Source organism: Equus caballus, chromosome 10 (genome assembly GCF_041296265.1).
Source record: "Equus caballus isolate H_3958 breed thoroughbred chromosome 10, TB-T2T, whole genome shotgun sequence".
Lineage (NCBI taxonomy): Eukaryota > Metazoa > Chordata > Mammalia > Perissodactyla > Equidae > Equus > Equus caballus.
Window position 1 is genome coordinate 86,209,970 of NC_091693.1, and position 111,817 is coordinate 86,321,786.

At 40.0% G+C, this 111,817-nt stretch overlaps 5 protein-coding genes and 1 long non-coding RNA gene across 16 annotated transcripts; 1 reads left to right on the top strand and 5 right to left on the bottom strand.

The window, feature by feature from the left end:
* Positions 1-9,382: 9,382 nt before the first annotated feature.
* TAAR3 (trace amine-associated receptor 3) lies at positions 9,383-10,414 on the bottom strand. Its single transcript, XM_001504340.3, has one exon. It carries the CDS (start codon positions 10,412-10,414, stop codon positions 9,383-9,385), a length of 1,032 nt encoding a protein of 343 aa, XP_001504390.2.
* A 10,389-nt stretch (positions 10,415-20,803) lies between these two features.
* On the bottom strand, positions 20,804-26,666 carry TAAR2 (trace amine associated receptor 2). Its single transcript, XM_014735629.2, has 3 exons — positions 26,626-26,666; positions 24,502-24,505; positions 20,804-21,796 (listed from the first exon to the last, which is right to left on the bottom strand). The coding sequence occupies exon 3, from the start codon at positions 21,722-21,724 to the stop codon at positions 20,804-20,806; it is 921 nt and encodes a 306-aa protein (XP_014591115.2). The 5' UTR covers positions 21,725-21,796; positions 24,502-24,505; positions 26,626-26,666.
* A 14,005-nt stretch (positions 26,667-40,671) lies between these two features.
* On the bottom strand, positions 40,672-64,838 carry TAAR1 (trace amine associated receptor 1). The gene is made up of 2 exons (XM_023651575.2): positions 64,756-64,838; positions 40,672-42,361 (listed from the first exon to the last, which is right to left on the bottom strand). The coding sequence occupies exon 2, from the start codon at positions 42,241-42,243 to the stop codon at positions 41,224-41,226; it is 1,020 nt and encodes a 339-aa protein (XP_023507343.1). The 5' UTR covers positions 42,244-42,361; positions 64,756-64,838; the 3' UTR covers positions 40,672-41,223.
* A 3,651-nt stretch (positions 64,839-68,489) lies between these two features.
* Positions 68,490-84,902, bottom strand: VNN1 (vanin 1). Of its 10 annotated transcripts, none has more exons than XM_023651107.2 (10): positions 84,746-84,902; positions 84,229-84,479; positions 82,805-82,935; positions 78,993-79,185; positions 78,024-78,315; positions 77,245-77,606; positions 72,036-72,206; positions 70,891-71,025; positions 70,646-70,701; positions 68,490-68,670 (listed from the first exon to the last, which is right to left on the bottom strand). In XM_023651107.2, exons 2-9 carry the CDS (start codon positions 84,439-84,441, stop codon positions 70,663-70,665), a joined length of 1,536 nt encoding a protein of 511 aa, XP_023506875.1. In that variant the 5' UTR covers positions 84,442-84,479; positions 84,746-84,902; the 3' UTR covers positions 68,490-68,670; positions 70,646-70,662. The 10 variants fall into 10 exon arrangements, with proteins under 10 accessions (XP_023506875.1, XP_070079986.1, XP_023506877.1 ...); XM_070223885.1 differs by having other exon boundaries at positions 70,933-71,025; positions 84,229-84,460; positions 84,746-84,896; XM_023651109.2 differs by having other exon boundaries at positions 70,933-71,025; positions 84,746-84,892.
* Positions 83,279-92,675, top strand: LOC111775380 (uncharacterized). Its single transcript, XR_002811038.2, has 3 exons — positions 83,279-83,471; positions 86,060-86,185; positions 90,931-92,675. It is a non-coding gene; the product is annotated as an uncharacterized lncRNA (long non-coding RNA).
* A 1,217-nt stretch (positions 92,676-93,892) lies between these two features.
* On the bottom strand, positions 93,893-103,896 carry LOC100067649 (vascular non-inflammatory molecule 3). Of its 2 annotated transcripts, none has more exons than XM_005596934.4 (7): positions 103,559-103,896; positions 103,315-103,445; positions 99,419-99,611; positions 97,790-98,081; positions 96,641-97,014; positions 95,580-95,653; positions 93,893-94,820 (listed from the first exon to the last, which is right to left on the bottom strand). In XM_005596934.4, exons 1-7 carry the CDS (start codon positions 103,769-103,771, stop codon positions 94,799-94,801), a joined length of 1,299 nt encoding a protein of 432 aa, XP_005596991.1. In that variant the 5' UTR covers positions 103,772-103,896; the 3' UTR covers positions 93,893-94,798. The 2 variants fall into 2 exon arrangements, with proteins under 2 accessions (XP_005596991.1, XP_001504396.1); XM_001504346.5 differs by having other exon boundaries at positions 95,480-95,653; positions 103,559-103,893.
* Between the last annotated feature and the right edge of the window lie 7,921 nt (positions 103,897-111,817).

Sequence of the window (111,817 nt, forward strand, 5' to 3'; positions counted from 1 at the left end):
TTGTTAAGATGGAGGTGAATGTTATAACACCTTTAGGCACCTATCTTAAATTCTTAGCCAAAAGTTACAAAAACTAGTAAGCAATTGCAAGTATGACTGCCCGTCTACTGCTTTCTCAAAAAAGGAAATTGTCGTGAAATTTAATGCAGCTGAGGTTTTGTTTGTTATTTAAAAACTTAACAGAATAGAGATTCCTTTCCTTTAAAGATTCACCTCAAAAAAAATACAGCAATTTTTTAATAAAATAAAGTTAACCCTTCTATGACATCTCACTTTTATCATGGGACATTTTTGTTACACCTGTTTTTTCTTTTTATCAATAATATTTCAACAAAAGACCAAATTAATGACAACATTGCAAACGATCACCTAATGAAAGCAAACAAAAGTTTAATTATTTTTGCCAGGGGTAAAAAGAAACATATGTGGACAATTCTGGAGAGAAGTAAGAATTGCAGCGTTTTTTAGTTTGAATTTAGTTCTGTAAGGGAAAAGGTTACAGAATAAGGAAATAGACATGAGGACTCTGAAATAATGATTTTGAAAAAGTAAAAGTTCCTCAGAATTTCAAAGAAAAAAGGAAAAAGAAATTATGGAATAAATTTTCCTCAAAAATTAAATACCTAAAAATTTATTAATGTATATGTATTTCCCTCAAATAAAGAGGAAAATACACAACAAACTCAATAATGTATTGTAAATAAAGTGAAAAATTAGGAGAGGACACATCATAGCTGCTTTATGAGGCAGGATTTTTCTTCCTTTACTAGTTACATAGCTCAACCTCTCCAGCTCTGAGACTGTTTCTCTGGAAATAATGATTTCATTTTGCTTTGATGTGCCTCACTCACGCAATATTTTCTTAGGTAAAGGAAATTACTTGTGAATGAGATTTAAGAAAAATCTGTTGTGGGTCTTCCTATCATTGCCTCTTTAGAATCTCAGTGATGTTTTAAAATGATCTAGATTTATTTTTTCGATTGGTATTTTAAGTTTGGTTCCTTTCAACATGCCAGAAAAAAAAAAGCTAAATCTAACTGATCTTTTTTCCTCTCAATATATTCTCGTTTGGTTTACTAGAATTTGTTTGGCTAATTAGATAATTTGGAACTAAAACCGTTGGAAGGTGACTTACCTGTTGTGCTGATGAGCATTGTGCTCCACCACTCTCTTCCCTGCTGATTTCCCCCCAGAAAAGGCACTTAGGCCCAGGCTCTTACAGGTAGGCTGCTGGCAGGCTGTGCTGGCATCAGTCTGTATATACGAACCATGCCTCCTGAGGCTGCATTACCTGTGTGCTGCTTTGACAGGTGTGTCCTTTAACAACCTCCAGTGTGCTGCCAGCAAAGAGGTGACAGTAAGTCACCAGAGAATTGGCTCCAGGAGGGTGAATCCATTTTGTACTATCATCCCCACGACTTTAGAGGGACCACACGGACCAGCCTCACACAAGGCCAAAGGGGAGAAGGATGAAAATGTGAAAGGAAGGATGGAGAAGGAGAGAGGAGGGAGGGAGGAAGCGAGGAAAGAAAGAAGGAAGGAAGGAAAAAATTTAGTTCAAATCCAGCAAATGCTCTTTCCACTTATTACCAAATGCTAGATGTTTCAAACAGTGAGATCTTTAATACCTAGTGAAAATTTGACTCATTTTCACCTTTTCCTGGTACCATGCACAAGTCAGCAGTATTCATTCACGCTACAGTTCTTCAAGTCTGTAGTTTTCCTAACCCAAACAAAAAGCAGTAAGAACCACATTTCACACTGTCCATGCAAATAATCCATAACCAATCTATAAATCAAAATTGGGTGAGTTCATTATGAGCCAATCCTGAGGACCGTATAGGCCAGGAGAGTCCTTTCACAAAGGAAGGGAGCCCTCCAAAGAAGTGGGGTGTGCAGTGTGGTTATACACTGTCAAAGAGCATGCATCACATAGGATAGGAGTGTCCCTTTTACAATAGTCATGAGATCGCTTTGCCAGCACAGCAATTTGGTGAACAGAGCAGGTCGGTGGTCACAAGGTGGGTGGTCACAAGGTGAGAGCAGCAGGTCAGCAATTAATCCTTAGTTTAGGGAGAGATGCTTATCCTTAAGGAAATACCCATGTGGGGGAAGTTACATCCTTATCTTTAAGGGCATTGTTCTTGTCTTTGGGATACAGCAAATACTTAAAGCAGATATACAATGCATATTCACTGGCCACATGGGGCCCTCTTGGAAAAACAAGTTGAGGCCAAATTAGTTTTACACCAAATGGCTTCCTCATACTCCAATACATCCTATTGCTTGTCATTTGTTTACTAACACTGACCAAATGAAAAGTGAAAACTTCCATCACTGTGTGGGTATTTTCATGAACCCTAGGGAGCCAGCTGGGGGACGTGTTTCCAGTAGAAAGTGATAGTTCCAAACACTAAACTTCAAGGAGTTTATGTTGATAATTTTATCATCCAACCAGGCCACATAATCATTATATTTAAATATACAACGCTTTGGAGGGCATTGAAGATTAAGTATTTATAAGAATAGAGTCAAATTATTCTTATTTAAATTAACTGATAAAACCAACTTTATTACACCTGTGGGAGATCAGAATTGGCCACTCCAAAATGTATTTCTTTGGCTTGATTATTTTTAAGAACAAAAGACTCTGAAAGAAACTTTGACCTCCCCCGCAACTGCCTAAAAGAATTTAAAACAGAAGGGCCTGTTCCAAGAAGAAGCTAACACCGTAACACAACTATAACGTAATGTAAAACATGTCCATCAGGTCACATTGTCTGTAGTTGGCCCATTTACATTTCCATCTCCATGTAAATTGCCTTCCACCCCCTTGAAGTCTCAAAGCGCTACTCCCAACATCCTCCTTTGTCTTTAGCTGAAGATGGTTTTTTTTTTTTTTTAAAGAACTGACTTCTCTCTCTCTCTCTTTTTTTATTTAAATGTTGGCACCTGAGCTAACATCTGTTGCCAATCTTCTTTTTTTTTTCTTCTCCCCAAAGCCCCCTAGTACATAGTTGTATATCCCAGTTGTAAGTCATTCCAGTTCTTCTACGTGGGATGCTGCCTCAGCATGGCTTGATGGGTGGTGCTAGGTCGGTGCCCAGGATCCAAACCAGTGAAACCCTGAGCTGCCAAAGTGGAGAGTGTGAACTTAACCACTTGGCCACGGGACCAGCCCCCTGAAGATGGTATTTAAGATGAGAGTCTCCACCATTTTGGCAAATTGCTCAGTTTTCCTGAGTGTCTCTCATGTACGTATGTTATAAAGCTTTGTTTGATTTTCTCCTGTTATTCTGTTGCATGTGAATTTAATTCATAGCCCAGCCAGAAGGACCCAGAGGGTAGAGGAAATGTCTTCCTCCCCTACACAACCTCTGAGGATTTTCTTCACAAAATGAAAAGTCTTGGTGACTGGGGAATGGTTGGAAGATGGATTTTTCTTTTTAGGCTCTTCTGGCTTTACAAAACTTCTCTTTCCAAACTTCTTCCCAGATAGAGAACTCATAACTTTGTAGTATATTTTTATAAATTTTGATTACAGCAGTCAGAGTCCAGTCAGGAAAATTGTTATTTTAACAAAGGAATCCATTTAGGAAGTTGTTTTAAGAGATATCGGGGGACTTAAGGCCTGTTAATGGCTTTAGGAGTCTGCCCAGGCTCAGGCGCAGGAAAGAACATTCACACTTCAATGGTGTTTGGCTAAAGAAAATTATTTAGTGTGAAGATAATGCTCAGTGAGCTTTCGACATGAAAAAGCACAAAGCACAAAGCACAGACTCTGGTGTCCCAGTTGGCCCCTGAGCTGTCCAACCCACCACCACAGCTCTCTTGGGCTCCACAAGGACAAATGACTTTGAGAGTCCCAGGACTTAATTATTACTAAAGATAGTAACTTAATTTGCAAAAAGAAAACAATTGTATGTTTTGACATTAAAAAGCTATTTTCTTTCCTTGACGTTACCAGTAAACTGCTCTTAGCTGCCCATCCTCCAAGAACAATAAAGTAATATAGAATATAAAATAAAGTATAAAGAAAAATAAAATAAAATAAAAGGAAGATGAAGAAAGTAATATAGAATAAAACAAAGGTGAAATAATAAAGTAAATAAAGAGTAAAGTAAAAAAAAAAGAAAACACACACCAGACCAACAGATACTCATCAACTGTACACAAGAATTTTGAACAGGATTTTCCTCAAACACTAACAAATAGATCTAAAATAAACACAAAATTCAAACGGTTCAGGTCAGGTATACTATTCTTCATTGGTCAAAATTCTCACAAAATATATGTTCATCCATGCACGTTTTATTTTCCCACACTAAGATGCAAATTTCGATGGGACAGGGTTCACTCTAGTTTATCACTGTGTTCTGGGCTATATCTCTCTGGGTGGGCATCAATAACTATGCATGTATTCGATCACAGATGGAGGAGCAATGTATGCAGTAAAACAAATTTCAAAAATCAAACAACCAAGGTATTTACTGATATACTCCAATGAATAAACGTGTACTTACATGGATATTTATTGCCACATAATTTAGTATAGCAAAAATCAGAAATAGTAAGGAACAAAGTTAAATTATGATACCTCCAAGTAATGGAACATTCTGTAGACTTTTTGAAAAATTAGGGAGGTCTACATTTCCTGATATGGACTGAACGTCCAAGACATATACTATGTGAAACAACCAAGTTGCAGAAAGCATGCATGTACGGTATTTTGCCATTTCTTTTTTTAAAATGTCAGTAATATGTACATATACGATCCTTTATGGCCGTGTCTGCATATCTTCAGAAAGATGCATCAGAAACTTATTGTCTCTGGGGACCATGTCTGGAAGACCCAAAGACAAAGACTAGGGGGAGACTTATGTTTTAGTGTATAGACTTTGTTCCCTTTTGAACTTTTTAATATGCATATGTTCCCACTTTCAAAAAATAATGAAATTTTTTTAAAACAAGTTTTTATTTTATTTTTAGTTTTATTTATTTTATTCAAACAATTTAATTTAGTTTAAACTTTATTTTAGCTATAGGGAGGGCCTAAAGAACCCTTAGCTTTCGTTTGTGAAGGCTCTGAATTAGATATAGAAATGATAAAGCAAATCAAACCTATGATATTAATATAGTTTGTGTTCAGTTTAAAAATCTTTGTATATTTGTGATTTTTAGTATTTGTAATGCTTAAAAGAATTTAGAGTATTTACCACAATAGCTTTGGCTTGTGATTCCCACTTTAAATGTGTTATTAATTAATTGATTTCATCATGACTTTTAAGTTGAAAGGCACAAAAGAAGTTTGCTGATTTTATAAATGGTATTATAATGATTAAGAATCTTAAAATTCAATATATTTGTAAGTAAGTTATTAAATTTTCAAGATTTATTTAGGTACGCAGGAAAGTTTTATGTATTAGTCGGGCAAATTATCCAAAAGAGAAACGGAACATTTTAATTTGATATAAAGAAAATATTAAGGGAATTCAATTAACTAGGCTGTAACTGCCATTTCAAAGTTGCTGTTAAAAGTTGCTAAAGGTGTAAATAGAATAACATATTCTGTTTATAATTTAAATAAAGCTTATGTTATAAGTTACATAAAGTTTATAAGTTAAATAAGTTATAAGTTGACAAGAGAGTTTCACATTTTTAGGTATGGGGGTAACTATTCAGGTTTAAAACTGATTTGGCTTGAACTAAAAAGCCTGATTTACGGCCCATCAAACATACACTGTCCGTCTGCTTAACCGTTAAAGTAAAGAATACGCTCTCAAGATAAGAATGCAGACTTCCCCTCCTACAATGCCCTATTCGTGATCCCTGGACTAGCCCGGTCCTGACATCAACCTTAGGTTGACCTGCTAACTGGCAACTGAATACCTCTTTGAAATTTTGATGAAAATGTACCCTGGGTGTGTTCAAAGTATGTTCTTTGTTCTAAAAAGATATAAGACTGTACTGAAACCCATGCTTCTCCAGAACGCTGTCTAAGGCCTTCCCTCGTTATAATGCTCCCTCTGGCTCATAATGAACTCCCTCCAATTTTGATTTATAGGTTGGTTACGGATTATTTGCATCAACGAAGTTAAATAAGAATGTTTTAAGGAAGAGCTAGATTTTTCAATATTATTTTATAAATGAAACATTCATTTTAAAAGCCAAAATTACCTCAAATAATCTTTCTATACACAAAAAGGACACCAGAAGTCTCAAGCTGACAGACGGATCTTAAGAATAAAAAGTTTGCCAAGTCGTGGAGGAGGGTGAGTACCCTCTAGATAAAGCAGATGGAGAGAACGACTTATTGGCGGACGGACGATTCCTTCAGAGGGGTGGGGACCCCAGAGGAGCGACTAAATGTGGAAACAGATGGGCCAGGCAGGGCTTTCCAGACTTGATGCCTTTGGGGAGAGTTTCAAAACTTTATCTCAGCAATGCAAAGCTGGATGCGTTCAGGTGTCGGCCAGGAAACAGATGGCACAATCAGTCTGGGTGACTGAGGAGGGTTTAATAAGATATGGTAGCATTCCAGGAAATCATCAAGAAAGACTCTAGTACCCAGGGGCAGCCAGAGCAGGGAGCCACCACCTCGGCTGGGCCCACAGTGACAGGGGACGGGAACAATTATAGGAACTCAAGAGGATGATTGCATGGAGAGGACTCCCAGTGGCCATTCCTGGAGAAACATTGCCAACCCCGGGGCAATTTGCCAGGGAGGTTGCCTGGGATAAGTACCCTGATTTCACCCTCCTCCACCTCCACCGCTGATCTCCTGCAGGTGATTCTCATTGGTAAAACGCCGTTGGACACCCCAGGGCAAGGGAGCTCCTTAATCACTATCCTGATCTGTGCCTCCCACTCAGAGTGAGTGGAGAAAACTAGGAAAACAGAAGGGATCTAGCACAGAAACCCTGGAAGATATTTAAGAGGAAGTATCACCTTCAGATAACCGTGCAGAGTAGAGTGGAAAGCTGTGAAACAGGAGTCAAGAACACTAGTTAACAAGAGGAGGGGAGGCATACGTACAGATGAATTCTAAATAAATATTTATATCCTTTACTGAATACTCAATATCTATCTCAGTGAATACGGACAGTTTTCCTATAGCCTTATAGCTATATATTTCACGCAGCTAGCTAGCTAAGTCTATTCACATAGATTATTCCATTTATGTTCAGATAGATTTATATCTACGGAGAGTCCTCAGTTTAACAACCACATGCCAATGTCCCCAGTGCTAAATCTGCTGTCCCTTTACTTTACTCTCCCTTCCCCCTTTGAAAACCCCAACTCCACTTCCATGAGAAGCATATGAACACACACACACACACACACACACAACAAAGACTCCTCTGACCCAAGTTTAATCAGGCTCCTCTGAGTCCTCCGCTTGACTATGCCTGACCTTGGGCTTCCCTCTCAGCCCTTGTAGAATCCAGTTTGAGCAAGAATCCTGCTAAGTCACTTTAGCACAAATCCCCCACCCTTGGTATCTGACCAGCCTCAGTATCTTATCACTGTGCCCTCCTTCTGCAAGAATTCTGTTGAGCCAGCCTAGCAAGAATCCTCTTTAACCCTGGTGTTTTCTCTTAGTAATATTTCCATCCACTGCCCCACCGTGTTCCTTGGGCATAGATCCCCACTTGACCTTGTTGGAGTTGAAGTTGAGTCCCATCCCTCTCTCTTACTACGAAAAACCCATTCTAGAAGCCTCACTTGATTAAAGTCAGCCTGACCGTCTTTAACAGGTGTCATGAATAAATTTTCGTCTCGCGCACACGCAGCATGAAGCTTTTAGGGTAGAGGAATAGTTTAGAAGTAGAGAAACAAACGAGACTTCTGAAAACAGGAACTGAGAGGAAGTTAAAAGCAGTAGAAGTGTCAGTGGACATGAAGTGTCTGTCACCACCAAGTGGGGCAAGTCAATTTTAACGTCCTCCTCTGTGAGGGAGAGATGTGACTGGGTGATATCCACGGTCCTGCGGGATCTCAGGAAGAATGAGCCTGGAGGTGCTCTTAATGCTCTAATTTCTCTTCCGGGATGCAGCCTGAAATGTCCTCAAGACCAGCAGTTAGCCTGGATCAGTAAATATCCTGGGTAGGCGTGAAAATACTTCATGGCCATCAATTATGCATTCATTATGCACGTTTGCTTTCCTTCTAACAAGTACAGGGAAGGAACACTGTAATGATGGCGAAGGGGAGTAGTCATTACTAAATCATATTGTCCTTCGAGACACGGTTGATCCTGGATGACTTCCCATAGTTGAATCTAAAACATAGGGTGTCAGGGGATTTGGAGAGAAGGGCTTAGAAGAGAGATGGGAAGACAGGATAACATTTTTCTCTTTGAGGTTTGACCTGAGGCCGAGCTTGGATGCAGTAACACCCTGCCCTGCTTCTACTCCTCCTCTTCTCCCTCCCACACCGTAGTCCCAGGTATGAGAGGACGAGGACATGATTGTCACGTTACTCATGTATTTCTCAATCTATCAAATAAAAGAAAGGCTCTGTTTGTCTCTTGATGTGTTACAAAAAATCGCTGGAAGGATCACCAAATATTGATAATCTGACTTAAATCAGGTATTGTGGTGTGGATGAAATTTATTTGGTGAGACCCTAGGACAACTGGACCCTAAGACAAGTACAAGGAGAGGCCTTGCAATGCTGGCTGATGGTGTAGACACACCAAGCAGATAAAGAAGCTGGAGACAGGTGAGAGGAATTCATTTCAGATATGAACCACCAAGTGAAAACTCACGAGGATAAAAGTTCAGGCTACATATGATGCTGCGCGATCCACTGTTTCTCCCACGGGCAGCTCTTTGTAGTGAGCTTCCGGGTGTCAGAGAATAACTGAATAATTGATATCATGATGGTTAATAATTCTCCGAAGTCAAGGGGTAAAGTGGACTGCTAGTTGGTAGTAAAGGCTTACCTCATGGCACGCTTCCTCCATGGATCCACAGGTCACAATGATCTTCCCTTTTCTGTATTCCTAGAGTGGAATCAGACAGGAACCAAAACCACTAACACTTTATTTTCTTTCTTCTTATATTGGTCTTTGTCACACATGTGTAAATCGAGGCCAACCTGTTCTGACCTACGTTCTCTATTTCTTTTGTACATTTTTCCCCACAGTCAGAGGTGTGTTGATTGGATACAGAGGTCACAATTAATAAACGATTGGTTGGTTGATTGATTGTTTGACTGGTCAAAGAAATTGAATGTGGCTCTTGCGCGGGTTACAGAACACTTATCTGGATTACTCAAATAATATTTGCAGTCATCTGAGGATGTAAGGTACGTGCTTCAGGTCAGAATAATAAGTCTCATTTCCAATATTCGATTTACTTTTGTGCTAGCTTTTTTATTAATGGGCTTCAGGAAACAGATTTGCAGTTTCTGAATGGGAGCTGAATATTTTTCCTGACACTATGTACTTAAGTGCTTTCCGAAACCATGGGTAAAAAAAGCCATGAATGAGGGGGTTGCAAGTGGAATTGAAGTACCCAAGCCACACTAAAATATCGAGTACTATCATGGGAGTGGAGTAGTCTAAATATGGGTCGATCAAAACAGCAAGAAAACATGGCAACCAGCAAGCTAGAAACACCCCCATTACTATACCCAGAGTCTTAGCCGCTTTCCTGTCCTTTCTCTTTGATAAGTTCTTTTTCACTTCCCATTTTGTGTTTTCAGACATATTGCTCATGAGTCGAGCATGCCGTTTGGAAACAATAAAGATTTTGCCATAAATACCAACCATGACAGAACCAGGAGTAAAGAAACACGTAGTAAACAATATTGTCCCCCAAAATTTGTTGAAAGTAAGTGCACAGAAATTGAAGCAAGCAACAAGAATCTCATAGCTCTGCATACCAGAAACGTTGGCCTCGGACAGAACTAAACCAAAAGAAAAAAGAGCAGGAGCTGACCAGCAAAATGCCAGCAGTCGCTTTATCATGGAGGACGTCATCGTGGTCGTGTAGTGTAAAGGGTAGCACACAGCATGAAATCTGTCGATAGCAATGGAACAAAGGTGGAAGATGGAGGTCAGGCTTAGCATCATGTCAAAGCTTGCGTGGAATTTACAAAAGCCGTCCCCAAAGTACCAGCAGCTCTCCACCGATCGCACCATGCTGTAAGGCATAATGACAAAACCCAGCAGAAAGTCACTGGTTGCCATGGAGAGGATCAGAAAATTTGTGGGAGAATGGAGCTGTTTGAAATATGATATGGAAATCATTAGAACCAAGTTTCCAAAGATAGTGATAACCATGGCTCCAGTCATAACCGAATACATTATCACTCGGACGTGAAAAGTGCGGTTGGTGGGAGGACAGGATTTATTTCCAAATTTTGGACAACTGGATAGATCTTCAGGAATATAAGTTAGATCCATGGTGCTTTATCTCTTTAAATTCCTTTCTAGGAAGATGAGTCAATGTTTCTTCTTCTTGAAATGATTCCAGTAAATTTCAGCTCCTATTGGTACAATAAAGTTCAAAGTCATCTGTTAATTCATTTCAACTCTAATTTATTTAAATATTTAAAATTATACCAATCATGCTTGCTTTCCGAGTTATTTGCTGCATTAGAAAATGGAAAATCTCAACTGCTTATCTTTCCTGTTCTAGTCTATTTTTATCTCCTTCTATTTGTTCATTCAACATGGGTTTATCTAACAACTGCTCTACTCCTGGCACTGTATCAGAAGCTTTTCAAGAGTTTATTCCTCTTCTATGAGACACATAAAATAGCCAAACTCAGAGATGCAGAGAAGATAATAGTGGTTACCAGGGGCTGGGGGAGGGGGAAATGGGCCGTAATTGTTCAACGGGCGCGGAGTTTCAGTTACGCAGAAGAATACGTTCTAGAGCTCTGCTGCACAACACAGTGCTTAGAGTTAATGACATGTAGTGTGCACTCCAAAATTTGTTGAGGGTAGATCGCTCGTTAAGTGTTCTTACCTCAAAAACTAAAAGCAAAGGGACATGGAAAACTCTGGGAGGTGGTGTATCTGTCTATGACCTTGATTGTGGTGATGGTATCACAGGTGTTTGCATATGTCTAAACGCATCAGATTGTGTGGTTCTATGTCTATCACCTATACCACAATAACGCTGTTTTTTAAAAAAAGAATTTGTGGTCGACTAGCACTTTGACCAGCCACTTTCCTAGAAACTCCTTTGAGATACAACACGCTAACATCTCTTTCACCATAGTAATACTTAACACACAAAAGCTAAGTGAAATCACATGTTTTCCTTTATGCATTCTTTCAATAATTTGAGATCTTCATTTGTAAAAAGTTTGCAGATGTCTTAAGGATTTTAAATGGCATATGGCTGTTGAAATATACAGAGTCATGTACCTGTGGGCTAAGCTGTGGTCCCGGGTCAATGCTTCTGAGCTTCTCCTCTCCTCTCATCCACTCCTCTCCTTTTCGTTCTCTTTTGCTGAATTTTTTGAGTCTTCCTGCTTACCTGAAATTCTAACTAGTGGGGCCATGTCACATGCTCCATCCCTGAGTGACTCATAAGGATCACAAATTTCACATTCTCAGACACAGGTCAGTCAAAGTTCACGTGCCTCCTGTTGGTCCCAGGCCTGGCTTTTTGCTATACTAACATGAGGCAAAGAGCTTCTCTGTCTTGTTCACCTCTGGCTTCTTAGTACCCAGGTTAACGCTTGTGGCAGGCACTAGATACATTTTTTTGAATGAATAAATATAAAAATAAATGACAAATGGTCGTTTTTTAAATATCTGCATTGTTGCAATAAAAGCAACTGATTCAAATGTTTGAAACTTTGCTAGAAATTAGTGGACTCGTTCCAGGAGCACAGTTCATAAAAATATCTTCTGGTGTTAAATTGCTTCTGATGCTCCCAGAGTAGCATTTAGACAGGCCGAGCTGGGAGATACTGATCTCTTAGGGTAGTGAGAAGAGAACTAAAGATGCTGAGTCCAGATGGAGATAAAATGGTATTAGGAAAAGAAAAAAAGCTGTCGAGGGTTTTATCTAAGCGCAGTTGGGTGGGGGTGGCAGTGGTGGCATAAGAGACCCCTTGGTGTTCCATGGACGTGTTAAGACGGAGTTGTACTGGCTCTTTTCAGCTCCTTATGCAATACTTATCATCTTACCTACCACTTAGGGAAGTTGGGGTGTTTTCTTCCAGCTGAAACTCATATGTTCTCAAAAATGAAAGAAAATACTGTGTTGGAGAGCACAGACTTATTAAACTTGTACAGTGTTTAAGTCCATGAAGACGTATGCTGTTAGAGTATATCATTATCCAGGAAACTCACTGTCACACTCGAGATGCCCATATAATCTTTCTTTTTTTTTTTTTTTTTTTACTGAGGAAGATTCACCCTAAGCTGACATCCTGTGCCAATCTTTCTCTTTTTTGTACTTGAGCCGCCACCACAGCATGACCACTGACAGACGAGTGGTATAATTCTGCACCTGGAACCAACCTGGGCCGCTGAAGCAGAGCATGCCAAACTTAACCACTAGCCCATCGGGGCTGGCCCGCTGATATAATCTTCGTGATCACAGGCACGATGTTGAAACAACCTCATGGGTGTTGCATACAAGTAACTGCTCCATTTTTTTAAGGATTGGAAGGATTTGATGAAGTGTTTTGACATGACATCAAATCTTCCACTGTATGCATTCCTATTTATATAAGGGAAAATTCATATACTTTCAGAACTCGAGAAGACCTCAAGTGGAATGTTTAAGAAGATTTATTACGCAATGCAATTTCCAGCCCCCTGGCCATCTTCATTCCACAATATGGCTTTGAAATCAGGCAGACCTGGGTTTGACCATTGTTCTACCACAGATTAACTGTCTTACTTTGGACAAGTTTCTCAGTGTCGCTGAGCCTCAGTTCCCTCCTTGATAAAATGAGAATAATGTGCCCTACTTTACACATTTGATTTAAAGATCAGAGATAATGTATGAAAATCACGGCATTTATCTAATAAGCCCTCGGTAAAACCCAGCTTTGACAAACTAACAATGTTCTTTTAGAAAACTGTGTTCTGATTTCCAAATCACCGATTTTCAAATGAACTTTGTTTCATAACTTGCTTATAAGTTTGGAAGTTGTCTATAAAGATATTGGAGGCCATCAGCATCATTCCTACTTTCCTCCTTGTGATTCCTCGTAAGAATTACGGCGTCTCCTTTGATTTGGCCCTTTTTTGAGTCTTCCATGGAATCTATTACCTTGAACCACACAGCCTCTATGAAATTGCCAATTTTCTAAGTTAAAATGCTCGAATACTAGGAATTTCAAGGAATTTCCCATTGGGATCTTTTCCTTTTCTCTCTCAAGTTTCAGTTTCAAGTACTGGCTGATAATAAGGTTGGCATATCTCTAGTGATATACATTTGCAAGAAGTAGATTTTCAACGCATGATTATGTCATGGAGCTAAAAATTATTGGAAAGGATCTTCAGTGAGCTGGACATAGTCATTCGAGTAGTCGGTAGAGGTGGCCCGACAGCACACTCTAGGTTCAGAATCTAATTTTCATAGCCTTAAAGTGTGAATGTCATATAAGATGTAGTAGAAAATGGAAACTTACCAATCCTTGGTGCTAACAGAAGGAGATAAATATTTGCACATGCTATTAATAAGGCACAAACAAATACAAGTGTCACTATTGCTATAAAACACAGTCCCCTCTTCTAGAACCTAAGTATTTCAGTAAAGCACTTAAGACTGCCATTGCCACCTATGTGTGTATGTATGTACAGAGATACAAATTAATCCAAATTGTGATTTTTCTCATTTTTATTTGTTGAAAAAACACCAGATAAGAATGATTAGCAAAGGAAGAAATGAACAATTAATGTTATTTTTCTTTAACATAGTGACTCAAATGAAACATAAGAAGAAGCAAATTTTAAAGTTTTTTTATTTGAGCACAAATTTGGGTAATGTCCACAAATAATGTGCTTTCTTTTTCTGCTTTAAATTCTGGTTGCCCCATGCCTCCTGGAATTTAAGGCTGAAGTTTAAAGTATTTCAGCTGATTAGGTAACTGCTTAAGAGAATCCTTAAAATTTCAAACCAGCCTCAGACCGCTTTGGAATGCCTGCTCATGGTATGCCAGCTAAGAGACAGAGGCTCTTGCCGAAACCAGCACCAATTTAATGACCTGGAACTGACATTGACAGCGGTTGTTCCATCATTTCTCTTGCCACAGGTCAGAAGACAATGTCAATTTTTATATAATCTATTAAAAAATTGATCTTGAACTACAAGGCCTCAAACATAAATACTATTTTCAAAGTTCCGAAATCATTCTTAGCCTAAAAGCAAATTCTATCCAAGGAACACACTTGTGTTAATTTTTTTTTTTTTTTTAAAGATTTTATTTTTTCCTTTTTCTCCCCAAAGCCCCCCGGTACATAGTTGTATATTCTTCGTTGTGGGTCCTTCTAGTTGTGGTATGTGGGACGCTGCCTCAGCGTGGTTTGATGAGCAGTGTCATGTCCGCGCCCAGGATTCGAACCAACGAAACACTGGGCCGCCTGCAGCGGAGGGCACGAACTTAACCACTCGGCCACGGGGCCAGCCCCCACACTTGTGTTAATTTTTGATTAAACTTGTTAAATAAAAACAACAGGGCGATAGTACAATTTCATGAGTAATTTCCTAATTTAGACTAGTATTGTATTACAAAAGTGTAAACGGTCTATGCAGTATAATAGAAAGATAAGCAAAGGTTTGCAATTTATGAAAATTCATTACATTGGATCCTTTCTGGTTAATTCTCTAATATGTAGTATAGATGACAATGAATATTTAAAGACTATGCTGGCAAAGACTACTTGGAAGCCATTTCAGGGATGACAATAAGTGGACTGTATTCCAATGTAACGCTGAAAACTAAGATAAACAGAAGGAAAAGATTTCTTCCATAAATCTACTTTATAACTATCCATACTAGTTTACACATCATGACATCAAAAAGTAAAAGTAGTATCTGGTGTGTAAGTGACTGATTTATTCCAAATAGCTCACAGTTCATAAGTAAGCCTCATAAAACCACACAGCAGTTGGCAGTGGGCAGAGATGACCTCTTGAAAATGTTGGTCTTCTTAAAAGCAGCTGGGAGCAGGAAAAACATTTTAAGGGACAGTAAATGTACACACAGAACAGGCAGAACAACTTCCGAAGAATCCGAGAATCTGAGTAGGGCGCTCAAGAGGAATTGATATAAATAAATCTTTTATCAAGTCCATACACTCTTTTTTGGCGGATACAAAGGAAAGGGCGTGGGAAAACACACCTTGGCCAGCACATCAGAGCATGGTTCTGCATGTTGTAAATGGGTCTTTTCAGCATCTGTTGCATTTCAGCCTCTCCTCCCTTCAGTCTACAACACTGCAGCCACCTTTCGCCACAGTGGTCTCTACATTGCCCTGCAAATGCCCAGTCTGTGGCTTGGCCAACTCCCTTTCCTGCACCTGATTGCCAGTCCCTTCATCTCTGACCACTTCAAAGCTCAGCTCAAATATCATTTCCTTCCAGAAGCCTTTTATGACTCTCCCAGTTGGAGCTGATCTCAGGCAATTATAGACTCTTGGGGCGGCCAAAGCTCCAAGAGAGGGGTGATCCCACTTCCTCCTCTTACTGACTTTGATTGCAAATACCTTTGTTTCCTTCTTCCAGCACAGAGTTTTTTAAAACTGCTTTATCTTAAAATTTACAGTTTAGAAATTTCTCAAGAAGTTTAGTTACCGAGATAACATCCTATTAACCATCTAACTCTTGCGACGCTTAACACAGAGCTGTGTACACAGTGGGTAAGCAGTGACAACTTGTTGAATTAAATGGAAAGAAATTAATTCCAATACATTATGAAACCTGGTTAATAGACATTTTATCTCATGGTATTGGAGACATATGGTTGGGAAAGATGAAAATACTAGGAGAATAGTAAATGCTCTTAGAAGATAGCTAATAAATCCCTTTTAAAAACAAACTGCGTTCCAAATGAAACCCAGTTAACAATTAAAATTCTGGGTGTTTTAAAGTTTCTAGATTACTTGAAAGGCACATTTCAACTGCATCCTCCCAACTGTTCCACATAGTGAAATAACTAGGGCCTTGAGGTTGCCATTGCTACTAAATGCTGGAACCAACGTTGTAATCCAGGTCTATCAGCTCCTGTTTCAGTAAACCTCACACCACTTCTTACCATCTCTAATAATAAGGAGCAATTCATTTCTGATCTATTTGGATAACAAGAAAATCTGTGGCTTCATCTGCTCATAGTTTCTGCCAACTAGTCTTTGCTAATCAAAGTATGGGTCATAGGCCAGCCACATCCTCATCTCCTGGGAACATTTCCAGAAATGAAAATCTCAGACTCATCTCAAAATGTGCTTCTTAGCAAGATGCCTCCATTATTTGTACACCCATTGAATTTGAGAAGAACAGTTCTTGACAATAGAGAAACTGCATTTTTAGTTTGAACACTCTGTATCTGAAATGAGTGAATAATTTTGAGGAGCAAAGAACAACTGAATATCTTAAGTAAATGCTACTTGCAAGAGAAAAAATACCAAAAATGAAATATCTAGTATCTGGCAGAGAATTAAGTAGCATAGAACAAGATTTTTTCTTTAAGATATACCATCAAAGAGGAGAGCACAATTCAGTATTATTGAAATACATAAGTACCTTACATTTACTAAATCATGTCTTGCATAGTTCTTACACTTTACAAAAACATTTTTTTATATTGACACTACATAGAAATTTATAAACCTTGCCAAATGAAATTCAGTGGAAAATTTCAGACCTTCTTTCACTTAAATATCATAATCATTTTCCCTTCTCTATTGCATCCTATTTGTGACAATTTCTGGTTCTCTATAAAATTTAATTATTGCTGTTCAATTATTTTGAAAAAAGAGAATAAATCAGCAACTAAAAAAAATAAAGAAGGGGCTGGCCCAGCAGCATAGTGGTTAAGTTCACATGCTCTGGTTCTGTGACTTGGGGCTCACAGCTTCAGATCCTGGGCTCAGACCTAGCACCACTCATCAAGCCATGCTGCGGCAGCATCCCACATACAAAATAGAGGAAGACAGGCACAGATGTTAGCTCAGAACCAAACTTCCTCACACGCAAAATAAATAAATAAAATTTAAAACAAAAAATAGGATAGCACATTTCCAATTCTTTTTATATACCCAGTACCTTCCCTCTCCTGAAAGTTAGCAGTCAATCATTGAGTCACTTCTGGTGGCTTGGCGGGCCTGAGGTCAGGAATGTCTAGGAAGTGTAGTGTTGAGGATTAAGAAGTCTGATTCATATAAGTTTGCCTCTGTTCTCAAGAGAACCGGAGTGACGAAGTCAGACCCAGGAGCTCCAAGAGAGGAACTAACTGTAGGACCCCAGGGGAATTGCTCTTTTCACTCTCCTTCCTAGGGGATAGTGAAATAGTCTGTGTATTTTTAATGTCCCCGATAGTTTTCAACTTCCTCTTATCCAAATGAAGGACAACAATGTCATAATGATTTCATGGTCATTTGGGCTCCAATTCTGGGAAGATAAGGTGCTGAAACTCCTGTATATTAAAAATACATAGACATATGTAGGCTAAATTAAATGTTGGCTGATATCCAAAGGAGCAATAATTGTCTGAATCATAGAAGGTTTCTGTTTACACTTTGACTCCCAAATGGAATGAGAAGATATTCAGGGGGGAAGGAAGGATTTATTTTTGCTTCAGCAATTCGTACCAGTTTAACTGAAATGCTTTGTGAAAAAAAAAGGGGAGAAAAAGCCAATTCAAGTATCACAAATCTTGAAAAAACTCGTTCAGGACACAAAGAACACCCAATAAGAAGTCAAGAGAGCTGGATTTGAGTCCTGCTTCTATAATTAGCTATATAATCCAGGGCAAATCTCTTACTCTGTCTGGGTTCAGTTTTCTCATCTGTAACTTCCCACAAAATCCTGGTTGTGGCGGGGAGACGTTGTTTTACTAACTCTGGGAGATGAAGGCAGGATGAGTGATGGAAGGCAGACAGGACGCAGGAGCCTGGATCACTCTTTCTCTCACTGGCAAACAAGTGAGGATGCCTACATTCTGAATCTAAAAAGTGCCCTGTCAAGGTGCAGAGAAAGTGATCTGCTTCCATGAAAGGGGAATAGCTGAGAGGAAGTTTACGGTGGGGCTGTTTGAATGTTCTTAAATACAAATGGGATTCTAATAGGTAGAGAGAAGAAGCATCATTAGAATCTTTACAGCCCACATTGGGCTGCCAAATTTTTATCTCCTCTGTAAGCACCAGCATAAACAATAACCACCACCACAAACATCATCGTTCTGTAAAAGAAGATAGTCATATGGTATCTCTTACAGATTGATAAACCCCATCCACCCATTTTCCCTGAATAAGATACTTTCTTTCTGTAATAGGATTCTGTGGGCCACTGATCCATAGCTAAATTGCTAATTTGCACTATTATTTGTTCTGTGTAAGTGGAATGAATGGTCATGCAAGAGAAGTTTGTTTCTGAGGCAGCCTCTGAAATGGCTGTGCTGATGTTTCTATTTACTACCCACTCCGTGCACAGCTAAATAGGCCCGCGTGATGCCCAGCCAGAAATTGTAGGCTCTCCTCTCTTCACAAGGAGATAATTGTGGTACATTTATAGCTATTTTTTAAAGAGATTCTCAAAACTGTCTGTAGGAAAAGATCCCCAGATTGCAAAACTCCTCAACAAATGTCAACAGGCAACCTTACTCCAAAATATTTAGTTTTATCTTCTAGAGTCATATGTTAAAGAATTGCGAGGTAAATTCAATAAATATTCATTCAAAATAATCTACTTTACAGTAAGGCTAAAATCCCTTTTACTCATTTTTTAGCAATTGGGCTTTTAAAACAAAGAGAGAAAGTCTGTGTGTGTCTGTGTGTGGGGGTGTGTGTGTGTTAAAATACCAAAACAGCATGAACATCATCATTTCATTAAGAAGAATGATGAAAGAGACTCAGTAGTGTCCAACACACTGGATTAGCTCTCATAACTGTACCTGGCTTTAATTTACTCTCTTCTTGGAAAGTCACTTTTTCCATTTATTTTGGACTTGGAGTCTCTTTCACCGTTTCAAAGAAACCGCACTATTCCACCTCTACCCTCTAGGCCGTAGGGAGGGACCAACCTCTCAGCAGGCCAGCAAGGATGGAAGGGCAAGGTATGCAGGCCCATCTTTGGGCAGGCAGGCAAGACTAACACTTAAGCTGACTGCCAACGGTCACTGTTTAATTGTGATCTGTGCAGTGAATTAAGATCAAAGAAAATTTCTGGACGATTATGTAAACTTTTCCACAAAGGGAAAAAAATTGTTAATTTCTTCATTGATATAATGCAAATGAAGAAGGTAAACAAAAAATATTTCACTTACATGTGCAAAAACATATACACACATACATAAACAAATACCTATATATAACTAAAATAAAAACTTCGTAAGGTAACATTTACCCTCAAAGCAAGTGATGCAGTCTGAGATTACCTAGTTTCTTCTATTCTAGTTTGTTTCTCATTAAAAATATTATTTGAAGCCACAGATATACTGGGACCACTCATGCCCACTTGCAAAGTAGGTTGTTCACTTTCCAGGAATTTTGAGGGCCAGTTGACATTGCATTTGTAGCTTGAAATCAGTTAACTGAAGATTTTTTATATATACCAGGGAAATCATCAAATTCTACAAATCAGGGCTTTTTTCTTTTTCCTTTTCAAAGCCAGGTTGTTAAACATTTATCAGTCGACCACTGGTTGCAGACCATTAAATTGATTTTACAGGTTACTAATGGGCCTCGGCTTGCAGTTAAAAAGACATCGAATAATAAACATAAAGTCTCTGGTACCCAGAGCACCCTCCAGCATACAGATATTGGTCTTCTTCTTTGCTTGCTCCTCCCGCCACTCTACCATTCAAAAATAATTATGTCAATATTGAGCAAAAAGGAATGACAGATTCAAAACACAACTTTTTTTGGTATATGCTTTACATTTATTAAAAATCAGAACAGCAATTAGCAATACAAAATGTGTACGAGCCTGAGGAAGAATCCTCCTGCTCGTAAAATAGACCGTTGCCAGGGGCCACAGCTAAGAAGATACATGAAAATGTACGTGAAACCTGTGGCCTCAGTCACACAGTTTCCATTTCTTCTTTCACTCAGAAAACGTTGAATCTCGCAACAGTAAAATCTTCCAAAGGCTTGACTCTCAGCTAACAAATGACTGATTCATGACAGAACGTGCTTTTTAAAAATTATTTACATATATACTTACCTATAATTTTTAGTAGGTGATGGTTCAAAATGTCCTGGTCAGACACCGAGGAAGAAACAGTGAAGGGAACCCTCCCACCAAGAGTGTGTGGCAGTGTGAGAGGGAGCAGACCTCAAGCTAGGCTTGTGTTTTGATCCCTTCCCAAGAGTGTAAACGTGTTCGTGTGTCCCCTTCATCCCATTCCTGGCTTTTCCTCATCTTCTCTGTCCCTTTTAATTTTCTTATTTTTCTCCCCCTGGAAGTAGCTGGTATAAGAAGTGTCCTGAAAAGGTGAGGTTTTGGTCTAAAGAGAAGATTTCTTTTTTGTTCTCAAGTCTCAGAAGCTAAGACCTTTCTATGGTGGCCAAAATCACACACATATACACACACTGTCTCTCTTTAAGCAACTTCCTTCTTCCAGCTCCAGTCCTTTTGCTTCAATTCACTCATACAGAGTAAGTCTATTCAGCTTGTTTTTGAGTAAACAAATTAGTGTCATGGAAATGTGACCCGAAAATTTTACCTAGCAAAATGTGCTTAAGTGCTCTGCGAAACCAGGGGTAGAAGAAACCATATATTAAGGGATTACACGCGGAGTTAAAATAGCCAAACCACGTCAGAGCGTCGAACAAAACCACGGGAGTGGAGAAGTCCAAAAAGGGATCCAATAAAATTGTGAAGAAACAGGGAAACCAGCATAATAAGAAAACGCTCATCACTGTTCCTAAAGTTTTGGCTGCCTTTTTGTCTCTCCTCATTTGGTTGTTTTGATTTTCTGGCAAGTTATTGATTGCACGAGCGTGTTTTCTGGATACGGCAAAAATTTTGCCATAAATCCCCACCATCACAGACCCAGGCGTGAAGAAACCTGCCATAAACAAGGTGATCCCCCATAGCTTGTTGAACATCACTGGGCAGGAACTGGAACAAGCCACCAAGATGTCATAGCCTTCTATTCCATCAGCGTAGGCCTCCGAGAAGACCACCCCGAACGCGAAGGCTCCGGGGACTGACCAGCAGAGGAGCAGCAACCGTTTAATGACTGGAACTGTCATTTTGGAGGAATAACGCAAAGGGTAACAGATAGCATAAAATCTATCAACGGCCACTGAGCAAAGATGGAAAATGGACGCGATGCTAAGCATCAGGTCAAAACTATAATGAATCTTACAAAATGTAAGCCCAAAATACCAGCAGTTCTCCACAGATCTGATCATACTGTACGGCATGATGGTGAACCCCAGCAGCAAGTCAGTGACGGCCATGGAGAGGATGAGGAAGTTGCTTGGTGTGTGAAGCTGCTTGAAGTAGGAAATAGAAATTATCATGGCAAGATTGCCAAACACTGCGATGAATATGGCTCCCACCATGAATGAATACATGGCAGCTCGGACACCCAGTGGCCTTTCATTTTCTGGGCAAGATCCATTTCCATATTCAGAGCAATCTATTTCCTTCAGAAAAAGCAAGAACACATGGAATTTTGTCAGATAATATGAAATATTCTATGTTTTATATGTGCTATCACAGAAAAATTTAGGAAAGAAGTAGAAGACTCAAGCAAGATAATTAATTTATGCTGAAATGTTACTTATGATCTTTCTCATTTATTTATCTTAAACTTTATTTGCAACTTTATAGACTTCTAACCTAATAAGTCTAAATGATCATTATTTACTCTATAATTGCTTTGATTCAAATTATACCAAAAATGTTTAGTAAGCTCTTAGTTTATGCCAAGGCCTGAAATTAAAAAGAAGAATGAGGATGAAAAGGAGAAGGAGGGGTGAGGAGAGAGAAGGGGAGGGGATGGAGAAGGGAGGGAAGAGAAGGAGGAAAGGGAGCAGAAAGAGGAGGAGGAAAACAAGGAGAAAAAGAAGAAGCAAGTTTATTCTTGCTTCTCCTTATGTACATAGATATCTACTAGACAATACATTGACTTCTCCTTCAAAAGAGTCTGGAACATAATCAGTTTTGATTTGATTGAAGTCTATTGTCTTGTGTGATCAGGAGTTTATTTGAAAACAGTTTCATTCATGTTTCGTTATTTTCACTGTACTTCCAGTTTTTTCGTGCTAAGGTTGTTTGACAGGGGAAGAAACATTTAAGGCTGTCCAATGATCTGGTAGAAGCACCCTATTCAGCCAGTCATGGAGCCTTGATGAGCATCCCGGCAGCCAGAACAGCTAAATCAGAGGTGGGCAGGGGCCAAAGCTGACAGCACTCACTTCTTTGTGAAGAGCAGGTACAGCTCCCCCGGGGCCTCTCCTTGGAGCCTCATAAAACTCACCGCAGGCCATGATGGCAGCCTGAGGAGCTCCAGTGTGTGAGCCACACAGAGGGCTAGGAGCAGGTGGCTGGCAGGCTCCAGGAAAGCAAGCCATCTCCACCACAAGAAAACCAAACAGCACGTGCCCTCTCTGTGTTGGCCCAGTGTCTTCATTTTGCCTATAAAAATTTGCATCCTGCCATCTACATGTATATTTGGATGTAACATGTTCACAAAGTAGCATAACTTTCTTTCTTAACGTACATTAAGGAAAAAATCACTATCTAAACACGAAGCATAACTGGGAATATTGCAGAAAGCCTTTGACCATTAATGACCTGACCAGTTACCAACAAGAAAACCATTAAATTAGTGCGACATAAGAGCACCATCACATGCAGATCAATAACTGTTTATTGAGTGCCCACAGGACACAAGACACAATGGAAGCAACAAGAAAGCGTGAGCTAGTCTCGGGCTGCAGAGTTTGCAAAACAGCCGAAGAGACAAAACACATCCATACATAAACCCTCATGATTCTGCACCGCAGATAAAAAGGAACAGCGGTGATTAACCAGCCGATGAGAGGTCGAGGCAAGTGTGCCACCAAAGATCAAAAATGGACAAGAGAATTTCAGGCGGGGGTAGACAAAAATGCTCCAGCAAGGGGGGAGCTTTTGATCAGGCTCTCAATGGGTGGAGAGGGTTTGAACAGAAGGGAAAAAAGCCTGTTTCAAGTAGAAGGAAGGGTGAACAGAAGACATTCGCAGGATCTCTGAGACACCCAGGAGCAGGAGGGTGGAGCAGAGGAGGGAAAGGCAGAGGGGAGGGTTTCTGGTTTCATTGGCGCTCCCCAGACCGGTGTTCTTAGCCAGTACAGAGTCAAGGGGCTTTCCCACTTTGTCCTCAAATTTAAGTGGTGATTTAAAAAAGAAAAAGATGGAAGCAGTTGAGTTAGCTACAGAAGAATAAAATTAAAAGCTTTTTCCAACTGATTCTGAGCTTTGAGTCCAAGGCTATTTTATTCTCCTCATCCTTCCTGCTCTGGGATCCTGTCCCCACCTGTGCAGAACTAACGGTCTAACTATAAGATGGGACACATTTTAGCAATGGAGATAAAGATGGAAAAGGAGCCATCTTTACATCTGGGACATGGGTAATTACAACCCCATAATAGGAACACCACCAAACTGCACTTGGGGTCTCTGTCAACTAATGCTGCTTAAAGAAACAACAGACATTCCTGAAAGATAGTTCTGCCAAAACATTTTTATCCCCAAATTTCTAAAATGTATACAATTGGTTCCTAAACTGTATTCATTTTCAGCAGCTACAGTAGAGCTTTCTAATATGCATATAGCATTTGTCTCCTGTTCCTCCTTACATCCTCACAGGGAAAAAGGTAGGAGATAAAAACAAGAGGCAAGGAATTTTCCCCCATCTTGGTACCAAGTTTTTCGGTTAATTACCATTCCTTCTTAGCCACCTGCTGACCAGTTAAGCACCAGCACAGAAGACAAGACTGGGAGAAAATGCAGTTTTATAAAATAGAAAGGAAAGTTTTAATCACCTTCAAAATGCTCACTGAAAAGCACAGGATAGCCAAAGAAAATTTTCTTAGTTTATTTTTAAATCACTTCACTTCTTAGAAAGTAAAGCTAGGAGAAATAACAAATACTTTCATTTTAATGAAAAAAGCACACACACACACACACACAATATTCTTGTCCTAAAGGCAACTCCTCAACAGTAACTTTTAAGATTTAATTGCAAACTTCTTTGTGCTTCTAGCTCAGTGACTTTGATATTGTTAATCATCCTACCTTACCACTTTTGGAAAAGTCTTACTCAGTTCTTCTAAGCTTCAAATCACAGGGTACGGAGCTTGACTTCCCTGCCTTTGAGCATTCTGGAACTTTAATTAGCCTGTCAACTCTAAGAACTATAATAAAGTTCTTTGAAACACATAATAGGATGTGCAAGTTTGCATTCCTTGTACACTGGCCACAGAGCAGGAAGGGGCACATTAGATGACTACTTGGTGACTTCATCAAACAATATTTTTAAATAAATTCCACTTCATCATCATCTTTCTCCGTGGTACGTTTGGCATATTTCTTGCAAGTGATCCATCATCAGTTTAAACCTTTCAGTGGCCATATCTTTACATGTTTCAGATCAACTGTGGAACGCTAAATGCCAAAAACAATGTTTTCAAAGGCTATATCCTTCAAGTATCATTTTTTCCATTTTTTAAACCTATTAACGTAAGCATATATAGATACAAGGATTGCAATGAGGATTGGAATAGAAAATCTGGCCTTTTCTCCACACTGTTATGTTTCCACAGGAGGCTCAGGCACAAAAAAGCAAGATTTGGAACATACTGAATTGCTTGCCCATTCAGTCTGTGAATAGATACCATGTCTAACTTTATTCTACTCAACTGTTCACATAAATTGATTTCTACACCCCTGAGAAAGTGATTGAGCTGCAGGACCATGACCAATAATAAAGACTTTTCTGATTTTTCTAATATGATCTCATTTCTTTTTGCCTTGTCGTTAAATTTGATCAGTGCTTGCATATTAAATATTCCTTTGCTTTAGCAACCACTTTTAAGACTTGTAAGGGACGTTACAAAGTCCTTCTTCCTGCTAATCATTCTTTTTGCTTTCCTTGAATTATTTTGCCTTTGCCCAACCTATTGATTTCTTTTAGTTGTTCAATTTTTATCAAATATTCAATGTTAATGAATCTTAACATATTAAATAATACTATGAACAGTCTTAGCACAATGCCTGATACAGAAAGGGCATTATTAAAGGTGCCTTTGCCCTCATCTTCCTTTTTCTTTCCTTCTTTCCTTGTTGGGATGAACACAACGTTCAAAAATACATTCAACCAGAAAAGATTTCTCCTAAGAAAGTAGAGGGATGCAACTGTGTATGCAAAGACCAGATGACCGCCTTAATCCTCTGCTTCTCTTAGGTGAACAGCAGTGATAAACAGTTTACTCAGCCGCTTATGAGGAGGTAACCCTTTCCAGGATTCTAGATCTTCTCAGGAAACATGCTGCACTGGCCAAAAGGCAGCACATTATCCTGTTCACATATTTAAAAGGCTCTGCCTTTTATGACAAATTCATATTAAGTCCTGCGCTGACAATCTTCCACATTCCTACACATTCTCCATGCACCAGACCAAAATGCAAGAAAGAAGAGTCGATGTGCCAGCAATGCAACTGCATTGTTAGGGGGACAACTGACTTCTCAAGAAAACCTCAAAGAAGAGAAAGCACAGATCTTCCTTCTTAATCCCTCTCCACATACCTGTTGCACTATAGAAGATGTCATTGTTGCTTCAAGTCCTTACTCAGGGAACTTTGTTTCTTTTCTAACTACTGTGAATGCTTATATAGAGCTCCAAGACCTGAACTAGTGTGAATGGTGAGCATCTATAATTGAACAATTAATCTCAAGGGAATTGGGTCTGAAAATTTTTTTAAAAAAAAAGCAAAAACAAACCTTTGTGTTCCTAAAGTCTAGCAGCTTAACGAGCCTAAACCGCTCCTCCAGGCTCTCAGGAGCCTCCGCTCACCTGCTTTCCTCACCCACAGCACTGAAGGCTCTGAGTCCGCTATTTTATAACGTCTGTAAAGCAGATCTGAACCACTGAGCTACGGGTGGCCCTAAAGAACCTGATCCCAAGCACAGAGGGATGGGGCCAGTGTTTCAAGAGGAAAATGGATATGTGCCCTCCATCTTCAGGAAAATCTGAGACTGTCACTGTCCGTATTTCATCTCACCTTTCAGTCGCTGAGAACAGGCCTTGCCACACACTGTTTTTCTCTTTTCTCCTTTGTGTAATTGTGACTGAGAACAAACCTCATCAACCCTCTTAGACCAGAGGGAATGGGGCATAATTATTATCTCTTTAAGGAACTCAGATGATGATGTCAGAATCTTCTCAGATGTTCCCGGCTTAAATCTACTCGTATAAGAAAGGGTCTACTTTTTTGTTTGTGTTCTTTTAAAATATGGAAGTTCATTTTTCTCTGTTGGGTCAGCCTTGGGAGACAACATACCCCAGATATAGATGAAATCCAATACTGGTCACCAGAAGACATCGGGGTCCCGCTTGAATTAAAGTTCTACCCACTCTGTGTGATCTCAGTCTGCTTGGCTCGGGCCTGCTGTCTAAGGATGTGACTGGTGCAGCCACAAGAGGGCTGAGCTTTAGAGGGCCCACACTGTTTAATGCGCTCCTGTCGCCCTCTTGAAATTCTTTATAATGTTTTAACAAAGGACCCTGCAATTTCATTTTGTGATGGGCTACACAAATTATGTAGCCGGTCCTGGCTCAGTCTTACGCAGGAGCTCTTCTTGAAGAGACAGAGGAACAGAAAAAAATCTCTTTTCATTTCAGAGCAGATTCATATTTATATTATATGATGAGAAAATGTATATGAAAGTATTTCTTTATTACCACAATTCTTTGCTAAGAAGGTAGAATTTCATTTTTTTAACAGCAGAAGACATTATTACTCAAAAGTTGTCTGCAACTTCCATCTCTTCTGGGGAGACAGTAAGCCATTCTGGATGAACCTTCTTGGTTCTGCAAAGACTTACTCAAGCATTCTTTTTTAATTATGTAGATGGGAGACAAGTAGCAGGAAAAGGTTAGAACTCAAATTTTTATTTTTAAAGAGCTAAGGAGCATACGTGAAGCGGAAGGAATGAGTCCCGTCCTCTTCCCCTTTGAGGTTCACTCCCGCTAGAGTGTATCTAACAGACTGAAACATATCATTTTAGCCCGCCTGGCAAGGAAGGATACTACAGCCTTCCTGAGCGGGACTGACCACTAGGGAGGGCATAAGGAGGATTGACGGTGCGAGTCAAAACCAAAGCCTAGAAATAGTATATAGGTGAGCCTTAAAACTCTTCTGAACCAGCCTCTGTAATCCCAAGGGCAAGATCTAAAAGAAAGAGCTCTTTGGTGAATGCAGCTGTAAGGAGCCCCAGCTCACACCTTGTTCCTAAGCCCTTAGAAACCGTATCGTTGGGGGCTGGCCTGTGGCTGACTGGTTAGGTTCCTGCGCTCTGCTTCCGCAGCCCAGGGTTTCACTGGTTCGGATCCTGGGTGCTGACACGGCACCACTCGTCGGGTCACGTTGAGGCAGCGTCCCACGTACCACAACTAGAAGGACCCACAGCTAAAATATACAACTATATACTGGGGGGATTTGGGGAGAAAAAGCAGAGAGGAAAAAAAAAAGAAGATTGGCAACAGTTGTTAGCTCAGGTGCCAATCTTTAAAAAAAAAGAAACCATAGCGTCCCCTCACAGCCCCACATCTCTACATCATTGCAGATGGAATGGCATCATCGGCCTGGGTGTTCACCCACTTTTCAACAGCGACACCTTGAGGCATCTTGGAAGAACTGAATCTTTGACTTAAAAGTTCCTTGTGATCTGGCTTATGGCTTACTATTTAACTTCATCTCCTACAGCTCTCCTTCGTCAAAGAAAGAATCAGATTTGATAGAAAAAAGTTCAACTACTAACTGTTTTAAAGAGATACATCTAAAACATAAGAATTCAGAAATTTTGAAAATAAAAAATGATAGAAAACATATTCCAAAAAAATATAAATCAAAAGAAAGCTTCTGGGGTTATATTAATATCAGACGATCAGGCAAAAAGCGTGACTGGTGAAAGGATCCATGAAGAAAAGAGTTCCTCTTGCCAAGACGATATAATGTATCTACATTTAATAACAGTCTCCAAACCTCAAAGGAAAAAATGACCAAACTACAAGAGAAAACAAAATCCACAATCATTGTGGGAGATTTTCACTCATACCTATCAACAACTGAAAGAATAAGTAAACTAAATATCAGTAAGATTTTACATAAGCTAGACCTAATGAAAACATGTGGAACAGTATACAAAGTGACTGCGGAACAGTCTTCTCAGGCATACACAAAATGTTTACAAAGGTTGATAAAATGTTGGGATATAAAGTCTCAACTAATTTCAAAGGACTAAAACCCTACATATTGGGTTCTCTGTGCACAAATCATTTAACCTAGAAATAATAACAAAAAGATTACTAGAAAAACTCTCTACCTTTGGATATTAAAAAATATATTTCTAAATAACTCATTGACTAAAGGTGGAATTAAACATTAAAATTAGAATTTACTGGCACCAGCCCCATGGCGTAGTGATTAAGTCCACTTGCTCTGCTTCAGCAGCCCAGGGTTTACAGTGTCGATGAAAATAATCCATAACCAATCTATAAACGAAAATTTAGGTGAGTTTATTCTGAGCTTAAATTTTAGGATTATAACCTGGGAGAGTCTTTCCACAAAGGAACAGAGCACTCCAAAGAAGTGGGGGTACACAGGGTGGTTATATACCCTCAAAGAGGGTGTTTCACATATGATTGAAATGTCCCTCCCACAATAGTCACAAGATTGCCCTGTAGGCACAGCTCTTGATGGACACAGCAGGTAGTGGGTCTGCTATCTTGGTGGGTGTAGCAGGAGGCAAGTCTATTGTCTCGAGCTGGGTGGTCACAGGTGAGCGCAGCAATCAGTTTCTAGCCTGAGGAAAGATACTTAATCCTTAAGGAGACGCCAATGTTGGGAGGGGGAGGGAAGTTGCACCTTTATCTCAAGGGCCTTTTGCTCTTGGAATAGGGAATCTCTAAAGCAGATATACAATGCATGCTCAATGGCCTCGGTCAGGCCCTTTTGGAAAGACAAGGTCAGGCCGAATTAGGTTTACACCAAATGGCTTCCTCATATATTCCAATATATCCTATTACTTGCCATTTTTATTTGTCAACATGTTCGGATCCTGGGCACAGACCTAGCACCACTTGTCAAGCCACGCTGTGGCAGCAACCCATACAAAATAGGGGAAGATTGGCATAGATGTTAGCTCAGGGCCAATCTTCCTCAAGCAAAAAGAAGACAATTGGCAACAGGTGTTAACTCAGGGCCAATTTTTCTCACACACACACACACAAAATTAGGATTTACTTTGAACTGGACAATGAACAAATTTATTAAGGTTTGAAAAAGTTCGCTAAAGCAGGACTTAAAGGGATCCTTTTTCTCTAAATTGCTTAAAAGAAGAAAACAAAGAAGACTGCAAATTAACTAAATAACCATCCAAATTAAGTAGTTAAGGGAAAAAAACCATGAAATATGCAAAGAAACAGAAGGAAAGAAATAGTAAAAAGTAAGAGCAGTAATTGATAGAGGAAACCAACATACAACAGAAAGGATCAACACAGTCTAGAATTTTTTTAAGAGAGAGAGAATAAACAATATTAAAAGTTAAAAAGATATATGAATATGCAAAACTGCATATTCAACAAATATTAAAAAGATAATGAGAGGACGTTTTGAACAACTTTATGCCAACAAATTTGAAAACCTATGTGAAAGGTCAGATTCCCAGGAAAATATAATTTATAAGAACTGACTCAAGAAGAAATGGAAGACCACCTGTTCTACAGTGTGTGTTTCTATAGCACAAATTAGCTCATACCCTATAAGTGCATAGGAGGAAGATGTCAGTATAATTCGGAATTATATGATGGTTCTTATGTGGTTTTTCCCCCACAGGTTAATGTTGTGAAGTGATTACAGCACCTTCCTTCACAATTGTAGAAAAAACCTGAGCTGTCTATGGAGACCTTCGGAATCTTCCTGAAGTACAAGGACTGGCTGCTTTGGTGGCTTTGAAAACGGCTACCCCTCCACAGCTTTGCACGAGCTGGTGAGGCTGATGGTGTGGATGAATGTACTGCAAAGGCAGTTCCTCCGATGAAAAGTTTCTTTGATCGATGATCAATGACATGCCCTAGGTTAGATGCTTTATTTTCCTGTTTTTGTTTAAATGATCTCCATTGGAAGCGAATGCACTCATGGGTCCACAATTCAAAGAAGCAAGCACAAAACCCTGTCAAAGAAGTTGACAGTGAAGCTGAGTGCCAATTCCAGTGGGTATTTGTTCTGCTGGTGTCCTTGCCAGGATTCCTCCTGCTTTTGTTAGGGCCCTGGCTGCAGGGCTGCACGGTGCTTAGTTGGTCTGCCACTAACCCTGTTTTTCCCATTGACCCTGTTGTTCTTAGTGCACAATTGTAAGGATGTCGGTTTTCAAGTACCTACACATTATGTTAAAGCAGAAACACTTGTGACTAAATGGCCTGTGATCGTTAAAATAAATTCACAGCTTCGAATGTTCTCATAAAGGAAACTCGATGTGCAGACAGCTCTAATGGCAAGTTCTATTGAATATTCAAAGACCAAATAATTCCCATCTTACACAAACCATTCAGGACACAGAAAATGATCAATTTGCCAGTTGATTTTATGAGGTTAGCATTAACTTGACACAAATCCCGACAAGGATCTATGTAAAAGGAAAGTTAAAGTTTATTCTTTCTCATAAACATACATGCAACATACTATAGACTCCTGAGTTATTTAAAAAAAAGATAAATTATGCCTATGTTGGTGTACCCCAAGGATGTAAGCAAGGCTCGACATTTTGAAATTAGGACTCACGTACATTAATTCACCCTAATATCAGATTAAGAGATAATAACCATTGAGTTATGTCAATAGACACATAGGAAAATTCAAACCTATGTGTGATTTAAAAAAAATTAAAAACTCTCAGCAAACTAGGGGGAAAAAAACCCCAATTTGCTTAACCAAATTAAGAGTAGCTGTAAAGAAAAAAATTTTCAATAGACATCTTACTTAATAATGAAATATTAAAAATATTCCCTTGAAAATGAGGAATAAGCTAAAGAGCTCTGAAACCACTTGAATTTCCTTCTTTTGCTAGGGGCTCTGGCCAGTGCAGAAAGGCAGGAGGAAAATGTACAAGGATTAGGAAAAAACAAAAAAAACACCTATTATTATTGAAAAATGATATGAATGTCTATATAAAACATAGTAAATAAGGGGCCAGCCCAGTTGCATAGTGGTTAAGTTCACACACTCCACTTTGGCAGCCTGGGGTTTTCAGGTTCAGATCCTGGGCGTGGACCTACACACTGCTCATCAAGCCATGCTGTGTTGGCATCCCACATACCAAGTAGAGGAAGACTGGCACAGATGTAGCTCAGCAGCAATTTTCCTCACCAAAAAAAAAAAATATATATATACATTTTTAAAATTAATAAGAGAGATTAGCAAGATTGCTATTTTTTAAAAAAAATCAGTGTACAGAAATACATTGCTTTTCTATCTAACAACAAGAAAGGAATAGAAATTGTAACTCTTAAAAAGTTTATTTTTATAACATAATCCAATTGTATAAAATACCTTTAAAATAGATGCGAAAGTTGTTTATGGAAAAAGTTTAGAATTGTATTAAAAGACATCAAGGAAGATACAAATGGATCAAGAAACATATCATACTCAGGAATTAGAAAAATCACCATGGTAAGGATGTTAATTTTTCTTAAAATGATCTATAGATTTAATACAAATTCTATCAAAACTTCAAAGTGTGTGTGTATGTGTTATTTGACAAGTTCTCTCAAAAATTTGTAAGATTTTACAAAAAGACCACATGAACCTAAATTCTCCAGATTAAAAAAAAAGAAAAAGGAAGAGGAGAAGGAAGAGAGAATGCAGTGAAGGGATGCTCCTTTACCTCATTTAAAGTCTTAATACGAAGTTAGAGTGATTAAGACAATGTGTTACCCCCAAAAATGTCCTCTACTGGCCACAAAGACAAGCCAACAGTCCAGGAGCAAGGTGGTAGGAGAGAAAGGGTCTTTTTATTACAGCTTGCTGGCAAAGGGGAAGATGGCAGACTAGTGCCCTAAAGAATCATCTTAAAACTACAAAATTTTGAAGCAGTCATAGAGTAAATGGGCTGAAAAGAGGGCTCTTGGAACGTTGACCATCTAGTGTTATAGTCCTTGAGACGCCAGATCATCCCTTTCACTTGTCACCGGTGACGGATACCAGCACGGGGCCCTTCTCCAGAGGTCCTTACATCCCTGGGGAAACTTAGGGAACAAAGTTATTGCCTTATTGATTTAGGGAGGTCTACGTATAGGCCAAAGCTATGGAAATAGCAGAACCTGCATATGTCTCACAAGCAGGTGCGTGCTTACCTAGGCGACGTGCAAGCTAGAGCATTGCTGACAAGGAAAGGGGGTGTCTTGTGGACCAGAGTCCTCTACAGTTCCAACACAGTTCCCTTCTCTAAGATGGCTTCCCTCACGATAACCTATGTTAATCATGGGCTGTATGTATCTTAGCTGTTTAGGCAGCACTAACAAATGTGGGACTGGTACAGGGATAAAGAAATAGATCAAAATATAGCCTCTTAAATATTCTACTCGATGTTTATTAAAAGCTCCTTTGTTTGTGAAGACAGATCATCACAATGCAACGTGTTATGTGCAATAATAGAACTATGCCTGAATTGCTTTCAAACGTCGGAGAAGGAAGCACCACCAGGGCCTGGCAACCTCACAAAAGAGCTCTTCTTAAGGTGAGAGTTCAAGAATGAGTAAGTAAACAGTTTCATGAAGGGCATTTTGAGCCACAGAAATAGAGTGTTTGAAGCCTGGGAGTTCTGAAAAGACACAGAGTTTTCAGGAAATTTAGATCACGTGGTATGGCTGAACTATAACATGGTTGTAGGAGAGGGATAGGAGATACAGATAGAAAAGTAGCTGGGATGTATCACAGAAGGTCTTTTATGCTAGCCAAGGACTTTGGACAGTGTGAGGCAAGTAATGCAAAAAGTACTACAAAACCACTTTGGGATGTTCAACAGCAGAAAGACATTTGGACTAGGAGCCAAATTTAGACGCATCAGTGGCTATTGTGTGGACAACAGACTAGAGGGGTCAAGACTTGAAGATTGAAACCAGTTTTGGGATTTATCCAGAGCCCATGAGTACGAAAGCTGAGATCTGAATTAAGATGCATTGCCCACACTTGATGGATACGAAGAATAAGGAGAAGGAGGAGTCAAGGATTAGCTTGACTAATTTTCTAGCTTGAGCAATTCCAGGCATGGTGGTGTCACTCAATAGAGAACACAAGAGGAGAAGGTTGGGTAATGGGATAATTTAGTTTAGTTTGCACTCTAACTAACTCTAACAAACCTGTGATCTACCTGTACATACTCAAATTTAGCATTATGGTAATTCCATCTCTAGTCTAATACTCAGGTGTTACTGAGGTGCTTTCTTTTATAGGGTTTTATTTTATTGTTCCTTATATGAACATGGAAGGAAAACTAGTGGATGAGCTATGTGTTTTTCCTTATTCCCCAAACTTTTAATAATGTTCTGTGTTTAGGAGAATATACAGTCAAGATGAAAACCTTAAGCCATTTAAAAATAAGTTTATCAACACATTTCCAGCATATGATATCACCGTTTGCAAACTCTTTTGCTTGTTAAAAGAACGTCTTGAGAGAATTGCTAATAACAGTAATTAAACGTGTTGGCTGGAGATTCCCCACTGCCCACCGCTCTTCATTTACAGCTTGACACACTCTGAAGCCGCAATTCAGGCCCACGGTCCAAAGAGACAAGTAGAAGCAGCTTTTCTCTCGCTTTGCTCTCATTTGGCAAACTTCCGAGTAAATAGAGACCAGAGGGCATTATTAACACGGCTGCCGTTCTGCCTTGAGCGTGATGGGAAACGATTTCACACTGTAAGTCACAGGGGAAGTGGTTGTACTTGGTGGCGACAGGAAAACATTTACCGCAGAACTTTATTTGAAGAATCAAATGTTTGGGGAGTTCTCAGTCTATAAAGCACAGGCAAAGTTTCAGTCTGAGAAGGAAAACTTTAGCTGATGCAAGAGAAGAAAGCAGTGGCTTCTTCTTTAGTCTCTCTTCTTATTTGATGTAAATCTGTTTACAGAGCTGGCCTCATGAGCGAAAAACACAGGGAGTCACTTACCTGGAAAATTTCATAAGTCAGGAAAACCATTCAGCTGACATCACACCTCAGCCCCGGTTGGCTCATAAGAGAACTCTCAATTAGATACTCATTTGTTTGTCCCTTAATGACAAAATTATAAGTAAATTATACGTACCAATAAGTTAAGATCCTCAGTCAATAGAGGGTGTAATGCAGGAGAAGGCGCACTTTTTGCTAGTAGAAATAATTACTCTGCTTGTGTTTGATTCTTGCCTTTGTCATCTGATTCCAGTGGACTGTGACTGTGGTTATTAGCAATCCTTTAACTTCTTCAGTGATGGAGCTGACCAGATGCCTCCCCGGCAAGTTTCAGGCCCACCATAAGACCTTGGTGCCAAATACTCCTTTCTTGCTACTGAGGGTACTAACAGGGTAGAAGACTGGACTTGGGGATTCCATAAATAAAAATTCTTTTAAATGTGGGGGGCAATCATAGGTTTGTCAAATAAGGTCATTTTTTTTAAACTTCCATCTATAATTACCATATTTCCATAAAAGAAAAGACTATTTTAATCCTGGAAATTTAGCAGGGCATGCTCTTAGATGAAAGACATTCTATTAAATTGGATAAGTATTCCAAAATGAAAAACTCACTGCATTCTTTTTATTTTGTCACTTTTCAATGACCTGTAAAAAGTTTGTCACGCTAATCCTTAGATTGGGAAGATTTGGGAATCCCTGAGTTAGACTGTCAAGGCATCATTAGTTTGAGCAAATGACATTAAATTGCCTAAATATCAAGAAATAATTTTTCCCTTGCTTTTTAAAAATGTTGCATTCTAATCCATTATGTTTCGTTTCTCCCTTCCTCGAGCAAATGTCCCTGGAACACGTCACCTATACCAGGCCCTGCGGCCAGTGCTGGAGATGAAGGAGCCCCCACCCACAGGAGCTCACAGTTCAGGCTCTGAGCTCTTTTATAAAGTACGTCGCAGTATTTGTTATTCCCTTATTTTTTCACCATACTATATAAATTGAAGTGTTTAGAATCCTTTTTTGTTAAAGTTTTAAGTTAAGGGTTCTCAGAAGAAATGTAATCCAAAGAACCTGGGCTGCTGGTTGAAACTGCAGCTCTCTGAGACTCAGTCAGATCATCCCGAATAATTCTGAGGAGGCGAGGGCTTCCAGCATCAGCCTCCATAGTCGGCCATGAGCTCAATCTACTTACAAGTTTTAAATAAATGTTTCAATAACTGCTAAAATCTGTTTCTATTCGTAAAGAATACACCTTTTAGGGGCCAGCACGGTGGCGTAGTGATTAAGTTCATGTGTTCCCTTTAGTGGCTCAGGGTTTACAGATTCGGATCCTGGGTGCAGACCCACACACTTCTCATGAGGCCGTGCCGTGGTGGCGTCCCACATATAAAATAAAGGAAGACTGGCATAGATGTTAGCTCAGGGACAATCTTCCTCACCAAAAGAAAAATGTAACTTTCGCCAAAGTAATCCCATATAGGCTCATCTGCTTAAACTTGGCCAGGGATAAATCATGACTCCCTCTCGTTTCCCCATAGATGGCCCCACTTCCCAAAATAGGAAAGAGTGGAATTTGTAGCCAGACAGACTTGAGCTCCAATCTGTCTAACTTTTATTAACTCTATCCCCTTGGATACCTTATTGTGACTTATTCATTGATTCCCCTAAAAAAAGTGCATTGACTGACTTCTCTGTGCCAGGCGTGGTGCTCAGTACTGGGTACAATGATGAATACAACACAGTTGCTGACTTTTGCAGTTCCCAGTCCAGTGGGGGCTGAGGGCATTTTAATATCATCAGTAAGTGCACTTACTGATGGGGACACGCACAGGATAGTTTGGGACTTCAGAGAACAGCACCTACCTGGTCTAAGGGAGAAGTAAGCAAGATGAGTATTTTAAAATGAGTAAACGTTCAGCCCATTGAGGGAGGTGGAGTGGGGGAGGAGGCATTTCAGCAGGGGGCTGCAGGAGTGGGGGCAGAATGAGACAAAGCAGGGGAATGACAAAGAGAGCTGGGATTTGCACGCAGGTTTCTCTGGTTCTGAAGCCCAAGGCCGTCCCTCTGTGCAGGGAGCCCAGGGACTCCGCTCTATGCTGGCGGGCTTCAGGGCTTACACAAAGGGTTCGTCCAAAGGCTTTAGCTAGATGGATAATAAATAGTTATTGTGCAGTAAATATCAATATTACATGTGCATATATAAATATATAGCTATTTTATGTCTATATGTACATTTTATTTAAATTATTTTTTAAAGAAATAAAAATTTCCACCACCTTTCAAATATCCTATATGCCAAACACGGACACATTGCAGACTAGCAATGTGTAACTGTGTCACCAGGTTCACTTCTTTCTGCGTAGGGCTTTGAATAAGTTTTCTGCATAATTGTGCATAATTATGATTGTGCGTAATTTTGATTGTGACATTTCTTAGGAAAGAGGATGATGTAATTCCGCACCAGCTTTTTTTTTAATCGATATGTAATGTTTGCCTATGCCAACTTCTCTGTGTACACTGCCTTAGGATATTCTGAGTGAGCACCACGATAACCCACATCAATAAAATGACAGGGAATAAAGCTAATAATGTGTGTTTGCTGAGTGTTTTTATGTGCAAGGCCCCACACTAGGCAGTATTTCTCATCCAATAATCAACAGTCCAATGAGGTACAGAATATTATTGTCCTCATTTTGTAGGTGCATAAACTAAAGCTTAGAGTTTTTAAGTAACTTTGTCCAAACAATAGCTGATAAAAATTGGAGCCAGAATTTCAACCCCTGGTGTCCGGCTCCCAAGCTTGCCCTCTCCAGCACAGATCATCTTCACGGCATCAGGTCTGAGTTTCTATATTATTTATGTCTATGTTGCAGCTCCCCAGCAGCCACCAGGGTTGAGAAACACTACTTTAACATATCACATTGTGAAATGTTGACTAATAAACAAATTTCAGAGTTTGCCATCTCAGTTGTTGCTTATCTGACTTGTGAATTTATGAAGAGGAAAGTTTGCCATTGATAAACCATTGTGAGTGGCTTGACTTTAAGCTTCTAAGTCACTTTGATACATATGCTGAGAACTTTAAATTTGTATGAGTCAATGATTTCTTTCTTCTGGGACAAATCAGAAACAAATTAGATGCTGAGGTTGATACGACTTCACCGTAGAATGGGCGTTGATGGTAGAATGTCTAATCAGGTTAATTGTAACCAAGTTAGAATGTTGGAGCAGCATGAATTCACTGGAAGCTTAGAGATTTGGGAAAGCTGTTTAGGATGGGGAAGGATGTGGAAAAGAAGGTTAGAACCTGTCAAAGACAAATTTACTTTCTTTGAATACTTTTTATAGGTGGCCAAGTATTCAATAACCTGTATTAAAACAGATTTGGAACTTTGGAACTTGGAAATTTTGGAAAATGCATATATATGTATATATATATATATATATATATATACCTTATCTTTAAAAGAAAAAAACCAATACTCCAATCTGATTCCTAAAATCATGAAGGTTGTTTGAGTGCAGCACTCAACATATCTCTCTGAATAGTTGTTTAGTTGGTACACTTTATGGTCTGCTAAATGTATAAACACAAATCATTCTTCGTGAATCTTTAAACGTTTAAGTTAATGTTCAAGCTCTTGTGGACAAAGTACTACTAAACAGAAACAGGCTCACCAGAATCCACAACGGATTGGCATTCATATGCCCTGCCCTACTTTTTTGGCAAATATTTGTGACTTTCTAAAGATTGGATTATTGACTTCAAGAACTAAGTTTAAAATTGGGATGGATCTTCCAGTTCACTGATCTCTTAAGATGGCATTATTACGTTGATTAATAATAAATCAACTCTAACAAACTTCCTTGCTAACACACTTATTTTTATCTCTTCCTGAATCCAAACTTTGAATACTCTTCTTTGAGAGGAAAGTGGAAAATGAGATTCTTTTGATTGGAAGTTGCCTGGACTTGGGGAAGGAGGGTCACACTGCAATTGCTTTCTTGGTATTTACCGTAATATTGTATAGCAAATTAAGATTCTTTCTGAGGATGCAACCAAAAAGTATTCTCAAAGGGAATTTATTAAAAGACTACCTGGGACTCGTGGAATCAATGAGAAGCTGGAGAACTTAGTTTGCAAATGGACAGACAGGCAGCCTGGAGTCTGGGAAGCAAGAGCCCTGACAACACCAAGAGCGGTCTGCTCATGATGTCACCATGTGGATGGAATGGAAATCCACAACAATGTTTTCATTGTTTTCTGCTACCGATTCTGCTAAAGATCACTGCCTTTTTCCCTCTGAAAAACATTCAAATTCTAGAGAAAGACTTTCTCAAAATTTTAGCTTGGGTTATCCACCCATCTGTTTACTTAAGAGGAAAGGAAGGAGGCCAGTCTCTTGATTACCGTTTCAACAGACTATATCTAGTCTGAATGGGAAATGTCTCTAAAGCTAATTGGATTCCAGTTGGGAAATGGACTCTGGACAACTGAGAGATAAAAGTACCTTCTGCATGAGGAAACAGAAGCTAGAGTAAAGCTGGGACTATGGGAAAACAAAGTAAGCCTCTCTTCTTGTTCTGCTGAGGGGGTGGCTTATGGATTATCCCCTATTGTGAGTATGAAAAACAGAAGCTACAAAGAAAGGTAGGCTATAGGGGCTTTAGTACTGAGCAAAAAAAGACAGAAGCATCTATGTCATGAACTTAGTGTGGAATATTAAGACCAAAATAATAATTTAAAATAAATGGAAAACAGAATGACTCATCTCCATTATCAGTATTGCTCTAGAAATTCTGAGTGATGAAATACAGCAAGAACGATAAGAATCGTAACTATTGGAAAGGAGATAAAACTTATCACTGTTTGAGGATAAATTGATTATATATAATGAAAACCCAAACAAGCCAACTGAAAAGCTAAAATAGATTTTACTGTATGCCAGCAATAATGGTTCCATAGAAAATATAATGGCTTAAAAAAGGCTTATTCACAATAGGCAAAACACACAAACTACAAAATGTCTAGGAATCATCTTAGAAGAAATATTTGGGAGCAAATGAAGAAATCACAGAAACGTGCTGTGATACTGAAAACTGTCTAAGTGCTTTTGTTCCCTGTTTTGAATTTGTCAAAATGGTCTTCCAGGAAAAGTCAAGGTAGTTTTTGAAACTAGGAGTGATTAGAGGCAACCTGAATTACTATATAGCCGATATAGTAACTCATAATGTTTTAAAAATGTACTAGAACAAAAATCTAGTCAGATCCATGAAACCAAATATATAGTGCTGAAACAGAGTGTAATAGATGGAAGGAGCTGACCTCCCCTCAGGGCATCATCAGGTCTGTGAACAGAAATTCATATGCAGGGAGTGCATTTCAGTTTCATTTAAAATTAGCTGCCCTACCCTAACTTACTCGTGAGCATACGTCACTGTTCTTAAATAAGCAAACCCAGGTACCTGGAGCTACTCAACATGAAATAGACTGCGCGAAGTCTGTGTGAGAAATAGCTCAGTTGTAAACCGAAGCTTATAATTAAGAATGTTTGCCCAATTCCTACTAGGGGATCTTGTTTGAAACCACTGCTCGTTTCCTTTTTTTTTTCATATGTACTATCTCAGTAGTCTAGGCGTGTCTGTTCTGATTATATCTCTTGTCATCCCTCACGCTTAGCTGCTTCGATGGAAGACTGCCTTCCTGTCAGTGTAGACTGGAGCCCAGTTGAATTTGTTTCTCTTCATGTAGCTTGTATTTTGGATCCTACTGTACCAGGCATAACCTGGAAATATGGTGAAATCCTTCCAGACACTTTCTCGAGCTTCAGTAGCAGGTAACAGGCAGAAATTTCATTTACTTTCTATGATTTTTTAAAAAAGTAATTAAAACAACCTAAGTGGTCAACAATAGGAAAACAGTTAAAAAAAATCTTTGTGCATGCACAAATATAACATTATATAGTCACTAAAAATGATATTTTTATGAATTTTAAGTGATATAATTCTTTCAGGAAGTGAGCTATGAGTGATATTTTTATTTTCATTTTCTTTCTATATGATGTTTTATTTTTTTCCCTTCTTTTCCAAATTTCCTACAAGTATGAGAATCAGAAGAGCTTATTTTAAAAAAATAAAAACCAAGGTGTTTAAGACTTGGAATGTATATTAATAAGGATTAGTGATAAATAGCAAATCATGTATAAACAACTATTTAGTCATAACATTTAATGTGTACTTTTAGTTGATTTTACAAAAAGACATATATATCTAAGCAAGTAAATGACAAAGTCATTCTAATTTGTGTCCCCGAATGCAATCCTCTAGTTTCCACCACTGAACAACTGAGTAAGGTACCACTGTAAATTCAGGGCACTTCATCTAAGGGCAGGAAAAGTTCTTTAAATTGTAAGCCCTTAAATTCTGGACTTGCAAGGCTTCAATATGTACGGTAAGAATGGCAAAGAACACATCTACTCTGCCTCAAATAGGAAGCAGGCTACGAGCATTATAACTGAATTCACCAGACACTCTTTGACTCAGAGAATTGGTAAAAGACCCTGCCGTTGGTGCATGTGGTCGGTTGTGTTGTGTTCATAAATATGACCACCAACTGCTGTGCAACACAGTAAGGTATAATAATCCTATGGATTTGATTCTAAAAATAATTTACACCTAGATGAATCTTTTTGGAAGATTTTGCCAAATAGAATCATCTTCAGTGCTCTTCTGAACCAGGGATAGAAAAATGCATAAATCATTGGATTGAAAGTAGAGTTCAAGTAGCCAAACCAAATCAATGCATCATTCAAGCTGTGTGGGATAGCATAGTTCAAGAAAGGATCCATGACCGTGCAGACAAAGAAAGGACACCAGCAGATTAGGAAAACTCCCATCACGATCCCTAAAGTCTTTGCAGCTTTCCCTTCTTTGCTTCGTGAAATTCCATTTTTCTCTTCCAATCCAATTTGAGGGTTCTTGTTTGCATCATTAATTGATCTTGCATGCCCTTTAGCTATGAAATATATTCTATAATAGACACACAACATTATAAACCCAGGTATATAGAAAGAAATCATAAAGGCGAGGACCCCAGATGTTTTGCTAAAGAAGACTGCGCAATGCCCCATGCAGTGAACATGTTTGTAATACAACTCTTCAACTCCTTTGAAGTTTAGCTCCAGAAATATCATTCCAAATGCAAAAAGAGCAGGGATGCTCCAACTAATAGAGATCATCATGAAAATAACCAAGACACCGATCCTGGCTTTGTATCTCAGTGGGTCACACACAGCATAGTAGCGGTCAATGGAAATGAAGGACAAGTGCAAAATGGATGCTGAGCTCAGCATAATATCAGTGCTGGTGTGAATTTTACAGAAGACTTCTCCAAAATACCAGCAATGCTCAACAGATCTCACCATGCTATAAGGCATGACCAGGCACGCCAGAAGGAAGTCCACAGTGGCCATGGAATGAATGAGCCAATTTGTTGGGGTATGAAGTTGCTTGAAGTGTGATATGGAAATAATAACTATCAGATTGCCAACCAGCGTGGTTAGAATTATGAGCACCATTAAACTGTAGAGGGAAGCGCGGACGTCATTTGACCAGCTGCTTTTCACACAGGAAATATTAATTATACTGTGGCAAAAGGACATCATTCCTGAGGGCTATCCACCAGTTTATCTTTTCCTCTGTGTGCTGAGGAATCTTTCTCTGAAATCCATTATCAGGTTAGAGTTCCTTCTTCTTTAATTTCCATATACCTATGCCAGAAACCTGGGAGGAAAAAAAAAAGAGTAAATCATCACCAAACCGATTCCTCTCATTTCTAACACATTTACCTATCACCTCTTGCTGAAAAATAATTATTTTGAAAAGAGCTGTTAGTTCCAAGTTTAGTTCAATAGTGCCATTCAACAAATCTTTTTAATATCTACTTGATGCTGGACACTGTGCTAGAAACGCAAATCTGAATTATTGGTTTGAAATATATGAAACAGTCACTTTTGCAGGTCTGAGGTCAAATGATGACTTTTTCATATGCTTTAATCTATGGAAATAATCTTTGCTCAAAGGAAAGTCTTGTGGAAGAGACTGACATTCTAAAGGATAGAAATAAATCACCAAAAAGTTTAGAATTAAAATAGGTTAGTGAAAAAAATATTTTAAATATGCTTCTTGTACAGAATATCCACTAGTGCCTGCTTTTGCACTTGATATTACATTTTATTTCTTATTTTATAATTGATTGTAATGGAAAGAAGCTTATGTATCTTTATTTCTAGTTTGCAAAGCACACATACATATCTTCCATGCATTATTTCATTTACCGTTTTGACATCAGTAGTATCAACCTTATTCCTTATGAGGAAGACATGACATGTTTTATTAGCCTAATTTTAATGGCAAGGAATTGAGGCTTAGCTCATAAAACCATTAAAGCTGACATATGACCTGAGGTCTCAGTTACTAGCACAGGTTCTTTTTTACTAATCCAGTTTTTCTTTCCACTGCAGAAAGGATTGACTCAAGATCTATTATTGTCAAGAGCATTAAGCTTCGAACTTTCATGTAAGAATGTACGATGCCTTAAATAATGGTACCTGTTAGTGAAGTGTGATATTGTGGTCCAAATTACTAGAGATTTTAAATATGCCGACCAAAGCGTATGGTAAAACTGATGTGGTGTAGAGAACAGGGTGCAGAGATGAGAGCCACAAGACCCAAGCTTGGTGTGGGCTGTGGACGTGGCACTGGGGCTCTTTTATTTTTAAGTTCTGAAACTCATTAACAAATTTTTTGTGTGAAATCCCAAATTATAAAACAAATAAAAGTAAAATCTTGTTAAAACAGAGATGGAGCTTTCTCCTAGGCTTCCTCTTCATGCCTCTTCTTATTTAACTAAACTCTATCAGTTCAGTTATAAATCTTCTACTTTGACTTTTTTTCTATTTCCCCCTTTTCCTTCTGTCTTTTATTTATGCTGTTGACATATTAAAGGAACAAAGCAACACACCTGTCATCACTGTTCAGACGTGTTTGCTAACTAATTGCTGACGGTCAAAAACGTTCCTACCTGTTGTCGTATTGAGCAGGAATGCTCAGCAGGGACTAGGGTCTGAACAGAAGCAAGGGAAGGTGAGAAAAAAGACGACATTCAATTTTAGAAAACGAAAAAGCCATCTGACAAATTTGTATGCCTTGTGCTTTGTGCATCTCGAATATTCAATTCCCAGATAGAATCAAAATGGTTCCAAGGCTTCCTCAGCCTCCTATATGGATGTCCTCATTGCAGAAAAATAGAGCTTTAAGCAAAGTATCTTGGAAACTATTGATAATATTCATGCCACTTCAGTAGAATAAAATGTCTGCCCAACTTAGAGAATATTATACGTACTTTTCGTGCGAGTATTTTAAAAACTGTTATAATTTCTTTTTAAGTAGATTTACTTGTTTAAATAAATGCCTTATGATGATATTATGAGTTTTAATGTTTATCTAAGAACATGACATAATAGTGATTTTGTTTCTTTTCTTCCAGCTCTGAAAATTTAGCTAGCTAGAAGGGATTAGTACCTGTATATATGAATTACCCAAGTTGAACACACAATAGTAACATGGAAAGTTAATAAATCTCTCTTTGATTATCTAGCTAAGTAAACAGCTCTGTGCAAATGATCTAATCACCCAATGTTTGAAAATGGCATATGAATTAAAAATATATTGGTAGAAGTTAGAGTTTAAAACAGATCTGTCTGGCAGGACAGGAACTCACTGGCAGTGCCCCAACTTCCCAGAAAAAGGCCACCAGCACTAATCCTACCACGCCCTCGGTCCCCGGTCCTGTCAACCATCCATCTCTAATTACCTATTCTCTCATTGTCCTGCTGCTCTACACAGCTTCTAATCTGAACCCATCTCCCGACTTACCATTACCCACAAAACCCTTCCAAGTGTGCCCTCGGAAGCTCATGGTCATCACCGACTTCCTCAAACTCTTTTCCAAAAGCTTCCCTCGCTTTGTTCCAACTAAAACCATCACTCCTGAGGAAACCTCATCCCCTGCAGCCCTGCCAAGGTGGCCATGTTCTCTCCTGCTTTCTACCATAGGACCTGGAGGAAAAGTAAGTGTCCTCTTGCACTCATTGTCCTTGCAGATCATTGACCCTCCTCCCTTCCTAACCCTCCACCCCTTTGAAGCTCTGTGCTCAAACTGCATCTCTGCTGGCCGCAGACATCGATAGACTCCCAAGTCATTTCTCTGTTTCTTCAAGACGTTAGCTCCGCACCGCCCGTCACTCTCTCCAAGGCTACTCCTGCCAAAATTCCTGGTACTTTTATTGTCCGAATAAATGATCCAACAATGGACTTTCAGCTCCTCAAGCCTCTGTTTCTTAATAAGCATGTCCTCCACTCCATTTCATCTCACACATCCTTGGTCATGCCTTTCTTACAGACAGGGCAGCAAAGAGCTACACACTGAGTCCTGTGATTTGTGCAAGCTAAGTGGTTTTTCCCATCAGTGTTCAGAGGACAATTTGGTGAAATAATTTTGGACTTATAGGTGTAAAACTAAAAAAATAAGTGATTGAGATATGCAATTTTCTTTGGTAAAAGTATAAAAAAAATCTACTGTGGCAGGCCCCTGTGGCCTAGTGGTTAAGTTCAGCTCACTCCACTTCAGTGGCCTGGGTTCAGTGCCTGGGTGTGGACCTACACCACTCGCCTGTCAGTGGCCATGCTGTAGCAATGGCTCACATACAAAAAGAGGAAGATTAGCAATGGATGTTAGCTCAGGGCACATCTTCCTCAGCAAAAAACGCTTCTGAATTTCAGGCACAATTAGCTTTTAGGGGAGACAATCTTGTTGGACTAGAGATATACAATATAATAGAAAAGAACAGAAACGTTCCTGGGTACTCTGAAGCTATATATTTTATAATCTGAACTTTCTTATGCCCCCCTTCTTTTTGGTTTACTTTTATGTTTTTGACTTGAGCACATAGCTTCTAAGCCGAGAGGAAATGCATTGGTTCCTTCCTCACCACCATTTCGGAAGAGGTAAAGAATATGAATGAATTCTATAGAAGGTGTGGAGAGTATGTTCAATAGAAGATGTTCAGCAGAGGAGAAATGTGTACTTTTTGCACAGGTCTAAGATTTAGCTATGAAGTAAGAGGAAAGGCAGCCCACAGTGTCCCTTGAGAGAGGCAATCATGGAGGTGGAAGGGAAAAGTCAGAGCCTTTCAAAAACCAAGCTGCAACCACAGGTGTCCAGGTGCAGAGAGCCTGGAGAGGCAGGAGTTAGACAGGCTTAGATGAGGAGCTTGTCAGCAGGCCCAAACCCTACTGGAGAAAATCACCTGAGCTCCACAGCAGATTTGGGGAGAAGTCAAGATCCCCCGCCTCTTCCCCCAAGGAAACCAGCAGCCTTTCAAGGAAATGGCAGTAGAATGCCCTGGAGTGGCAATAGTGCAGAACCTTCTGCCAGGTATAGGTCCTGGTGTGTTCTTACCCAAATGCACAAGCTAAATAATAGACATGCAAAAACGGTCCCCAAGCAGAAGATGTGGAGCAGTTAAACTGCTGGGGAACTGAAAGCAGGGGCCATGTGATACCTTAAGGGAAACTAAGAAAAAACAACTGTCTTTGACCCAGATGGAAGCCAGAATCTCAACGCTTGGCTGGCTTGTTTGAATTTTTTCCTTAAGTAACTTTGTGTTTCTTCTATGTGGTGATTTTACAGTCACCACAGAATGCAAAATTAGGGATAGCAATATGGGACAGTATAATTCAGGATTTGATTTTTTGTTCTAGAACTTTCTACGGCCATTCTGTACTTGCTTTTATTTAAAAAACTCTAAAGTATATGATACCCTGAGTGATTTGAGGGAGGGAATTTAAAAGTAATATAGACCTAAAATTGAAACTAAACTTTACTTTATTCAAAATACAATGTTTTGTGATTTCTCACTGCACCTAGATAACATTATAGAAATTATATGGTCCTACAGAAACTACTGTACTTAAACTTTTGGTGAACTTTTAAAGTTCCAGATGGTTCTTGACCAATATTTGACCATTTGAGCATCAGAAAGAAAACATCACCAGCCAGTGCAACCATGAGAGTTTATGAAAGGTCACGAGTCTGTAATGCTCAAAGGAGATGAAAGATTTAAAGTATGCTAGGAAAAGTCAAATACGCTAGTGGATCCATTGACTAGCCCTCAAGTATAGGAAATGCTTGTTCAGAGACCCTACCTGCCCTCTCCCTGTAGATGGGATTGGAAACCTCTTGGTTCCATTTGGTTCCAGAACCAAGAAAGCTTGACATTTAACTATACCCCAAAATGGAAAAATAATTGTCAGGATAAAATCTTCTGAAAAGTTGTTTCAATTAAATTTGAAATTTAAAGAGCAATTTAAAGAGCAGTGGGTATAGCAAGACTAAAGTTTCTAGCCAGGCTGTCAAGACCCTCCCCTGCAGAGAGTACTGCCAGCTCCGGGATGGCCCCATCAGTGTTTCCGGGGAAATGGACACCGCTGAAATTTGCTGAGCTCACCCGCTCTGCACGGCTATCTCACTTTCCTATTTAATTAAAGATACTTGGTACATACTTACGTTCACAGCTAATACAATACTTTATCTTTACAGTAGATGTAATTCAGTCTCTTCATACAAATCTAAAACCTTAAAATAACGTACCTTCACAGAAACAAAAATAAGGCTGCCCTCAAACTTTCAAGAATACTGAATCCCTTGTTTTAACGGAACAGTATATATAGGGCCATGAGGAGAAAAACTGGAAACCAGAGAATTTTATATACACATATAAAGGACATATAAGGAATAGGTCCTTATGTGACTGTAAAAGATGGCCTAAAATATTCAAGCGCTCACAAAGTACACCACTCACGCATAGTTTTTGAAAAAACGAATTACTTGCAGAGAAGCATTTATAGCTTGTGAAAAGTATGAGAATTAAGATTTCCAGAATTGGGAAGATAAGTCATAAAAGGACTAATAATTAGCTTTATGCAAATCAAACATAGAGTTGAGTTTAAAATAATTCTGGCAAGTTTTGTCTTAAAATTGAAATGCAGTTGATGAAGAGAAACATTTTTTAAAAGTCAAGCACGAGGAAAGTCAAACCACTTAAGAACTAAAGCAAGAACTGCAAACAGACCTGCCGGTGAAAGGAAAGTGCCAGCCCAGGAGACGGACAGACCGACCTTCACGATGCCCCCAAATTCCACACCCCTGACAGGAACCACCAGAAAAGGTTCATACGCCTGTTAAGAACATACAGGCGCAGCACAGAGCAAGGCCAAGTCCACCAGAAACAGTGGCTAATCCACAGGCGGAAAAATGAGAACTTTGAACAAAATTTAGTAAATGAACCTGAGGAAATAAAATTAGAGCACAGAAAAAGGTTCTGGAACCAAAAGAAATGATATCAGATATTTTTAAAGTCCATCAAGAAATTATATCACAGCTGAAAACAGAATCGCTGACCGTGTGAATCAAGTGGGGGAATATCACTCAGCCTAAGCCAAAAGACAAAGACATGGAAATTCGCTCATTCTTTTTCAGTAAATATTGGTTGAATGCCTTCCCTCTGTCAGGCACTAGGTGCTAGGGAGAGAGTGACAAACAGACACAGCCAAACTTCCTGCCCTTGTGGACCTTACATTCCAGTGAGGGGGGTACAGACAATAGATGCAATAAATTAAACAAACAAATAAATAAAATGTTAGGTTGCAGTGGTTGCTAAGGAGAAAAAATAAAGTGGGGAAGAGAGATATGAAATGTTCGGGGAGAGGATTGAAATTCAGGATAAAGTAGCCACAGAAGACTAAAGTAAGAAGGTGACTTTCAGGTAAATATCTGAAAGACGTAAGGAGCTAACCACATGGATATGTGGGGGAAGAGCAATCCAGGTAAAGGGTACAGCAAGTGCAAAGGCCCTGAGGTGAGAGCATGCCTAGTGTGTTTGTGAAATAGCACACATCAATGTGGTTAGAGCAGAACAAGCAAAACAGAGTAAAATAGATAGGGAGGCCAGAGAAGCTGCACAAGGCTACACTGAGTAGGGCCTTACAGGTCACAGTAAGAATTTTAGCTTTGCCTTTGAGTGAAGAAGGAAGACATGGAGGGTTTTGAACCCAGCAACGTGACCTGACAGATTCTAACAGATTCACTCTGGCCGCTGTGTTGAGAACAGAGGCAGCAGGCAAGGACAAAGTGAGGAGATGATGAGGAAGCTGCTCAATAACCTGGTGAGAGAAGATGGTGGTTTGGACCAGGGCAGTGGCTGCGAGTGTGGAGAGTGGTGGTCAAGTCTGGATGTGCTCTGAAGACACAGCAGGCAGGGTTGGCGGATGGACCCAATGTGGGCTGGGAGAGGGTTATCAAGGGAAACAGCAAGGCTTTTGTTTGAGCAGCTTGGTGCATGGAGGTGCCGTTTCCTGAGATGGAAAAGATGGCGGCTGGAGGAAGGCAAGAGGCAGGAGGAGGTTGGGGCTTCAGTTCTGAACTCATGAGGTTGGAGCTGCGGGCTGAGGAGTGTGGTCTTTGGTGCCTGGCTGCCTCTCTGTTCAAGTCCAGGCTTGGCCATTCCCTAGTTCTGTGGCCTTGGATGTGCTAGCCAACCTATTGGGGCTACGGTTTCCTTAGGTGGGAAAAAAAGATCTATTTCCTGGGCTTTTATGAGGCTGGAAGGAGTTAATATTTATAAAGTGCTGGTAACAGCCTCTTGTGCACAGTGTTTATCAAACAAGTAAACAGGCAAGGGGAATGATAAGGGCATGTTAAGAGAATACATAAGAAGCATTGCAAAGCTTTTTCAAGAATGCACAAATGTTTAAATCAATATAAAAAAGATGCTCACCAGAGGGTCACTATAGGCAGAGGGAAAGGAGCGGGGACGGAGATAAACAGGGAAACAATAAGGTGAAATGAAACAAATCCAGGTCGTGTGCCATGAGGGAATGGACTGTGTTTTATTCACTGCTACAGACCCAGGGCCTGGGAAATGTCCAGAACATGCACTGAGCACAAAAGTTAACAAAGGATTGAATGAATGAACAAATTAACTGTGAGTTCATTAGCTCATTCCTGTGCTCCTTGGGACCAATAAAAGTTTAGGCACAAACAGCCTGGTTCTGAATGCCAGAGATAAAGGAGAAAATCTTGTAGGCATCCAGATGGAAATTCCTTGATTGTGGGGATAGTATCATGGGTGTTTGCATATGTCCAAACTCATCAGATTGTACCCATTAAATATGTGCAGTTCTGTGCATATCATTATATCCCAATAAAGCTGTTTTTAAAAAATGAAAGAGGAAAGAAGATCAGGATAATATAGGACTTCCCATCCGTAATTTTGGAAGTCAAAGGGCAGCGGAAGGAGCTTAGAAACTATGAATGAAATATGGTGGCAATTCAACAACCCTATGTTCAGCCAAAACGGTAACCATATATATAAAGGCAAAAGAATGATAGCAAATAATCTCTAGGAAATATGTTAAACAATGTAAAAATTCAATCAAAACAAAAATTTTTAAGTGGCAAGAGATGAAGAAGAAAAGCAACAATCATGAGTAATATCTAATTGGAGATTTAGTCTAAATCGAAGAAGACTACAATAATATGACGCAAAGCAATGCTTGTGAAATAGGGATTTTTGAAATGAAAAAGAATTAATTTCAAGAAAATACTTAATATTAACCTGGAATTTGAGTTCTCAGCTATTTCCATAACCCCCAGTTGTTACCACGGTTGGTGAGGGGCTGGCAAAGCAAACTTCTTGACTGGATCTCAAGAGGAATAGCTAACAGTTTAATTTTGGAAAGTCTCTCTAGCAGCATTTTTTAAAGTTTAACTGTTTATATTGTTTGACCCAACAAATGTTCAGTGCAATAGCTTTTGTAAAAGCAATAAAAGTAAAAATTAAATAATCTGAACTTATATCAGACACATACAGCACAGTAGACATATGATATATGTTCAGTAGGACGTTAAATTGGATCAGTTGGTACTCTTTATTTAGAGACATAGAAGGATGTCAAGAGAAATCTTGTCAAGTAAAGAAAAAACATCTGCAGAGTATTTTAAAATACCATATATAGGAACACACACATGTATGTTTGTATAAGCATGGGAAATGGGTATGGAATGGTATATCCAAATTCTTAATATTTTTTACTCAGAGATAGTGAAATTAAAAGTAAAAAAAAATTAAACAGCAATAAAAGGGAAATAATACCAAATTTTAGCAATAATTTTTCCAGGGTGGTGAAATAATGGTTAAGTTTTACTTTCTTCTCTATAATTTCTAGATACTGCAAATTTTCTGTTATGAGAATGTCTCACTTTCATAGTTAGAAAAAATTTACTTAATAAACTTAAATGTCTTGTCTATGAATCAAGCTTCAAATGAAACTTTAAAAATCTATTGGTGAATAATTAGTAATAAATTTATATTATTTGTGCTTCTTTTGCTTGTATAATCCTTTACATGAGTTATTTATCCACTTACCTCCATATGAAAATCACACTTTTATTAAATGTCTCTGAACTGAACCCATATTCTGTTGTTCTACTGTGCAAATTTGGAAACAAAATTAGAAATAGACTTGATAAATAATTTTATTCCAAAAATATTTTTCCAGCTCAGTAATTTATCCAGTATTATTTATTAAAATACTAAAAGTGTTTTGGAAAAAATATTTATTTTAAAGAGGGAAAGAGACAAAGGCCAGGGAAATGGGATTTCCATGAGTTGAAGTCATGATTCTTGGGGTGGGACATCATCAGAAGCAAACTGTGTCCATCCTGAAGAAACAGGAAACGTGGCAAAATCCATTTGTCTGCTTGGACATCAACACAGACCAACAGACGAGAGAGAAAAACAACCTCCAGCGGTATTATGGTCAACAGACGAAACCTGAAAGTGTTTCTGCCACGTAGACATGCATAAGACAATACGTGTCAGATTTAAGTAATCATAACCGAAAGATTCCCATGTTAATCAATCTAAAATATGGCATGTATAGACACACAGTAAAGTGTGAAGTCATTTGGAAATGTGCCACAACTTTTCCCACCAAATAATATTTGTGCGTATAAGATTTCAGTTCTATGGTTTAGTATATAGTAACAATAAGATACATTTTCATTTCAAAACCTGTAAAAAAACTCTATGAAGACGTTTTATTATGTTAAAACCAGCCAACATACGTAGCATGGAATTTCTTTCTTCATTTGCAAGCAAAAGAGATAAAAAGTCGTGTGTCAACTTTTCAAATTTCCTAGCTTTCCGTAGGGGAATTTTTAATAAAAGCAAAACATTTTTTAAAAAATGTAAAGCAAGGTATTTAAAAATATGTAACTATTTTTTTAGCTTCTTTTACTAAATAAAGCAGGTATTAAGTAACTGAATTTCAGAAATTTTGTTAATCTTCCCATTAAATGATCCTAAATTTTAATTTACGAGTAAGTACCAAACCACCGATAAGTCTTACTCTGCAGCATCCTCCCTGTTCAGATGGGCTGGTCCCCCGGGCTGCGCTCTACAATTTGCTGTGGCCGCTCAGAGCACTCAGACTCACCTTCTTCGGCAGGAGTGGACAGAGCCGGGGATGAGGGGACGGCAGAAACGCTGCCTGTGTGGAGGCCAGCTGCTTTCACTCCTGCACAGCTGCTCGCAGGCTAGAGCCACTGCTGCTCCACGACAGGCCACAGTTAACATTGACAGAATGACGCAAATATTAAAATCCGAGAAAGATAAGCTGATAGTAAATCTTTCTGAAACAAGGTAACAGTATATTATGGAGAACTGTAACTATAACTGGGGGGGTGCTTCTATTCGAGCCTCAGGAAGCTAGTGAGCAAGTTAAATAGAGAAGGTAAATATGCCTATTACTTTAAAAATAAGCTCAAGCATGGGCCACCTGTAACCACAGTCATGGGTGTTAATAGCACATAAATGAAAACACATGTCCACTCAAACTGCCTTAATTGTTAATTGATTTGAAAGAAAAATGCTCCCGTATGAGACATCTGTACAAAGGAAACAACTATCGCTAAAAAAGCAGTTCATATTCAAAACAGATGACTTGTACTGCCAAAGGAATATTTGTAAAAATTAGAATGTGCTTAAACTCAGTTACATCTTACAGTTAGAAAATGATGTAAGGCAGTGGCTTTCAAACTTTGTTTTAATCACAATATAAAGAAATACATTTTATATTATGACTCAATACACATGTGGGTTTGCATCCATAACAGAAGTATTAAAAGATTAATGCCTAAAAGTTAAATTCATTAAAAAATATTCCTTGCCTCATTCAATTCACTCTATTTTCCATTTAATCCTATTTAGAGATTATATGATCACACATATTTAGCTATTAATTTTTAAATTTCTATGTATAAAACTTCTCAAATGACCCTCTTCTTATCCATGGAGCCAGGGCCTTCAATTTGGTAATGAATAGCTGAACAAGTACCGTTTCTCATCAATTTCTGTTATTCTACAACAGCAAAGCATAGGATCACATGACAGATCGATTATTGGTTCCAATTCCTCACTCTCCTAGAATTTACACCTTTGTCTTTGCTTCGTTGCGAGTGGAAGGTACTTCCCTGTTCTTTCAACTTGAGCTTTGCCATTTGACTTGTTTTGGCCAAGGGAATGTAGACAGGAAAAACGTGCCAGTTCCAAGCCGAGTGGTTAGGAGGACTCACGTGTTCATGAACGCTCTCTGTGCCATCCCCATGAGGAGGACGTGCCCCAGTGAAGCCCGTGGTCCAAGAAGGGCGAGAGGCATGTTGCACAGAATAGGGTGTGAAGACATGTAGCCTATGGCAGAGCCACCCTAGCTGACCCCACAGCTTCATGAGCATAAGTTGCTATTATTTTAAGCTACCGAGTTTTGGGGTGGTTTGTTACATGACATTTTCTTGGCAATAATTAACTCAGTTAATTGCATTTCTAAAAGAAGCCACTGAGATCTATCACCCCATTCTCCTGGCTCAGGATCATCAGAGAAGCACAGACACCACAGGATGGGTCACCTATGATCTGAATAGCCATTCACAAAAGCTGTAATAGCAAAAACAAAACAAGCATAAAATGAAAACTACCCTTTACTAAGAGACGTTACCCTTTTAATAAGTGAATAGAACTCCTGCTTCAGAACTTTCTAGATATTAAAGGTTGAATCAAGAAATAATACCCAAGTTCACTTCTTGTATGTAGAAAATATCATTCGTCTTTCTGAAAACGAGTTCGATGTTTGCCCGAATCATGTACATACCTGTCATTTTGTGAATGAGTTTACTTTGCAAGCAACCACAGCGCCTCACATGTTGGAGTTTATTAAGCTCTAGGAAATCAGAGCTCTTATCTGCTTTGTTCATTGCTGTCTCCCATGGCTTAAAAAGGTGCCAGGCAAACTGTAGATGCTCAGTACATATTTGCTGATTAAATAATGTTGAATTACTGGTTAAATTTACTATTTTTAAAGCTTTTTAAATCCAAGTATTACATTAATAAGGAAGTCTCATAGTTCCACTTCTGTTAATTACAAAACTGGACGGCAAGTCAATCTTCCTTGCATTTTATGTCATCTTCTTTCTTTTAACCTGGAATTTTACTTAACTGACAATTACTGGTGCTAGGCTTGTGGGATAAAAGATAATTATGATTCTTCCTTCCAGAAATAGATAGCTAAAGGTGAGATAGACACGCAAACAGATACTCACAGTGCAAGAAGGAGAGAGCTAAATAAAACATAAAGGCTGTGTGATGGGAGGAAGTAAGATCTTGAAACGGTGTGTGGTGGCAGGGAAAGGTTTCACACAGGAGCCGTGTACAAGCTGAATCTGGAAAGAAGGTCTCAGAGGACTTCGCAAAAAGGCTAAATTTAGAAGAGGGAAATACTCACAAAAATACTTTATTTAGTCAATAACGCAATTTCTTAGTGGACAATTAAAATCCTTTAACCAGTAACAATCATATTTTAAATTTTTATTATCTTATTCCAGCATCTTTCTTATCAACAGAAATGTATTGTGTGTGTGCTTTAGGCATTCCAAGTAAAGTTTCTTTCTCCTTTTTGTTAAATACACACTTAAAAGGAATAGAAGCTAGCAAATGTCTTTTTTTTTTGCCATTCAGTAATGCATTTATTTTTTTATTGAAATACATGTGACATATAACAGTGTGTAAGTTTAAGGTATACAACTTGTTGATACAGTTATATATTGTAATACGATTGCTATTGCAATGATAATTGTCCTAATTCCCACTATCCAAGCCCAAAGCTCATGATTTGCTTCATCCTTGTCTCATTTGCAAAGAACGAAAGTGAAGTATCTTGATTTGTATTTGGAATAACTTAATATCATTTTTGTAAATGCCATGTTTCTGTGAATACGTTGATGAGGTTTTCAAAAGATAGTTTTAAAAATTATTTCTACTATATGTAAATAATACTAATTGAGCACTTACCATGAGTGGAATTATACTAGGTGCTTAAGTAATATTTTCACTTGATCCTCACGATAACCAAATGAAGTAGATATCATTATTCCCACTTTACAGATAGTGATGAGTTTGGGAGAGTTTAAGTGGCTTTTCCGATGTCATGTCACCAACAAATGTGAAAGCCAGAAATCAAGCCAAATCCGTGCTCTTGGAGAAGATTCTAACTGTCTCCAGAGACAAGTTAGTGATACTTGAAACAGTTCATTATTAAAGAAGATATCATGATTTCGCATAATCACTTAAATAAGAGAAGACGATTTATAAAGAAATGGACTGAATAAAGGGAGGAAGGAGGGGGTAGGTAGAGAGAATTCATCTCAGTAATATGATTGTTTTCTCTCTATCCACTTTTTATTAGATATGAAAGAAGATCTTTAAGAGGGGTGAGTCTCTCCACTGATATAGGCTGGAGCAGTGGGTCTTGTTGGTGGTGGAGGGGAGGACTGGCCCTGGGGACATTAGGCAATATCTGAAGACATTTTTGGTTGTCACAGCTGGGAGAGCGAGCTGGGGACAGTTCTATGGCATCTAGTGGGTGGAGGTCAGGGATGCTGCTCAACCCCCCACAATGCACAAGACAGGCTCCATAACAATTATCCAGCCCAAAACGGCAGTGATGCCAGGGTTGAGAAACTCTGGGTTAAAATCATGCTCTCAGTCATTATGAGTATTAAGACTCCCTTGACTAATAATTGGCGAAAACAACAACTTCAAACTGCATTCTTCAAGGAAAAGAGAGATTGCCTGAGATAATGGGCAGAGGACAGGACTGGAAATAAAAGGACAATTACTCACTTCCCAGTTCTACTGAAAACTTTCTACATGGGCATGTTGCCAAACTTCTGTGGACATCAGCTTCCTGATTACAAAATGAAAGGTTGGTCATTTTTCAGTTCCACCATCGGATAGTTCTTAGAGAAGTCACGTCTGTGTTGCTAGATGTGCATGCAGGCTGCCTGCTGACTGGAGGTTTGAGTGGGACACTCCTGTAGATAGTGTGAGCTCCATGAAGCCAGAGACCTCATATGCTTCATTCTCTGCACAAGAGGGGTCAGAGCTTGTGACACTGATGTGGAGGGCATCAGCCTAGTGGTCATAGCTGAAGCGGTATGTGGTAGAGGATTTTTAAAAATCCCCCAAGACAGAAAGAAAGAAAGAGGAAGATGGAACTGTGAGGGAATCTCAGTATCTAAGTGAAGGATGCTTCTAGGTGTTGGAAAAAAATAGAGCAATACAGAAAAGGGGAAAAAAAGAGTTTTAAGACGAAGTCCCGGCATAAAATGCTACAAAGTGACAGAGTAAGGATATGGACTGAGAATAACGTCATAGGTTAAAGAAGGTGTCATTAGTGATTTTGGAGCAAGCTCAGTGCAGTATTGTGAGCCACGGGGAGGGGGTCAGAGGAAAGCTAGATTCATGAGACTAGAAACACAAGGTATAGCGAGAAAATAGAGGTAGCCAGGTCAATTAATATTTTGAAACACATGACAGTGAAAGGAAAGTGAGAAATGGAATGTAATAACAATTCAGCGCTTACCACCAGCGTATCAAATTCTACTCATCCATCAAGACCCAATCCACATGCTACTTCCACCTCATAATCAAAATCAGTTCTGCTCATCCCTTCACTTCCTTAGTACTTTATCTTTTCTATATGCTGCTTCGTAATACAGTTACTCATTTATGTTTTTAGGAATTGATTTTTATATGTTAAATGCTGTATTACAAATATTTTCTTGCATATACATACAAACAATATAGACTGAATTAATGGTTGTGTGAGTGGAACTGATATTTGATGGTATTAACTTTACTTGGACCTTGGAATTTTCATCTCTTTTAAAGCTCACTGTCTTTGCTCCAAATATTGCCTCTCATCAGATGACATATCTGGGCCTTAGAATTGCCATCTCTATAATGAATAGATTGGCATAGATAATCCCTATGTTTCTTTTGTCTCTAGTGTTCCATCCATCCATCCATCCATTCATTTATTCATTCATCCACTCAGTGATTATGAAGGAAGTATCTTCTACTCCTATGTGGTGGACTGTGCTGAGTGTTTTTAATATAGTGAACAAGACTGAGCTCCTACCCTCCACCTAAAGAGTTTATGTGCCAATCTGGAACTGCCATCAAACTAAGTTGGTTTGTCTTGCTCCCCAGCCTCTACACCTGAAGGCTTGTTTTGCAAAGCTGTGCTTCAGCGAGTCTTTTCAGAGAATCTTCTTCCTAGCTTGGTTGTGGTCAACGCTCTTCAGGTTTTCCCCCAGGCTAGGGATTTTGCAGTCCTCCACCCTCTACACGCCACATCAGTACAATTGTATTATCACTAAACAATTTGAGAGAATCATGTGATATGCTTTGAATGTCCCATAAACCTAACATATCTGCCCTAAGCCCTCTTGCCCATGATGGGCAAGTGAATTGGAAATCACCCTTTTCGAGTAGCTTCTTTGGATTAAGGCGTTCTCTCCAGAAATTTTCTTTTAAAATGCAGGTATTATATCACCTGTTGTACTTTATTATGAAACATTGGGACTGCATCCTTTATTTCACACTTCCCGCAGTGCCTTCAATGTAAAGCAAGGAGTGAAGGAGAAGTTCTCAAAGGATTCTCCCCACTGACATTAACAGACATTTAGCACAAGTTATTAGTTAGTACAAGTTAGCCTGTGAGAACAGAGCTGCTGGGTCACAGAGTATTAAGATGGAAAGAAGGATTCAGGATAAATTTGGGGCCACTTCCAGTAGGAAGGGGTCACGTTATTGAAGCAGGAATATTTTAAATGCTCTGAACTGTTAAAAAGATACTGAAAGCAGATGCATCAAGGCAGAATGTAGCTCGTAAATACCGACGATTTTCCAGTGTAATGGGAGGAGACAAGTACTATAACCAGCCAGCACCGTAAATGAATCACATCCTTAGAAATGATGATAAATGCATAAGCAAGGAGTAAAATGTCTGCTTTTGCATCCACATAGGTTTTCCTTATCATGCAGATGAGGGATCAGCAAATTGTTTCTATCTTAAGCTTTGAGGGCCATAGATCTGTGGCAACTACTCAATGCTGCCTTTGCACCATGAAAGCAGCCGCAGACAACACATAAATGAACGGATGTGCCTGTAACCAAAAGAATCTTATTTACAAAAACTAGTTCACTGATCTTTGACGTAGACTATGGAAGGAATGCTATGGTGTTTCACACCGTCTATCAAAGCGAGAAGATGGGAATTCAAAGCCATTTTGTTGGTAAGATCCTTCTCTCCATTCTGCTAAAAATGCAGAGGATAACTAGGGTAGAAATGTAATTTGCAATAGAAAAAAAAATTAGTTGATTGTGGCAAAATTAAGGGAAAAGATGCCACTCTTTACTATTGTATTTGAGTTTTAAATTTGCGCTTAGCTGTTTTCTACCAACATCAAAAGAAAGCAATGTTATCGCAGCAAGAAACTATATATATAAATCTCTTTGTAAGGATACCATGGACATGATTGGTTATTACTTAGAAACTGACCGAGAAATGTCCTAGGCTTAGGAGAATTCCCTGATATGAGGGGCCTTCCCCTTTCCTAATCATCTCTCAATATTTTATGGTAAAGCTAAAAGATTTTGTCTGATGTCTTCCACTTCTTTTTCTCACCTGCCCTCCACTTCTTTCCATTTTAGAGCCCATCCTCTTGGGAATACAGGGTGAATGGTGGTCAATGGCCCTAAGAGTTCAGCAGAAAAACAAGTATGACCATGCCCAGAGTTATTTGCCGCTGAAAAGATGAAGCAAACTAGGTGTTCAATACATAAAGGAATGTCTCAACTTGTGGAGTTCGGGGCAGGTGGGAGAAAAGTGTTGGTATAGAGGATGTGGCTTCAAGTCCATGAAGTCACTGCAAGACCCTGGCATTGTCTAGGACTTCGCCTTTCCTGACATGGGACATGCGTATGGTCAGTTGGGCAGTGCCATTCTTATTGTGGAGAAAGCTGATACAACAAACGATCACGGCCTCCTGAAAAGTATTCCACTAGAAGATAAATCCCTTTTATTCTAATTTTTAAACAATTTTTAATAAGTAGCCTATAGGTATTATTTGAGTTTCCCAAGGAAGCTTAAATCGTGAAGCTGCTGCTGTTCTGAAATGAGTATCCAGCTGGCTTGGTGGTAAGCAATCAATCACTGATGGAGTGCCTCCTGTATGCCAGACCCTGTACCATGCCATCATATTTAATCAGAGGCTGATGTTCAAGGCCGTTAGGGAATTTGGTCTCACAACAGCAGAGGCAAAGCCGAGAATCAAAGGCAGGCCTAAGTCCAAAGTTCCATCTCTCTGTGCTGCCATTTTCTCTCTCCTGTTACATAAACAACTAGACTCACTCTGATTGATGATTGTCTTTGGAGACTAGTTAGAGTGACTCAATGTCCCACAGCCTGATGGCTTCTGGGGAATTAAGAGAATTGCAGTCTGGAAAACTGGACAGGAAGAGACCCCCAAAAAAGGCGACTTTGTACAATTTATCCATTTCTCGACTTCATTAGCAGAGAGTGTGTAAGTACAGAACATGACAACAATGCCTTTTATTAGCCTTGCAAAAGACAGGAAACCATCTATGGGCCTGGAATCCACCAGCTACTGAGTCAGGTGACTATGCAGGAAACTTCATGCAGATCCTAAGTTAGAGCTGAAGTTAGATCTGGGGCACTTATATCTAAATACCTTAGTATATCTGGAGCATTCATAGCTAAAGGGCCTAGCACAGCCCCCCGGAACTTAGAAACTCAGTAAATAGTAGTTACAGAAACTAATAATAGCGTGGAGCTAAAAATCAAAGTGGTGCTTCAAAAACCGTGTTCAGTTCAGACCAAATGTTAACAGGTCCCATAAATCTCCTAAAACTCCTTTCAGAAAATACATTGACTGATAAATAAAATTATCCTGATGCCACCAACTCTGAAAGTTTTCATGAACATCACAGGGAGGAGCTTTGGAGGATTGTCTGCACATCTGTTCTTTGGCCACCACACGTAGAAGAATGGAACGGAACAAGGCATTCAGCTTAACCGTTTCAGGAAGGGTGTTCTCTCCTTCTGAACTGACCCTAAGACACTAACTACACCCTGAATGTTAATTTCCCATCTAACTTGAATTCTGACCCACGTATTATATTCACATGGGCCCATAGAGGGCAGCCTTCCACCAATTTTTGTAGGATGTAGGGTTGTATGCTGGATCCCTTCTCCCTCCTCCCAAGGGCCCAAGAATGGAGTGACCCAGTGTGAAGTAACTTCGTCCCGCTCATCTGTTTTCTCCCCATGGGAGCAGAAGGAGGGATAAACTAGGGCAACAGTTCGTATTAGTGGACTGCCCACAGTGCGCCATGCAGAACCTTCTCTTGCATCTGAGGGACTCTTGAAGACAGACCTGAACATGCTGCAGGTGTGGGCACAGCCTAAGCTTGGTTACTGTCAATAATAGTGAAGAGAAATAATAAGGAGGAAGAGGAGGAGAAAGAGAGGTGAATAGGGAAGAGAAGGAATCATGGGAGGAGGAGGAAGAGGAGGAGAAGGAAGGGGAGAAAGAAAGGGAGGAGGAACACCTTCCACTGAATCTGTATCAGTCACTGAGCTGAGGGCGTTACGTGAAATCTCTGGTTTATTCCCATCATAACTCTAAATAATAGATATTATTTTTATCATTGCTTTACAAAACAAGGAGCAGAGAATCAGGTAAGTCACTAAGGGGCAGCAGTGGAATTTAACTCCAGATTTGTCTTAGTACAGAGTTCCACCTCCTAAGGACTACCAAGAATTTGGAGAAAAAAGTTCGCATGAAGGGAGTCCCTTCTTTAGAGCTGATTTCTCCAGCAGACCCTCCAAACAGCTGGATGGAGAACAATGAGATAGCTACATTAACGAGAAATTTACTTAAAACCATCTATGGATTTGTGGGAATGGGGAATCTTATTAATTACAAGCTAGGCAGATGAGATAATAACATACTAATAGTAATTTTAAAACATTTTCAAAATAGTATTTGTAATTGTCTTAATCACTAAAATTATTAAAGTACATTTTTATCAGCAGTCTCTGAAGATAACTTACACATGTTAAATTTAATTTTAACTGAGATAAATACGTGCTTAGGGAATATTTTCAGGCTCTCAGATTTTATTTTCTTGCTGCAATGATTTTATAATCCAGTCTATAACCACTAGTCTCCTAGAACTAGGTACACAAGATGGCAGGCTTTTCAATTAATTTTTACTCATATTGTGACAGCAAATAAACCCCCAGTTAATTGTCTTTGATACAGCAAGGTGAAATTTTGTCATAAACAGGAAGAAAAAAAATCAGCTGATTCACAATCAATTTCAGTTAAATCAACATCGTAATCTATTAAAACAGCATTTTGTGATACTAATATTTTCATAACTCAATTCAAAGTTTATCCAATCAACATGTCTACAAAGCACATTGCCCAAACATTAACTGTTTATCAGATAATCTACTATCACACTGACAGGTGGGCCTTATTTGCTTTGGCAGAAATTCAAAGTTTCTGGAAGGTACTGATGGCTGAATAGCTCATTATTCATTTACTGAGTGATTTCTATATGCTAATGTGGAAGATGAATGTAAGATACATGCCTTTGAAAACTTAAATTCAGTGATAAACATTACTAGCACTAACCAATACTTATGAATTGCTTCCCTTTCTTAGACATACAGGGAAATTAGACTTCCTACCCATTTAAATTTGGCGTGGCCATAACACTTGCTTTGGCCAATAAAATATGAGTAGAAATGATATGTATCACTTTGGATAAAAGCATTTCAGAGGCAGTGTGCAATTTCTCCGTATTCTTTTCTCATGTTCCAAAAATTATGGGAGCACATCTGTTTTATCAAAACAGATGACACGGATTTAAAAAGTCTGGGGCTCTGAGCTATGATATAGAGGCTAGCTGCCCTGGAGTAGACTCTGAATGAGCAAAAAATAAACTTTTGTTTAGTTAAGCTATGAGATTTTTGGTATTATTTGTTACTGCACATACACTAGTCCATCCTGACTTATACACATTCTAAAGTGAAGGTATAGCAGAGTGAAAGAGTATATACATTTGAGGCAAAAGAAGCTGGACGTTTTATCCCAGCTCAATGACTTATTATTGGTTGACTTTGAATATATTACTTAGCTTCTCTAAGCCTCAGTGTTATCCTTTTAAAATGAAGGTAATAATGCTTGCTTCGTAGGGTTCTTTTGCGTGTGAGAAAGTGCCTGGCTTTTAGTAGTGTTAAGGCAATTAAACAAGAAGGCCGTTAGACTGTGGTGGTTCTAATACCTTAGCAGCCTGTGTAAGCAAACCAAAACCTAAGACTATAAATGCCTCAAGGTTAAGAAATCAAAACCTAGGGGCTGGCCCCGTGGCCGAGTGGTTAAGTTCGCGCGTTCCGCTGCAGGCAGCCCAGTGTTTCGTCAGTTCGAATCCTGGGCGCGGACATGGCACTGCTCGTCAAGCCACGCTGAGGCAGCGTCCCACATGCCACAACTAGAAGGACCCACAACGAAGAGTATGCAACTATGTACCTGGGGGCTTTGGGGAGAAAAAGGAAAAAAAATAAAAAATCTAAAAAAAAAAAAAAAAAAGAAATCAAAACCTAGACCAACCATCACAAAGGGCCAACTAGGCTTTCCCAAATAAGGCAAGCACTTAAGCTATCGCCAATCAACAACTTCCTGCTTTGCTTTCATGTCTTCTCTGTGGCAGTCTTGCCCCTAACTCCTGTGGGTGAAGTACTCCTAACCACTCCTAGTTTGGCATTGCCCCATTCAAATAGGTTTTTGCTCAAATAAACACTTAAAATTTTTAATATACCTCAGTTTACCTTTTCTTTTTAATTTTTATTTATTTTATTTTTTCCTTTTTCTCCCCAAAGCCCCCCAAAGAATAGTTGTATATTCTTTGTTGTGGGTCCTTCTAGTTGTGGCATGTGGGACGCTGCCTCAGCGTGGCTTGATGAGCAGTGCCATGTCGGCGCCCAGGATTCGAATCAACGAAACACTGAGCCACCTGCAGCGGAGTGCACGAACTTAACCACTGGGCCACGGGGCCAGCCCCCTCAGTTTACCTTTTAACAATTCATGCTTGAAAAATGCTTATTATTATTATTATTCTTCAGCAATAATAATTTTACTTCAGCAATAATAAAATACAGTTAAAATGTCTTAAAAATAAAATGACTCTTGTTGGTGCCACTACACATGGATGGCCGAATGCACTGAGCAGGGCGCTGAGGGGCTGTCAAGGGCTGGAAAGCAGAAAAGTAGCGACCACTCTTTGAGGGCTTGAGGAGTGGGGCATTCCCTGGCTTCTGGAAACTGAGTGAGGGGACCATAGAGTCTTGCCGGGGCATTTTTGCATTTTGCAATTGTTTAATTTTTTCCTTTCTTTTCTGCAATTTTGGCTATTTTGTGAGACCAGGGGTTCAGGGCAAGCAGGAGCATCCTTCCTACAGTGAGCGGACCACAGAGTATTTGAACCCCTTCCAAGGACTGACTATACTTGGAATTTGGAACTTCTGTTTGGTATATGTTTTCAATTCTTTGAATTTTTATACAGATACCTAGAGACATCTGAGGAACTTTTTCCGTCTTCTCCGCCAACTTGAAAATGAATACTTTTTTCAAAGGAAGAAGGAAAAGACCACAGCAATATTTTGAGAGGTTTGGGATTTTTTGTGAAAAAATGTCATGATCTGAGATGGAGAAAATGTCTCCACTGAAGCCCACATTCATCCCTCTGCTTCACCTCTGCTGGCTTCCTAAGTCTCTGTTAGAGAACCCGTCGAAGCACTTCTGTCATCACAAACACACGTTTAGTAAGGAAGAAAGAAAAAGACAAAATGCTGGATGAAGAGAGCCATGGTTCATCAGCTAAGCAGTCAGTGCTCTTGTGTCCAACCTCATGGAAAACACCCTTCCCTATGGCAGAATATATGAACTGCGTCATCATGACCATAGCCTCCACATTCCCGTAGCCAGCTGCCCAGCTGGCCCTTCTATCCTGGCCCTGACATCTGGGCTCTACTCACCCAGCATCCTGTCGCAGAACCGTACACACAATCCCATCAGTCCAGGTCAGCTGCTGTCAGCAAACCACCAGACATGGGGCCCATGGATCCTGACAAGATGCAGGTCCCAGTGGGGTACGAGCCAGTTGGGGGAGACCTTGCTCTCTCCAGCATCCATGCCCACAAAATATTTGATTCTAGTAAACCCAAGTTCTCTAAGTTTGAACTGAAAGCATAGTCCATGATTAGGAAATCTCACACAGTCTTCATACCTGGCTGTTGAAATTTAACAAGTACTGAGCTATGATTAGAAAGAACAACACAGCAGCCAAGTGCTCTTGAGATGCCTGAAGGCTGAGGGAGAAAGAGATTGTTGAGCAGGAGAACTCGGCCCTCCTAGTACAAGCCAGGCCCATTTCCCTGTAGAATGCATTCTGGAGGGTTGGCTTTTGAAGAAACGCACAGTTTGTTTCCTGTCTAACAGCACCATACCCACACAAAGCTTTCTCATAAGCAGTTTTCTAAAAGTACAAACACGGCTGACTCACCTTTTAATCTGCATCTGTGCTTTGACCTGTGTGTGGTCGCCAGGGTGTGTACAGGCGTGTGTATGCACGTGAGAGTGAGCACCTGTTCTTCTGCATTGCCATTTTAAGAGCCTTTGTCTTTTAGTTAAAAAAAAAGTGCCATGTTTTTATTGGATTATGCAGAGCTCTCATGGTTTTCCTCCTTTCCTCCATCCCTCTCAGCACTATTGCATGTTAAACCTAATTTACTTTCCCATGTTGCTCTCCTTGGATTCACTAAGAAATTCAGTAATACAGCAGATCTCAATTTTCAAGAGCACATGCTCTTGTTTATGTTTAATCTGTAAATTACCGCTGCCAAGACCAGCTAGGCAGCCAGCTGAAGGGGCGGACGGAATTGATAGAACACAATCTATATTATTCAATGGGACAGGGGACCATCAGCCTCAAGGACTGAGGTGAGGTCCCTCGGATCGCCTCATTTATTTGCGGGTAAAGAATCGAAAGCAATTACAATAGCAGAAACTCATGCCTGCAGGGACACGCAGGCCAGAGTCCACAGGTTCTATTCTTTATCCCCCAAAGCACACCAGCCCATCCCAGGTCATTCCCTTGGGGAGTATCTTAAAGACGATCAGCAAGGTATGCAGGCAGCATTCTGTTCCTGCAAGGCCCCGGCGTTCCTAAGCCCTTTGCCTTTATGCCCGATAACATATTCCCCTCTGGCCTGAGAGTCCAAAGCACAAGCAATCTGGTATAAGGATTATGAGAGTCAGCAGACCACATATCCCCCCAGTCACCCATTTGGAATTTATTTTCCCTTAGGCTTAAAGCTTAGCAAGATGCTTCTATGATCTCCTGCAGCAAATTACCACGATAAGAATGGCATACAAAATAACAGTGCTACACCCCAGCACCATTGACTTATAGGTTGCTTTCCTCACTTTTGAAGCTTTGGTGATAATTGTCTTCATTTTTAAAGTGCTATTTAGATTTTTTAAGTCCATATTTGCTCACTGTTTTATCTACTACACTTCACTTTAATTATACCAATGCCAGACAGGTAAGAATAGTATTATTAGAACACAGATTTGATTTTGTACTGTCTGTACCTAAAGCAATATCCTACTGCACACAAGAGTGTGCTGCCTGAGTATCACAGTGGATGTAAGAAATTTTCCCCATCTGAAGATTTTTCTTTTCAAAATCAAAAATTAAAGTGATGCATTTGGAACATGCCCAAAACATCCACAGGATAGAGAATCAGAGGAAATACGAGGAACAAGGGGCCATTTTCAGTGTAAGAGCCAAATGATGTGTTCCAGAAAAGTCTTTGACATTGATATGACTTCCTAGTTGACTTTTTCTAATTCCTCTCGATATTCAAAACATTTTACTGGGCCAGCCCCATGGCCTAGAGGTTAAGTTCAGCATGCACCTCTTCAGCGACCTGGGTTCAGTTCCCGGGCATGAACCTACACCACTTGTCAGTGGCCACACTGTGGCAGTGACCCACACCCAAAATGGAAGAAGACTGGCACAGATGTTATCTCAAGGCGAGTCTTCCTCAAGCAAAAGTGGAAGATTGGAAACAGATGTTAGCTCTGGGCAAAACTTCCTCAGCAAAAAAACAAAACAAAACCAAAAATTGTACTTATTTGTCAGCTTTTCTTATGTATATTTCCATAGATTATTAGAAAAAAAACCTTGATGATTAAAAAAAAATCTGTTAATTAAGTAAATATGTTGATGTTTTTAAGACCCCTTTTCCCACTAGTGTCACTTCATAAATCAATGATTCTGGAACTTATGCTATTTATTCTATGTTACTTTTTAATGTGTATATTTCCTTATAAAATGGACTTCTGAAAAGTGAATGTAGGGGCCGGCTCCGTGGCCGAGTGGTTAAGTTCATGCGCTCTGCTTTGGTGGCCCAGGGTTTCACTAGTTCGGATCCTGGGTGTGGACATGGCCCTGCTCATCAGGCCATGCTGAGGTGGTGTCCCACATGCCACAACCAGAGGCACTCATGACTAGAATATACAACTATGTATTGGGGGCACTTTGGGGAGAAGAAGAAGAAGAAAAGAAAAGAATGGCAACAGATATTAGCTCAGGTGCCAATCTTTAAAAAAAAAAGTGAATGTAAAAGTCACAGGTATTTATCAGGAGGAGATGGTGTTGCCACAAACTAGTTAATCCAATCAATTTAAATTTTATCATAAACCAAAGTAGAGATTATTAACTTAATTAATCTTTGTTATACTGAGTCACTGTAGAAAGTTCTTCATCCTAATGTTTTCAGATATAAATATTAGGAATATATTTTCCAAGATATATTACATATAGCAAAAAGAAAAGGGAAACCATCTTATGTTATAAAATTAGATAGCAAATATATACATATATAAATATGAATGTATGTATTTATGGTGATAGGCAGCATCCAAGATGGTCTGTAATGATCCTTACCTCCTGATATTGCCAGCTTTGTGTGATTCTCTGGCACACTGTAGCATGGTTGGTCTGTGTGACTCATAGCATTGGCAGAAGGGATGTCACTTCTAAGAATAGGTTATAAAAGATTGCAGCTTCCATCCTAGGCTTGCTTACTTTATCTATGTATCAATCTATCTATCTACCTACCTATCTACCCTATCACTCATTCTAGAAGCCAGTTGCCTTTTTGTGAAAACTTTCAGGCAGCCCATGGAGAGGCTCCGTGTCATAAGTAACAGGCCTTCAGCCAGCTTCCAGCAAGGAATTGAGGGCTATCAACAACCACGTGAGTGAGCTCAGAAGCAGAGTCTCCAGCTGCAGTCAAGCTTTCAGAGGACTGTGGCCCTGATGGCAGGTTAACTACAACTTCAGGAGTGACCCTCTGCAAGCTAAACCACTCCCAGATTCTGATCTCAGAAACTGAGATAAGGTCCATTGTTTTAAGCTGTTAAGTTTTGGGGTAATTGGTTATGTCACAATGGATAACTAATATATTTGTCAATATCCAACAGAGAAAAAGCATCTAGGGTTTTTTGAAGCCTTTAATATTTTAAGCCTATCACTGATACACCAGCATGTTTTCTGCATTAAACTAAAACTGTATGATGGTACTGAGGCTTGCCATGGTGTTCCTGTTCCCAAGTACATAAGGAGCTTTATTTTCTAATGTCTTTTTTATAAGTCAGTTAATGTCACCCCAAAGCACAAGATAAATTTTACTCAAATATTTATTGGGTGATATAGCATTTTTCAGGAAAGGCATCTGCCACAAAAATGTTTCTTTCCAAATGATGTGCGGCTGACATGGATCACTGCTGCAAGTGCCCTGCTGTCCTTCACAGAAGGTCGTGTGTGTGCAGGGTGAGGTTGATATCAGGGTTATGTGGACGGTCTATCCCTTGGGAGATGACTTGACTTAAAAGATGTTCTGTGTTTCACTAATTTGTATAACGTCAAGAGATTCTGCTGTTACTGAGAAAGAACATTTAATGACAGATTAATTACGTAATTTCATCCATGTGACTTTCTGGTTTCCTTACTCCAGAGGATCTTCAATGATTTGGCGGTTTCACTACCAGTTAATCAGCAATGCTTCCCTAGGCGTCTCTAGCTGAGTCCCGAGGAGCCCAGCCAGCTGGATATTCTTACTAGGTAACCCTCTTGTTCAGGCTTCAGTTGATAGTGGAAAATGGAGAAGGGAGAGGATTGGAATTTATGTTATTTTGCTAGGGCTGCCATAATAAAGCACCACAGACTGGCTTGAACAGCAGAAATTTATTTTCTCACAATTCTGGAGGCTAGAGGTCCGAATCACAGTGTCAGCGGGTCGGTTGCTTCTGAGCGCCTCCCTCTTTGCCTTGCAGATGGCTGTCTTCCTCTGTGTCTTCACATGGTCTTCCCTCCGTGCATGTCTATGTCCTAATCTCCTAATCTGTCCTATAAGAGTACCAGCCATATTGGATTAAGGCCCACCCTAATGACCTCACTGTACATCTTTAACAACCTTTTCTCCCAATACAGTCACATTCTGACGTATGGGGTTAGGATTTCAACATATGAATTTGGAGGGACAAAATTCAGGCCTCAAGAGAACTGAAATGTATTCTTTAGGTAAAGAACTAACAAAGCAAATAAGTAAAATCATTGGAACTCTTAAAGAGAACTGAATAAGGATCTGTGTTATAATAAAAGTGGTAATGGATTCAGACTTATATAGGTGACAAGGCTAATAGTAGCAGAATCGTTAATCATGGAGAATCTGGCCTTGGAGCCTGGAAGTGGGGCTCACTGGGGGCTCCCTTGTAAGCTGGTTGCCACAGTGAATATACATGTAGGTGTGCATTTTACATCATCATGAAGTTGGTAACATAAATTGTATCTTCAAACCAGGAAGTGTCAAAATTTCTTGCTAGACCATTCAAATTCATTGAGGCAGAAAAAGATAGATGAAAAAAACTGTGTTTGAGCATTGGTCTTTCTTGGAATTTGGTTGTTTGTATCAAAGAAGCATTCCAAATATTTTATGCAGAAGTAACAAAAATTACAGTTAAAAAGCACATCGAAATTAGCATAAAATACACATGTATGCATTAAAGAAATCTAGATTTAAAAAATGATCAGAGCTGGGTATGGATGTAGTAAATGCCATTTTTTAAAAAGTAAATTCACGGCTGCAATGTTGAGTTTTAAGAAAAATCAATTTTAAGAAAAATTCTAAGTTAGTAAGTTTGTCACAGGGGAAAATATCAGACAGTGTATTCATAAGAACAGTTCTTAGTCGATCTCCAGGAAAACTTTGAAGACAAAAATTCATATGATTTCTGTCAGGAATTTTAGAATACACCAAATGCAACAAAAGACTTTCTGGTGTGGTATCTTACGGGGAATAGATACCAATCACGTTTATAAAAACCACATTCTCCTGTTTAGTGTATTAGTCCATTTAGTGTATTTGGTCTTAAGTTAATCAAGGTAATCTTTTTTTGTGTGATGGTAATATAATACAAAGCAAATAAAAATATTTTATATATGCTTGTGTGGAAGAATTATAGGAAAGATACTCAAGGGCACATTGCCCGCTCACTTGTATTTTAGGTTTCCAGTGCTAAAATCCGTTGTTATTTAATGCTTTAGAGCAGGGGTAGCAATCTTTTTCTGTAAAGGGCTAGGAAGTAAATATTTTCGGCTTTTCTGCCCATATGGTTTACGTCACAGCTATTCAACTCTGCCATTGCAGCATGACAACAATCATCAACAGTGACCAAACAAGTCAACGTGGCTGTGTTCAATAAAACTTTAGGCATGGAGGCTTGAATTTCACATAATTTTCATGTGTTACAAAATGTTATTCTATTGATTTTCTTTTTCAACCATTTAGAAACGTAAAAACCTTTCTTAGTGTACAGGCCATATGAAAACAATTAACAGGCCAGATTTGGTAAATGTCTGCTTTAGAGCCCCCCTGTAAATACGCTTACAGGCTGACAAGATAGGCAAAGCCCTAAACAGGTGGTAAATCCCACTGAAAAACACACAAAATGTGAAGGTCCTCTAGAAGGTGCCCAGACGCAATCCCAGCCGCCTTTTGGGATGCCTCGGTGCTAGACATCAGGCCAAAGCGACCCACTGGTGTTGCGTTCATTGATTTTCTAATTGACGTATGAAGGGCGGCTGAACCACTGTTGAATGTCTGCGCTTTCAACAATCAGAGGGGGTGTAATTTCAGCAGTAAATACATCCCAGTTGGATTCACTGTGACAGTCACATATTGTTGTAATAGGTAACACATATACAGTGCTTTCCACAAGCCAGGAGCTTGACCAAGCACTTTAAATGTATTGACTCACTTAATTCTCAAGAACAAAGCCCTCGAAGGCGGGTACAATTGTTATTCTCATTTTATAGATTTTACCTTTCAAAATGTTACCACTATTTATCCAGCTCACATTGTCTGGTGTGTGTGTGTGTCTAAATAAAGAAAAATATATATTAGTAATTCACTTATGCCAGAGGCCACAACCACTTTCATCAGGAGCCCAGACCCATCTTTCTTTTCTTATCCATCATTTTTTAAATTATCCAAAATAAAAGAGAGAAAATGTAAATATTCTACCAACTTAATGAGAACCCAACAGGTATTAGAACTATGAGCATTACTCTCAGTGCTCGTGCTGTGAGGTCTGATGAGGCGTCGGATACCTGGTCCTTCTCGTACAGCCTCCCATAAAGAGTCACTGTCAGGACAGGTCCCGAGGGGGGCTGCAGACTGAACAAGCGTCCATCACTTGACACCTAACGCAAACACAGAAGAGTGGGCTGAGTCTCCCCTTAAGTGGTGCAACCTCACAACACACTTCTCAAATTCAGTGCAACTGGATGAGGGAACAATAAAGATAATGGGCAGATTCTGTTCTATTAGAGATGTTTGAAATGGCACAGAGCACACAAAAAATTGGAGCTATGGAATTGGCACTGATTCATTTCTTATTGAAATGCCTGTAATCGATATCTCAGAATTTACTTGTCAAGGAAGCATTCCATGAGTTAATAAACGTGAAACAATGGATGTGGGAGAGTATAAGAGAGAAGTCTAGTTCTCTCAGACAAGCAACGCCTCCTCCAAATGATGGGAAGGGGCTGGGGAAGAGGGTGGAGCTGAGCCTCTACCCTCCCTGTCACTCACTCCGCACAGCCTCCCAACCTGCCCATCGTCCCCAACTCCCCACAGCAACTGTCTCCACCAGGAAGGAGAGTGAGAGCAGAACCTGCTGGGCAAGTCAGTGAGGATGTGTCTGGGCAGGGCACTTGTGCAGTACGGAATCATATTTGGCCTCTAAAAAAACCTCTTTGCTTTCTCGCCAACATCAGCCACTGTCAGATTCTCTCTCCTTCAGCTTTTCCGTCTTCCCTGGTCTCCTACGGTCGCACAGGGCCCTCACCCACACCAGGAGAGGAATTCCTTCTATCTTCCCTAGACCGTCACTACCCAGTGATGCGAAGGGGCTCCCTCTGGTGGGACTGGGTCTGAAAGTCTTCTAGAGGCTTCTTCCCATTCAACGGCGCTGAAGCAGCCCAGCCTCCCCATAGTCCCTACAAGAACATATTTGTTTATTCTCAAGGACACTCTAATTCTTATAGTAAGGCTTTCCAGCCCGTTCAGCGTCCTTCGTGCTCCCCAAGGATAGTTTACCCTTTCCAAATGGCAGTTTTGTCATATTTGTGAGCATGTGGGTATGTTTTGTTCTCAAAAAGTGCTTCCTCTTACATGAAGTGAACTGGCAATGATAAGCAAAGAGTCTCACCTGGAATTCTCCAGGTGCGAGCTGAATTTCACTCAGCAGCACCTCAGGGAAGACATGCTGGGTCCCAAAAGTGCCACTGAGGGAGAACGTATCGAACCTAGTGGAAGCAGTTTCCACCGAGTCACCACAAGTGTGTAAGTCCGTGGTTCTACACTTCAACAGAGTGCAAACCTGCAAAAGTAGAAACAAACCAGTAAGTCCTAGGAAAGTCGACTGAAACGCCGGCCTGACCTGGAAAAACGCCCAGGCCCCTTCGTTTGGTTAAATAGTGTTACTTCCCCATTAGGTTAATCCAGCTCATTGCTGAGCAGCCATTGCAACAAGTCATAACACAAAAGAACTTCCCACCCCAGTGCTTCCCACAGTTCACCGACACACATTAAACCACAGAAAGAATCAGATCTTTGATCTATAGGCACGAACAATTATACCCTCATTGTTCTCAGGTAGGCAATGCTTCAAATAATCAAGAGTGTTCAATTTCTAAAAAAAAAAAAGGGTTGAATTTAGTCACTAGTTTAATCTCATTTTGTTGCCTATTTCACACAATGAAAGAACTTTAAAGTTCAGTGAACCCTAGAGTTGATCTAGAGACAATCTCTGTGATCTGGAAAAGTCACTTACTTCATATCTGAGCAAGGACTGGAACAGCTCTCACCATTCTGCATTGTTACACTATACTACGCTCTACTACACAGCCGTGTGACTGTAAAACCTATGTGAATCATCTCACCATGCAGGCGCAAAGTCCCCAAAAGGAAGATCCGTATCCGTTTAACTCCAGCTGCACTGCATCTTCCAAGCCTCACTGCAAACCCCCTGCATTTCTTGCCTGACTAAAGGTTCTAATGAAGCAGGTGCCCCTACTTCTACTTTTGAAGCTGGAGAACAAGCACTTTAGGGCAAGTGTTTTAAGATGGGATTCAAACAACTTCTAGGTAAAGGCAGAATGGGCACATGCTTCTGTTTCATTCCCTCGAAGTCCTAAAAACAACATTAGCTTTTTTTAAAAAAGAAATAAACCCACAAGGATAGGAGAACAGGAGGATAGACCATGGCACAATTTTAGAAACTGGGATGTTGATGCAAAAGTGGTAACTGATTCAGCAGATGTAACACAGCCAAGTCCTAATCGAGTCTTGGCAGTGGTGAAAGCCAAGAATCAACCTTATCTACACTGCAGAATGCTCAAAAAGTTCCATCCCTGGGAACACAAGATACCTCAGAAACTGGGAATGTCGTGGTGGCTAAAGTAAGGAATATTGGTGGGCAGTTGTTAAGGATGCCTCAGATACTGAGGATGGGCAGCTGCCCCTCCCCTATTTCAGTGAAAGGCTGGGCATTTATTTCCAGAGAGGGTAAAGCAGGTGATGTCTCGATGGAGGCTTTGAAAGACGTGGTTGAAGGGGATTACATGAACACATCATTGTTGAGACCGCCTCCCACCACCACCACCACACCCTGCAAGGCCATTTCTCCCACTCGGCTCTCTCAATGCCGTCAGCAAGGCATTTATCCTTCAGGAACATGGTCAGGCATGACCGTTAAATTTGAAGTTCAGATAAATTAAAAATACTAAAAATAGTTTTTAGTGTAAGTATATCCCAAATATCACATGGACATACTTATATTTAAAAATATGTATTCCTTATTTATCTAGACTTCGAATTTCCCTGGGCATCCTGTATTTTTATTTGCTGAATTAGGCAACCCTATTCAGGAGGAGAATTAGAAGAACTTTGAAACCTGGAAAACCTGAGCATCCCAAGAGGAACACTCTAAAGGTACTGAGCTCAGGGTTTCCCCCAACAAAAGGCCCGGTTAGATCGCCGTACTGTGAAGCTTAAGATGGGCAAGCACCCACACGCTCAGAACTTTCCGTCTCTTTTTGGTAAGACTAAAGGGTCGCCATATAGATGAGAAAAGCTTCTAAATTTAGAATTTCAACTTCCAAAACCTGCCTGGCACTGGTGGTCCAGCTCAGGGATCTCTGCCCGGCAAGGACAACTGAGGGCTTCGTTTTACCTGGCAGAGCTGACCTTCCTCTGAACACCATGAAGGACCCACCATGGCTCTCCTCAAGTGCAGCCAAGGGTCTGGGCAAGGCAGAGAGGTGAGCCAAGATTGAGGAGGGAAGGAAGGAGAAAGAGAGAGGAAGAGCCCAGAGAGGGCTATCTTGCTTTGTAATCAACTTTTTAAACTTAAAAATACATCACAAAAAATAAAAAAAAATACATCACAATTTTTTTAATTTTAGAAATTAATATGGCCATATAATACCATATATAGTACAATATAGGTCCATATGCCACATAATATGTGGTAATATTTATATGGCAATAAATATTCTTATACAACATAATTTAGCTAATTTGAATTTTGGACATTTTCTTGATATCATTTATATTATTTTTCCCCTTTTCTCCAGCACCTTGAAGCACTGATTAGGAGTATTGGTTCCTGCTATATTTTCATCCTTCTCCTTTTTTCTTGCCCTTCCTCTTAGATCTATGAAGATAATTCAGGACATCTCATCTATGGGAAACAAAAAGCAAAAACAGCCTTTCCTGACCGCAGGTCTCTGTCTGGCTCCTGTCTTGTTTCTCTTCTCTCGTCTCAGATGAGATTTTCGAGGAAGAAATTCTCATTCATTCTTTCAATATTCTCACTTCCCTTCAACTTTTCGACTCACTGTAATCTGCCTTTCACTCTACCATTATGAACCCACGAAATTCCACCAAAATTCTACTCATTCATATCAATAATGGTAGACATATTGCATAAAAATTTCCTCCTCCTGAGAGTCTCTACTTCCTTGCCATCCGTGAAGGTTCTCTTTAAATTCTCCTTCATTTCCCAATCATATTTTCAGGTTCCTGTTCTTCTGTCCACTTCCTGCCCAAACGCTGGAGCTCCGCAAGGTTCCACCTTTAGCACGCTGTTCCTTACTATGTAGCCAGCTTTGCAATGTGATTCACTCTTGAGGGTTTAACCACCCTCTTTATCCTGCCTGATTCTCGAAACAATATTTCTAAATCTAATATCTCCCTTAAGCATCAGACCCATATATTCAACAGCCTACTGGATGCTGCAGATGAATGTCCCATGTGAGCTTCAAAACTAGCACATCCAGAGCTCACCTGAGCATCTCCCCACTGCCACCCAGTCTGCTCCTCCCTTCGCATCCTGATCTTTCAGAGCATCACAGGCACCCAGCCACTCTAGCTAGAGACCTGGCACATTCTAGACCCTTCATTCTGCTTTTCTGTTCCAAATCAAATTGGCCGCCAAGTTTAGTTTTTAAATATTTCTTGACTCCATACCCTGGTTTTATTCTTACTAACATAATCTTGCTGTACAGGTCCTAAAAGGAGTATTTGAATAATTTAACTAGTCTTTTTCTGCCCTTATTTCATCATCCACAGTATAGCCAAAATGTTCTACTCCAAAGAAGATTGGATCACATCATTCCCTTGCTGGACACCTTCCAACAGAAGACCATCACTGACGGAATAAAGTCCAGATCTTAGGAACCATGTAAGATTCTGCAGGATATGATCCCGCCTCTAGGCTCATCTTCCACCAACCACTGCTTGTGATGTTATGCCTTCATAACACTGAATGGCTTGCTCTTCCCTGCACACCCCGCTCTTTCACACATCCACAACTTGCTCACGCCCTCCACTTCACCTAGAATTCCCTCCCACTCTTTTACGCCTGGATAATAGCATAAGTTCATGTATCATGTCTCCAGAAACTTCCCCAGATCCACAAATTAGGCTGAGTACAACTCCCTACTATTTCTATAGCAAAGTGCACATTCTATGTTCTATCACATGCCAACCTGTATTGAAGTGTCTGCTCAAGTGTCTTTCTCCCCTACCAAATCCCTCAAGAGGAGAGTCTATGCTTATTCATCTTCATATCATTAGCCCTGAGTAGATACCTGGTATGCAGCAGGCACTTGATAAATGTCGAAGTGAGCAAGCATTCTTAGAGTGCTGATCATACAGCAAACAAAATGTTACACGGTGGGAATAGTTCCAGCACTCAAAGGGCTTTCAGTCTCCAACAAATACATACATAACTTGACACGATATGTCTTTGATAAAGTTAAGCATAGGTGTCTGGGAACACATAAAAGAGGTTCCTAACCCAGCTGGGGAGGTGGGAATGGTGCCACAGGAAGTGTCAGGGCAGGCTCCCTGGTGAAGACAAGACCTGAAAAGCCCAATGAATGACAAAAAGGTGAGGGCCACCATAGATAAAGGAAGCAATCTGTGTAAACATCCAGAGGTTCTGCAGATGCTAGCATATTGGAGATGGGGAAATGTCTCAATGTGCCAGGAGCCCAGGGCACACGTTGGTAGAGTGAGAGAAGACAATTGAGAATAGGAAGGGGCCACACAGAGACTTTCTGAGCCTTTAATGTTAAGGAATTTGATTTGCCAATTAGAAGACAGTGAGGAATTTTAAGCAAGGGAGTGAAATAATCTGAAATGGCTTTTAGTGGTTTTGGCAATGATCGTGTAGGGAATGGACTGGATGGAGCTGAAAGTGTCAACAGGAAGCCTTGTTAAGAGGATGTTGCAATAATCTGAGTGAAATAGGTTCAGAGCCAGATCAAGGAAGAAAAGGGCAGAAAGAGAGGAACATGGAAGCTGCTTGTTCTTAGGGATTCCATCTCATCAGGTTCCAATTGCTCCTCTACTGTTGAGGGCTGTGAGATATCTGAATCTTTGCAGCAATAAATATTCTACTGTACATCTCAGAGGTTAACGCTATATGGCTCCAGGACATACTCAGTGTCAAGCTTCTTATAAAACAAGATAGGCATTCATGAACATACAGAGAAAATGGCTAAATTTGTTCAAGCAGGAAATATCAGAGGTTAATTATCCATTAAAATTATCTGTAATTTGATTATCATATCATTTTAAACACTGGTTCTGCAAATAAATGTTCTGCCTTTTCCCAACTAGTTTAAAATTGAGCTGACATCGAGGATGGCAAGTTTCAGCTAATAAAATTTCAGGATTTTCAACTAAATTCAAATTTCAAACAAACCACAAATTTTTTGGTATATGTATATCCTCGAAAGTGGGACATATCTATAACAAAAATAATTCATTTTTTGTCTAAAATTCAAATTTAACTGTGTGTCCTGTATTTTACCTGGTAACTCCCTTGCCACCAAAGCAATCATTACCTGTAAATAATAACTCCCTTCAACAGTATGTAAGCCATCAAATGCCCCTAGGGCGTACACTTCATCTGATCTCTTCTCAGACATCTTGTAGCTTAGGTGACAGCAGAGAGCTTTCTGACAAACTGTGTAATTTCCTGTGACTTCGGTGAGCTCCAGGAAGGTGAATTCATCAAAAAAGACAGTGCTGTTAAATTCCTGGTTTCCCGTTGAGAGTGTTTTCACACCACTGGCAAAAGAAGTCCAGTTCACCACTGCTGGGTGGTGCGGGTGGGAGTCCAGCTGTGAGAGGAGTAGTTTTCCCTCCTCCGTCTTCATATCATAATGAAATGCTCTTGGAGAATCAGGAGCATAGATGCCACTTCCTGGAAGTGATAAGTTGAAATGGCATTTGAACCGGGAAAGTGAAAAGGAATCGCACAGTTGTTATTGGTATTTGAAACTCACATTAGCATTTTACTCCCTCTAAGCTATACAATTCATTAATTTCAGTAAATATGCTGATAAGAACAAGAGGTAAGAGGAAATCCAAGAGAGTATGACATCAAGAAGCCAAGAAGAGAGAGTTTCACATGAAAAGTGGTGAATTTTGGAAAAAAGAGAGAGTGTACATTCAAGCTGAATAAAACTAAATAATTTAGATTGAGATGGATTCTACAGCATGCCGCCAGCTGGAGTTGGAGAACATTGTATTAAGGAGTACGTGTTAGCTAGAAAAAAAACAATTTTTTTTTGCTTTTTTGCTTACATCAAACCTGTAAATCTTAAAGATGTCACATTACCTGTCATTTTCATTGAGGGGTAATGTATATTGGATGCAAGGAAATTGACCCCCATGCCCATAGCCCAAGCCGAGTGAAATTCAATAGCTGACAAATGTGGCAAAACATTCATCCAGGCTGTCGGGAAGAGGATGGTGTCCACTTGGAAATCTGTCACCAGGGTAACAGCAGGGTTGTAGAAGAGAATATCGAAGCACGTGAAAATGCCAAACTTTCCAAAGGTGGTGTTGAAAGTCACGACCTCAGGCTCCTTGGGTGCATTGAATTGATCTTCACCCATGAAAAGGTTTTGCTGCAATAAATAAAGGGGGAAAAAAATCTCTTTTAAGAAGTTGTCCTGGACATCACTGTGTCTGAAAAAGTACAAGCTCACATAAGTCAGTGCCAATTTCATCTATGACCACTGTCTTCACAGGAAAGAGTGTTAGAGAATCAGAGAGGACCACAGCCAACAGGAGGCTTTGATTCAGTCTCCACATTTTGTAGATACGTACAAGGGAATCCTTATCTATTAAGACCTTCTTGAATCTTACAAGACATGGGCACGAAATAGTTAACATCTATTTGCCAAGAACACTTAACTATTTTCTGTGGGCAAAGAAGTTTCTTCGCTCCTTTCTCTTCAAAACCTAGACTCTTGCCAAGTCTATCTGGCAAGTAGTTTTTCATTCTAGCCTTGATCCATTGTCAGGGCACGTCTTTAAAAGGACAAAGTCCAAAAGTCAGCGTTATGTTTCAATGCAGTAGGCTCCTACCGATTGGCACACACTCAGCGACACCCTACTGTGCTCTTAAAGGCACAGGAATCCTCGTGAAGAGCTCACTGCACCTAATCATTACTTTCTGTGCTCTGTCTCCACTCTACTTCTAAATAATGCTTATTATTATCCACAATAATGGATTTTTTCCTTCTGGTCCACTTTATTTTGTTAAACACTCAGTAGTCAATTATTTGCAAATTAATTCTACCTTATGGTAGCGTGCCACAAGTTTTCCCTGAGCATCAAACACCACATCAGTGTTGTACTGGTAACGGCCATCAGGGGGGCACTCAGGGTCACTGGCATTGCATGGCTTCTTGTCCCCGATATTTGCCACGACGTAGATAGAGTTGTCCTTGGCCAGGCAGCTGAGCCTCTCTTGGACTGGAGTGTGGCCAAATCTGGTATGTGTTCATTGGAAGAGGGAAAAAAAAAAAAAATCAAAGCTTTTAACAAAATTCAGAATAATAGTTGCATGAACCTATTATGCGATATACACAAAAGTAAATTCTAAATAACATAAGTAGAAGGGAAAGATGAAAACAAAAGACTTCAGAGGAAGTACAAGCTTATCGGAATTTGGTTCTAGGAAACTGTTCTAGGATAAGATTCCAGGCCACGTATTTTTCTCTTCATAGCATTTATCATCATCTGTAATCATATATTCATTTATGCATTCATCTTATAATATGTGTCCCATCTTATAGGGCAAAGGCACACATCTCCTGTTCACTGGACCCATGGCTGACAGAAAAGAGGCATTAAGAAACATTTCAGGGCCAGTCCAGTGGTGCAGAGGTTAAGTTCACACACTCCGCTTCGGCAGCCCAGGGTTTGCCAGTTCAGACGTGGGTGCGGACCTCCACATCGCTTAAAAAGCCATGCTGTGGCAGGCTTATAAAATAAAATATATAAAATAGAGGAAGGTGGGCACAGATGTTAGCTCAGGGCCAATCTTCCTCAGCAAAAAAGAAAAAGACAGAGAGAGAGAGGAGGATTGGCAATGGATGTCAGCTCAGGGCTAATCTTCCTCAAAAAAGAAATATTTCAAATGAAAGAACAATTTGGAAATAGGAGTATTCTGAGAAGATGGCAGAGTAGAAAGCACCAGGAATCCATCCCTCCACCTAGATAACAATTGCACGGCAGAATGTGTCTGGTGTAACTATTTTGGAACTCTGGGGTCTATTCTAAGGCTTGCAACTTCCAGAAGAAGGCTTGGAAGGTCAATTGCAGTTAATTTCAGTCAATTTCAGCTCTTGGCTCAGCAGTGGCTACCATGCCCACTTCTCTCCACCCTCTAGCCAGTGGCAGGCAGCCATGCAGGTGTTCCTGGAGCACCTTGCAGGCAGCCTATGGGAGCAGGGTGGGCAATATTTCTGTCCTCCAGTTAACGTTTTGCATTTGCATTCTGCGTTTGCGTTCTGCATTCTGATCGCTGATAACCGCTTCTGATCCTGGAAGTGCAGACACTGGGGCAGGCAATCATTGTTTTTTTAATTTATTGAACTAATGATTGACTCTTTAATCTGCCGGCCAGATGACCTTGATCACAGGTGCAGCCAGTCACTGTATTAAAGGATGCCCTCTATACAAGGACTCCTACACTCTCACATAGTGGAGTTCCCGGTACATAAGAAAGAGTCCACATTAAAAGGTGAATAATAAATTCATCTTTGAATTAGGTTATTGGACATAGCTTGTCTCTCAAGAAATCTACGAGCTTTCTTCTATGAGGCAATGGAAACTTCTGCGCCAAATTGTTCCTCTCTTAACCTCCCAGGAACTCTCAGATGTCTACTGCATGTCCAGTTGTAACGATCAGCCCACTACCACAGTGCTTTGTAACAACTACTTTCTCTTCTTCATTCATGTGGCTTCTAGTTTTTACATCTAAACTATCTTACTTTTTAATTATATAAGATGTAATAAGAAATCTCAAATCCTTCTAGAAGTATGTGAAGTATAAATGCTAAATAAATAAATTTTTTGTAAAAAGAGAAACGATGAGGGCCTTGTTCCTATAACATCCAGGGTAAGTGGTGATGTGAGCCAAAAAAAGATTGGCGACTGTGAGAAAAAAGAGCATTTGACTCAGTGGATATTTCAAACATACTCAACAAGAAGTGATATCTGACTGTATGTGAGGGGTAAAGGAGATTGACTCCTCTCTGTCCTTCCCATCCGACGTCCAATCTTTCAGCAAGATCTGTCTTACCTACCTTCCGACTTTATTCAGACTCTGGTCATTTCTCAATACCCAGACTTCTACCGCCTCAGTCCAAGACTATCATCTCTCTGCCTAGATCACTATAACAGCTTTTTAAGTGTCCCCTGCTTCTTTATTGACTGCTTGTGGAGTCTGTTCTCTGCATAGCCACCAGAGTGATCCTTACACTAAAACTGAAGTCACAGCACTTCACTTCTTGCTCAAAACTCTCCAATGGCTACCTCCTCACTCAAGTAACAAAGTCGTTATTATGGCGCATGGAGCCTTATGCACTCAGTCCCCTCCCACTTATCTGCCTCCATCTCCCAATTTTCTCCCCCTCCCTCACATCACTCAACCACATTCACCTTCTTGCTGTTCCTAATATGGCAGACACACACTCTGACCACAGGATCTTGGCATTTAGAATTCCCTGGAATGCTGTTTTCTCAGATATCCTTGTGACCTACTCCCTCACTTCCCTTGTCTTTGCTTAGATGTCACCATGAAGCCCTCTGATGACTTAAAAATTTCAGCTTCACACTTGCCACCGTATTCACCTTTCCTGCTTTATTTTTCTCCACAACATTTACCTCCACGCCACATCATGGATAGGTGGATGATAGATCACTAGATATTATCTTGTTTTTCAATTGACTCTCTCCCCACACTAGACTATAAGCTCCAGGAGAACAGAGTTTTTAAACCTGTTTAGTTCACCTTATTGCCCAGAATAGTGCCTGGACATAGTAGGGACTCAAACAACATGTTGAATAAACGAATGAAGGCAAGGAATGGAGATGTCATTGGTTGATGGCAAACAGGATGGGGAAACCAGACTCCTTGAAATGGAACAAATGGAACATCCTGGAAGGGATTTTCAAGAGGCTCTTGGAAATTTGATTCTAGGGGAAGGCCATTCAGAACCAAGAGAAGTCAGTTCATACTGGAAGTGATAACAGAGTTCTTGCCTTTTAGAAACTGAAGCTAGGCATGGGAGATAGTTAACTAAAAAATAATTATGATACAATGAAATATGCATACAGTAGATGATTAACAGAAAACTATTGAACTTTGTCAAAACCAAGGCATCTCTATAAGCAGTTACAGTAGTTTGTGTGGTTTTGAGAGCAGTTCCCAAAGACGAATTCCTACGATTTCAGCAATGGCGCATTTTGAAAGAAGTGAGTTAACTGACACCGTTCTCCTAGATGTGTACGGTATTGTTTTGCTTATAGCAAAAGTGATAGTGCTATTTTGTTTAGTCTAGACTTGATTTAAACCTGCTATATCATAACTTTCTAGGCTGACAATCAGCTTAAGTTTAAGAATTTCATATACATTAAACATCAGCTGTCTTATGGGTGAGAAAGGAAAGCTTATAATCCTAAACTGGCATGTGACTCTATTCTGCTATTTACTCACACAGTTTTCAAATTGCAGATGCAACAGAGAAACCATTTTCCGTTCACTAGTAAAGAGTCAGAAGACGAGAGTGGATCTGGTTCTTCCACTCACCAACTACCCCGTGACCCTAAGCAAGTTACACCATCATCTCTCCAGATTCACTCCCTCAAAGGAAATTCACATTGAATTCCGTGATTTTCACGTGACCTTCCCACACCGATTTCTGTGATTTCGTAATTCATATTCACATTCCTATTAAATGTATCCATATGAGATGAAAGATAATAAAACTATCTTGAAACTTAGAGTTGATAGCGGGTCATATGCAGTGATCTTCCATAAAGTTTTCCCAAGTGAAGTGCGTTCATGTTCATGATTGAATTCTTAACAATGTGTTTCTTTACCTGTCGGGATTGTTGCAAGGGATCCAGTTCACTGCAGGGTCTGGGATGTCCTCCAAGTACGGATAGAGCGTGTCCCTGCTGAAGTTCCAGCCGTAAACACCATCTTCTGGAGTCACGATGATGTGCGCACCCTGTTAAAAATGGAACTTAACGTATTCTTCAACTAAGCAAACAATCAAAGTGGGAGGGGGGCGGCTGGGAGAGGATCTGAGGAACTGAGCAGCTGAGGAGCAACCAATCGGGCTTTCTTTTTCTTTCAATCTTATTCCTTTGTTTTCTATGTTTTCACAATTTATTTTCTTTGCCCAGCCACGTTCCTTTTCGAATCCCTCTGTTGTCATTTCTATTTGACTTCTTCATTCTTTCACAAACATGAATAGCTTTCCAGGCTACTCACAGGTTCGCCACGCACTAGAGTTGTTACCTTTAAACCCAGCTCTTCCCAAAATGACCCTCTTTGAACTTTGGCCGACTGTTGTGTCTGCATGCACCTGAAGGATCTGTAACTCGATCTCTGTTTCACTTCCACCCTTGCTCCAGCCTTCCCTGCTCCTTATGCTGCAAAAGTGATTTCTGCTTCTCAGAAGGAGGGACTTCAGACACCGGTTACCTGAAGGACGCCGGGCCTAGGGGTACAATGTGAGCTGCCCTGGGCACCTTCGGGAGGGTGAGTCACCCTGAAAGCTGCTGTGGCCTTGAAAAAAATAGCTGGACTAAGGGTGCAAAAAACCTCAGAATCCTTCATAACCTTTTAAATCTCCTTATGTATAAGAATGTATACTGATAGATATATGTGATATGTATGTATCTATGACTTTCATCATGCTTCATACATTCCTCATCTGTACTTGATCTATGAATATCTTATTGAAACTATATTCTTTCAAACCACACACTTAAACTTAACCCTTCATTCAACTCAAGGACTTACTGTGCATTAACATATATGCTTTTATCTTGTCATTAGAATGAAGTATATAATACATGCTGTTAAGTAATTTGCAACTTAAGTTTAATTGTTTTGATGTTGTGAACTAACCCAAAAACCTGCCAACTCTTTAGAGCACAACAGCACACTGAGGCCACTAGTACACAAACAGCACCTGGTCCCTGACCGTTTTATCCTCCACCCACCACATGTAGCAGAAAAGAGCAACAAAGTTGTTGAATTTGCAGCAAGTTCCTCAAAAGTCTGCTGCCTCTAATGATAACCAGCCTACTCTCTCCTTAACTTTGTCTCACTATTAGGGAAGTGCAATAGTGTCCTTGCTCCAATAATTTTGAGAAGGAGGTAGGACTCTGATTCAGTTCTTGCCTTCCCTGACACATATGTTGTCCCAAGGGGTGTTGACGCTGACAGTAATCCTGTCTCCTAAGACCCCACCCTTTGCGCACATAGAATCCAGCACACTCAGAGATGGTACCTGCTTGGCTGCTGAGGTGATTGCTCCCTCCAAAAGATCCAGATTGCGGTTCATTAATGGCAACGCCTCTTCCCGGGACACTGGCGTTAGGGTGGCATTGGGCAATATCACTGCGTGCTCGTAAACAGCTGCAATAAAGGTCTCCAGGGAGTGGGCTTGGAAGGTGCAGAAAACCAGAATTGCCACATAAGCGAGCAGCTGAGAAGAAATCATGATGAAGTCCAACGATTTGCTGAGAGATAGATCAAATCCTGATATTTATAGAGAGAAAACACAAGAGATCACGTGGTTCCCAGAACTTAGGACTTTAAAGTGACAAAGTCTAACTTTAAGAAAACTTTCTGGTTTTACATTACGGACATAGATATAGACACTCCTTATATAACAAATGACCCTCCCTCATGGAAGGGATTTGTGAGGATCAAATAAGCAAATGCTTATGTACTAGTTTGCTAGGGTTGTCATAACAAAGTGCCAAGAATTGTATAGTTTAAGCAACAGAAATGTGTTGTCTCACGGTTGTGGAGGTAAAAAGGTTCAGACGAAGGTGTCAGCAGAGTTGGCTCCTCCCGAGGGCTGTGAGGAAAGAGTCTGTTTGGGGCTTTCCCTGCAAATGGCTCTGTGCTCCCTGTGTGTCTTCACACGGCGTTGTCCCTGTGCGCATGTCTGAGTGCAAACTTCCCCTCATTATAAGGACATTAGTCATTGGATTTAGTGCTCACCCTACTCCAGAATGACCTCATCTTCACTAATTACCTCTGAAACAATCCTCTCTCCAAATAAGGTCACATTCTGAGGTACAGGTGGTTAGGATTTAAACATACAAACTGTCGGAATTCACCTGTTTTAAGCACACCGCGGTGTATGTAAACACTGTGAAGAGTAAACAACTTTACAGTTTAAAATTATTCTTATTATCATCATGCGGATATCTGGGCTCCATGCTTTATTCACTTCAGTTTCCTCAAAATGGAGAAGCCAGGACGAAGAGAAATATAAAATAGTCATTCATTATCTATTCCTATACAAATCACCCCTAAAACTTAGTAGCTTGGAACAGCAAGCATGTATTATCTCGCATTTTCTGTGGTCAGGACTCCAGGGGCAGCCGAGCTGGGAACCTGAAGCCCAGGGTCTCTTCCACAGGCTGCAATGAAGCTGCTCGCCAGCACTGCAGTTATCTCAGAGCTTGGCTTGGGAAGGATTCACTCCTGAGCTGCAGGCTCACTCGCATGGCTGATGGCGGGCCTCAGGTCCTCATTGGCTGTTGCCCGGAGATACGAGTTCCTTGCCATGGAGGCCTCAGCCTCACTAAAAGGCAGCTCACGTTATGGTATCTGGCTTCCCTCAGAGCCAGAGAGCAAGAGAATCCACTCAAGACAGAAGCCGCCGTGCTTTAGTAATCTAATATGGAAAATGACACCTCATCACTTTTGTCATAATCTATTCATCAAAAACAAGTCAGTAGGTCCAGTCCACACTCGACAGGAGGGGATTACACAAGAGTGTGAATGAGGCAGGGCTCACTGGGGACCTTTTTAGAGGCTGCATCCCACAGGGGTAATAGAGAGAGGAGCATAAAGAACAAGCGTGAGAACTAAAGAAGGGAGAGAGGAAAATAATAGAAAACAGAAAAGGAGCTTATAGATTTTGGTATGCAACAAGTGTATAAGTTTTGCTTCGGTTGTGAATTAAGTATAATATTATTTTATGTTTATAGAACTAGTATTTATGATTATCCATTCTATTTTTAGGATATTTCATTTTGGATGATGGTTTTATGGTTGAATTTGCAAATGGGTGTGTCTGATGTTTTATTTTTTTACTTCAGAACTATAAAAATTTATTCTGGGGCTGCCAAAGTAACCAAGAAGTTGTGGTTGCCCCATCCTCCTGAGCCTACAGCCAACGCCAGCTCCCTCTGTCTGCTGACCTCCTTTCGTCTTTCCATTCCCGAGTAAGTAGGGACACCTCATACTTCAAAGGATGTAATTGTTACACAACAATTTATAAAAGGAGGTTCTGAAATAAAAGTTAAAACTGAAAGGAGTTACCCAAAGGTTAAAAAACTTACTTCTTTGATCTTATCAGATTAAAAACACTAAATAAGATCCTCCAATTTGGTTTCCCATCTGATATATAAAGAGCTTGAAAGTCATCTCTCTCAACTTCATAACAAGAAAAAAAGATGAATAAGTGAAAATCAACAACTTTTCTTGGCTATATCAGAGAATTGAAGTCCTAGGACAAACCACTGTGGCAGATGGTTAGCAAATGGCTCCGCTGTTGGAGCTTCTACTGGTTTGATCGCTGAAACTGTCATTGATGAGTTGCTGGAGGCCCACTATGGCCAAGCTTGAAAGTTAAAAACTAGGAGGGTCCCAGTGTTAGGGAGGCTGTCACCCTTTTGTGAGTTTTACCTCCAGGAACCCCACAGTTTCTCTCGGCAAATAATGGAGGAAAAAACCCTCTGCCTCAAGCTTCCTACAGGAGGAAGGGGGATTACCTCCACTTTGAAATAAGCCCAGAGCATTTTCTTCTCCTTGACAAAAGTCTGCCCTCAAAAGAAACTATTTACCAGAGCCTAACCAACCTAGGGGAAGGGTAACCCCAACTCTCGCCCTCCTGGCCTTCCTGTCTCAACTAAGAGGGAAAGAAAACCTGAGAAGCACTCATGAAAGTCACATCCCAGGGGCACAGGCTCACTACAACACAGAAACGTCATCATTGGACTCTATAAACCTTCCCCTCCCCTGACATGTTACCACCATGGCAATCTGGAGTTTGCTGCCTACCTAGCATGCATTAGCCAAGAGAAAGTCTTCAGAAGGACAATTGCAGTTCTTGCAGTAGAAAGCTATCAAACTAGAAGCGGTGGGGCACCAACAGCCTCTGCTGCCGTGGCTGAGCTGGGTCTCCTCATGGCTAATGCCACTACATCACCTTCGATAAGCAATGTGCAGCCGGCCAAGCTCCTCTAATGCAGCCTTTCTGCTCAAACAGAGTAGACAGACTGGGGGAATAGTTTCCAACAAAACTTGTGTGTGGAGAGAAGACACTCATCCCGTTTTCTGCCTTTTTATCAATCTACTAATCTCAAGAGGTAATCCATTTACAAAAACTTCTGAGGGTCCTCCCTGGTTTTAGGAAATTTTTTAACTATTGCCCTTAGTCCAGCCTTTGATCAAGGAGTGAAAGATACCTGAAGGGGATCACCTGTAGCCTTGGACGGTCTTATTTTAAAAGGTAACTGCTTAATGGTCTCTTTAGAGTGGAAAGGCAATTCAGATAGAGGATTACTGGAATGAGTACTCAAATAAAGGAGACGGGAACAGCAGGAGTTATGTTGTCTTATAGTCTTTTGTTTTAGGTACCTCTCCTATCTTTAACTTTTTATTAGCCTTGTGTAATGAATCTTTCCTTGAAGCGATTTTGGAATCTTGAAGACTTTTAGAGGCTTCTGCATGCCAGTTAAAATAGGTATCGCAATCTGTTTGTTTATTTGGGAACCCTTCATTTCAAGTGCACTTGTTAGATGATCTTGTCTAATTGGACCGTTCTGACTGAACTCATGACCACAGCTGAGCTCTTTGAAAGGACTTTGGAACAAGACTGTGAACAAGGTCTGTCAAGATAGTGGCCTTACAGACTCTCTCATATCTAACCCTGAAGAAGGGCCCTGGTATGGGCCCCTCCCGAAGTTGACAGGACTCTGAGAGATTTCCTGGTTAACTGCAATGTTATTCCCTTAAACAGCCAAGGAAACCAAAATTAAAATCAATAGAAAACCTTGCCAAATTTTGGTAAATATTAGAGCTATACCCTCTGCTTTAAACCCTGCTCAGAACCTGCAGAGGAGATCCTGAGAAAAGTGGTAGCAGCCAGCGAAGTGTGAGAATTCTCACCAGAGTCAGGTCTCCCCGATCTGTCTGTAGTACCCAGCAGGAAGAGACAAATAAAATGTCTTTTGCACCCTCTTTGGAGTCACCTCTCAAATCTAAGTTTTGTTTAATACTGCCAGACACACTTAGTATTTGTTCTGGCTGAAGATGTGTGATATTTTCTACCTCCAGATAGTATTGCTAAAATGAATTTGTAAAAGGGCTCTATTAAATTTGCTTAAAGAAAATTAAGTCCTTATATGAATTAAATATTCATAAAATTTTCAAAAATATAATAGAAACTAACCCAAATGCTTTTCATGTTCAACACGATCTGGGAAAATATTTGGTATTAAAACTAATTTGAGTTTGTTAGTTTATAAAATAGACATGTCTTTAGAGTTATCAATATTGAATATAATGCAGACATGCAACTTTTATTCTATCTGGGTTTGTTGATAAAATAAGTTCATGTTATTTCTGTTGCAAAATTTGTCCTCAAGAAAAATAACTTGATATGATGAAATTTTCATAAGTAATCTAAATATAATCGGTGAGAACAAGTGAATTAGACAAATGTAAATGACACAAAAGTTTTTGGGCAAACTTCTTAAATAGTTTCCCCAAATCCTTTTGGTAACTTGAAATCTTAGGGTTTTGCTAACTTAAATTAAATTTTGGGTAGTCGTTAAGTATCTAGATCATTTCCAAATAAGATAACATACTGAAGCATTAATTACTGAACACAGGTTTATCCACTTTTGGCTTCCTTTTATAGAGGAACTAAAGATATTTGGGTCTATTAACAGAAATGTTTTGTGCCACAATGAAAAATATTACTATGAGAAAGCATATGTTTCTAGAAATTATAAAAAGAATTTATAAATTTGCCAAACCACAGAATGCTAACGTGAAAGACGGTTCACAATTGTTTACGTCTTTATTTTCACTAGAAAGTAAAGTTTTTAAGGATTAAGAATTCTAACCACATGTAATTAAATCTACTAAAAGTAATAAGGGAAACATTTCTGAATGCAAGGAAAGATGTGTGCTTTAGGTAAAAGAATATGTGAGGAGCTGAGACGCATTTTCGTTGAGGAAAAAGAAAGTAATTTTGTCCTAAAGTGAGACTGATTATTTCAGAGTGGGAAAGATGAAAAGCATAGGGCAAAATTTTAGAAGTTTTTGTGGACAAGCAATCTTGGGAAAATAATTTTATGTGTGGTCAAGCTGGCTGAGAATAGAATTAAGTTATTTAAGCAAAAAAAAAAAAAGAGTTTTAACATCAAAAGTACACTAGTGCAAAATTAGAATTGGTTTTCTCTCAGCTAAAAGGACAAAATTTTCTTGGACTTTTCAACTGCCTTTGATAACAGATTGTGAAAGTTTCTTTACCTTTTAAGTGATTTGCCTAGAAAGAAAAGATCCTATGTTTTATTAAATTTATCAAAATAAAATTCTAAATTAAGTCTTTTTGAGCTCAAAATAACTTTGGGATTTTCCAGAGGGCCCACGGAACATCTCAAAAGACTTGTTCTCTGTCTTTCTAAACAGAGAGATGTTAAATTAATTGGGCTTATTTGATATGTTAAATTACGTGGGAAGCACTGTCAAATAAGAAGTAATACCAAGCCTTTTTTATGCTGTATTTATATAGGTATATGTTGTAAGTCTTGAAGAAATTGTATTAAATTACTGGAAATCTGATATGTCCTGGTATAATGTTACCAGTCATAATTCCAGTTATTATCTTAAAACGTTGTATATCACAGAAATAACCAGATTTTCTTGTCAATTTCATTATAATGAACTCTCATCAGATCTTAACTACGGTCATTTTTAAGTCTGGTCATTTACAGTTATGTTTTTTACTCAGATGCTCTTGGAAAAGTGTTCTTGCAAAATTACTTCATATTCAAGGAGAATCATGCAAAGGACTTGACAAGTACAGGTTTCTAATAACTTGATATCATAAAACTGAACTGGGTAAGAATTTCCAGAACTAATGAAAAAACTGGATTCAAGCCCAATGGTATTAATTACATGGGACTGAATGAACTGAGGAGGATGATTATAATTTTTCATGACTTTTTGTTTGAGACATTATTGGTTCCTTAATGTTTTGTTTTTCCAGATTTAGGGAAATCTTTTCTCTTAAGCGACCTATAACTTGCACAAATTTGATAAAGTATACCTTTGTAAACAAAGATGAATCATTTACTTTTTCTCCCTATCTCATCTCTCCAGAGTTCAAAAACTCTTTTGAGTATTCTTTTCACAGCAATACAGTTAGTTATTTCAATAAATCCAATAAGAATCCATTCTCCTCATAACAGGACATAATTGGAAACATTCGTTATATTACCAAGACTTTGACTGGAATATTGTATTTGAGAGAGATGTGCATAGACTCAGATATGCCCAGACAGCTTTTAAAAACTAAGGTTGACATTATTGAGCCAATAAAGCCCCTTAAAATAATTGGCCTGGTACCTTGCTTACAAGTTTCCAGCAAAGCAATCTTCAAAAGAGCGTATGTCAATCACTATTCTTGCTGCACTTATGTAAATAATCAGACCAAGTTTAATGCAAACAAATTAGTTTTGCTGTGATTATCTTTGGGAAAAAATGGGGTGATTATAAAGAGAAAAATTGTGTTTGCACCTTTCTAGATATTAGCTTCTAGTCCTCTCAATTGTCTTTGAAGTTTTGCTATATACTGGTAAACTGGACTGGATCTTGAATTCTTTTGGTTTCCTCAAATATCTGGCTACAACTCTCCAAACCAATGTTTCCGATTTTCTCCCACCCTTCTGATCAGAATCACTAAGAACAAAGACTACCCTTGAACCTCCTTGGAAGGGTCTATGCGGATTCTCCTCACTACCCAGATGGCAGCCAAACTTTAGGGATTTGAACCCTGTGTCCATATCCCCCAATTAAGGACATTTCCACCTGACACCTGGTCCTGTGCAAACGTTGGAGATCTCTGAACCACATTGACAAGGAAGAGAAGTAACTGACATCAGTGTGGACTTCTTCTGCCCAAGATGCCAGATCAAGACTTCACACTTTAACCACATGAGAACCCCTCTTCTCCTCTTTCTTTCCTTTACTCTGGCTTTGGCCTGGAAAGATAATGCCATCATCTGTATCTCCCAGGCCATTGCTAAGGGTGGTAACCATTCAGACTGCTGGATTTGTCATCAAAAACTTTAATCTGTCTATTAACAGTGCCACTTTAGTGAGAATGGTTTGTGCCCAGACGAGATGTATCTTTGTCTGTGTGGTGGTGATCACTCTCCTTGAGCCTATGAATGCCTGGATGGTGAGCAAAGCCTCCCAGGTTACCTAACTGTGCCCCTAGCTGTTCACAGACAGGCTGAGACACCTCTCTGGTCATCTCTCCTGAATTTACGTCATTGAATTAGAAAGGGCAAACCAGGAGGTTTTCAGTGTTCAGGATTCACTTCCCTTGGCAGGTCCCTACTTTCTTAGCTGGAGTGAGTACAGATGAGGCCATGACCGGGAATCTCTCCTTAACTCTTGAAGATATCACAGAATCTGCTGCTAAAGCAATAGCTGCCCAACAAAAACTCTTAGACTCCCTGGCCAAAGTTATTCTTGATAATAGGATAGTCTTCAATTATCTCTTAGCTGAGCAAGGAGGTGTCTGTGCTGTGGCCAATGCCACTTGCTGCACTTGGATTAGCACTTCTGCGGAAGTTGAAACTCAGCTACATAAGGCTACTGAACAAGCCACTTGGCTTAAGAAAGTGACTCCTTCAATGGAGTCTTTCTTTGACTTATATGATTTTAATTGGTTTGGGTCTTAGGGACCATGATCTGAAGTGCATTCCAAACATTGGAAATTATCCTACTTGTAATAATCAAAGTAGTCTCCTTGGTGCACCGTATTCTCTCAACAGCTTTAAATGCATGTTCGCAGCCACTAACCACCAAGCAAATGGTCCTCGTTCCTAAGACTGGAACATCAGAAAAGGAACAAAGAGAATGACCAACTTAAAAAATGTAAGTCTGACGTCATAACCTGTGACTAGCACTCAGTAAAAGCTGGGAGAGCAACAGAGAGGTAGCTGAGAGTGGTGCCAAGGCCTTAAATTTTGATCACGTCTCTCAGTTAGGCTGAGAGTCTGATCAAAAGGGGAAATCATTAAAAAAAAAAAAAGAAGAAAGAAAGAAATAGAAACAACAGGCCCACATTGAAGTCACTTGTGCTCAGCTCCACATCAGCAAACCAAGACTTGAAACTTCACCTAATTGCAGTTTCAGCCCCTCCCAGGAGTGTAAACTTTAATCAGCTGATCTGGAATTAACGGTTAGCACTAGTGAGGTAATCCACTGACAGACCCCTGCCTTCCTTTAAAGGAAGGTGCCACTGTTGAAATGATCCGTTCTTGGCTAGAATAACTTCCTTGCCTGGTTTCTCTCTGTCTATAAAAGTCTTCCATTTTGTACAGCTCCTCAGAGCCCCTTTCTATCTATCTTCTAAATGGAATGCCTTTACGAGTCAATGAATAAAGCCAATAAAATCTCTAAAATTTACTCAGTTGAAGTTTGTTTTTTTAACAATATGATAAAAGATTAGAGATATGCCTCAGTATTGCTACTAAATATATATACCTAAATATTAATATTTAATGGCTAGAATACCGTCAATTTTCTGATTGACATTAATCTGATTGATAAAGTTGTTTACATTGTAAGAATATATATTTATGCCATAGGACTTAATAAAACTTTTATTTTTCTTTAATAAGTCCCTAATCATTATTATGCAGCCTGAACTGGCTCCCATGAAAAAAATAATTTTTCTCACCAGTGAATTATACTCCGCTGCCTCAGAAATACTCACTGAAGCCAGGAGAGTGGCTTCGCTCTCCAAAGAAAGAATTTAGATGAGGAAGACACAGCTGTGAGGGCTGATTCTAGCAGAGGTCCTCATTTATAAGTCATGATAAATAAAACGAGAGGTGGGAGGAGAGAAAAAAATAGGTCAAAGAAATAAAAAAGTGTGAGGTATTAAAAGATAAGGAGCAAATGACTTTTAAAGGGAAAGCTTGGTTGAGTCATGACGGGCAAGAGCTGAGAACTCCCAGGGGATTCGGCAGTTCTGCAGTCCCCTGTACGAGAGAGGGAACAGAGGTGGGCTTATGTAAGATGCATGGGTGAGGGGTGGTGAGGAAGCTGGGGCCCCTAGGTACTAATGCAGCCTCGAGACAACAGTCTAGGAGAGAGGAAAGAAGCCTAGAAAGAACCAACATGAGGCCATCAGGTGCGAAGACAGCCATGTGCACACAGAAGAGTCGAGAGCACAGGTACAATCCTCGGATCCCTATGACATAGGCCCTGGAGAGAGAATCCAGGAATGATGGCAGCAGAGAGAGCAGGGGCATTTTCTTCTGCCCAGAACGTCTCTGGCTTCCTGGAACTGGATTGAATTAAATGGAGTGGAAATAAACACCTGGGAAAAGTCTAGGAAAGCAATTGTCGTACTTTTTGTGGGGAAAAAGGTGTCCCCAAACTCAGAGTGATCCTTAACCACTCCCACACGTCCTGCATTCATGTGTGTCTCTTCCCAGAGTTAATCACTGACCTAGCCAGGGTGCTAGTGCATGGGTAACTGGGAGAAAAGTGGCAGGTGGCCCTATCTAAGGAAGCTCTTAGTCCAGCACAGGCTGCAACAAACCCCTGAGTATCGAGGGGGCTTCCCCAGGATTGGGCAGATTCCAGGATAGAATAATTTCAGAAGGAACAGCGTGTGGTCTGAAGGAGATCATTTATTTCTTTTTTATTTCCATTCAAAGTATCTAATTTCCATATGAATAGACCATAAGGGTAGAATAAAGAGATAAAGGAACAATTTTTAATTATTTTAAAGCTATTCATAATTCCTTTGAGCCAGCCCAGTAGTGCAGTGAGGTTCTCATCTTCTGCTTCGGTGGCCTCAGGTTTGCAGGTTTGGATCCTGGGCATGGACCTAGCAGTGCTCATGAAGCCACGCTGTGGCAGCATCCCACATGAAATAGAGGAAGATTGGCACAAATACTGGCTCAGTGACAATCTTCCTCAAGCACAAAGAGGAATATTGGCAACAGATGTTAGCTCAGTGGCAATCTTCCTCACACAAAAAAAATAGATGCCCTTTGTTTTTTCGCTTCCTGTATCTTAAGTGATTAGATCAAATACCCTCTGTAAGTTCAACACCTGCCCTGTGTGTTTACAAATGATAGAAGCAACATTTACATACATTAGAGCAGTTACCACAAAAGGATTTTTCCAGGCCCCCTCCCATTGAAATATATGGTGCACTATCCCTATACATACTCACACGTACTTAAATGCACCCACATGGAAGGTAAATGCAGCTCCCATAAATGTTTGTGCTGTATCAAACAGGTAAAATGTAAAATTGGTACACACATCTATCATTTTTAAAATCTTCTTAAGTTTGTTGTTTCAGCAAATCTATGACATCTCTTCTAAACAGAAACTAAGGGCTCTCTTTCTTTTCTCCCTCTCTTTGCTGGGCTAATCTTGAAAAGGTGCGAGTGAAGGGGGTCGTTGTAATTTCTCAGGTCCCTGCCCTAAGCGCGGAGGGTCCTTCTCAAACACTCTTCCATACAGGGCCATCACTAAGACAGGCAAAGGGGCTCCGCCTCGGCTCCTCAGACGTCCGTCTTGTGAAACCTGACCAAAGAAAGCAAAAAATTAACTCCAATGCAGAGCCTGGTCTCCAGCCCAGAGGCATCCCCAGACAACAGCATTCTAAAGCAGCATGAAACAGTCAGAAGACCCGCATTTCAGATCCAAAGGACTAAAGCAGAAGGACTTTGGGTGAAAGTGCAGGAAACAAATCTGTTGCACAAGGAGTTAAGTAAGATAACATAAACAAGAGCTCCTTTAACTGAGACACTGTACAAAGTATTAATTATTACTATCATATTACAACTTCTCAAAATAATGCATGAATGAACTAGGTTGTAGATGCGTTATTTAATGTCTTTAACCTGACCCTTCTACACCATGCAGAGACAGAGAACATTACTTGCAGGCCATCATCCACCATCAGTATTTTACTTTAATTTCTCCGCAACCTCATTGTTGCCTTGGATCTCAAAAGTACATTTATGCAGAAAAAGGAACCTCAGATTCTCCATCACAGCCTAAAGATAGTCTAGAACCACATCATAGCTTGTCTTCCACATCATAGCTTCCACGTGTCTTTAAAGTGTTGCTTGTATAATGCAAACCACAATATTGCAATGCTGTCGCATCGTTTCAAAGATTTCCATTATGCAGTCTACCCCTTCTGTTCGAGGAAATTTAACATCCTGGAAACCTCCTACCTCGTAATGTCTCTCCGGGGCAAGCTGACTCCCACTTAGAATGAGCTGTGGGAAAACGTAACTTGTTACGAAAGTGCCGCTGAGGGAAAATTCTTCAAACCTGGTAAACGCTGACCCCGCAGGCTCCCCGCAAGTTCTCAGCTCGGTGGTTTGACACTTGAGTAATGTGCATATCTAGGGAGGAAAAGAAAAGAGAAGTGGTCAGACATCTTGGAAATATTTTTTCAACTGAAAAACTCAATTTCAAGGAATAGAGGAATATTTGTTAGGTTGCTTCTTTAGCAGAGTTTTTCAAACTGCAGGTTGTAACCTATTTGTGGATCCTAAAATAAATTCAGGAGTCAGGATTAGCTCTTTCTTTTTTTCCCAAGAAAGCAAAAATGGAATAGACTAGAATTTTAAAAACTAGAGTTCATTGCATATAACTGACAGCTATTTCTAACTCTAATTGGAATTATTTCATAAAATGTTCCAATTAAATCTCTCTCTCTGCCTCTCTCTCTCTCTTTTTTTTTTTTTTTTTTTGGTGAGGTAGATTGGCCCTGAGCTAACATCCATTGCCAATCCTCCTTTTTTGGCTTGAGGAAGATTGTCTCTAAGCTAACATCTCTGGCAGTCTTCCTTTATTTTTTTGTATGTGGGATGTTGCCACAACATGGCTTGATGAGCAGTATGTAGGTCCTCGCCCAGGATCCAAACCCAACAACCTTGGACCCCAAAGCCAATCACGTAAGCTTAACCACTACATGACTGAGCCAGCCCCTAAATATCTCTTTTAACTCATTCACACATCTTGACTGCACTGGGTCAGGATGCGAAATGGACTTCTTGCTCTGGGCCCTAGTTGCAGACTGTTTGAAAATCCCTGCTCCCAAGTAACCTGACAAGAAAAGAAAATGCATGGAAGTTGCAGCTTTTTAAACTTGAACCGGGTCTGCTGCAAACTAAGCAATCTGCCTTGTGTTTCTACCTTGCAGCCAAGAAATCTAGTTCTGTTCTTGCTAAGACTGAACAAATAAAGTGTTCTGGGGGAGAAAGTTCAGTGATAAATGTAACATTATTCCAATTAACTGAATCCAGCCCAATTTTTAAAGAAATGCAATGATGACCTAGAAGAAAAACCAGTAAAAAAGCCATTCTAACGTATTTAGGCCGTTCTACCTGCAAGTAGTACTGGCCTTCCACTGTGTGCAGGCCGTCAAAAGCCCCAAGCGCATACACCTCATCTGTTCGCTTCTCAGACATCTGGTAAGTTAAGTGACAACACAGGTCTTTCTGACAAACTGTGTAATTTCCTGTGTTCTTCTGAAGCTCAGTGAAGGTGAACTCATCAAAATAGATCATCCCTGGAAAATCCGGTTGCTCAGACGGGAACGGCTTGACGCCTCTGGCATAAGCACTCCAGTCAACGGCTGCAGGGTAGGTGGTTTCACGCCGAGGCCGGGACTTCAACTCTGAGAGCATCAGCTGGCCACTCTCCGTTTCCATGTCATAGTAGTACACCTTGACTGCTTCCGGTGCGTAGATTCCACTCCCTACGGGCGACATAAAGAAACACAAATATTGGTTTCAAATTTTGCCTGGAGACAAGTGAACAAAATCATTTTTGTGAGAAATTAAATAGAAAGTTATGAAAGCATAAACATTTTCAAGATAGATAGGGAGATAGCTGTTCCACGGACATGAGTTCCAACTTGACTCTGCATCCTCCGTAAGGGACTGCTTTCACTGAAATTATCATCTGACTTGGATGGCTTATTTTTTTTACTTAAGCTACCCTTTTTTTAGCCAACTTAATAACAAACTAGAAAGTTCTCCAAACATGAAGAATAATTTTAGCTGTCCACTGACCTATCCGGTTTCCTTGTTTTGAGATTCTTCATGTGGATCAAGGAATAACGAAGCAGTCAAGAGGGGAGCTGCCCCACCCTGAACACAGAGACGCTAAAGGTTAAACTCTAAAACCTGGTTAAGTCTAAAGTGATGTTTTCCTTCAACAGCAAGATGTATTTCAATAGTATTAATGGGTGTTGGCTGCAAAGTTCTCTAGATCTGGCTTTGTTTTTTTATGGGACTTGACTTCCTTCTAACTGCAATTTCCCCTCCTGTGGAATTGAGATAATAATGTTTGCCTCCTTCCTTACTCAAAGGGATAACGTTCCTTAAATAACGTTGGTGTAGAAACCCATGCTATTATTAATTTTGTGACATTATAGTTAATGAAAGAGTCATTTAAGAGAAGCATGGCTTGAAAACCAAAGAAGACTTCCGAAGCAGCCCTGCCTCGTGGAGCGTGACGGCGGGAGTTACCGGTCATGTGCATGCTGGTGTTGTGGGTGTTGGCGGCAAGCAGGTTGACCCTCATGGCTCTGGCCCACGCCGAATGGAAGGGAACAGCGGAGAGGAGGGGCAGCGTGTTGTACCAGGCCGTCGGGTAGAGGATGCTGTCCACCTGAAACTCATTGACCACCACCACGGCCGGGTCGTGAGAAAAAATGTCAAAGCAGGTGAAAATGCCAAACTTCCCAAAGGGAGTGTCAAAAGTCACGAACTCTGAATCCTTGGGGAAATCAAATTGAATTTCAGGCGCAAAAAGATTGTACTGTTAACAAAAAGCAAAGGAGAAAACTAGTAAGAAAACTGCCAAATAGAGGTGATCAGTCCCCATAGTCTTTTGTCCCATGCATGTTGTCATATTTAAAACTGTTACACATAAACTTATGTAAATCATACCCAGTAGACCAAGGTCTATGAGTTTTCTTGCTATCACATTGATCAAAAACTTTATTTTCCCACAACCAATGAGATCATATCTACAAATGATACTTAAAAGGTGAATATTTCTGTCTTAAAACCACAAGTTGAGATTTTGAATCTTACAAATTTCAGATTGTTTTCCACTGTGTTCTTTAAATAACAAGAGCCCTGCGCGAGTGAAGCCTAACACGTGTAATCAAGGAAACTTGTCGCGTCTCTTATAATATTGCTGGGTTTATGTAAGTGCACTGAAGGAGATTTAAAATTAACATAGACAACGTAATAGCCGAACCCCACTTCAGCTGGGCTCAGGTGTACAGCACATGTTTTGCTCAGGTTTGTTTTTGGCCTGATGTGTGCAGATGTGTGCTCTGGCAACACCCCTCCCCCTCGGTGGGGACCCTGAGCTCCTCCGCCCCCGACTCCTGCGGTAGCCCACCCCACATCCTGCAGTGATGACTCAAGGAAGGCAGGTGGCCTATTGGAGTCAAGGAATGACAAGGCTATTCAAGGTTCCTAGGAAAGAGAAATGCACTCTTGCTCTGGATTTTGTTGCTATAAGAGTGTGAGCTTTGTGTCGAGCAGCCGTATGGCTTCTAAAAGGACAATTATCCTAAAAACATCTGTAATAAGGGCTAAGAGAGCTAGAGCGGTGGATGACATCCTTTGAGCCTCTGAGGGACAGACTGAGTTTCAGACTATAGGTCTGAAGCTAGACCTACTCTCTCTCTAATTTATATTTTTCAGGTACATAAGCAAGGGAATTTCATATTTTTAAAGACAGTTTCAGCTGGGATTTTCTGTCACTGCAATCAAAGTCCTAATGGAATCAATGACCTAAAGCTTAGTACAAAATGTTAACAAATTGGGCCGAAAACCAACTCTGGTATTAAATCATGGATAAAACAGAGCATTTCTCCTTTCTCAGAGAATATTAAAATCTTTGCGAGGTTGTTATCACATCTTTAATATTCTGCCATCTTCTATTTTATGACTAGGTCAAACTCAGAACATTTATATGAGACCTAGGTAAATTAAATCCCTTTTTCAACTAAAATGTAATAATTCAGAGATGTATTCATAACAGTTCTCTCACCAGCGTTCAACAGACAAGTCTACATACATAACACAAAGGAATGAAAGAAGTAAATCAAGTTGAGCTCAGGCACAAGTAGCTCTCACCTTATGGTAGCGCGCCACCAGCCTGCCCTCAGAATCAAACACCACGTCAGTGTTGTACTGGTAACGACCGTCAGGGGGACACTCAGGGTCACTGGCATTGCATGGCTTCTTGTCCCCAATATTTGCCACGACGTAGATAGAGTTGTCCTTGGCCATGCAGCTGAGCCTCTCTTGTACTGGGGTGTGGCCAAACCTAATTCAATAGATATTGCCTTAAACTTACTCTATCTTAGCAATTTCTGAACTTCCAAAGTGATATTTCATTTGCCCATTACCTGTAACACAACACCTCTAGGTTAAGAATCTACAGAAAAGACTTAAAAACTCGCATACAAACATCATCTTCATCTTTGTGAAAGCTAACCTATTCTAATGAGCCAGACTCCAGATTGCAGTGCAAGACGGAAGCACAGAAAAGATGCCGGAGGAACAGGAGAAAGAAGAGAAGTGACACTTTCTCTTGTAAAGGGTTCCCAGGAAAGCAAATGAAGGGCTTGAAATGTAACAGACTCTTCTAACAGGGAGGACCTTTTCTATAATTCAAGCCGCAGTCTTACTAGCAGACAGTAAATAGTTGGTCCCATGTAGATCATCTGCTATAGAGAACAAACACAGCATTGTGCACAAGAAATATTTTTAAAAAGCACGTCACTATGCTGGCTCAGTTTCCTCATCTGTCAATGCAACATAATGGCTTCCTTTGTACCTTAGAGGGCCCCCGTAAGAAACCCTGAGATAAACACAGGCTATGAAACTGCTTTTTTCAAAGTAATACCAAATCCATCCACATAGGAGATATTTACCCTAGAAATAAAAAGGGATTGAGATGATGAAATAGGTGGAATGATAGCTGGGCTTCAAGTACTCGAAAGGCTCTAATTTGAAGGAGATGAGTCATAGGTAGTACTATAGAGGCAGTACAAAGACCGAAGGAAGTCATAGAGAGACAGATGTCAGCAGAAAATAATAGAAAGATTTTTAGCACCTAGAACATGCTGTCAAAGAAGTAGATTGACTAGTCATTGGAAATTTCAAGTCTAAAATGGTGCCTCTAGGCACTCAGAGTCCATTCAGTTAGCACGGCTCAATGGCAATGGCTGTGTTTGAATTCTACCCACACTCATTACCAATTATGAGAACATATACCTCCTTGTTTTCCTCATATTTAAAATGGGAATAGTTATACTTCTGCATAAATTGAATAAGATAATGTGCTCAGTGCAGCAAGTACAGTGCCTGGGACCAAGTAAGTGCTCAACAAATAAATAGTGGCCCTTATGGATTTTGTGACTACAAGAAGACAACCCAGGAAACTGATGGTTTTATTGCTTTCAGAGGCCATTCGGGTTCTCTCCATAATCTCTCAGCCACTCTACAGTTGATGTTGAGCTAATCTTTGAATAGAAAGGACTGATTTATGAATATTGTTTTAGACTGTTTCCTTTATTTTGGCCTCAGGAAAACCGGGGTAATATTGTCAACATTCATATTCATTAAGATCATTAATAAAAATATCATGTATTTTGTTTTTTTTTTTTTTGACCAAATAATTAGGGTACTTCAATATTTCCTATTAGTGCCTCATGAGGAAAGCCCAAGAGAGCATGAGACGTGCCAGTATTCTAAACGACAATATCTAAATACACAAGGTGGACCACATGGCCCTCTCTTATCCATTTTAGGGATAAATATTACCAGGGAAGAAGGAGTGGCTTTCTTTAACAACATTACCGTTATATTAATGGTACTTTAATATTTCCTTCAGGATTTCTGAAAATACTGGATTTCTCCTTTTTACAACACAGAGCTGAAAGCTTGCCATTTGAATAATGTTAAAGTTTCATCAGTCACCTTAAATAGTCAACTTAAAATAATGTGTCAGATGGAGCCAGCCCAGTGGCATGGTGGTTAAGTTTGCATGCTCCACTTAGGTGCCCGGGGTTCACAGGTTCAGATCCTGGGCACAGACCTAGCACCAATCATCAAGCCATGCTGTGGCAGCATCCCACATAAAATAGAAGAAGATTGGCACAGGTGTTAGGTCAGTGACAATCTTCCCCAAGCAAAAAGAGGAAGATTGGCAACAGATGTTAGCTCAAGGCCAATCTTCCTCACACACACACAAAAATAAATAGGGGGCCAGCCCGGTAGTGTAGCAGTTAGGTTCATACATTTTGATTCATCGGCCTGGGGTTCGCCAATTCAGATCCCAGGTGCAGACCTACACACTGTTCGTCCAGCCGTGCTGTGGCAGGCATCCCATATATAATGTAGAGGAAGATGGGCACGATGTTAGCTCAGGGCCAGTCCCCCTCAGAAAAAAGAGGAGGATTGGCAGCAGATGTTAGTTTAGGGCTAATTTTCCTCAGTAAATAAATTAATTAAATAATGCATCAGAGATGAATTATCAGACTTCGGACAGCTTTCCTCTAGGAAAGTCAGTTTTATCTGCCCAAATAGAATGTATTTTATTTTATTTTGTTAATTTTTAATTTAATTTATTATTTATTTTTATAATTATAATTATTTTTATTTTTAATTTAATTTTTTTAATTGCAGTAACATTGGATTATAACATTATATAACTTTCAGATGTACATCATAATATATTTTGAATTCTCTGTAGATTACATCATGTTCACCACCCAAAAACTAATTATAGTCCATCCCCTCACACGTGAGCCTAATCATTTTAGCATAAGCCTCTTGAATGACTGCAAATAATGAGTCCTGCCTGCTCTGGGAAAAGCCCCATAATCAAGTAGACATTGAGTCGTAGTTACATGGTTATTGTGAACACAGACTGTGCAACATTCAGAGACTATTTCTCCCAACGTGAATTTCAGGGCAAGACTTCACTCACATAGTAGAGCTCCTATGTTGCAACACTGGACTTTCCAGTTAATATCAAATAGTCAGAATTATTAAAGAACTTCCTCTTGCTGTGCAATAGGTATAGTTCTGAACAGATGTGTGTAAATTTAAAATTAACAGATTAAATTACTTTTTAATGCATTGATTTTGCTAAAAGAATTACATATAAACTATTTTTAAAAAGTAAATACACCTAAAATAATCTATTTCATCAATCTTTCTTATGTTTTATACAAATTTGCTTTAAAAAAGTTATGCTTACACCACAGCTATTAATAATTACCAAAACTTCTCAAAGGACAAAAACCAAAGAAATTTACATTCCATTTCTTCTATTAAAAAAAGCAACAGTGACGGCCAAGAGGGGAGACAGCACAATAGCGCACAGATTCTGTGAGTATCACTTCACTTGACGCTCTCGTCTACGCTGGAAGGGAAGTAGGAGAGGAAATTTTAGAATCCCTGTTTTATGGATCAAGAAACAGAGACGTCACGCGTTCAGGTTATCTGCCCCACATCACTCAGCCGGGAGGTGACAGAATGTGGTGTCAGAAACTGCGCTTCCTTTTTCAAATTCTATGCAATTTCCACTCACCATACTGATTACCTTGCAAATGATAGTGGTATCAAAGCTCTGTGGAAATGTAGGCTCATTCATCTTTTTACCATTCTTACAAAGGACGCAGGTGTCCATGGGCGAACCAACTTACTTACATTTGGGAACACAGGTCCCAGACAGTACAACTTTCTCATTTTGTTGAAATCCAATTAACTGTATTTATTATAAAAACTGTATACACACAGTATTCATTAAAGAAAACTACAACAAATAACCAACCAAGCATCAACACCTCAAGTCATTTACCAAACAGGAGGCATGCCAGATGGTACACGTTATGAAGCATTAGAGCCTCAGATTGACTACTTGTCAGCAAGAATACTAGGCAAGATTAATGAATTTGCTATTGGTATTGTACAATATCACAATTTTTTGTTCAAAAATCAAAGGGAAATGACATTACCTCTGGGGGTCTCTACATGGAATCCAGTTCACTTCAGGGTGTGGGATATCCTCTAGGTAGGGGTAAATTGTCTCCCTTGTGAAGACCCAGCCATAAATTCCATCTTCTGGGGTCACAATGATATGTGCACCCTGCTCAAAATAAGTGGGAGCAAAAACGTTTTTCATAAATCCCAAGTACTCACACTCTCAGCAAGTTGCAAATCTCCTTTACAATATCCCAGCTGTTACCCAAAGGGCTATACCTGCCTGGCTGCCAGTTTAACTGCTTTCTCCAAAACATCTATGTTCTTGTTCATCAGGAGCAAAGCCTCTTCTTTTGGAACAGGTGTTTGTGTTCCGTTTGGTAATATAACAGCATGCTCGTACACTGCAGCAATAAAAGTGTCCAGCGCACCGACACTCAGGACAGAGAGGGCAAAAACGGCCACACATTTTGGAAAATATGATGTAATCATAACTAAAACTTAGCGCACTTTGATAAACTCAGATTTTTAAATTTTGTGTCACTTGAAAACCTTTTACATTGAGGCGCTGCCTGCGACCAGCCATTTATATTTCCTCAGGAATACATTGCACAATGCAGCATTGAGAAAGGACGTTGTGCAAGAAAGCCGAGAGCCAGAAGCACATAATTGGATTGACTCAAGCGGGCTGTGCTGTTGTTGACACTGTTCAGAGCTCCACCCAACTCTAAAAGTAGAATTAATGAGCCAACCAGATGAATCCACTCCAGTCCAGTACACACTGGTTATTGGGCTCTATTCTTTCAATAAAATATATTGTCCTGGTATTCCGATATTTCCATTAATAGGGCCAATATTGGACTGCTTTAAAAGGCAGCCGTCATAACAACAATTGGTTGAGAACTTATACATCTAGCTGTGACAGAAATAGGAAAGAGCGTCAGGCAAGCCCCAGTTTTAACCAAGCTCACAAAATGACAAGGAAAAACATATAGATACATACTGATGATGGGAGTCACTTTTCATGACCATGGCCCTCAATTTTTGCATTGTAAGAGGTTATCAGCAGAAACCACAGTTGTCAGTTTCTCTTGGAAAGACTGCCTAATAGTCTGAAATACTGGAACTTAACCTGAACACTTTGTAAAACATAGAGCAATTATAACATGATCAGTGATGGCAATCACGGTGCGAGGCTTCAGGGTCATACAATTTCTTCATCTTCATAGAATCTGCTCATTTTTTAAGTGATTCCCTCTTCCCTAAATTCTTGTACTAGTACGTCACCCAAAATCTAATTTTCAGGAGATTGTTTCCTGTGCCCCTAAAGAGCTAAACATTTTTAAGATATAGTTGTTATTTATTTAACTGGTGTCTCTGACATTTTCCTCTCCCTATGCTCCCACATCCAATTCATCATATAACTTCTTTTAAACATCTATTTCTATTCTAATGTATTATGCTAAACCAGATGTCTGCTTTTTAATTTGTCTCCCTACCTCCCACAATGGCCAAAGTTGTTCATTCTACACACAGCCACCAGATGGACTTTCCTTGAAGTACAGCTCCTGTTACGTCACCTGGACTTCAAAGGAGTCTGTGGTTCTCTGTTATTTAAAACACTAGTTTTCCAGATGTGGGCCATGCTCAATGAGGAGTCAGCAAATTGATTTTGCAAGATATATAGATAAATACTTTTTTATTTTAAGAGTTACAGGTTAACTCGCATGTTACTAGAAAATTTATAACTCTCTCACCAAACCCACGGATAGTAGAGTTGAGGATGAGGCGACATAAAAGGTGTCCATGAATCTTAAAAGAGTATTAGGTAAGTAATAAATGGTGCATGGTTAATGTAAAAGTCGTGCAGATAATGACATATTGACAGGATGAACGGAAATTCAGGGAGTGCTGACATTGTTCAAGTTCTCCTACAACCTACAGACATGTTAGTCTGGAGTTATTTCTACAACTTGCCTGTATGAACACTTTATTCAGTGATGCTGAATAATTCTCTGTTCTCTGAACGATCCATGCACTGCTCTACCTGCGTGACTGGATGCCCACTTCTCCCTGAAGAGCCCTTGCTCTCCATCTCAGTTCCAGCTCCTTCAGAGTTCTCTCAAATCTACCCCAGCCCTAAGTGATATTTCTGAACATTCCTGGCACATTTTTCTTGTCCTGGTAAATGTCTCCCACTGCTTGCTGTTGTCTTGACCTTTAGTTTAAATCTTATATGCACTGATATTTAGTTCTGTATATATATGTCTCGTCTTCTTAAATAGATTAAAAGGAACCTTGATGTGTCCTCTCAGAACATCCACGTCATCTGGGGATGATGCATCCCAGGGGTGTGACTCCCGGAGGATAAAGAATTGTCTTGCTTTCTGCTGAACCTCCTCACTCCAGCACATGCGTGACGGCTGTGGGAGCCCAGTACACGAGCGAATGTTGAAGAGTCTGCTACCTGAAACTCTAGTCTGTTCCATGTTTGGACGTTGCGATTCTTTAGAACACTCTTTCTTGAACTGAGATGCAATTCGTTTTGTGTATCTTCTACAGTTTAAAATAATAACTCCAACCCGGCTTCCCGCTTACAGATTATTAAATAATTCAAAGAGAGGTCTAAATTCGCTCTAAATTCTTATATTTTTCAGACACATCATTCTTATAAATTCCGTAAGAACAGGGACCACATTATGATTCTCTGCTGCTCTTGTGGAATTTTGGATCAGGCTAAGCTCTATCAACGTTTTCTGATTTATTAAACTCAATTTCCTGGTCAAGCTTTGAAAATGAACTCCCTTGTTTGAATGTGAGTTCATTTGACATGTAAAAAGTTTCTTTTTGATTCTAGAGTCATTAATACTGGCAGCCTCTTTCTTGGATTCTTTCTAATCTTTATCTGATGTAGGGAAACTGGTAGGCTTTGGAGATTTGTGTCCTTTTTTTGTTTGGTTTGTTTCTATAATTTAAAACCCTTTGATTACAATAACGTTTTTACACCATCTGAATATGCCTTGCTTCTCCCAGGCCCTTATGTGTCCTTATGCCCTGAAATGATATCCATCAGATGCGAATTCATTCCAGAAAAAACATCTGAGGATAAGATGGATACTGTGTGAAACAGATGAATTTCTTTGTAGGGAGAAGGAAGAAACTTTCCATATTTTCAGTTGAAATTCCAGCTCTTGTCTTGGTTCACCTGATTTTGTGAATAGAATCAAAAGGAAACACATGGGAATTCCCCTTCATTCTCTTGGTCCCTGATTCCAGGAAACATACCAACCTTTTAGTATGTTGAAATCAGTAGAAATTCGGATCAAATATTTCCTTACCAGATGTGGGTAGCAATGCCTTTGCCTCCTACGTGTCCTTACGCCTCAGTAGGGATCGTGGATGCAAATTATTTAGATAGGATATCCATATATATCTTGAATGAGAGTTTGAAATTATTGTGATATTAGTAAGTTTAGAGTCTAAAGTTTTATGTTAAAATAAACATAATTCTGCTTTTAAATATGTAAGGAATATATTTTAAAGGAGAGAAAGGACCCTAGAACAAAGTCTCGAAGAGTTTGTTGACCCTTCCCATGTCTTTATTTCCAATATCCACTGTAAAACCTTCTTTCCTTTCCCATTATCAGAGTCCCGACTCTGTGACCAAGAATTACTCTTACAGGCTCTCCATCAGCCTCTCTGATCTCACTCCTCCCTGCCTACTCCTCAATCAATACTGCAAGCCACATAAGTCCCCTTAACCACTGCTCTCATGAACTAAAATGCTTCCCACGTGTACATCAAATCAAGGCAGACAGTCAGAACCTCCTCCTGCTTGCTCCCATTTTATCCTTCCTGTTCTTAGCTAAGACCACTCTTCTTACTGTATTTTAACATCTCATCGCTCTTTTGATCCTGGAATGATTCTTCACTAAATCCTGCCCCTTGACTCAAGTCCCTCACTCTCCAGTCTTTGTTGCTCTTCTCTTCTCTGAACCTCTCATGCACTTAAGGTCAGTAGCCACGTTGTTATTCATTGCTTTTCAATGCTTATTCTACCATCTCTTCCCCATAGCAGACCCTTTTCTACTTCATACCTTCAACTACCCTCTATGACCTGACAACTGTCTCTATCTTTAGCTCAAACTTCTCTCGTGAACTGCAGTTCTGTTTTTCTAACTAAATAGAGACTTCCACAAGTATCAACCCGCTTGCCACCATCTGTACCTACCAATTCTGTCTCCCCTCCTCTCACTATAAATGACTGCTCATGCCCCTCTCTAAGTCCACCCTCTAGCCTTGTATACTGGATCCCAGAGACACTGCTCTAGAAATTCTTCTCTCTTTCTTCCTTCTCATCAATTTTTCTTTGTCTATTGGGTTATTACCATCAGCATACAAATATCTTATTATGTCTCCTATCTCAAAAAGAACCAAAAAACTTTCTTTTTTTTTTTTAAAGATTTTATTTTTTCCTTTTTCTCCCCAAAGCCCCCCGTACATAGTTGTATATTCTTCATTGTGGGTCCTTCTAGTTGTGGCATGTGGGACGCTGCCTCAGCGTGGTTTGATGAGCAGTGCCATGTCCGCGCCCAGGATTCGAACCAACGAAACACTGGGCCGCCTGCAGCGGAGCGCGAACTTAACCACTCGGCCACAGGGCCAGCCCCCAAAAAACTTTCTTGATCTGAAATCCCCTTCCAGTTCCTGCCTCATTTCTCTGCTCCATTTACAACAAAACTCCTTTACAGGGTTGTGTATACCCTCTGTCTTAATTCCTTTCCTGCCATTAGGATTTTGCCCCCATGATTTTATCACCTTCTCAAGGTTAACATTGATCTCCACGTTACTAAGTCCATTGGTCAATTCTCAGTCCCACCTTACTTGGCATGTTGGCAGCACTTGACTCAGCTACCATTTCCTCATTCTTGATGCAATTTCTTCCCCCACAATCTCTTGGTTTTCCTCTTTCCTCTTTCTTGGCTTTTGTATTTGTTTACTTCGGAGGTTTTTGTGGACTTCTTTTTTTTCTGGTTCCTTCTAATTATCCCTGACCTCTTAACATTGGTGTGCCCTGGATCCTAACCCTTGGAGATCCATCCCTATCTGCACTCACTCCCTAGGTGATCTCATCCATTTCATGGCTGTAAATACCATCTATAAATTAGTGACGCATGGATTTATATCTCTAGCTCAGACCTCTCCCCTGAACTCCAGACTCCTGTGCCCAATAACAGTCTGGTCAAAATCTCCCCTTGGATATGTAAAGGCATACCAAATCAACATAAACAAACTAAACGCTTTTCTGACCTTCTCTCCCCAACACTCCTGCAGTCTTTCAGATCTCAGTTAATGACTTCTTTAATCTTCTAGTTGTTCAGGTCAAAACCCTTGGAGTTATCCTTACTTCTGCCTTTCTCTCTCAGTCTACACCTGTTCCATCAGGTGGTCTTTTGTTACTGCAACTGTGGTCCAAGCCACGCACACCGCTGGCCTGGATTGTTCCAATACTCTCCTACCTGGTTTTTTCACCACTACCTCTACTTTTGCACAACAACAGTCAGAGTAATCCTATTAAAATGTAAAACTAATTGTATCACTTCTCTGCTCAAAGCCTTTCAATGACGTCCTGCTTCACTCAGAGTAAAAAGCCATGTTCTTGCAAGCCCTACAAGACCTGCTGTGGTCCAGCCTCCTATTACTGCTAACATCAATGCCTCCCACCTTCCCCATGTGCACTCGGCTCTAGTTGCGCTGGCCTCCTTGCTGCACCTCAAGCATGTCCCAGAGGCTCTCCTGCCACCGCAACCGTGATGGGACTATTACAATTGCCTGCTCCATGGCCACAGTGCCTTTAGAATTCCCCCTTCTACTCCATCTTCCAAACCACTATCAAAGTTATTCTTTTTAAACTGTTTTCTCCATCGTGATACTGGACTCTGAGATCCTCCATGGGTCTCTCCTAGCTTCAGGATGACGTCCAGACTTCACTTGTCCTTCTGTGACCTGGCCCTTGCCTGTCTCACCTGCCTCATTTTTTCATCGTCTCTCCTTACCCTCCCTCCATTCACTTCTCCTGGCCCCAATTGTTTGGACTTTGCTTGCGGCACACTATTCTCCCTTGTCTTCACATGCACGATTAACTCTAACTAGAATGCCCTGATTAACTTGCCCAGCTGGTCTCTGACTCTTTCTGGCCTTCTAAGGTAAAACTGATCCATTCCTAGTCTTTATGTTGATTGAAATATTATCATATTCTGTGACTTTTTTATATATATTAAATGAGATGCTTGAAAATGCACCACACAGTGTGAGGCAGGTTCTCAGCACTCAGTGTTTGACTACTATGATAATGAGTGAAGATGATGATGGTGATGCTTTTTCTCCTCTTCTAGACTGAGATCCTTAAGAAATAGAACATTTAATTCCTCATCACCATCCAGCACAGGACCTTCCTGACTTATGGCCGACATCCAAAAAGTCATTTGACTTCTTAAAATGCATAAGGAGACATGTCCAAGAATGTTCAGAGAAGCGTTGTCTACAAGAGGAAGTAATAGGAACAATAAATACTACAAATAAGTAACCAAAAAGTAGAAAACTTCAGCATCCATTGAACTGGGCTAAACCTCAAAAACAGGTCCAGGGACAAAGACTGTCAGAAATGACGACTCAGAGTCAGCTAATGTTACTTCTTGGTTCAGTTTGTCATTGAGAATCACATAAGCACCACAAAGTATAAGTTCAAGATTAAGGATATAAGTGGCCACAACGATTGTGTTCTCACACAGGTGTACCTGAAGTTCATGGTTTCAGCAGCCCTAATGGGTGAAGAACATGGCGGGTCAGAGGAAGCCAGACATTGGGCTTGCTGGTTTTGTACTAATGGCTGGGCGAGAGGCCATGACAACATGCCTGGATGACCACTGCACCACCGCTGAGTGCTCCCACATTTTGTTACTACGTCGTCAAGTTTACCCAAGATTTCAGTGCAAGCATTTCAGGTTTGGCCATGCTCACTATATTCATCAATGGGAAAATGGACAAATGAATATTTTTTTATCCATTGGATCAAGCAAGATGCAACAAGGGAAACGGAATCCACCCCAGTAATTTTAACATAGGGACTGGGTTAAACAGTTATCTGACAAATGAAGGGCAAAAGGAACAGCAGGGTGACACAGAGAGAGCAACTGCAGAAGGCAGCTCCCACTCCTAGTGCTCGTGAACAAAAGGAAGAGGAGGGTGTTAGGAGCAAGAAGCTTTCCAGAGGACCCTCTGAGGAGGGGGTGCTCCCCAGCTGGTGCTGATGAGTCAGACCCTCAGAGGAGGGCCCCTGCAGAGCTGGGACTCAAATCCCCTGAGACACTGGCTGGTGCCAGTATTTTTGTAAGAGGTCAATGACACTGGTTCCAAGAGTTTGGAAAAAAACTGAAAACTAGAACCAACCGGCACAAACTACTGCTACCAGGTACAATCACTGTCGACGGGATGACACTGATGGGCGAGCAACAGAAAGAAGTCCTGTCTCTCTTCCAACTTTTCGTGTCCCTCTAGCGCCTCCTAGCGACAGAACCTAACAGGGAGCCAGGTGGCAAAAGAGAACTGCGTTTGCCCAGCTCCAGCCCTGGCATCACAAAGAAGACTGCAGAAGGGTAGGTTTGGAGCTGAGAGACAAGAGCTGCATAACTGGCACATTCATACGACTACACCACACAGCAGTGAAAATGCATGAAATAGAGTAACGCTTATTTACACGGATGAAGCTCACAATTTCTTACATAGAAAAAGAAATATGCAGAATGATATGTATAATTTGACACTGTATACACACAGCTCAAAAAGATGCAAAATAGTACTAAGAAGGAATATGTATATATATAATAAACTACCAAGAAGTCATGGGAATGACCTAGAAGAGTCTTAGGATAGTGACTTCCTCTAAGGGAAGAAAACAGGGAAAGGAGGAGAATGTGATCCAAGGGGAACCCAAGAGATATGGCTGCATTCAAACCACTTTATTGCAGAAACCGGGCAGTGGGTACCCAGGCACTTGGCATGCAATCCTTTATACATTTCTGTGTCAGAAACATTTGCTTAACAAATTTTAAAGTAACCTGGAAGATGCATTTGTTTTTTAATAAACAGATGTTTCATAAAGAAATGCCACAGGGCCTTGACATTTCTAAGTCCCAGGCCGGCCTTCTTTAACCCCAGTGTGTCTTCCCTCCTCTCTTTCCCTCCACATGACAAAAGCCATGCATTGCCTTCTACATAGCTACTGCCACCCACCCTGTATTTTGAAGTTATTAAACCCAAGACTGGCAGAAGAGTAGCACCATGCCTTCAAAGTTCCCCCTGAAGAAAGCACACAGGGCCTTTGCATTTAGAGGTTTTGTGCATCTCGCTATGGGGAATTAGACAAGAGTAACAAAAATGAGGAAGTGCCTTTGTCCAAGTGATGATAATCCAATTCAAAATACTGAGCAGAAATGATACTCCTTGGCTCACGTAACTGGAAATTCTAGTGGGAATACT

What these genes read in the sequence shown, in the direction of transcription:
- TAAR2 (XM_014735629.2), bottom strand. Translation starts at nt 21,724, where the DNA reads ATGTATTCATTCATGGTGGGAGCCATATTCATCGCAGTGTTTGGCAAT.
- VNN1 (XM_023651106.2), bottom strand. Translation starts at nt 84,441, where the DNA reads ATGATTTCTTCTCAGCTGCTCGCTTATGTGGCAATTCTGGTTTTCTGC. An exon ending in TCACCTCAGCAGCCAAGCAG is followed by an intron (nt 82,936 to 84,228) that starts GTACCATCTCTG and finishes CATTTTTAACAG; the next exon opens with GGTGCGCACATCATCGTGAC. An exon ending in AAGGGAGTTATTATTTACAG is followed by an intron (nt 72,207 to 77,244) that starts GTAATGATTGCT and finishes CTACTTTTGCAG; the next exon opens with GTTTGCACTCTGTTGAAGTG.
- TAAR1 (XM_023651575.2), bottom strand. Translation starts at nt 42,243, where the DNA reads ATGATGTCCTTTTGCCACAGTATAATTAATATTTCCTGTGTGAAAAGC.
- TAAR3 (XM_001504340.3), bottom strand. Translation starts at nt 10,414, where the DNA reads ATGGATCTAACTTATATTCCTGAAGATCTATCCAGTTGTCCAAAATTT.
- LOC100067649 (XM_001504346.5), bottom strand. Translation starts at nt 103,771, where the DNA reads ATGATTACATCATATTTTCCAAAATGTGTGGCCGTTTTTGCCCTCTCT. An exon ending in TTAAACTGGCAGCCAGGCAG is followed by an intron (nt 103,446 to 103,558) that starts GTATAGCCCTTT and finishes TATTTTGAGCAG; the next exon opens with GGTGCACATATCATTGTGAC. An exon ending in CCCCGGAGAGACATTACGAG is followed by an intron (nt 94,821 to 95,479) that starts GTAGGAGGTTTC and finishes TTCTTTGGTCAG; the next exon opens with GTTTCACAAGACGGACGTCT.